We start from the raw sequence: 125,395 nt of genomic DNA, 5'->3' as shown, positions 1-125,395 counted from the left end.
TGCCCTGTGTGCCCTGTGGGCTGCGTATTCCCTGTGGGGGCAGGTGTCGGGCTGGTGATTCTCCGATGGGAACGGAGTTACCAGCAGATGACGACAGAGCTCTGCGTGAGGACCCTGGTGGTCTGCGCTGCCCACACCGTGGAGCAGTGGCCGGTGTCCTGCGTCGGGGGAGCGCTCGGCTGGGGCCGCGGGTCGTCAGTCCTGGTCTCCAGGGAGACTCGTGGCCTGTGGCTTCCTCAGGGCACAGACAGGAGCCACACATCCAGATACGGCTGTGATCCAAATCCAGACGGGTGTCCCCCGTTGTCGGCGGTGCAAGGGGCAGCTACTGGCCTCTGACGTTGGAAGGGACAGCGTGCTACCCCGCAATCGGCTCACCCCCTGGAAACTGCCGGAATGACAGCCCCAGATGCCCATGGGGCCTTCCCCACGGCCGGCACAGACCCTGTGGCGTTCTGTCCCCCAGCACCTGTTGCTGTGATGTTTTCATGCACTAGGCCCAAGCGCTATGGTGTCCAAACCATCCGAGGCCCAAAATAAGACTGACGGGCGCCGCTGCCTCTGTCCCTGGGAACGGAACTGTCTTTTATGACTGGTGTCTAGGAAAACCTGAAGAGGCGCCTGACTTTAATCTTTTCATCAGGGGTTGTAGCTTCTGGACGCTCGTCGAGGGCTTGGTCCCAGAAGAGAGCAGCCCTGCTCCGGGCGGAGACGGCCCGAGCAAGTCTCAAAACAGGGCGAGCAGCACCCCCGAGGGCTGAGCCCGCGTCGTCCTTGCTCTGGCTGCTGTGAGCAAAGCCGCTACAGTCCAGGACGAAATGTGTCGCTCACGGTCGTGGAGGCGGGAGGTCCAGGGGGAGCGCATGGCCGTGCTGCGGGGGCCACACTGCCCACTGGGGCTTCCCGCGGTGGATGGAGAGCTCCCGCGACGCGTCAGGCTCTGAGCCACCCACAGAGGCTTTGCTCTCACGACCCCCGGAACGACCCCCGGAACGATCCCAGGAACCGGGGCCTCCCACAGCTCCCCTCCGTCGCGTTAGCAGGTGCGCAGCAGGTGCGCGTTAGCAGGTCCCACCAAAGCGGGTGGTGCCCAGTCTCCCAGGCCCCCGCCTCCCGCCTCCGGGAGTGGGCAGCGGGCTCCTGGGGAGCTCGCTCGGGCTAGCTGGCAGCCCCGGAGTTCCCAGGCTTGCTCCGCAGACGGGTCTAGAGAGCGCGCTGGCCGCCCTACCCGCCGGCTCGGGGGGGTGGGGGTGGGATTTCCATTTGGCTTCTGCCACTCCTCAGGCCCTTGTTGCCAGGAGCAGAGGCCAGTGCTGAGACCGACGCGGTGACCGGCTTCCTCCGTTACAGAGGAGGCGGTGATCGGTCATCCTGGGACTCGGCCTGGACTGCAGGTGTGAGTGTGGCCCCCCTGTCTGTGGCGTCTGTGAACTTGCAGACCGCACCCCCCCGCCCCAGCCGCCTCTGAGTCCCCGGCTGTTCCGCGATGAGTGTGCACGGTGAGCGCACGGTCCAGAAGTCAGGGGGCTCCCCGTTGTTGGGGGCGGCCCCGGACAGGAGGTGACTGCCGGCTGCCCTGCGGGCCGGACCAGGCAATCAGCTCGAGGCCCCTCCCTCCCTCCCGGTCCTCGGTCCCCTGTGGGAGCTGTTCCCAGCAGAGCCTTGTGGAGTCCGTCCGGATTGAGTACGTGACTGAATCCAGTGAAGGCCTCAATCTAACCCTTCAGCTGGTAGGGGGGTGTGGAGACCTACCCGTCTTCCGCTGCCCGAGACGGGCCTCCCAAACCAGCTCCTTGCGAGCCGTACCTGCACCCGACAGCCGGCAGCAGTCGGCCTCACCTTTCGCCTCCTTCTCTTCTGGGTATCCGCGCACACGGGCCTGTGTGTGAAGGGACACGTGTGTCCCCGCGGCCGGAGACAGCCGCCTTGAGTGAAGAGGACTGAAGGCCGCCTTCCAGCAGGGGCTTGGGAGCACGTCCCGCAGCCTGGAGGGACCGTCTGGAAGTGGTGTGTCCCTTGAACCGGCAGCCCCCCCGCCGCGGGAATCCGTGAATCAAGAGGCAGACCCCGTCGTTACGTCTGCAATTGAAAAAGAACAGAACCCGCTTGCGCGTCCGTGTGGCTGGAGCCGCAGCGCTTTATGCTAAGCAGCCGCATCCCGCGTCCGGCAGGGACGTTTCTTTTTCTTCCAGTGCATTTTCATGTTTGTACTTTATCTGAATTGAAACAATTTCTAAGTCATCTCTGTGGCCCACGCGGCGCTTGGACTCACGACCCGAGACGGGGAGCTGCGTGCACCACTGATGTGGCCAGCAGGTGCGCCTGCTTTTTAGTTTTTTCATGGAATAAAACATTCTTCACTTGTGCTTTTATTTCTAATGCATTTTTGTTAACTTTTCATTTTACCTTTTAATTTTTTTCTTTTTGTTTGTTTTTACTTTCTTTTTTAGGTAGGCTTCTTGCCCCACGTGGGGGTCGAACTCATGACCCCAGGGTCAAGTCACAGACTCCACTGCTGGCGCCAGCCAGCGGCCCCCATGTTTTCCTTTTTCCTCGGACGGTCGACACGCAGTGTGGCAGCAGCTGCGGGCGCAGAGCGCAGCGGTCCCAGTCCGTACGGGGTCGTGCAGCAGTGCCATCACCACGCGCCGTCACCCGCGCTCGTGGGTGTGACCGCCTCCCCCCGCTGCGGTTCTCACGCCCGTGACCCGCTCATCAGCGGCAGCCGGTGCCGCGTCGCCCCCCCCGACCCCCCATCTCTCCCTGGCAGCCACCAGTTCTTTGTGCTTTTGGGCCGACTCCTCCCGTCTTCGGTTTGTTTCCAGACCCCGCGAGTCAGCGAGAGCCACGGGATGCGGCTGCTTAGCATAAAGCGCTGCGGCTCCAGCCACACGGACGTGCAGGCGAGTTCTGTTCTTTTTCAGTGGCCAAGAGCAACCCCACCGTGAACGCTTACCGCCTCTTTATCCGTCCTCCGTCGCCGGACCCTGGGCCGCCCCCGTGTCCTGGCTGTGGCACACGGTGCGGGGATCTTCTCCAGGGAGTGTAACTCTTTGTTTCTTAGTCACAGTGAAGCAGCAGCAAGACACACCCACACGGGTCACCGGGGCTCCACCGGCTCTTCCCCATCGTGTCGTGAATGCAAGAGCAGCTCTACCTTCACCGCCAGGACGCTGACTTCTTCTGACCCGCAGTTTCCAGCCCTTCGTAGTTAGTTCGCAGGCCAGTGAATAGTTGATATGTTCCTGGTGAGTGTCCTTTGGGGGGGTCCAGGACCTCTAACCCTGTAGTCTGCACTCGGGACGACAGGAAGCATAGAGTTCCCCGGGGAGCCGCCGGGGGCGGTGGGAAGTGGACCACTCCTGTTTCCAGCCCTTGGGTTACTGCTCATGCCTCCCTCCCATGGGGATCACAGTGCCGTAAAGGTCTGGAAGGCGCCCTGTCTCTGCAGAGTACCAGTCCGGCTCTGACGCTTCGGCCGTGCCTCTGGCTGGCTGTCCCAGTGCTCTGCCAGGCAGCAGGCCCTGTGCTCCCTGCCCGTGTGCTCGCAGTGTGCAGTCCTGCACCTCCTTTGCGGTGAGTGAGTCCTGCCTCATGATGCCCCGCGCGGGTCCTGTGCCCGAGCAGCACACGTCCGTAAACCCTTGCTGCCTGTATTTGTGGGCACGAAGGCCAAACTGACACAGAGAACATGAGTCTGCTGCTGTGGCAAGGAGCGGCTCTTCCCGGACGGAAGTTGCCTGATGGCCCTTCTCAAGGTCAGGAGCCCCGCGGGAGCTCAGCACTGGTCTTTTGTGGGCAGGCTGGACATTGAGCAGCAGCAACTTTGAGCAAAGCTCAGCTTTGGTCAGAGAACCCTCACCGCTGGGCCCAGGAGCAGAACATCATCTGCTGTCACCCTCGTCCTTGTGCTTGTAGTGCCAGGACTCGGGTTGCCGGTGAGAACTGCTGCCCGACATAGCGGTGGGCGCATTCTGTCCACCTGGCTGTCTCGTCCTTCTTTCTGGGATGCCCGTGGACGTTCGCATCTTACCCAGAGACCACCCCGCACGGTGCCTCTCCGAACCTGCCCTCAGGCTTCCATCACAGACCGCTTTGTCGCACGCCGCTCTGATTTTCACTCCGGCCCCGACCAGTCCCCCAGGTCACCCAACACTGCCCGTGAGTCATCTATATTCTCATCTTGGTTTGCTCATTACATTAAAAAAAAAAAAAAAAGGTAAATGACTAGGAGCTTTGCCTTATGGGAGGGCACACCGTCCCACACCGTCCCACACTGTCCTACATGCTGTCTGTTTTCATTTTGAACTCACAAGCCAGCCCATTTAGGAACCAAGCTCAAGACGTTTGCGTCTTTGTCCGTGGGTCATAACGGTCCCGCGGACGTGATGGCCGTGGAACGCCAGAGCAGCTCTCAAAGAGCAGCAGCGGATGCCACGCGGCCTGGGCTCTCCTGGGACCTCTGTACCTTCTCCTGCTGAGTTGTGGTGTACTGCTTAGGATGGGTTACTGCTGGGCCCAGCCGACGTCGTGACTTCCTAAGTTCGACAGCCCGTCTCAACGGGCAACTTCGGCTGCATGGTGACTTGAGTGCCCCAAGGTCGGGTGTTCCTTCTCTATCTGAGCTCAGCAGCAAACCAGCATAGGATATTTTTTTGCCCCAAAAGACATATAAATTCTCTGCTCCAAGTAGTATGGCATGAACCCCGAGCCCTGAATTGTGAATCTCCTTGTGGAACATGCCAGAAACCCCACGTTGCGTTGATGCCCACCACCAATAACCGCCAGTACCACCAGCTAGACACCTGCGATGGCCTCCATCCATTACTGCCCCCTTACGGGGCACGCTAACAGGACACCACGATGATGGTCCAAGTGTGTGGGTATCGGAGTTCTGGGTTCTTCTCAGAGCTCAAGTTCTCCAGCTCACTCGGTATTTGAGTCAGAGCTGGGTTCCGGGGGTGGCACATGCTGCTTCTGGAACCGGAAGCAGTCCAACGATGTCTGGCTTTCTAATTGTTGAAGGCACCGGGTGCAGGAATTGTCTTTTACTTTCAGAAGGCTGCCCTGTGGGACACCGCTGACCGACGGGTGCCCCAAACTGGGACGGCGCTGCAGGACCCTGATGTCGGCGGTGGCTACGTACATAGCAGACAACATGGCGCTTGCGCCTGCGGCTAAACAGAGGACCTGCGCACCACCTGAAAGATGATGGGCTGTGCCCAGAACAGGTAGCCCGAGGACACTGCGTGCTTTTTATCATGCTATCAGGCTTCCTTTCACGTGTACCGTCTGCTGATGGGAGGAGAGGGGATACGGATAGGGGTCAAGATCCGGGTAAGGAGAGAACAGTAAAGATTCGCAAGCTTGTCACTCCGTGTCTCCGGGTCGTTCTTGCTGGCGAGAGCGACACCCTGATCTTCAGAGGATTTCTTAGTCCCTACGGAGCAGCTGCCTCTCACCAAGGTCTCCAGCTCATCTGGCTGGTGAACATGTTGTTCTTGGCCGAGCGGGATGATGCAGTCATCAACATGGCCTTCGGACAAAACTCTGTATTTGGTCCACGTGTCCCACAACCACAACCTGGGGGCCAACATCAGCCGTCAGGCATGTGAGTAAAGGGGTCTCCAAGAGAGATTCTTGTTGTGTCAAGCCACTAAGTGTGCGGTCATTTGTTACGTGGCTCTGGATACCCCGTCACGCCCGCAGCACCCCTTCAGCAAGTTCATACCCTGTTTGCGCAGGTCTTAAAACCCACATCATAGAAGATTGCTTGTGAGCCAGGAACTCCTTCCAGCCAATGTTATTTTCTTAATTTATTTAAATTCAGTTAATTCACATGGAGTGTATTACTGGTTTCAGAGGTAGAGGTCAATGATTCATCGGTTGCACCTGACACCAGGGCTCATCACATCGCATGCCCTCCTTAACGCCCGTCCCCAGTCACCCCCCACCCCCCTCCAGCCACCCTCGGTTCGTTGCCTCGAGTTAAGAGTCTCTTATTGTTTGTCTCCTGTTTGATTTTGTCTTGTTTTATTTTCCTCTCCCTTCCTCTATGTTCATCTGCTTTCTTTCTTAAATTCCAAGTATCAAAGAGATCACATAATTGTCTTTCTCTGACAGACCGACTTCGCTCAGCACAGTCCCCTCCGGTTCCATCCACGCTGATGCCAAGGGCAGGACGTCTCCCTTTCTGATGGCCGAGTCACATTTCGTCGTGTAGACGAACCCCGTCTTCTCTGTCCGTGCATCTGCCGACGGACGTCTGGGCTCTTCCCGCAGTCTGGCTGTTGTGGGCATCACTGCTGTGAACACTGGGGGCAGGGGCCCCTTCGGGTCACTACATTTGTCTTCTGCCCAATTTTGTATTGACATTCCAGCTCCTTTCCGATTTCTGCAAGGGTAATGCTGGTGAGTTAAATGTATTGGGGACCAGCACTCATCAAACACACTCATAATCCAGGCCCACACAAATTTTCCAGTTCCTGGAAGTACATGTTGGCTGGTCTTCCAGCTTGTTTGGGTTGAATGGTATCTCCGCCCCCTCTCAGAAGAGGAGGTTGAAGTACTAACCCTGAGTACCTGGGTCTTTGCAGAGGATCCAGTTCAGAGGAATTCCTCCGGGTGGGCTCTAATTCCCTATCACTGGTGTCCCCCTAAGTAGGGGAAATTCAGACACAGAAACAGACACGCGTGGAGGGGAAAAGGCATGTGACTATGAAGGCATAGACGGGTGTCACACACGCACAAGCCGGGGAACACTGACCATGGCCAGCGAACCAGAAGCTGGGAGAGAGGAGTGAGACTTCTCAGAGCTCACAGCAGGACCCACACATGCTGTCCTTTTTTTCTTTAAACCTATTATTATTTTTTTTAGTAATGTCTACCCCCAACGTGGGGCTCTAGCTCATGACCCTTAGACGGAGAATCCCATGCTCTTCCGACGGAGCCAGCCAGGTGCCCCCATGCTGTCTTGTTCTGACTTCTGGCCTCCAGAGACAAACTCCTGGTAAGCCACCTTGTCTGGGCTCCAGTCCTTCTGAGGGGGAGGGGACTAGGGTTCCCCTTCTTTCTCATGCTTCCAACTAAATTATGCCCCCAAATAACTGTGTTAGAGGCGTCGGTCCGGCAGGCGGGGGAAGGAGTGCTTGCTACATAGGGAGAGGGAAGGCACATGGGTAGGCTGGGGAGTGCAAACCTTTGATGGCATCTAGCGAGATACCAAACACCTGCAACCGGGTCATGGCCCCAGCTTTTCCCAGCCAGGGCCCCACACTCGGCATAACAGAACTGCCTTGGTCGGGAGTTCACCATCTTTGAGGTATTCGTCTCTGGGCCTGGCCCTGGTCTTTGTCATCTCAGCGCGGCAGACGATTCTCTACCTGCAACCGAAGACCCGTCATCCGCGCCATCCGCTACCCGTTGTTTTTCTATTCCTTTTAGATTTCCATTTATTTTTTAAGAGTTTTATTTATTTTGTTGACCGAGAGAGGGTAAGCAGGGGAGCACAGGGGAGGGAGGGAGCAGACCCCCCCGGAGCAGGGGGCCCGCGCAGGCCTCGGTCCCGGGACCCCCGCATCCTGACCTGAAACGAAGACTGACCAGGCGCCCCAGTTTTCTTTAATTTAATTTTTTAACGTCGGCTTCACGCCGCCCGCGGCGCCCCGCGCAGGCCTCGAACTAGGACCCGGGACTGAGGGCGGAGCCGAGGTCGGAGTCGGGCACTCCAGGGCCGAGCCACCTGGCGCCCCGGTCCTTCTCCGGGGCTTCGGCGGCGCCCCGAGGGCCCCGGGCCGCACACCCTCCCGGGCGGCTGCCATCGCGCGTCCCCGCCGGCGACCTCCGCGGCGCTCCCGGGTCCCTCCCGCCGCCGCCGGCTTCTCCCGGCGCGGAGGCCGCGTTCGGGCTCCAGACCCGGGAGCGGAGGGTCCCCGCGGGGCTCCGGCCGGCCTGGCCCGTCGCGGGGCGCGGGGTCGGGGTCCCTCGGGCCCGGCTGCGGCGGCTCCAGGGCGGACACACGCCCCTGCCGCGCCCCGGGGCTCCCGGGGTCCCCGCGTGGTCCGCAGCGGCCGCGGGGCTCACCCCGGCCGCGCCCGGAAAAGGACGCGCGCGAACACGCCCGCAAGCCCGGGGCCCCGCGCGTCCCCGCCGGCGCCGCAGCCGCGGTCCGGGGCGCAGGGGGGCTGCGGGGGGGGCCGGCCCGGCGGAGAGCGGCGCCTCACCCCGGCCTCACCCCGGCCTCGGCGGCGGGCAGTGCCCAGCCCCGCTGCACAGCGTCCGGGGCCCCGCCGACCCGCCCGCCTCTCCCAACGCGGCTCGCGGGGCGCCCGCGCCGCCACCTCGGGGCGGACCGCAGCCCTCGGGTTTGCTGGGCGGGCCCGCGGCGGCAAGCCCCGCCCACGCAGGGCCGCGCACGCGCACTCTCTCGCGCACCCCGCCCGCCGCGCACGCGCACTCCGTGGCAGGGCCCGCCGGGAGGTCGGGCGCGCGGGCTGGCGTTCCCGCGCTCCTGCTCGCGCCCGCGCTCGTGCTCGCGCCCGCGCCGGTGCGGAGCGGCTCGGGCCGCGCCCCTACCCCGCCGCCTCAGCTCCCCGCGCGGCCGATGCGGGTCGCCGGGCTGCGGGCAGCGAGGTAGCCTCCGCCCGCGCCGCCGCCCGGCACTGGCCCGGCCCTTCCCGGGCGTGTCCGGCCTGGTCGTCCGCGGGGCGCGGCCGGAGCGGGCCATGGCCGACCGCGGGTGTCCGCTGGAGGCGGTGCCGCTGCCCGCCGAGGTGCGGGAGAGCCTGGCCGAGCTGGAGCTGGAGCTGTCGGAAGGTGAGCGGCCCGGACCCCGGACCCGGACCCCGGACCCCGGACCCCAGCCCGGCCCTGCCCGCGGGACCCCGTCCTCACCCGGAGCCGGCGAGTTGGACCCAGCCCGGCCCGGCCCTGACCCCGGACCCCCCCGGACCCTTGCTTGGCCCTGACCCCAGGCCCCCGCCCAGGCCTCACTGCGGACCCCTGACCCCCGACCGGGACCCCCGACCGGAACCTCTGACCCCGACCGGAACCTCTGACCCCGACCGGGACCCCTGACCGGAACCTCTGACCCCGACCGGGGACGCCCGCCCTCACGCCGGGCCCCAGCGCACACACACACCTTCCCCGCCCGTCCCCCTCGGCCCTGGCCCCGGGGCCCCAGATCCCACCCGGTGGGGACCCTGGGACTTCAGACCCGGCCCGGGTCCCCCTCCGGCCCTCCCCCTGGAGGAGAGCCTGGCCCTCAGCCGGAGATCTGGACCCCACCACCCCCTTCCGCGCCAGCCTTTGGGTTCCAGGCCGGTCACCGGGCCCTGCGTGTGGCCGCCAGCACGTGAGTGGGACAGGAAGGGCCGTGCGGGTTGGAGCCGCGGCGCGTTGCTCCCAGCTTCGGAGGCGGGTCAGGGCTTCCCGAGGGGCCGGGAAGCTGCCTGCAGCCTGGCTGTCCGTGTGCCCCGTGCTGGACCAGCACCTGCGCGTCCGCCTCGTTCAGGCCGGAAGATCACATGCAGAGCCCTGGGCACTTCGCACGGGCGTGTTGCCCCGTTTCTGGAACATTTACAACGTTCGGGGAAAGCTCGGCGAGTGCTGGTCTGTTGGAAAGAGGCTGCAGTAAGGGTGCGTCAGAGGTCGGTGGCCGCGGCCTCCAGACGACCCTCCCCGAGACCTGGGTCCTGAGCTTGTGTTTGGAGGCGTTGCCCCCGGTGTTCAGGGCAGCCGGTGGCCCTGGAGGAAACACGTCTCCATGTTGGAGCCTTAAGAGCATTTTCAGTTTCCAGCGTCCGAGTCCTCAGAGCCCAGCTGTCCTTCAGGTTTCGGGTTGGGGCAGAGAATTTCTGAAAGGGCCGTCCCGGTGTGTGCCCCTCGGACTCTGGCATCGAACCCCCACGAAGCTCCGAGTGGAGGGCGCGGTTGTCCCCGTCCCCGTCCGAGGGTGCGGCACCCGCTTGCAGCCCGTCTGAGCCGGGCGCTGGGCGTTTTCAGGCTCTGCCCTGTGGCACGTGTCCGTGAAGCGAGCGCGTAGGCCGTGGTGGCTGGGAGAAGGCTCTGGAGAGGCCTGCGGGGCTCCCGTGAGGGCCGTTCCGGCCGGAGGTGCGCACCTTTGCTCCCGGCCACGCGGCCACCTGCCCATCAGGCTGCGACGTGTCACGAGTTTTTGCAGATGGCTCCCGACCCCTCCGCGGCCTTCCCCGTGCCCTCCGCACTCCTCGTCTTGCGGTTGCACGTTGGAGGCTTTCCAGGAGCGGACAGGAGAGCGGGTCCTTTAAGACTTGGTGACCGGTCGGTGGGAACAGGTACTGGGTGAGAGACGCGCTTCGTTGCCCGCGGCTGCGCTGTCCCCTTGGTGGCGTGTGCGCGGGCTGTAGAGCCGAGTGAGGCTGTCAGGCTGCCGGCGGAGAGCAGCGGGAAAGCCAGCTCGGCCGAGAAGGCCGTGAGCAGAGCCTTGGGAAGAGAGGACAGAGTGCCCTGTGCCAGGAGGCCGGAGCCTGGCCTGCGTCCCAGCTTCTAGACTCGCCTGACACCTTTCTTTTGGCCCAAATAGGTCAGTGATGATTCAGGCACAGCCGCACTTGGCCCTGTTCCCCGGGGGTCCCCACACCTCTGACGCCGGCTTTGTCCGTTTGCGCGGGGCCTGTGGGGATGCCGGCCGGCCTCCCGGTGGACTCGGAGACGGTTTGCGGCCACGGCCGCGTCTTGGGCCGGCCCTCGGCGTCTTCACGCATCTTGGCGGCAGTTGGTACGTGCCCCGGAACTTCGCCGGAGGACGGCGGCTCTGAACTTGGGTTTGGCCAGCTGTCCGAGGAGGGACGCAGCGGCCGTGCGGACGTCCGTGGTTCTTGTGGGGGTTCCGTCGGACGAGAGAGTACGGGAACGGGCCTCGAACCTCAGGAGGTGTTTTATGGACGCGGTTCAAGGAAGGTTTCGCTAAGGGAGCAGGTCCTGAAGCCGCCCACGGGAGTCCTGTCATCGTTTCTGTGTTTCGATCAAGTAGAGTCGTCAGCGGGGCCTTTGTCCGGAGACTCCCGTCCCCCCCACCGTGTGTGCGGGAGACAGACTAATAATTCAGGGTAAAGGGGTGTCCGTTAGGGGGACTTCTCCGAAGGAGACGTGCATGGAATGTAGGGTCGGCACGGCGAGGCGGCTGAGGGGGCCGAGGACAGTAACAGACCAAGTGCTGCCCGCTGGAGACGGGTCATGGTAGGGGCCTGGGTAATCGGAAAACCCCGCACGGCTTCCCTTGCCCTGCACACCGGTCGGGACTGGCTGGGAGTGTGGCCCTGCCTTTGCTCACGACTCACGTGTGGTCCCACTGGATCGTCATCATTGACCGCTGTCATTGGGGTCAGCCCTTGGGGGGCTTCTGGTCTCAGAATACACTGATTTTTTTCCTCGAGGGCAGGTTTGTTGGCTTTATGTTAGGAGCTCCCCAGAGGGAGATAATGCACAGCTCTGGTCTTGCCCCCCAACTTCCCCGGCTGTTTCATCCTTCTTAGGAAGAAGAGGGTAAAGGTGGGATGTCCCGCTCTTCCTAGACAGCCGTGGCCCCCACCGCGAACACGCGTGGACTCACACGTCGGCCTGGGAGAGTGTCTGTGGGTGAAAATGAGATTATTAGACTTTAGAAAACAATTAATTCCCAAACACTGCTCGTTTACCTATTGCAGTGTCCAGTTACCTTCCGGATGGCTCACAGCTCGTGTTGGTGCGGCGCACCCCCTCGGGGCTGGGGCGCTGAGCTGCTTTAAAACCCGGATGTTGGTGTCGGGTTCGTGCTTTGTCAGAGGCGCCTGCAGTGGCTCAGAAAGGAACTGGGTGCGCAGTTGGCGACCCTTGTCCCGCTCCTGTGCCTTTGTCCCTCCTGTGGGCAGTGGGACTGTTGACAAGCTTTACCTTTAGTCTGTTTCTTGTTTTCCTGCGTTTTGTTAGTGCAGGGCCTCAGCCTGGAGGCGGGCGAGCAGGAAGGGGAAGGCTCTGTGGGTGCAGAGGAAGGGGCTTCTGCACAAAGCTTTCTTCCTGGTTCCACGTCCTTAATGTCTGTGACTGTGATGGAATTCTTAGTTTTCACAATGGTGACCTGACGTTGCTTTTACATCAGTGAACATTGGCTGTGCCTCCTGCATACTTTGTGATATGTTAGAGTTCTCGGGTCTACAAATTCTTCCCATCCATCAAAGCCCAGCCCAAATCCCTTCTTATTTTGAGCTTTTCCTGATCATCTCTGACGTGGCCGCTTTCCTGGAGGTGTCATCACACGTGTTCTCACCTGTGGGATTCTTGGCACTTTTTGTTTTTTTGTAGTTGTTATGTGTATATATTCGTGCATCCCGTAATTGTTGAGTGCCCACTGGGTACTCGCTAATGTTTCAGCTGCCCGCGGCCAGGTTAGCTCTGTTTCTCCACTGACAGCTTTGCACACTGTTTTTTTAACAAGTAATGCGGGTACAGGGGCCGAGAAGTGAACTAGTTCAAAGGAAATGTGGGCTGGAGTGAGTGAGTGTGAGTGAGCGTGAGTGAGCGTGACGCCCCCACCAGGTGCTTTCTAGGGTCCATTTTCTGGGTTTCCTTCCAGAAGTAATCTGCCAGTGTGCGTCCTCTGGGGGTCCCTGAGACCTTTTTTTCCTGGGCGCCTGCGAAGGAGGTCTGTGTTCGCAGGGATGCTGAGGCGTCATCTCCGTTCTCTGTGTTTGCCCTGGTGGTAGAAAGCAACGCTGGCGGCTTCGTCAAGGCCAGGCCCCCCACCCCCGGTCAGCAGCAGAGATAGGGGCCACTTCCACTTACAAGTGTCCTTCCTCGATGAAACGGTAAAACTTAATTTTCCCAAGTCTCGACCCTTGAAGACCCGTCTTTCTAGTAGTCCACGTGAGGAGATGGGAAGCGCCTGGCAGAGCCGCGGGGCCTGCTGGGAGGGACGGGCCTCCTGCGCCCTGACTTGCAAAGTGAACGGCCGCTGTCATGGCAGGATCCGTGTTTCCTGGAGAAACGGGCGCTGGACGGACCGCAGGCGCCGGACGGGTGTGTGGTGGACGAGAACAAGTGTCAGTTTATGGCCAATGACCATGCTTGTGCTTTTGAACAAAAATTAAGATTTTATAAAACTTATCGGCACACGAGCAGGACAGCCTCTCATTACTTAAACTTTTTTGATGAGATCAGCGGCAATATTACTGTCAGTTTTTGATATTATGTAATGGAACGTGTCAACCTTAGGAAGATCAGTGTATCATGCTGCAGATTTGTGCGCAGGAGACAAGATCTTTCAAAATACAGACCATCGGGCTGTGACCCAACAGGACGACAACTCACTGGTGCGGTTTTAGGCTCCGCCTTGCTCCCAGCCTGTGAGAAAGCACCGCTGCCTTGTTTGGGGGGCGGTCTGGAAGGGCTGCCCGAACACTCCGCCCTCTTCCACGGCTGTAGCCGGTTCGCCTGTCGGCGCGACGGAGCCACGTGTTGGAAGAGGCGGGACGCGGAAGCAGAGGGGACTCCAGCCGACTGTTTGCTGCGAAGCCGGGGAGGAAGACAGCACCTGTCCTCACTGAATGTTTTTGGCTCTGGAAGTCTCTTATTTTTTTAAATTAAAATATATTTATGTTGACATAGTTTATTATAAACAAATTTGAGTGAATTAAACATTTAAAAATTTCACCGTTTTAATTCCTAATACGGTAAATGTTGATCGATAAAAACAGACACAAACAAAAGCTCTTCTGATTTCTGAGAGTGTGAAGGGGTCCTGCATCCAAAACCTTTGAAAAGTTCTAGTCCATGCAACTCTAATAACAACGTTTAAGGAAATGCCCAGATGTCACTGTATATTTCTTTATACTTTTTGGAACAGATTTTTCAGCTGTTGTCGGCACAATAGGATTTCTCTTTATATTTGTAAAGACAATCAGATGCTTCTGAAAGTTATACTTACTAAATGCTTACGTGTCCCACTTTACATGATTTGGGAATATTCCTTTTGGAATTTTTTGTAGTGAATCATTCTAGCACAGTCTCCTTATAAAATTTTTTTTCTTTACAGAATTTTGATATATTTTTAAGAGAGTGTCAGTACTGTGATTTCAGGTTTAGTACCCTAAAACTTTCCACATGCCGTCCATTGCCAACTCTTCTGTACTGTTGAATTCCTGCCTTTGTTTAAACTTCACTTTCTCTCTGAGGTTCCGCCTTCCTCTGGGAAACACCCCCTTCTCCGGTGAGGCGCGTTTGCCCCGTGTCCCCGTCGTGCTAGCAGTGTCCCTCCGGCGCGGTTCACCGCGTGGGTGTGTGTGTCTGCGAGCTCCGCGACTTCGTGGGGCGGGAGGTTGGATCTCATCTTTGTGTCCCCAGCACCTGGCATATATGAGGCATTTTAATAAGTGTTTAATTAGTAAAAGTAAAAACTACACATGGTGCTTATTTTCAGTGTTTTAAACCTTTTATTATCTTTTATTTTAAGTAATCTTCGTGGCCACTGTGGGGCTCGGATGCATGGCGCCGAGATCCAGACTCGCACCCTCCACGGCCCGAGCCATCCAGGCACCCTGTTTGCAGTTGCACATCCAGAATCACCGTGCCTGGCTGAGCCCTTAGCTTTCTCGGTGACCGTCTTCCAGATTCAGTGAAGCTGTTCATCAGCAGGCAGACCTGCGTCTCAGGGTGCCACAGCCCTGGATTTGGTGCAGTTGCTCTGACTACCAGGAAGAAAGTACCGGCGAGTCCCCACTGGTGTGTGGCTCAAGTCTCAAGTGCCATCTGGAAGGGTCTGGCGGGCCCTGAGGTGGCCACGACGCCCCCATGGCCTCAGCTCTGGGCTGTGGGTCCACGCCACCCGCACGCTGAGGCCACGCTTCTGTTGCAGGAATACAGAGGCAGGCGGGAGTCCGGGAGCCTGTGGCTCCTGCCGGGGCCTTTGGCGCGAGGACCCATGCAGCCTGAAACTTGCTGAGAGCCGAGTCGAGTCTTAGACTGTTTGCGTGCAGCCTGCCTCCTCCCTCTGCCGCTGCGAGGGGTCCCCTGGGTCGTGCCGCGCCCCACCCTCTGGCTCGCTCCCCGTCCCCCTCACAGGCCTGTCTCCCCGAGGTCGCTTGCGTGTGTGTTCCGTCTTAGCATTGCTTCTCAGGGCTCCTGAACTGCCGTGGGGCTCTCTGGTTTCGACCTGGGTGGAAAGGCTGACGTTCCTGGGGTTGTGGCTTAAGTGTCTCCCCCGACAGTGTGCGCTTGGAGACTGGACGTGCCGCACAGTTGTTGGTCCGTGCGTATCGAGTTGAATTATTCCCTCTCTCAGGACCCGCGTGCCTGTGGCTGGCTGTGGTTTAGGTGTCCACGGTGACGCTTCCTGAGAGCTGGGGCCAAGCCCACCTTACCCTCTCGGGGCGCTGGCGTGTCTTCCACGTCCAGGGACTTCTGTCCATCCAGGCTCTGCTGAAAAGAGAGGCAACAGCTGGAACTGGGGGAGGCGGTTTTAGACCAGTGCTCAGGACCCCCGGGCAGGGGACTTCGCGTGACAGGGCGGAGCATCCCAGCCGGGTGGGTTGGCTGAGCGCGGTGACTCAGGTGCTGCGAAGGGGCGGGCGGTAGGAGGCGGCCGGAGCCTGGGCCGGGTCTGCTGGCTCCACCAGCGCCTGCTTGAGGGGTCGTGAGGGACCGCGGGACCTTGTGTTCCATCAGCGTGTGTCCGTGAAGACTCCCTGGCTGCGTGCCAAGAGCGGCTTGCGGGGAGGCATGCGTGAATCGGGCTCAGGTCACCCGGGGCAGGCACTGCTGGGAGAGGAGTGGTAGTGCCGGGGTGCGACTGCCGAGGGGACAGCACGGAGCCGGGGTGCGACTGCCGGGGGACAGCACGGAGCCGGAGTGCGACCGCCGGGGGACAGCACGGAGCCGGGGTCCGACTGCGGGGGTACAGCACGGAGCCGGGGTACGACTGCCGGGGGACAGCACGGAGCCGGGGTCCGACTGCGGGGGTACAGCACGGAGCCGGGGTACGACTGCCGGGGGACAGCACGGAGCCGGGGTACGACTGCCGGGGGACAGCACGGAGCCGGGGTCCGACTGCCGGGGGTACAGCACGGAGCCGGGGTCCGACTGCCGGGGGGACAGCACGGAGCCGGGGTGCGACTGCCGGGGGACAGCACGGAGCCGGGGTGCGACCGCCGGGGGACAGCACGGAGCCGGGGTGCGACCGCCGGGGGACAGCACGGAGCCGGGGTCCGACCGCCGGGGGACAGCACGGAGCCGGGGTCCGACTGCGGGGGGACAGCACGGAGCCGGGGTCCGACTGCGGGGGGACAGCACGGAGCCGGGGTCCGACTGCCGGGGGACAGCACGGAGCCGGGGTCCGACTGCCGGGGGACAGCACGGAGCCGGGGTCCGACTGCCGGGGGACAGCACGGAGCCGGGGTGCGACTGCCGGGCTCGGCTGGAGCTGCCGCCCGCATGCACAGGCCGGCATGGGGAAGGGGAGGGTGCTGGGAGGGAGGGGAACGCAGTTGCTCGGCTGTTCAAGGCAGGAATGGCCTACCACGGCCCCTGCGATGGTGGGGACCCCAGCTACTTGGCCTGATTGTGCTGCTGTTTTGGGGTGACTGCAGACTGCACCCACAACTGGGGACAGGATGTGGTTATTGAACGCTTCATCCAGATAACAGGTTCCGTGAATATCACGGATTTGCTATCCTGATGCTTAAAACACCTTCCCTGTCAGTTTAACAGGCGTCTGTGCCTAACCTGATTCCTGAGCACTAGTTGCAGGCTAGCTCGGAGACCGCGCGGCGCTCGCAGCCCGCCGCCCGTGTGGGACCCCTGGCACTGCCGCCTTCTCCCCAGGACCGGCGGCAAGGGGCACCTCCAGAGAACGGTGTCCTGCCTCTGTGTCCCGCACTCCGCAGCCCTGAGGACCTCGAGGACAGGGGTGTGGCCATCCTGCGAGCTGCTGGCTGGGTCTGCAGGGGGACCCTTTCGGGGCCGGCTGGCTGTGCCTCAGTTTCTCCCGGGGCACTCGCGGGCAGTCTTGGGGGGGCACCCCCAGGGCAGGCCTTCAGCTGAGGCGTGGGTTGTGTGGGGGTCCGAGTCGCACACTGTCCGGAGCCCCTGTGGGCTGTTCGGTCCCCTCTCTTGGAGACCTTTCATCTGACCGCGTGGGGTAGGTGTACGCCTCGGACTTTGAAGTCTGCAAAGAGGCTTGACGGGGTGCCCTGGTCTGCTAGAATGAAGACTCTGTGCCTGGCCACACGTCCCCATGGAAGCAAGAGCGGGGGAGGGGAGTGGCGTCACCCCTGCGCCCCGTGACCAGCACCCACTCCTCACGCCACGAGCCCCCAGTGAACGGTCGTCCTGTGGTGCTGCCACACGCCCGGCTCTCTCCGCCAGGGTCCAGGCTGAATGTCCGGCTCTTCTAGTTGAAAAGTACAGAAGAGTTGTGATTTTTGAAGACACATTTTTACTCATTTTTTTCATGTGTTCTTTTACCTGATGTGATAATGCAATATTTATTTAAATTTAAGGGCGTCTGGATGGCTTAGTCCACTGAGTGTCAGCCTTCGGCTCAGGTCATGATCCTGGAGTCCCGGGATCGAGCCCCACAGGGGACTCCTGGCTCAGCTGGGAGCCTGCTTCTCCCTCTGCCTGCTGCTCCCCCGCTTGGGCTCTCTCCTCTCTCTCTCTCTCTGACAAATAAGTAAATAAAATATAAATAAATAAATAAATAAAATGAATTCATACAACGTGTTTGGTCGCTGTACTGTGACGTAGCTGAAGAGAGGGTTGTGTTATTTTATCCTGCTCCGCTTGTAGATCTTTTACAACTAATTTTTAAAAGATTTTATTATTTATTAATTTGACAGAGAGAAAGAGAGACAGTGAGAGAGGGAACACAAGCAGGGGAAGCAGGAGAGGGAGAAGCAGGCTCGCCGCGGAGCAGGGAGCCCCATGCGGGGCTCGATCCCAGGACCCTGGGATCATGACCTGAGCCGGAGGCAGAGGCTTAACGACTGAGCCGCCCAGGCGCCCCTCAGAACTAATCTTTGCTGCAGCATTTTGTTGGCAGTAAGCTTGCTTCTGAGTGCGACGGCAGTCTTCATGGATCAGTCTTCATAGACAAGATTGTCTGACCTTTCTGATACTGTGCTTATGCATCACAAAGAGTAGGACATTACATACTGCACGGCAAAGAAGAACCTGTAATCAGTGAAAGACACAACACCTGAAAACAGTTGCCTCTGTCCTTTACTGATCAAGACTCACCTGGACGGACGCCCCCGGACGCCCCGGACGCCCTCGTCCTCCTGCACACAGGAGACGAGCGGCTTCTGTGTTTGAGATGTCCGGGATCCTTGGGACGGCCCCTCAGGTGGTCCCTGGGCCAGTAATCGTGCAGGGTTTCCTTCCAGACTTGGGCTTTGTGTCGCTCAGCTCGAAGGGACGAGTGGAAGTCCTGTCCTGTCCGTTTACACTGACTTCATGCCTCGAGAGTCTCGTAGTAGAAATAGCAGAGAAAGATCTTTTGTTTCCCTTCAGATTTCAGAACTTTTTCTCTAGGATCTTTGATAAAAGACCTTTAAATTGAGTATCTGAAATGGGAAAGGACACGTTCATGCTGTCGAAGCAGGTGAGTAACTCAGAAGCGCGTGTCGTGTCGTGGAGAGTTCCTGCTGAACTCCGGGCTCTGCTGGCTTGTCTCTGAGGCTGGGGGCTGTGGAAGAGCCCTTTTCAGGAAACACTAAAATCAGGATAATTTAGAGATAAAGGGTATAGAAATGAGATAATCTGGCCTCATTATTGGGTAATTTTGGCATCACGGGCTCAATTGTATCAATTCGTATGTTGAAGACAAGTTCATATGTGAAGACTTAATGTGGAATTTAACTTAGCAAATTCGTAGTTGGGACTCTATTTAAAGAACGTCCTTCAAGGTGGGGATGCAGGTTAAATGAAGTCGTGGGTGGGCTCTGATCCGACAGGACCTGCGTCCTCCCTAGACGAAGAGGTGGCGGGAGCGCACGCGCAGAGAGGCCGTGTGAGGACAAACAAGAAGGTGGCTGTGTGCAAGCCCAGGAGAGCCTCAGGGGGACCCAAAGCTGCTGACGGGGGTCAAGTACGTTTCTGTTGTTGAAGCCACCCAGTCTGTGGTCCTGTTAGGGCGGCTCGAGCAGACGAAGACTCTGTGTCACCCTGTCGCTCAGCAGCATTCAGCAGACTGGGGCCGTGGCCTAGCGAGGGCTGAAAGACCCACCGACGGTGGCCGTTTCGTAGGTGTGTGCGGGCCCCCCACGGGGAGCCTCTGTTGGTTCGGGCGGGCCCGGCTGATGGAATAGAGTTTCTTCCCGTTGGTGCGAGAGCACGAGTGAGGAGGGCGTCCTGGGAGGGCGGGGGAACGTGCTGGACAAAGGGGGACGAGCCAAGGCCGAGTGCCCGGGGGTCTCCAGACAGGGCTCCCCAGGCCACACGGGCAGACAGGGCTTCTTGGGAGAGGCGGGGGCCGGTTTACAGCAGGGTTCATGCATCCTAGTGGGGAGCTGGGACTGGGCCCTCTGGAGCCTAGACCAGTGTGGAGAGAAACTCAGGTGCCTCCTGCGGCCGGATGGGTGTTGCGGACGGGTGAGGTGAGCAGGGCCGAGACGGGCGCCTGTCCTCTCTAGAGCGGCGCAGTAGAAGCTTCTGTGCTGGCGGAGATGGGTTGTGCTGGGGCTGCCACGGCCACTAGTGTACCACGGCAGCCGCCAGCCACGTGTGTGGGCGTGGGAACCGAGTAGCCCATTTAACTGATTTTTAATTAATTAAAATGTAAATCTAAAACTTAAAATTTTAGGGGTCCCTGGAAGGGCTGGGGGGCTCAGTTGGTTAAGCATTTGTCTCTGGCTCAGGTCATGATCTCCGGGTCCTGGGATGGAGTCTGGGGTCAAGCTCCCTGCTACGTAGGGAGCTTGCTTCTCCCACTCCCTCTGCTGCTCCCCCTGCTTGTGCGTCCTCCCTGTGTCAAATAAATAAAATAAAAATCTTTAAAACTTTAAATTTTAAAATACTCCCATAGAATTAGGAATATAATAAAGATCTGTCCATCTACACTCCTATTAACATTACAATTGGTAAGGAAGAGGCAAAAGTCTTTGTAAACTGCGAGTTTGCTTCCACAGACCAGTCCCCGAGAGTCAGTGAAGTGTCAGAGCCAGTGAGAGGGCCGCACCAGTGCCGGGTGCAGGACCGTCCTGGGGACTGGGAACGCACCTTCACACCCGGAAGAGGGGATGGGAGAGTCTGTCGGGAGAAGCCCTGCCCTTTCACAACGGCAGCAAAATCACACGGTACCCAGGCATGTCCACCGAAGATGTGGCAGCTCTCCTTCAGAAATCCACAGACGATCGCTGGGGACCTTCGGCCGACCGGTAACAGGAGAGTGAGACCGTGGTGCCCCGTGGTGGGGTGGAGAAGGACCCTCGGTATTTCATGCGTGCGTGCAGACCGCAGACTTGTCTGTCCGTTCTGACCCTGGGACTTGTACAAGGCTCTGCTGCCGAGAAGAGTTGAGACATTTCTCAGGTGGGAAGAAAAGAACAAGGCTAAGGCTCACTCCCTGCGAGATACCCACGATTAATTTTAAAACTCTGGCAATAGGTAAATAAATGAATGTGGTGTGCTGCGTTACTTGGGAGGGCACACAGTGGCCACGGCGGTAGACGAGGGTCACTAGAGCAGTGGCGGGCTCTGCCCTGCAGAGGGTCGTAAGAGATCCTGCGAGAGCAGCGGCGGCTTACGTGGCCTGCGTGGATGGCGCCGGGAAGCCAGGGCGGCTCCCGAGGAGGGGTGGCCTGTGGCCTGGCGGGGGCAGTGCTTGCAGGGCCGGTTTCTTACCTGCGTGCACATTTGTGTGATACAACTTGTCAGCCAAGAGCTGTACCTTGTGTAAAGCTGCTCTTGATCTGCAGAGAGTGTGGAGGGAGAGCGACAAGCAGACCGTGCCAGGCACAGAGCCCCGCGGAGGGCTCAGTCCCACGACTTCCGGATCAGGCCCCGGTCGGAAATCAGGAGTCGGCTGCCCAACCAGCTGAGCTGCCCAGGAAGAATCGGACTGTCCTCTGTGGCTCTGCTGTCCGTCTCCTCGTGTGGCCTGAGTGGGTGTCGGGGTCTGACTCGGATTAGACAGGGAAATGTAGATGAGCTGACCGGTCAGGAGGCTACGCTTGGGTTGGGCACTGCGACGGTGCTGAGTGTGGTCCGCAGCTTCTCGATGTACGGTAGGTTGATGTACGGTACTCATGGTACGCACCCGTGTACCTACCACCCGATTTTTCAAAACATGAAGATTTTGTTAGATCAGCTTCAGATCTTTGCAGAGAGAGTGTGAGCCGCACTCCGGTTCTGTCCCCGACCCCCGGCTCCCTCCTGAGCTTGGCGTTGGCGCATTGTGCTGCGTTTCCGTATATCCTTAAACAGCGTATTGTGCTGTTTTCATGCTTTAAGACTTTTCATCAGTCACCAGTATGAGTCCTTCTGAAACTTGCTTTTCATCCCAAATTATGTTTTTAGAATTATGGTAATGGTGGTGTTAATATATGTTCTAACTAACTGCTTTGGGACAGTCTTACATGATTACACTGTGGTGTATTCATTTTTTCCCTTGAGTGTCTACTTTTTAAATTAGCAAACCATTTTTAGAGCAGTTTGAGGTTCAGAACCCAGTGGCGTGGCCAGCGCAGCGTCCCTGTGCCCCGCCGCGGCCGGTCCCCACCGTCAGGGCCCACGTCTGTTCTCTCAGTGAGCTGCGAGCTCCCGTCGCTCACGACGCTGAGAGGACACGTCGCCCGTGCCGCCTCGGCTGCCTCGTGGCGGGGTGTGTGCTGCGGGTTCGGACGTGCGTTTAGTGACATTCGTCCATCGTTTCCCATGCGGTCCCGAGTGTCGTATTTGAAAGAAACGGAGGGCGACCCCTCTGCAGCTGGCAGCGGCCTCGCCCCATCCACGTGGAGGAGGGTCCCCCGGGGAGGCCCTGAGACCTCCGCCCAGGAGCGCACACAGGCCCGCAGGGCGAGGAGCTCCGGCCATGAGGAACGGAGAGCGCCTGCGGCCCGGCCAGGCTCACGTGGTGGCTGCTGGCGGGCAGCGTGGGGTCGCAGTGGGCTCAGTTTAGGAGGACGTGGAGCTGGGGCAGGTCCGGGCGGGTTTGGGAGGGGGCTCGCCGCCAGCGAGGTCCAGCCGCCGCTCCTGTTGTTCGGCAGGTCCGTGTGCTGCTCGACCGGGAGCCTACAAAAGCGGTCATTCCGTCCCTCCGCGGCCACGTCGTGAGGGGACATCTGGCATCGCTGGCCCTCCCCAGAGCGACTCAAGGAAGTACGTGTCTTCCTGAGAGCTCAGCGGCTCTAGAGACGTGGTTTTTACCGGTCTCTCGCCGTAGTGTGTTTCCTGGTGGTCCCCCCAGAATCGTGTTGTAGTCGGGACCTGTGAACGGGACCGTTTGGGGAGAAAAGCTCTTTGTAGATGGGACTGAGGATCTTGAGTGAGGGACCCGACGGTTCGGGTGGGACTTACGTGCCGTCAGCGGTGTGGTCAGGGGAGGGGCGGAGGGAGAGTGGGCGCGCAGACCGAGCGGAGCGGCAGGGGCACCGGGGCCCACACTGGAGTGATGTGGCCCCGACCGGGGAAGCCGAAGAGTCCAGGAGTGGGTTCTGCCCGAGAGTCCCCGGAGGTCGTGCGGCCGTTTTTCTCTCTGTGGCTCAGGGAAACTGACTTGAGACTTCGGCCCCAGCGCTCTGACGGGTACCTTCGCCTTGTTTTCAGCCACGAATTGGTCGTGGCAGCTGCAGGACACGAAGCCGCTCACCTCAGGCCTGCGGCGTACTTAGAGACGATGTTTTCTTCGTTCGTTTTTGTTCCATGTGGCCTCTTTGTGGACGATCCTGGAGGTCTGGAACAGGTTTGTTGTTTTCCTTTATGGTTAGTAATTTTTGTTTCCTGGGTGAGAGCTCTTTCCCTACCTCAGGGCCACGGAGACGTTCTTTTATGTTATTTTTTAAGAGCTTTATTGATCTTTCACATTGAGACGCGTAATCCACCTGGAGTTGAATTCTGTGGGAAGAAGTCATTTCGCTGCTGTTCTGTGTGGCTGCTCCGCCGACGGGCGTATTTGTGCGAAAGGCGCCTCTTCCTACTGCTCCGCCGTCTCCTTGTCTGTCTCGGGGTCTTACTGCGCTCAGTACCGCAGCCTTGCGGGGCGTGTCTGTGCCTGGTCACGTCTGCCTTTTTTTATTCCGAGTTTCATTTGCTGATCTCGGCTCTTTGCATTTCTCCACGTACGCTTTAGCATCAGCTTGCCTATTTCCACACACACCTGCAGGAGTTCTGATCCGAGTTCCTCGGGCTCTCGGTCCAGCCAGACAGCAGTGGCATCGTTACGGTAGTGAGTGGGCAGATCCATGAACGCGCTGGATCACTTCATTCTTTAGGTCTTTTAAACCCTACCCTAGTGCTTTTAGTTTATGTACTTCTGAGACAGACAGAAAGTGAGCAGGAGCGGGCAGAGCGAGGGGGAGCAACAGCCTGCCTGCTGAGCGAGTGGAGCCCACACGGGGCTCGATCCCACGACCCTGGGACGGGGACCTGAGCCAAGTCAGACGCGTCGCCAGCCGAGCCCCCAGGCGACCTGCGTTTTCAGTTTCTGTTAGGAGGTCATGTATTTACGTCTTTCATTAAATTTATTCCTGGATTTGAAATATAGTATTTTTCAGGTATAGAATTTACTTTTCTGTTTTTTTTAAATCACAGTACTGCTTTTTAATTCCTTGAACATGTTGATCATGGTTATTTTCAAGTTCCATTATGTGGCCACCCGGTCTGTACCTCCCTAGTCTCTGTTAGGCTCCATGGGTTGTAGTCACAGCTTCCTTTTGCCTATAGGCCAGATGCTGTAGGTGTAGCAATGATTTGTGACTCTAGATGTTTCTGTGTTTCTCCATAAAGGGTTTACTTTGGCTCCTGGCAGGTGGATGGACTCGGGTGCGTCTTTAATGTGCACGTCCTAACAGTAGGACATCAAACTATATGAAGCAAAACCAAGTAGAATTGCAAAGAAAAACAGGTGAATCCACTATTATAGTTGGAGACTTCGATACCCTCTCTCAGAAAAGGACCCAGCAGGCAGAACATCAGTGAGGACACAGTTGAATTCAACAGCATCATCTGTCCACTGTGTGTGATAGATATCTGCAGACTCTTGTCCAACAGCAGGAGATTATACATTCTTCTCAAGTCCGCATGAAGCATTCACCAGGAGAGACTACATTCTGGGCCATAAAACACATCTTCATGAATTTAAAAGAATAGAAATAATACAGTGTCTGCTCTCAGACCACAACAGAATTGAACTAAAAATCAGTAGCAGAGAAAACAAATATGTAGAGATTGAACAGCATACTTCTAAATAACATGGGTCCAAAGAGAAATTCTGAAATATTTTGAACTAAAAACACAACTTACCTAAATTTGTGGGATGCAGCAAAAGCAATACTTAAAGGGAAACTAATAGCATTAAGAAGAAAGATCAAAAGTCAGTAACTGGGTGGACATTGAGGGCGTTATGCTAAGTGAAGTAAGTTATGCAGAGAAAGCCAAATACCATGTGATCTCACTTACATGTGGAATCTAACAAAACAAAACGAGCTCAGATACAGAGGACTGACTCGTGGTATTTGAAAGTTGCTGGGAGAGTAGATCTTAAAAGTTCTCATCACAAGGAAAAAAAATGTAGCTGTGTGATGAGGGCTGACTATATTTAATTGTGCTCATTTCACAGTATGTACAAATATCGAATCATGTTGCATACCTGAAGCTAATATAATGTTATGTGCAAATTATATTTCAGTTTAAAAGATCAATAACCTAAAATTCTTCCCTGGGAAATTACAAAAGCAAGAGCAAATTAAATAAAAAGTAAATAGAATAAAAGAAATAATAAGAATTAGAGCAGAAATCAGTGAAACTGAAATCAGGAATCAGTAGAAAATCTGGTTCTTTGAAAGTCAATAAAATCGATAGATCTTTAATCAGGCTAATTAAGAAAAAACGAGAGGGGGGTGCCTAGGTGACTTAGCCAGTTAAGCATCTGCCTTTGATTCAGGTCATGATCCCAGCTTCCTGGGATTGAGCCCCACATCAGTCTCCTTGCTTGGCAGGAAGGCTGCTTCTCCCTCACCCATTCTCCCTGCTTGTGTTCCCTCTCTCGCTGTGTCTCTCTGTCAAATAAATAAATAAAATCTTAAAAAGAAAAGAAAAGAAAACCCCACAACTAACATCATGCTTAATGGGGAGGAACGTAAAGCTTTCCCTGTAAGAAGAGATATAAGGCAAGGATGACCTCTCTCACCGTTCATTGTCAGCATTGTGGTGGAAATTCTAGCTGATACTAAAAGATAAGAAAAGGAAATAAAAGGCATATAGATTGGGAAGGAAGAAATAAAACTCTTTGTTTACACATAGCATGGTTGTCTATGTAGAAAATCCAAAAGAATTAACAAGCCCTCCTCCTCCTCACCAAAACTAATACACGGTTATAGCAAGGTTGCATGACTCAAGGTTAATATGCAAAAATCAATCACTTGGCACTGTACAAGTGGAACTTTAAATTAAAAACACAATACCATTTACATTAGCACCCCCCAAATTAAATACTTAGGTATAAATCAAACAAAATATGTTGAAGATCTCTGTGAGGGAAGCTACAAAATACTGATGAAAGAAATCAAAGAACTAAATAAGTGGAGAGGTATTCTGTGTTCATGGATAGGGAGACAATTTGTCAAGATGTCAGTTCTTCCCAGGTTGATCCATAGATGCAACACAGTCCCAAACAAAATATCAGCAAGATATTTTGTGCATATTGACAAACTGGTACTGAAGTTTTATAGGGATAGGCAAAAGGCCCAGAATAGCAAAACAATTGTGAAGGAAATGAACAGAGTTAGAAGACAGACACTCTGATTTCAGGACTTACAATAAAGCTGTAGTAATCAAGATAGCAGAACAGATAGATCAATGGAGCCGAACAGAGAAGCCAGAAATAGACCCACATAAATATAGCCAATTAATCTTTGACAGAAGAGCAGTAGAAAAAAGATAGTCTTTCCAACAAATGGTGCTGGAACAACTGGACGTCCACGTGCAACAAAATGAACCTAGGTATGGACCCCTACCAAAAAGTTAACTCAGAATGGATCTCATCCCTAAAGTGAAAATGTAGAACTCTAAAACTGGACGATCAATAGAAGATAACTTAGAAAACCTAGGTGACCTTATGTGTGGTGATAACTTTTAGATACAGCACCAAAGCCACAATCCATGACATAAATAATTGATAAGAAACACTCTATTAAAACTAAAAACTTCTGCTCTGCAAAAGACAATGTTAAGAGTAAGAGAAGACAAGCCATTTACCGGGGGGAAATATTTACAAAAAACCATGTAATAAGGAAACAACCTGGTGGAAAAATGGCCCGAGGACCTTAACAGATGCTTCGCCTGAGCAGACACACAGATGACAAATCAGCGTAGGAAAGATGCTCCACGTCACAGGTCATCAGGGAAATGAAAATAAAAATGCTCATGACGCTGCTGCACACCTACGAGAGTGGCCACAATCCAGAACAGGACAAGTGCTGGCGAGGATGGGAGCCCCAGGAGCGCTCGGTCTCTGTCACGGCTGCTGGGAAAGAAGGTGCTGCAGCCATCTTGGAAGGCAGTTTGGTGGTTTCTCCCAAGATGAAACCTGCTCTTCCCACCTGACCCAGTGATCACATTCTTTGGTATTTCCCCAAAGGAGTTAAACACATGTGTGCACACAAAAGCCCGCACACAGTTGCTTACAGAAAATTTGGAAGCAACCAGGATGTAGGTGAGTAGATAAGTAAACTGGTCCATCCAGTCGATGGAATGTTCTCTAACACTGCACAGAAGCGAGCTGTCAAGCCAGGAAAGACATGGAAGAAACGGAAATGCATTAAGTGAAGTCAGTGGGGAAAGGTTATCGTGTGATTACACCATGACATTCTTGGAAACTATGGAGACAGAAGAAGGATCAGTGGCTGCCAGGGATTGGGGGGTGAGGGAGGGAGGAAGAGGCAGAGCACAGAGGACTTTCAGAGCGACCAAGATACCCTGTGTGATATCATAACGATGGGTATGTTTTCATACATTTGTCCAAACTCACAGAATGTACGACACCAAGGGTGAGCCCTAACCAGACTGTAGACTTTGGGTAAATGCTGTGAACCCGTACAGTTCACCACCAGTCTAGGGGAGGGTGTTCATAATGGGGGAGGCCGTGCATGTGTTAGGGTAGAGGGTATATGGGAATTCTGTACCTTGCCCTCAGTTTTGCTGTGAACCTGAAACTACTCTAAAATACACATCTATAAAGCTTTAATTAAATAAATTAAAAGGTAGAGGGAAAAAGTCCCAACTTTCTGGAAATAAATCTGCAGACCCAGATGGTTTCACTGACAGATTTTATCACTTAAAAAAGAAATAACACCGACTTTATATAGTCTCTTCCATGTATTTTTAACTTTTTATTTTGAAATAATTTTTGTGTCTTAAGTTGCAGAAATAGTACATAGAATTCATTCAGTTTCTTTCAATAACATCTTATATAACCAGAGTACATTATCAAACTATTTCCCACATATTCTTAATTACAGTTACTGTGCTAAAAATGTAAAGAATTCGGAAGCGTATGAAGGAAGAATATTTGTTACACCCACCTCAAGCTAAACAAATCGCTATTGATGATTCGTTGGGCGCCCTACCAGGCATTTCTTGCACACACAGAATGTACACACTTACACGCATGCGTACTTCTGTTTATTTGTTGTTCCCAGAATTAAATCATTCTTTATAGTTTTTTTTTAAATCATTCTCTATAGTTTTCAACTTGCTGCTTTTACCCAGTAGTGCATCATGAATCTGTGTAAGTGATACTCATCCCTACCTTCCAAATACCCTGGTATTTTTTCAGGAGTAATGACAGAAGTAATAAAAGTTGTTACTTTTACGAGTAACAACAGGGTATCATCAGTATTCTGTAGTAATGATGTGTGAACAGCACGTTTTCTTCCTTTTTTTTGATGAAGAAGCAATGAGAGGTTGTCTCCCATTGTTTGCCGTTACATATAATGGGCTCTGCCTGTCCTCGGTGCTGTGGCCTTCAGGAGTCACCGAATGCTTTGAGAATAGGAACCCCGCGTCTCGTTGGGACTTGGAGATAACTGTTGCGATGTTGCATTTGTAGCCCTAAATGAGTTTGGTCAGCCGCGCTGGACGTCAGCCGGAGCCACGTAGCATCGCCCTACCCGGAGGGCTGGTCGGAACAGCCAGCAGCTCCCAGACCACCGGAGAAGGAGGGGCCCTGGCATCTTCCCAGCCCCCTCAGGGTGCTCAGCCAGGGGCGAGCTTTGTCCTGACAGAGATTCCCTCGGTGGTCGGTGGTCGGGTCAGGGCAACTCCAAGTTTGTGTGCCTCTGCTGTTTGCCTCTTGGCTGTTTACCGAACTTGGGTTCAGAAAATCTGGATTTGAGTCCCTTTTCTACTAGCTTACTCGTTTTGTGTCTGCGTTCTCTTGAAATTCCACCTTGCGCTCTGCGTGGGGAGAAGTTTGCATTGGGTGGCGCGTTGGGTCGGTCTGAGTGGGAGATGGGAAACGTGGTAACTGGTTACGCATGGAAGCGTGTCTCTTGGCTACGTTCCGCCGGTTCAGTGAGAAGACACGAGACCGCTTTTGCGATATCAGAGGCGTGAAGCAGGGAGTTAACGTTTCATTTCTGAACATTCCCTGGCACCTTTGCGTGGAAATGCTCGTTTGAAATGGGAACCAAGCAAGGGTCCGTTCCTGGGAAATGAGTACTTATTTTAAGTACCCGGACAACCAGTGCTCTGCTTTGAAATAGGGGTTTATCAGTTCTAATGTTATGTAACAATACTTAGTTTTCATTTCGATTTGTCTCAATTATATATTTTCATATATTTCAGAAGAAGCATAATTTTTTAGCTTTAAAAAATACATGTGCTTTAAAGTTGTTCACAAGTTAAACCCTTAGAAGCTATATTCCACAGTCCTCTGGGGGCCCAGGTTAGGGTCTCTGGTGCAGTGAGTGGGCAGGGCAAGGACAGTGCGCCCCAAGGCCCCGGGCCGGTAGCAGCCGGTCGACCGGTGACCCCTGCCCCATGGACTGGCTGAGGTTAGCAGTGGAGGCTTAGCAGAAAAAATCAGAGTGGGATGCGCAGTACCCTGCCATGCAGGTCAGGCACAGATACATGCACACAAAGCGCTGTACATTCTGCAGAACAAATTCAGATTAAAAGACCAGGTGCCTGGGGGGCTCAGGGGGTTAAGCCTCTGCCTCTGGCTCGGGTCATGATCTCAGGGTCCTGGGATCGAGTCCCGCATTGGGCTCTCTGCTCAGCGGGGAGCCTACTTCCTCCTCTCTCTCTCTGCCTGCCTCTCTGCCTGCTTGTGATCTCTCTGTCAAATAAATAAATAAAATCTGAAAAAAAGAAAAAACAACACAATAAAAGGCTGGTTTGCTGTGGGGGAGGGGAATCCCGTGGGAACGGAGCGGAAAGCAGAGTGCAGGGTAGGTGAGAGCCACAGGAGCGGCTGGGCAGGGAGGGCGGCGGGAGGAGCCGTGGTTAACGCAGGGCAGACCCCCCGGGAGCCTGGACCCGAGCAGCCGCCTGCCTGTTGGGAGCGCAGGACCTGGTGCTCCCTGACCTCAGACTTCTTTTGTGGGGTGCTGTGGGAGTGTCTCCCCAGAGACCTCCCGCGAGTCCTCACTGGGCTGGGAGGCCTGTCGGCACAGCAGATCCTGCAGTCGGGAGCGTGGACAGGCCGTGCGTGGTGAGGCCCCGGGGACGGCGGCCCGGCCCTGGGCTCGTGCGGGGGGCCGGGGCGGGGACGGGAGGAGAGCTTTCTGCTGGCGACGGTCGCCCACGCAGGCCACCAGTGGAGATTGTCGTACGTATTTCCGGGCTACGGAAAGTCTCTGAGACAGGTCAGGTTCCTGTGGCGCGCGCCAGGTTCTCGCTAGGAAGCAGCTGTGCTCGGAGCCCGAGGCGCGTTTCCGTGAAGACACGCTTCCCGTCTGGCCGCTGTGCCCGGCTTCGTCCGCTCTTGTTCCGTGTGACACGCGTCCGCGCGGCAGGCCCTGTTCCCGCTCCGGCCCAGCGTCACGCCGGCTGTGCTCGGCCGCACGGGGCTCCCTGCGGGGTCTCGGCGGAGGCTCCGCTCGGTTCTGGACCGTGGCCTCCGAGTGCTTCTCTTTCTTTGTTTTTCACTTCAAAAATGTTTATTTTTAAAATTTTTATTGAATTCTTTTTTAGGATCTGCATTTCTGGCAAGCTCTTAGGGGATGATGATCACAATTTTTAAAAACCAAAGTAGTATTTACGCACAGTAGGACGCGCCCTTCCTGGTGTGCAGGTCTCGGGTTTCGAGGGGCGCGTGCAGCCACGAGCCACCACCCGAGCGGGACGGCTCCTTGCGGCCAACGACCCTCCTTCCCTGCTGACCTCAGCCCGCCCTCACCCCATCTCTCGGCAGCCGCCATCCGCTCTGTCCGTCGGTTTTGTCCCTTCCAGGATGTCAGGAAGGGGAGTGACTCGGTACGGAGCCCTTGGAGCCGCCTGCTTCGACGCCGCAGTGTTCAGGCGGCTCTGTCCGGGCCGAAGGCGTCCGTCGCTCCGCGTGTTCCGACGTGCGGGTGCCTCAGCGGTGTTGGTGCTTCCGGCTCCTCCGTCAGGAGCTGTCTTTTCCTTCCAGGACGTGGGCACTTTGGAGGAAAAATAATCATCTTTTCTGCTGTTGTTTTAGGTGACATCACTCAGAAAGGCTATGAGAAGAAACGGGCAAAGCTGCTGGCGCGCTACATCCCGCTTCTTCAAGGTAAAGTCACTCACTCGCCTGTTTTCTAACAGTCTGTTTTCTCACTGAACTTGACCTCAATATGGATTCGAGTGTCACGTTGGCATGTTTCATAGTTTATCGAGGAGGACTGGGCAGCGTATCTAATAGTAAGTAACACCGCCCACAGGCTATAGTTTACAGCTTGGGTTTGGTATGGATCTCATTTCAAGTAGGATTTATTATATTTTTATGATGATAGAACATGATTCTTGTGATTGTGGTAAGGAACGTTCCGTTACTTAGGTTCAGAATAGATGCCGTAACGGTGTCGGTTCTTCCTACCTTAAACTGATCTGCAGAGCTAACACACTTGTCATTTCAACAGGTTTTTTTTTTTTGTTTTTTGTTTTTTTTTGGTGGAATTTAACAAGCTAATTCTAAAATTTATGTAAGTTTAAAGGGCCAAGGGATCCAAAGTGTGCTCCAAAAGGAGGAATGAGGTGGGAAGATTGTCCCGACCAGGATAAGAAGGATTGCGATCGTGCTGCTGTGGTGAAGACGACCTGGTCTGGAACCAGGGCAGGCAGCGGAGCAGGAGCGGGACCAGGAGCCCAGACACAGACTCACACGCGTGTGCGTGCGGCCGTGGCCTGTGGGGGGCAGCGTTACAGGGCACGGTGCCGCCACAGCTCCCTGTCCTCATAGGCTGGACACAGCAATCAGTGTCCAGCATAGAAGGGCCAGTAGAAAAGGCGAAAGCTACAGCCCCTTAGAGGGTCATACAGGAAGATGGTCACCATTGCACGACATGGCGAAATGGGCGGGACATCACAGGTCTCTGGAGGGGCTGAGAGGGGCCTGAGGGAGGGGGTGGCGGCTGTGGTGAAGTGATCCGTGTCATGGTACCCACAGTCACCATAAGGACAGTAAGGGCACGTCACACAGTAACGGAATTGAAAAAGAACTAGTGTGCGGAACATATAAGGCAGCCCTGTCCTGTTTATTACCTTTGGCGATCATGGAAATGTACGGTGACCCCTGGCTGTGGACAGCTGCCGAGCACTTGAAACACGGCTGGTGTAACTGCGACACTGGATTTTTGATTTCGTTGGAATCAGTTGAACCTTAAATAGCCGGAAAGTCCCCCAACATACTTTTTACAAAGCTCAGGAGGAAGCTGGGCTGAGCCTTGCACCGCTGTTTCCTGCGCGGCCTCCTCGCCGGCAGCAAAGAAGGAGGGTTAACTCAGTGGGAATCAGAGGAACGTGGCTGAGAGCCCGCACGGCTTGTTGGAAGGGGCTCGAGCCGAGGGGTGGGGACAGCTGGCAACGCTGAAGGGGGCATTGGTGACCAGCCGCCAGCTGCTCTGGACGACCCCTGGGCCGCTCGCACTTGTCCACTCTCTGCGCAGCAACGTGGTCGGGCCCCTGCGGCGCCGGGAGCGCAGACGTCCCCCAGCAGAGTCCCGGGGGAGAGCTTGAAGACCCACACGCGTCGGCAGAGATGGCTCTCGGAAACGTGACGGGGAGCGAAAGCCTCTCACAGGGGAGCACAGCCACTGCAGCTTAGGAAAGCCGACCTGCCCCGTTCAGGAACCCTTACGTAGCTGGGGAAGAGAGACAAGGCCGTGGTTTTCCCGGAAGTCAGCGTGCTGTGTGCTCGCGGAGTGAGGCGGGGGCGCAGGGGGCCCGGAGGTGCTGGAGTCTCCCCTTACCACTGCTGAAGTCCCATTGGGTTTTTTCCCGTGTAACGATTTATAAACGGGACAGTAAACGGGACACGTGGTTTCTACTGCCTGTGTCGGGGTGATGTAGCTTACAGTAGGTCGACAACAGAAAGAATACAAACTGACATTCATTAATCCCAAACAGGAGTCTCTGAGTAAAATGGGAAGTGAAGGAAACTGGGGGCGTGTCGTGAAAAGCACGGGACAGACGTCACCAGCAGCTGTCAGACTAAGGGACACACTGGGGCCTCTGTAGCCCAGGCGGGGGAGACGCGCCCGGCGATGGTGTCGGAGAGCACAGGAGAGCGCTGAGGGGGAGGCCTTGTGTGAGGGCCGCCATCCTGGCCGGGTTCCTGCGGCTCTTTCTGGGGAACTCATTAGCTCGATGAACTGAATAGAAATTCAAAGAAGAGGAAATGAAGATGTTCCTCCCCACAAGTGGGTACGGAAATGTGAACCATTTCCTTCTATCAGATTGGCAAAATTCTAAAAATCCTTCTAAACACCCAGCGCTGACGAGGCTGAGGGGAATGCCCTTTCCTGCTCTGCCCGTGGGCACGCGTGTTGCTGTAGCCCTTGGGAAAGTCCTCTCCTGGGACCTGTAAAAATGAAAAAGCACCCGCTCCCTCATGTGACCGTTCCACTTTGGGCGCACATTCCTGTGGAACCCACGAGCCTCTCGAAGGACGAATGCACCTGTATTTGGGGAGCGAACGTGAGGGTGTCCACAAGCGTGCGTCCGTAACGGATTGCTTTGTTCTCCGGCACGACCTTCGGAGTCATTCATCCAGTTACGAGAAGCGCCCTGCCAGTCACAGCGCGCCCGGGATCGCGGTGCGCGTGTGTGTGTACACGCTCGGATTTGGACTTCCGGAAGGAGCACCCCATCTTCTAGCTCTGTGTAACCGAGCGCCCCGAGATGCGGTCCTCAGCACCCGTGATGACCTGTGTTCTTCACACACCTGCAGCCTGGCGGGGCTCCGAGGGCCGCTCGCCCCCTGCACAGAGCCAGCCGCTGTGGGCCCGCCGTCCTGTCGCGTGTCCTCGTGGTGCGTGGTCTCCAGGTCCCGCCAGGTGGTCTCTGCCGCCCTGTCCAGCACGGGTCGGAGGCAGGGATCGACGGCCCCTTCTCAGGAGGGGTGAGGGCTGGTGGGACCCACGGGGCTGGAATGCCGCAGGCTACTTTTACGAGATGTCTTGAGCCGGAGACCCCAGTGGGACTCGAGCGCGATGAGCACGAAGCGAGGCTTGCCCTGTGCTGTTCTCGAAGGTCAGCACATAGAGCTCAGACAACACCATGGCTTCCGTGTCCCGCGCCTCCCACTCGGGTCCCGTCCGTTTCCTCTCCACACCGTCCTCCGGGCCTGTGTGGTCAGGGGCTGTCAGTGCAGGCTGTCCGGGTGTAGGGTTGGAGACACAGCGAGCGGGCACCCCCGGCTAAGTGTGTCAGCACCCGAGGTCTCTGTACCCTGTGCCCTCAGGCCCTCGCGGTCACAGGCACCCCTGACTCCCCACTGCCCATGTTTCTGCGTATGTCTAAGGGCGGCGGGTTCTCCCCAGGGACTGCTTCATGGAGAGTCACGGACGTCGTGGACAGTGCCAGGGAAAGTGGCACAAGGCGTTTCAGATTCAGGGAACATTTACGATGCAGAAGTACGCTTTTGCAGGGCCTTCCCAAGAGAGTCTGCCCCAGGTGGCCCCATGTGCTGGGCAGCTGGGCTCGGGGACGCTGTTGCTGGTCACCCTTCCTGCAGATGCTGGACAGTGAGGCAGCGGAGGCCGGCACTTTCAGGAGAGCGAGCGGGAAGTGGGTATTCATGGCTCTGACCCCAGCCTCCAGTCAGGGGTCTTCTGGGCTTCAGGGACCACTGCTGGATGCTTGTGCCGGACTGTTACGTCGGTGCGGTGTGTACTGTAACAACACAGGACAATGTGTGGTGTTTTAAGTGGATTTTTCCATCATTGGAAAAGCAAACTGTTGACACAAGATGTTCCTACAAAACTGTGTTGCAGGAGCAGATCCACCCCTCCAAGCAGAGAACAGGGTCCCTGCTCCCACCCAGACCACAGCTGCCGTGTCCAAACAGCGGAAGCCAAGGCCCCCCAGCTCCCGGGACGAGCGATTCCGGTCAGGTAGGACCAGACGTGGGCAGTCGCCCCCATGGCCTTGGCTGTAAATGGCTGTGAAGAGACTGGTCTCACGGAATAACTTACCACAGCCCGCGCCTTCTCAGGAGAAAAAAACCCTTCACACAACCGCAGTCTTCCTTAATGTAACCAGTAGGGCTGGTGGTTTCTCCCCAGGGGATGCTTACAAACACCCCTAGAGAGGTCGTCCTTCCCCTGCAATTAGTATGATTGCTTTAAACTTTTTTGTCCATTTTCCTGCCTCCAGCTGTGGGACTGGGATGGGTAGTTTTTGTGTGTTACGGAGTAGCTTTCTTACTGTAGGTGTTTTACTGTTTTTTTCTAATTTTGGAGATTTCCTTCTAAGGAGATTGCTGCTACTCTGCAGTACATTTTTTTTTTTTATAAGATTTTATTTATTTATTTGACAGAGAGAGATCACAAGCAGGCAGAGAGGCAGGCAGAGAGAGAGGGAGGGGAAGCAGGCTCCCCGCCGAGCAGAGAGCCCGATGCGGGGCTCGATCCCAGGACCCTGAGATCATGACCTGAGCCGAAGGCAGCGGCTTCACCCACTGAGGCACCCAGGCGCCCCAGCTGGTTCTTTGCATTCTCTTAAAGTGGCTTTAGAAGAGCAGAAGTTTTAAATTCTATTTATTTATTTATTTATTTATTTATTTTTTAAAAGATTTTATTTATTTATTTGACAGAGAGAGTGAGAGACACAAGCAGGCAGAGCAGCAGAAGGATATGGAGAAGCAGAGAAGCAGGCTCCCCGCTGAGCAGAGAGCCCGATGCGGGGCTCGATCCCAGGACCCTGAGATCATGACCCGAGCCGAAGGCAGTTGGTCAACCGACTGAGCCACCCAGGCGCCCCATTAAATTTTATTTATTTTTAAAAAGATGTTATTTGTTTATTTATTTATTTAGGGGGAGAGAGCTAGTAGCAGCAGCGCAGGGAGGAGCAGAGGATCAGGGGAAGCAGACTCTTGTGCCGAACACAGAGCCCAGTGGGGGGCCGACCCCAGGACCCAAGATCACCTCTCCCCGAAGCCAGAAGCAGAAGTGAGACGCTTAACAGACTGAGCCACGCAGACGCCCCTAGGAGTTTTTAATTTTACTGAAGTTCATCTTAGCTGGGTTTTCGTTTTCGTTCCTGTGTTTTTAGCAGACAGTGCTTTTGTTCTTGTATCTAAATCCGGCCAGCCTAAGGTCACGCAGATTGTTACCTCTGTTTTCTTCTAGATGTTTTATAGTTTTACATTTTAGCTTTACGTCTGTGATCCGTTTGGTGTCGTATTAGTTCAAGGTATGAATCAAAGCTCATTTTTTGCATACAGATGCCCAGTTCCCCCATCGCTTGTGGAGAATGCACCACCTTTGCTCCTCGATCTGGGAGCACCTGCACAGGTGTACGCGATGTTGTTTCTGGACTCTGCCTGTCCTGTTGGTACTCGCCTGTGGCAAGAGCACGTTTCGGGGATTGTAGCTTAGTAACGATCGTGCACATCAGTAGTGCTCTTCGAGGATTTTTGTTGTCTTCTTCTTAGTGTCGTTCCCTTGTCTATGACGTGACTTCTTTTCCTCTGGGACTTGGAAGGTTTTTCTCTTGATCGCTGGTTTGGAGCAGTTACAATGTGCTGTTCTCGCAGCAGCTGTACTTTCAGTCTCAAGGAGAAAAACATTTTACTAATATAAACCAAAAACCTAGTGGAAATAGAAGAAAAGAGAAATCCGGGCTTAGATGAGGACAACAGTCAGCAGTAAAGCAGAGTAGGGCGGAGTTCCCGCAGGCTGGGTGCGGGCGACACCCAGCTTTCTCAGCGGGGGGAGCCCCACTCACAGGCCCGGGCAGGGCGTCCTTCCGCTGACTGTCCCCGGAAGGGCCGTGTTTCTAGAGCCTGTGACGGGGTCTGAGGTTGAATGTTTGTTCACCTACGTGCTGTCTGGAGCGCGGCATTTCCACGTTCTTCTGTCTTTACGTCCTCCAGGATCCCGGGCTGTGTGCCTGCCTCCCCTCGGGGATTCCGTTCCCGGGGGGCCGGCCCTGGCCAGAGCGGCAGGGGGTAGGAGGAGATGTGAGGCCAGCCTCACAGAAGGGCCCGTTCTGACTTGGAAGCCAGCCGACGTCCACGCACCAGGCTCCCGGGGTCACTCGTGCAACATGAGTGCTTTAGCTTTAGTCTTGCACACGGCGTGCTTTAGCCTGTGTTTGTGCAGGTTGGGGTGATCTGTGATGCGAGACAAATCACAGAAGCATCTTCCGCCCAGGACATGTGCCTTGGTGTGTGTGGTTTTGGGCTTCTTGGATTTCTGAGCTTCCTGGATTTGTTGGCTTGGACCCCTGTTTTGCTGACACTGTGTCGACTTTCAGTTCGGTGTCGTTTCACCTGCGTTTGGGATGGCGCTCGCTTCTAAGACCGCGACGGGGCTCCAGGTGTGTGCTCACGGTCACTGCCGTGTCGCGGCAGGGGCTCCTCTCAAACACCTTCTGTGTCTGCGAGTATTTTTGTTAGACCCTTACGTTTCAATGATAACTTGGCCAAATGTGAAATTCTGGGTTCGGCACTTCTTTCTTCAGCAGGACGTGGTTGCCTTCCTGCCGCCGGTAGCTTCTCTTCCCTCATGTGAGTCTGTCCCTTGATCCTTCCAAGGTGAGTCAGTCTTTCTCTCTGGAAGCTTATGGAATTGCCTAACAAGGCAATTGATGTTTGTAAACTTTATTTTAGTACATCTATGTGCAAATTTTTCATCTTTCCTGATTAGCACCCTGTGGGCCATTTCACTGTAAGGATTTTAAGTGTTTTAAAAACATTTTGTTGGAGAAAAATGGAAGCATGTATAGGAATGGACTTCCTCGAGTAGTAACCCTCTCGAGTCATGTCATGTCAGTCTGGACCCATTTAGCCACTCTCCACCCGGGCCCTCCCGTCCCGCATGATTCTGAAGCGATCTCCGCGACTGCGCTATTTCGTTCAGATGTCACAGTGTGCTTGCTGGCCCTTTCTGAAAAGGATCATCTCCTTGTATCTCTAAAAGATAAAACACAAAATAATTAGCAATAATTCCTTAATATCAAATATCCAAATGTTCATGTGGTTTTTAATTTTTGATTTCTATTTCAAAAAAACTTTTTAAGTAAGCCCTGTGCCCCCCATGGGGTTCAAACGCGTACTCCAAGATCGGGGCTGGGCTGTACCGGCTGAGCCAGCCAGGTGCCCCGTGGCCGCCCCGTGGCCCAGACAGTTTGTCTGGACCCAGGATCCAAAGATCTACACATCACAAATGTTTGATAGTGTTTTCAGTCCTTGCTGACTTACACCCGTCCGAGGCCCACGGGGGTCGGGTTAGGTGCTTGGTGGTCCCGGAGACGAGACAGGGCCTGCGTTCCTGCACTGGGAAGACGGGACGCCCGGGACGCCGGCAGCTGGCGGTCCCCCGTGCCGAGACCCGGTCACTCGTGAGGGAGGCAGAATAGCGGAGATGCCTCTGTCATCGTTCCTTCAAAGGCTGGCATCCTTCTAGAAGGACCGACTCCTCCTTGCTTGCCGCCTGGTGCGGGGGAACCAGGATGTGCTCAGTTCTTCCCATTTATTTGGTCCTTTTTAGAATGATGAGTCGGGTCACTAGCGTCCTCCGATGGCCACTGGTTGATTTTGCTGCCTCTCGTTCTTCCCTTCTGTTCTTTTGTCTGTGTGTATATGGATTTGATATCTTTTTGTTTTGTTTTGTTTTTAAAGATTTACTTATTTATTTGAGAGAGGGAAGGAGAGTAGGGCAGGGCAAGGGGCAAAGGAGAGGGAAAGAGAATCTGAAACAGATGCCCCAGTGAGCACAGAGTCTGATGTGGGGCTCGATGCCACGACCCTGAGACCTGGGCCGGAGCCGAAATCAAGGATCAGATGCTTCACCAGCAGAGCCACCCAGGCACCTCTGCGTTCCGTGTGCAGTCCGTTCTGGCATCTGTCCTTGTCGGGGTTCAAACCGTTCCAACCCTAGCCTTTGGGAGCCTCTCCCAGTCAGCTCCACAGTCCTGAGCTGCTGGACCAGGTCCTCACTGGCGGTCGTGACGAGACGCTCAGCTCCTCTGTGCGTTTCTTGCCCCAGACCTAGACTCCGCCTCCCTCGGCGTCCTCCGGTGAAGATGGAATTTGAAGTCCACATTCTGGGTGCAAGGGTTACTCGTTATTGTTGGGCTGGCACTTTTTTTTTTTTTAAAGATTTATTTATTTGACAGAGATCACAAGCAGGCAGAGAGGCAGGCAGAGGTTGGGGGGGAAGCAGGCTCCCTGCTAAGCAGAGAGCCCAGTGCGGGGCTTGATCACAGGACCCTGGGGTCTTGACCTGAGGTGAAGGCAGAGGCTTAACCCACTGAGCCACCCAGGCGCCCCCTGAGCTGACACTTTTTTTTAAAAGATTTTACTTATTTGAGAGAGCAGAGCACAAGAGAAAGCACAAGCAGGGAGGGGCAGGGGGGAGGGAGAAGCAGGCTCCCCGCTGAGCAGGGAGCCCGATGTGGGGCTCAAACCCAGGACCCTGGGATCAGGACCTGAGCCAAAGGCAGAGGCTTAACAACTGAGCCACCGAGACACCCCTGGACAGGCACTTCTCCTAGACATTTTTAGTGGGCGGAGGTGCCGCATAATAGTTAAAGGCAAAATACCGCATGTGTTCACGCGGACACGTCCCACTCAGATCCAGGAAGAGAGGCTTATCACACGTCCTTTCTGTTTGGCTCTTCTTCCTCCTGAGTGTCTCGGTTCCCAGGGGCGGTAGCATCACTGTGTGATTGCAGGAAAGAGTTTATATTTCTTTTCTTTCTTTCTTTCTATTTTTTTTTAAATTTCATTTATTTATTTGACAGAGAGAGATCACAAGTAGGCAGAGAGGCAGGCAGAGAGAGAGAGGGGGCAGCAGGTTCCCCGCTGAGCAGAGAGCCCGATGCGGGGCTCGATCCCAGGACTCTGGGATCATGACCCAAGCCAAAGGCAGAGGCTTTAACCCACTGAGCCACCCAGGAGCCCCCAGAGTGTATAATCTGACTCGTCCTTAGTAACTGCCCCGCGGGACAGGCCGGACAGTCTGTGTGTGTGAAAGTCGTCTGGAGTGGTTGAGGCGACAACCAGGGACACATTGACGTTCATTTGTTTCCTTTTATTTTTAATTTGGGGAATTTCATTTTTATAATATAGTTTTGATTTATAACTGAAAATATTTACATGGGTCCAAATCTACAAACAAAAGAACATTTAAAGAAATCTAGGGCCATTGTCATAGGCCATGCTTATTTTTTAAATTAAAAAAAATTTTAAATCTAAAATCGTGAACATGCAGGTACTGTCCGTCTCGGGTGGAGGCCGGCGGTCGGTCAGCTGCACATGTTCTCCTTTACGAAGGCCCTGCTTCGTCTCTTTCTCATTCGGGGCAAACGGATAAGAGCGTGAAACCTAATTTTATTTCTTCCTGAGCCCTGGAAAGTGTCTTCACAACCTTGTTTCTGTGTAGATGTTCACACCGAGGCGGTGCAAGCAGCTTTGGCCAGATACAAGGAGCGCAAGGTGCCCATGCCCTCGAGACGACGCTCTGCCCTCACGCACTCGTCCGTGGACACCTCCACGCCTCCAGGTACGGACCGGCCGCGCCGGCGTCGCGCCATCGGCTCCCTGGGTGCTCCCCGGCCCTGACGTCAGAGGCTTCCTTTCCCCTCGGCCCTGTAGAGAGATCCGGAGACGTTACGGATCAGGAATGTTTGTGTATGTGCCGTATTCCTTCCTGAGCATCCGGGGTGGACGTGGGGGGCTCTGACCAAGCAAGCGCTTGCTTTCTACAGGACTTTAGTAAAAGAATTTAATTCTTTTACAAAGATGCCATTTATGGTTTTTAGTCAAGAGAGGAACCTAAAATCAATGCTTCCTGGGATACTAAATTTCTCTGATTTAAGAATTTTAAAATTATTCATCTTATTAATGACTATTTACTACATTGTTATCAGGCCTTAAACAGGAGCATATAAGGCTATTTGGAGGATTTTAAAAATTTATTATTGTTCTGTTGTCATTACCTTTAGAAATGAGAACGTTTACATGGAGTTTCTCCTCAGCAAAGGTGTTGTAAGCTCTGCGTCTGCGCCACACCCGGAGCTGGTGGCGTGTGGCGCTCCGTGCTCCCTGTCTTGTTTCTGAAGTCACGAAAACTGGTTTGATGATGTAGTGAAAACCAGACACACCAGACTTATAAGACAACTTGGTGGTTTTGGTCACACTTCCTTTCAAAAGAAAAAAAGTTTATATTGTTGTAAAAATATCTTCTAAATATGGTTGTCGAATTATTGTTTCTCCTAAACATAACTTGACGTACTACCTACTTTTCGAAAAGAAAACCATTTTGTAATAATAAAATGCACAGTCAGGGTGGCTCATAGAACCTTAATGACCAGTTAATCTAACTGACTGGAGCAGTTGTCCTGGGGAAGGGATTCTGGTCCGCGCTCCCTGCCAGCGCCCCCAGGAGGACGCAGGTGGACGGCGGACGCCTGGAGTGGGTTGCTGCGTGTGACCCTGCGCGGCCTCAGGAGGCCGGCTGGGCCGTGCGCGAAGGTTGTGTGGGGCATTCACTCAGCTGAGCGCTCAGCGCTTGGGGGTCTCGTGTGGCGCTGCGACCCCTCCTGGGAATGTGCGGAAGCCCTTTAGGGCTTGGGGTTGCCTTCGCGCCCAGAGTGTGGTGCTCCCGGGCAGTCCTGTGGGGGAAGCAGGGCCCTTGAAACCACGTTCCCAGGTAGCGCTCCTTGGCTCTTCCAGTCGGGCAAACGCAGGCCCTTCTCGACCGCGGGCAGCCTTGAGATGACCCCTTGGCCGTGCTGGGGCGCAGCGGTGCGGGTGAACACAGCTTGCCGTGGGCAGGCCTGGGAGACGCAGGAGCTGGTGTGGGGACTCCGCCCTCCTCCCAGACTCACCCCTACATTATGCCTGTCGTCGTTATTTTAACCGCAGACACGTCATCTGCCTCGGAAGATGAGGGCTCTTTCCGGCGACCCACGCGACTCACCTCCACTCCGCTCCAGAGCCATTCCAACACCGAGCCCTGGCTCGACCGGGTCGTGCAGGGCTCGTCCACCTCATCCTCCGCCTCCTCCACCTCATCTCACCCGGGAGGGAGACCCGCCGCCGCGCTCGCAGGCCCCACGGCCCACGCCCACGTAGGTCAGTGACCCGCTGCCCCGGTGCCTCTGTGCCCATCGAGACTCACCTTCTCCTTTTCATCTGGAAATGGCTTGTTGGTAGCAAAAGTCATTCTTGATGCTTCTGTGGTTTGGCCGTTCCGGACCCTGTGGTGTGCTGGCCTCCCCTGGGCCCCAGAGGGGGTGGGTTTCTGGATGGCACAGCCCCTCCTGCTCGGGGGGTGTGGGCTGGTGCAGGTGGCAGGTGTAGGGTGGACGGTCCCTTAGACGTGGCCTTGGTGGCTCCTGAGGGCCTACCTGGGCCCTCTGTGCCTCTGTGCCTCTGTGTTGGCTCTGCCTCCGCTCTCTGCCACGTGTGCTCCGTTGTGGAGCCGTCCGCGGGGCTGGAGGCTGGGGCTGCGACCGTGGTCTGGCTGCTCTTCCTCCGCATCCCAAGCGAGAGAGCCCTTCAGCCTGAAACGGGGGGTCAGGCAAAGCTAAGTCATTAAGATGTTAGATCTTTTCTAAATCATCCGCTTCTTTAAATTACATTAATCTTAGGGAAAGTCGCAACCCTTCCATCGTTTGGAATCTCACTTGCTAACAACAGCAGCGGCTCCGTTCTCTGTTCGAGAGCCGGTGTGCGGAGTTGGATCCGTTCCGCACCCAGACTCACGACAGTTCTTGGGTGGTGCTGCCAGGGCTGCCGCGGACCCCGTACAGCCCCCAGGCTTCTAGACGTGGCGGGAACGACAGACAGGCTGTTTCTCACTTGCCTGAGATCACCCTGGCCCAGGGCTGACACTGTTTTCTTTGCTGTTTGTTCTGCTCAGTGGATTGGGTGCACCAGCTGCACCCCTGTCACTGGCGGGGGTTTCGGTGGGGGTACCGGGAGCCTGGACACTCCCAGGCAGCGGCAGGCTACGGGGCTTTCACGTGGAAGTCTGGTTGTTCGGTCGTTTGGCTGCCACGGAGTCAGCTGGCGACTTTCCGCGTCGTCGCGGACGCGTCCCTGACGCTCGACACTTTGTCTCCCTTGAGTCAGGAGACCTGCAGGTGTCTGTCGAGCGGGTGCCTTCTCAGGGACGTGGACTCGCTGCTCCCCGCACACAGAGACGCTGCCGACACTCCTGGGTAGCAGGAGAGGTTGGGGCTTGAGGCCGGAGCCCTTGGGGCAGCAGCCCACGCAGGCTGTTGGTAGTGGCCCTGGGTGTCCTGTGGATGGCCGTGGTCACCCGTCAGCTGTCCTCAAGGAGGGCCTCAGGGGAAAGCTTGAAACATAGCCTTCGCACGGGTGTTTTTTCTTCTGTTTGTCACAGTGATTTGGCTTATTGGAAACACACAGATATCTCCAATGGGAGAAAAACGGTTGTTTTGAATGTTCTGTTGCCGTATTTCTGCTTCCTGATGCTCTGTTCTCGGTGGGATGGTGCAGGAAGTAGAGCTGTGTCAGCCCCGGCCGAGCCGTTGCAGCCCCTGCTTCCCTGTGGGTCAGAGGTGAAAGCGTGTCTCGCACGAGCAGCTGACCACAGCTCAAAACGTGTGGCCCCACAGCCCTGGACTGTCCCGTGGCCGCGGGGTATGTGTTCTCCCTGAGGGGGGCTGTGGCCCCCGGCGACCGAGACCCCTGGCTGTGGAGGCCGGCGACCGAGACCCCTGGCTACGTGCATGGACGGTCCTGACTCTGGCAGGTGCGGCTGCACCCTCTGCTGTCCTTGGCCTCTCCTGCGCATTGTGTGATCGGTTCTCGTAAATTCTAATAATCTTCCTTCATTTGCTGAATGTTTGTTGGACCCGGTTGACTGGAGTTCCTGAATCTGAAAATACTTACCTTTCTGCTCCTTGTTATAAAAATCATCATTTTAGTTTTTAGCATGGGAGAATTCTTCAGTTTGGACTAAGAAAAGAAATATAGAAAGAGGAAGAATATATTACGTCAAAAAAAAATTGACGTACAATCTATTAGGTAAAGGTAATTAAAAAAATCCATCATTTTCATTTTTGGATTAAAGAAATCAAATCCATAACACATTGGGACACAGATGTGAATACCTATATTTGAAAGTAGTATTTTCAGTTATAGCCATTCATTTTTATTTGGAATATTATTTATTTTTACATAGTGATTTTAAAACTACTTTGTAGTAAAGATTATTGTTAAAATCACTTACTCTTTTTGCTAGACGTGGAAGGCTGGGGAAATTTCTTTCTAAACTAAAAGAACATCCTAATAGGCATACTTTAAAATGTGAATTTCATCGTCACACTTTCTCATGGGTTGTGAATACTCTGTCATTAAGACAGATTTTTCCAGATGGTTTTTTTCTGATATGTCAATAGTAAGTTTGGGTTTTGCTTCCATATAATTTCATCTTTCTACATATTTTCTATATATTTAAAAAAATTTAGTTTACATTTTGCCTAGGTGATGAACTAACAGTTAAATGATCGGAATTTGAAAATCAGAAGTAGTGGAGTAACCACTGTGGGGGCAGGGCCAAGCATCAGAGGAGCAGAGGGACAGCGGGTTGGCCCCACCGGCCCTGGTGCAGATGCTCGCGCTCAGGAGCCTCAGTCAGCCGGCGCTGTCCAGACGCCTGTGCCGCGTGGTCCAGATTAAACCCCAGGATGTGCGTGTGGACAATGGGAGGAGTGACTTCAAATATTTTCGCCATCTAATGTCATTTGTTTTTGACTGTGACGTTAATACTTGTGCGCCTGGCACTTGCCTGAGGTCCCCGGATGGGGAGACGTGTTCATCTCTCAGTGGGGATCGTTTTTATGTTCGTAGGCTTGTTCTGTGAAGCCTGCAGAAGTCTTGTATTTTTGTGACGTCCAGCATACTGTTTTGGGGAGTAGGGGATAGTTTTTAGAAGCCTGGCTGTGTTTTTCATAATACAATGAAAATGGTCCAATGACAGCTGATTTAAAATGCGTCTCTCCTTTGTTCAAATTCCTTTTTAAAAGAAAAAGAGTTTTTTCATTTACCTGAGAGAGAGACAGAGAGCATGAGCACAGAGGGAGGGAGAAGCAGGCTTCCCGCTGAGCAGGGCCAACACGGGTCTTGAGCCCAGCACCCTGGGATCACGACCCCAGCTGAAGGCAGAGGCTTTATGGACGGAGCTGCCCAGGCGCCCGTCACCGAGACATCTAACTGCAGTTTACTCGTGCCTGTCAAGGCAGCATCGTCCGAGGTTCCGGCCAATACCCCTTGAGAAGCAGCAGCCCATGTGCTCACAGGTGTCCATAGGCTGTGCCTGGGACCTCCGAGTGCACAGGGTCCCCGTGTGTCTTGCCCCACCAGAAGGACCAAACGAATCCCGTTCCGTGCTTAGAGCTCAGCCAGTGAGGCTCTCGGTGAACAGGATTTCAGGAGCGACTCTGGCTTCTTTTGAATCAAGAGCCACTTTCATGTGCGTGTGTTTTTCCAAAGCAGGTGTGCACTCCGCCCCTCCTGACGTCACCACGGGCCTCGTGGAGCCTTCACACCGTGAGCGTCCGCAGCTGGCTTCGGTGCGAGGGGTCGCTCGGGGCTGCAGCGGGAGCGTCCTGGAAACGGCCGGTGGTGAGCATGCCTCTCTCTGTCCTGCAGCGTCCTCGGCCCTTCTCTTCAGGCACAGAACACGGCTCTGGGGCTTTGGCTTTAGCAAACCTGAGCCGCCGTGAGCCGTAATTCTTCGCTGTGTGTGCATGGAGGTGGGTGTGGACGGGCGCGTGAGCACAGACTGCACGTGGGGAGAGGCCGTCAGCGCGTCTCCGGCATCGGTCCCGTGGGGAGCATGGAGAGCAGCGGGGAGAAAGCCTCCACCTGTAAACCGGATGCCAGAGGGGTCTGGGTCTACACAGCAGAAGGGAAACGAGAGGCCACGGGTGGGCTCTTCATGGCCGGCTCCTTGGGGCCTCCAGGAGAGGGTGCCCTGCCTGTGACGGCCGGGCCGGGCCCCCACGTTCTCCGTGCCCGCAGCCCGAGACCTGCGCTCGGCAGCACGCCTGCTTTCTGACCTGCAGGCCCCAAGGCCAACGAGATCCTCAGTGCTCTCCTTCATACTGTTTCCTTTGGAGACGGTTTCCGGGGTCTTCTGTCAGTATCACGCCAAGTTTTCTTTTTAATATCAAGTGTATCAGATTAGAATGGCAAAGTGTTCCGGAGGATCTTAGATTGAAGGTTTTAACGTGTATTTTGCTATTCCCAAGCAGTAGATCAAATTTTGTCAAGGTCTTTTAGCTCCTTGTCCAGATGCAACGGGAAAATCCTGAGTCAGCATGAAGCAGGCTTTCCATTGGTTAGATAGATTTTTAAAAATTTGATCATATTTATTTTATTCTATTTTTTTGGTGGCTTTTTAAGAAATTTTTAAAATGTAAATTCAATTAATTAGCATATAACGTATTATTATTTAGAAAAGTAAGAGCTTAGTTAAGGTGTAACTGACTCATAATAAATGACACATATTTAAAGTGTCGATTTTACACGTTTTAAGACGTGTGTACACCTGTGGAACCATCTCTGTGATCAAGATTGAACACGTCCATCTTCCCCTCCTCCCCACCCAGCACTGCCGCACCCCCCGGATAGATAAATAAAGAAATAAAAAAAGAAAGAAAACAAACCTTGGGGCGACGGGTGGCTCAGTCGGTTAGGTTCTGACTCTTGATTCTGGCTCACGTCACGATCGCAGGGTGGTGAGAGCGAGCCCCGTGTGGGGCCTGCGCTCAGGACGGAGCTGTTTGGGATTCTCCCTCCCTCTCCCGCTCTCCCTCCCCCTGCCTTGCTTGCAGGCTCTCTCTTTCTACCCCCTCAAATAAACAAGTCCTTTAAAAAGAAGAGATAGTGAACACATCCAGCACTCCTCAGGGTGTCCCAGGAATGTAAAACCTCCCTTCTGCCCTTTGTGCTTCCTTCAGTCTTCAGGCAACCCCCGATTTACTTCCTGACACTGTGAATTAGTTTGCATTTTCTGGAATTTCATAGAGATAGAATCATGCAGCATTTACCTTAGACGGTCTGGCTTCTGCTGCTCTGCGGAGGCACCGAGATTCACGCAGTGTCTTGGATACATCGAGTGTTTGTTCCTCTTACCGGCAAGGGGTGTTCCCTCCGACGCCTGTGCCGTCCACTCATGGCGTTGGGTTGCCTCCGGGGCTTGGCTATTACAAACGAGGCGGCTGCAACATTCTTACAGCGGTCTTGGGGGTCAATGGCTCCGAAGAGAATGGCTGCATCATAGAGTAGGGTTATGCTCAACTTTCTTTTTTTTAAAGATTTTATTTATTTATTTGACAGACAGAGATCACAAGTAGGCAGAGAGGCAGATGGAGAGAGAGGGGGAAGCAGGCTCGCTGCTGAGCAGAGAGCCCGATGCGGGGCTCGATCCCAGGACCCTGAGATCATGACCTGAGCCGAAGGAAGAGCTTAACCCACTGAGCCCCCCAGGCGCCCCTCCTTTTCTAATTTCTTGAGGTGGAATCTTAGATCACTGAATTTAGATTTTTCTTGTTTCCTAATGAAAGTATTTAGGGGCACCTGGGTAGCTCAGCTGGTTAAGGTAGCTACCTGGGTAGCTCAGCTGATTTCATCTCAGATCACGATCGGAGGGTCAGGGATTGAGCTCTACGTCAGGTTCCATGCTGGGTGTGGAGCTCGGTTAAGATTTTCTGTCTCCCCCCAACCAAAAAAAAGGTATTTAAAGCTTTAAATAGCCTTCTAACTGCTGTTTTAGCATCCCACGTGTTTTGATACATTCTTTTCCTTTTAATATTCAATTCTAGATATTTTCTAATTTCCCTCATGCTTTCCATTTTGACCCTGATTTATTTAGAACTGTGTTGTTTAATTTCAGCAGATTTCCAAATATTTCAGGTGTATTTCTCTTACTGTATTATGTACTTCAACTTCTTCTAAATATAATGAAACTTTTTAATGACCCAGTGCATGGTCTATTTTGGGTATATAATGCTGTTGGGTAGTTTTTCTGTAAATGAAAGTTATATCCATTTGCTTTAGTTTGAGTCTTCTCTCTCCTTACTGATTTTCTTTGTACCTTTTCTATAACTTGCTGAGAGGGATATTGAATTTCTAACCATAACTGTGGATTTTTCTGTTTGTTTAGAACTGTCAGTTTTTGTTTTGTGTATTTCGGAGTTCTGTTATTAGGCGCTTACATACATATTTAAGATTGTTCTGCCTTGACGCAGTGGCCCCTTGATCACTGTAAAGTTATCCTTTGTGATCTTTCTTATTCTACAGTGTTCCATGTCTGGTATTATTACGGCTGCCTTCAGCTCTGTGATGATACACGTTACATGGCAAATCTTTTTAGCCTTTTACTTTCACCCTACCTGGGCCTTTGAAGTTAAAATGTGTTTCTTATGATTAGGATTTTATTCATTCTTGTATTTTTCTTTAAGCAGAGAATCATTTACTTCATTGGAGTGTTTGGACCATTTATAGCCAGGTTTTTTGTTTGTTTGTTTATTTTTTAAGTATGCTCCACACTCAGCACGGAGCCCCGTGGGAGCCTGAGTTCATGACCCTGAGATCAAGACCCAAGATGAGGTCACGAGTTGGATTCTTCACTGCCCGAGGCACCAGGCGCCCTCTAGTCTGTTTTAAGATTTTATTTTAATTAATTTACTTACTTGAGAGAGTAGGGGTGGTGTGGGCAGAGGGGCAGAGGTAGAAGGAGAATCTCAAACAGACTCCACGCTGAGCATGTGACCAGATGGTGGGGGTCCATCCCACAGCCCCGAGATCATGACCCGAACTGAAACCAGCCTTGGGTGCTCAACTAAGCCACCAGGCACTCCCCGTAGCACATCGCAGTTAGGCTTAGGTTGGGTGCACATCTATGCTCCTGCCCTCTCTTCTCTGTTTGACTCTTCTGTTAATTTTACTCCTTTTCCTGTTTTCTTTTAACTTACATTTTAATCTTTATCTACTTTTTTTTAGTGGTTACTGTAGAACTTACAGTATGCATCTTTACCTCACGTCTGTATGCCTTCACATAATATTATAACTACCTCAATGTAGCAAAGATTTTTTTTTTTGAAGATTTTTATTTATTTGACAGAGAGGCACAAGTAGGCAGAGAGGCAGGCAGAGAGAGAGGGGGAAGCAGGCTCCCCGCTGAGCAGAGAGCCCGATGTGGGGCTCGATCCCAGGACCCTGAGATCATGACCTGAGCCGAAGGCAGAGGCTTAACCCACTGAGCCACCCAGGCAGCCCCAAAGATGGGTTTTTTAAATAAGTGTTATAGTGACCATTGGAAAGCTTGCTGGGAAAAGTTAAACTCAGATCCTATTCCACTGAAAAGGCAAAACTCCAAAAGAATCAGGCATCTAAATATGAGAAATGAAGAGTAAAATTTTAAGAATTGGTGAATTTTCTTCAACCCAGTTATAAGTAAAGACTTTCTAAATTTAGCTAAAAATCTACATGCAATAAAAGCAAAGGTACATGAATTTGACTATGTGAAACTAAAAAAATTCTTTACATGGCAAAATATCCCCATTTAGAGTCATGAGAATCGACAAATTAGGAGAAAGTATTCACAGCGTGTGTGATAGGTAAAGCTCTGATGTTTCTAAAAGACTTTTTTGAAAAAGATTTTATTCCTCATTTGAGAGAGAGCGCTGCATGTGCCTGAGTCGGGTAGGGGAGAGGCCGGGGGAGAAGCAGACTCCCCACTGAGCAGGGAGCTCGATGCAGGGCTTTTTCTCAAGACCCTGGGATCATGACCTGAGCTGGAGGCAGACTTTTAAAAGTAGGAAAAGATCCAAAATCATACGGATTGCCAGTCAGCCGGTTATGGTATGTGGGTTGGTATCCCGCGTCGGTAGGTGCCGTGTCGTCAGGGACATAGCCTCACCCCTCCTTCCAGTGTCCTCTTTGCTGCTTTTGCCCCGGAATGGCCGAGTAGGGTAGTTGCAACCAGATGCCGTGCTCGCTGCCCAGAATGTTTCCCATCCAGCCCTGTAAGAAAAGTTTGCCAACTCCTAGTACAGGAAAATGGGCAGAAGTTAGGAACAGCCTGTTCATAAGAAGATGTAAAAATAGTTCTTGAACATCATGTTCAGGCTTTTTTGAAATTAGAGCAATATGCTATTGGTGGGAATGCAAAAGAGTTAAACCTCTTTGGAAGAGAAATTGGTAAAATATATAGAGGTGCTTCTGTTTGGGTCCAGGAGTGCCAATGTGGAACTGTACTCGGAACACGGATTTCCAAAAGTCAGGAATGCGCGTGTGCAAGGTAGTTCTTTGCACACTACTTATAATTTCAAAACATCGGAAACTCCCTAACTCTCCACACCTCACAAACTGGCAGAACAAACCTAGTCTATTCTCACTGTGGAGTACAATGCAGCCGTCAAAAATAGGGAGGAAAAAAATCGGGAGAAAGCTCTTTATGACTTGGAATAAGGTGTTTTTCCAGGAGATGTTGATAAGTGGAAAAGTAAAAAGTAAAAGAGCGGTTATGATCCGCCTCCTTGTGTGTGAGAACCAGGGAGCGTAACAAAGCGTGTGTCTGTATCGGAGGGGCCCTGGGGGCCAAACGAAAGGGAGGAAGCGATGAGGTTGGTCGCCCCCAGAGGTGGGTGGGTGGGTCGGAGGCGGAGTGACGCAGGAGGGAGTGACATTCCTTGAGTCTGTCTTCATAGTTCTGACTTTGAGAAGTTCGTTCATGGAACACAACACCCAAAGCATAAACCTGAAGGACGGGAAGAGGGTGAAAACCCCGAAACGGAAAGCAAGTGGGAGCGAGCCCAGTCGCATCCCCATGAAGTGCCGCAGCCACATGTGGGGGTGGGGAGAGGGGACGGAAGCTGAGCTAAGAACACGGTGTCGGTCTCTGCACCTGCGGTCTGGGCGAGCTTGGGTGTGAACAGCAAAGAAATCTTGAACTCTTGCTTGTAGGTTCGAATGCGTAGAGCAGCTTGGAGACTATTTTACATACATGATGGTGTTGGGCAAAGGTATTGACGTTGCTGGGACCCGGGGTTCTTACTGTGGAAGAGAGGGTGTCCGGGTGAGAGCAGGGAAGGCCAGAAGAACCCTGTGGGGAAGATCGGGATTGGAAGAATAGGTCTGGACGTGTGCGTCCTAGGATCTAAATATGCCTCTGTTCCTACTGTGTGGCACACATCCAGTGACGTGCAGGGGTGTGTGTGTGTGTGTGTGTGTGTGTCTGTGACCACACGTGTGTGTACATACGTAGTACACTTTCTCGGCTCTGTATTCTGAAAGCAGTAAAGACTGCAGCAGTGGTGAGTGCACACGGTGTGGAGATCTCGGTCTTGGGCGTCTGTCCCATTCAGAGGACCAGGGCTCCTTCAGGAAGCAGCTAATTCCGGGGCTGAGGCAGGACAGCGTAGCATGACTGAAACATGACAGAACGTGTAGCTTGAAACAAGTGATGGGTCCTGTCACCTGTCGACTTGCACAGGATTCCGCTGGCTAAATCGGAGACAATTTGTGCGTCAAAATAGTTAACCATAATGCCTTTTTTTAAAAAAAGATTTATTTATATGGGCGCGTGGGTGGCTCAGTGGGTTAAAGCCTCTGCTTTCGGCTCAGGTCATGGTCTCAGGGTCCTGGGATTGAGCCCTGCATCGGGCTCTCTGCTCAGCGGGGAGCCTGCTTGCTCCTCTCTCTCTGCCTGTCTCTCTGCCTACTTGTGATCTCTGTCTGTCGAATAAATAAATAAGTAAAAATCTTAAAAAAAAAAAGATTGATTTATTTGACAGAGTGGGGAGGGGCAGAGGGAGAGAATCTGAAGCAGACTCCCCGCTAAGCACGTGGCTCAGCCCGGGGCTCGATCTCACGACCCTGAGATCATGACCTGAGCTGAAATCAAGAGTCAGATGCTTAACCAGCTGAGCCCCCCGACGCTCCAGACCCGCGATGCTTTATAACCATCAAGCAGTCACTCAGTCATTCCTGATGACTGATTGATAGATGGACAGATAGAGAACAGGGTGCTGAGTGTCCCTGGGTACAGGTCAATGGGGTGCTCGTGTTGGGGCATAATTTGCAGCCATAGCAGTACAAACGGCTTCTGACAAGAATGACCCGATGGGTTGTTAAAGCAGGCAGAAGGCTCTGTGAGGGTCTGGGTGTTTGCGGCATCGTGAAGTGACCCCTCACACATTGCATGTCAGTTGCTGGAGAAGACGTGGTGACGATGCAGTGAGGAACGCAGGCAGCGTTTGGGCGAGGAAGATCTGTCTCCTTGAGGGTAGGTGGGCGGCCCGTAGACTGGGACGTGCTATTCGGTGGTGTGTCAGCCAGGACCACAGCACCTGAATTAAATCATGACAAAACTTCAAGCAAACTCCGAATGAGGTGTGTTCTACTTTATTAACAAACAAAACAAGACTGTATTCTTTCAAAATGTTAATGTCATAAAGGATGAAGAATGTTCCAGATCAATGGAGACTAGATTGGTGATGACCCAGTACGGTGCTTGGTTTGGGACTGGGACTGGCTCCAAACCAGAGCGGGGGCGTTGCTGTGGAAGGGCGTCAGGGTGCCGGCCGCCATGCTTGCGGCTGGACGGTGGGCTGTGTCTCCGGCTCGGGGCCCTGCCCACCTGTCCTCCACGGCTGTGTCTCCGGCTCGGGGCCCTGCCCACCTGTCCTCCACGGCTGTGTCTCCGGCTCGGGGCCCTGCCCACCTGTCCTCCACGGCTGTGTCTCCGGCTCGGGGCCCTGCCCACCTGTCCTCCACGGCTGTGTCTCCGGCTCGGGGCCCTGCCCACCTGTCCTCCACGGCTGTGTCTCTCCGGCTCCTGCGTGTGGGCACGTCCCTGCGTGTTTTCCCCCGGCAGGTGGTGAGCTGCCTTTCTGCGGGCTCTCCATCTGCCGGAATGTTCCTGCTGGATAATCACTCCGGACACCCAAGAACTTCCAGTGTATGTGGCTTAAATCTCTTGATATTTACTTTGAAGATTTAAAAAATATTTATTAATCCATTTAAAAATAGCAACAAGAAACTTACCACATCTTCACACAAGTTGCACGTATTTATGAAAGAATTTCTTTTTTTTTTAAAGATCTTATTTATTTATTTGAGGGAGACAGAGAGAGCATGAGAGGGGAGGTCAGAGGGAGAAGCCGGCTCCCCGTGGAGCTGAGAGCCCGAGGCGGGACTCGATCCCGGGACTCCGGGATCGTGATCTGAGCCGAAAGCAATTGCCCAACCAACTGAGCCCCCCAGGTGCCCTATGAAATAATTTCTAAAACAAAGATGTGGCCCAGAGAATGGGCTTGTTTTCTGCGTTGCCGGTGTCCCTCGGGGCCGGCGGGGGGGCGGGGAGCAGGCCCCACCGCGTTCTCAGTCTGTTGTGCCTCCCGCATCGTGCGGTCCCTGGAAGACGCGCTGGCCCTGGGAGGAGGGAGGCGCGGTGACACCCCACACGCCCCGCGAACCCCCTCGAAGGGTCTCGGGGCCACTTCAAAGACCACTAGCTTAGCAAGCTTCCGGTTCCCGGAAGGCCTCCAGGGACCGTTTGCTCAGCGAGTGGGTGAGTCCCGGCCGGTGCTGGCGGCCTCGGTGGCTGAAGCCCGCCTCCGCGTCCTGTCGCAGAGGGCTGGCGAGAGCTCCGGCCTCAGCGCTCCTCTTCCCGCGGCAGGTGTCCCCGTGAGCAGCAGGGTGTCCTCCAAAATCCAGCAGCTTCTCAACACCCTGAAGAGGCCGAAGCGCCCTCCGCTGAAGGAGTTCTTCGTGGATGACCTTGAGGAGCTGTTGGAAGGTGAGCGTCCCAGGCGGGCTCTGGGGTCGGACAGGGTGGCTCTCCTCGCAGGCCTCCGGGCAGCTACGGCGTGTGGGGTCCCGCGGGGACGCTGCAGCACAAGCAGGCCGCCCTCCGTCTGCCTGCGGCCCTGGGGTCACGGTGCGCCGCGTCCCGTGAACGGGGAGAAAACGCGTCTCTCGGGATGAAGGGGCTTCATGTTTCCCTGCGCCGCCGGTCCGGGGCTTGGTACTTGAGACCCCTAAGGGTTTGTTGTCGTTACATTATTTCAGTTTTTTCCGAGTCAGCTCCTTGCTCACCTGGGTTTGAACTCATGACCCTGAGATTGAGAGTCCCGCGCTCCACCAACCGAGCCAGCCAGGCTCCCTATTATTTCCTTTTTTATTCAAACTTTAAATCTGAAATGCTTGTCTTCCCATGCTTTTAAAGTATATTTTTAGTGTGGTTTTGGCTCTTTTCCAGAAATTCAGTCTCGTTTATGAGTGAGATGTATATTCAGGAAAAAAGAATATAGATCTATTTTTAAAAGAAAATTAGCAGGAAACAGAAGTCTAACCTGTAGGAAGGGAACAGAAATAAAGCTAGTACGAGGTCCGAGAGTGTAATTGTATTAGAGCTGCGGGGCGCGTGGCCGGCTGGCTGCCCCTCCTGCCTCTCCTGTACAGCATTACTGCCCCCGAGACTGCTGCCCAGTGTCCCCTCCTCACTGAGGGTTAGACACGACTTGTAGGGCACTGTTTTCCCCTTCGTAATCAGACGACGCCTTTCAGATTCAGAGCTCAGTGGTGGAAACGGTCTTTCTTGCACTTGGGTAGACGCTGGTTATGTAGCATTGGAGACGTAATCAATTTTACTTTATTTTTTTCTTTCTACATGGTGATGGTTGTTTTGAGTGCCCAAACTGAGATGGTGATTCTACTCACTTTTATCCTTTATAAATGGGACTCGTGCCTGCCCCTCGGGTGTCGTCATCGGCATCAGCCCACGCACCGCTGCTGTTCTGGGGATTGTCCTGTGAGGTCGCAGTTAGAGTCCAGCATTATCCATGACGAATCTCCGTCTGTCCTTTGGTCTGCTGCTCTGTGACTATTAGAGCGATAAGGAAATCGAAACAAGTTATTTGAGCCTTCTTACAGTTAGTGGTTTTTTTTAAAGACTTTATTTATTTATTCGACAGGCAGAGAGAGAGGGAGACAGAGAGAGAGGGAGAAGCAGGCTCCCCGCTGAGCAGAGAGCCTGATGCGGGGCTCGATCCCAGGACCCTGGGATCATGGCCTGAGCCGAAAGCAGAGGCTTAAGCCACTGAGCCACCCAGGTGCCCCAACAGTTGGTCTTTTTAAAGAGGATGCTTAAAAACAGGGTGTATGTATTATACTTTAAAATGCTGATTTCTTAATTTCAACTTTGCTTATAGTGCAGCAGCCGGACCCAAATCAGCCGAAGCCCGAGGGAAGCCAGATGGTGCTGCTGAAAGGGGAGCCTCTGGCCGTGGGGGTTCCCTGGCCCCCGTCCCTGCTGGCTGTCTTGCAGCGGTGGGGTACGACGCAGCCCAAAGCCCCCTGTCTGACTGCCTTGGACGCGGCCGGGAAAGCCGTCTACACTCTCACCTACGGCAAGTATCGAAAGCGGTCGGGGTCTGGGTTAGCTGTAAAATGTTGGGTGTCGCGTAGCATGACCTAGAGCTTCATGAACAAGCTAGAGAAACCAACACAGCCGTCAGAACAGCAACATCGCCTCACTCCAGGTGCCCCTCCTGGACCGCTGCCGCTTCCTCCCCGCAGAGGAGGTGACCAGCCACTGCTCTGGTGTCGGGGGTCACACCCAAATATGCCTCTCTGAACAGTGGCATATAGATCTGTCTCATTTTGAGCTCTGTGTGAATGGAATCCTACACTATGTATTTTTTGTGTTTGGCATCTTTTGGTTCCATATCACGTTTTCACATAACACAAATCATAAGCATCTGGCTTGATGCAGTCACGGAGTGAATGTACTCGTCTTAGCCTCGAGCATTTCCAGGTCCCCAGGCCCCTGCGTCCCTTCCAGCTATAGACCCTCCCACTGATGGTTGACCGTTCTGAGCCTGAGCACCTCTGGCTTTCCCCGATCCAAGTTTTATGTAAAGGGAATTAGGCAAAAGGTGTTGCGTGTCTGCATCGCATTGTGCAGCTTTGTTCACAAGGCTCGGCCGTGGCGTCGTGCGGTACTCAGTGGTCGGTGTGTGTGTTGTGTGATCGTGCGGAGAAGCCGATGGACGTTCCCACTGGGGCTATAGCGTATGGTGCTGTCACGAACGTTCTTCGGGGGTCTCTTTGTGGAGCATAAAGGTACACGTGTGGGAGCCGCGTCTGGCTTAGGACACACAGTGACACAGTGTCCGGACCATGCGTGCGGACTAAGCCTTGTTCCCATCCGTGGCAGCACTTGCTGTTCTCTGTCTGTTTCAGTTTAGCTGTCCCGGAGGCGTGTGGTGGAGTCGGGTTAGGGTGGTAATTTGTCTGCGTGTCTCTGATTCCGGATGATACTCTGTGAGTTTATTGGCTGTTTGAATACCCTCTTTTGTGTACTGCCCAAATCCTGGGCTCATTTCTCTATTTATTTGCTGATGTTTTCTTCTTCGTGTGTTTCAGATGCGTGTCTTTTGTCACATGTTTTGCAAATGTCTTCTTCTGCTCCGCGGACCTCTAACTCTTTTATCTGCGGCTTGAGATAAATGCGAAGTCTTACTCTAGTTCGATTTATCTAGTTTTCCCCCTTTATTTTAGTGGGTTTTTGTCCTGTTAGCCAAACCTAAGGTCACAAAGATACTCTCCTACTTTTTCTTTTAAAAACTTGGTTTGCTTTTCATGTTCTGCATCTTCAGTTTTGTTTGTGTGGTGGGACCCTGCAATCCTTTTCTTCCCTTGTGAGTGTCTAATTGACCGAGTACCGGCCGCTGAAGAGGCAGTCCTTCCCCCGGGCACGTCGGGTGAGAAGACATGTGGGTCTGCGGCTGCCCTCATGCTCGTTTGTCCTTCTGTCATGCTCTGTCGTCCGTCCGTCCTCCCTGAACGGCTACGGCTCTGTGAGTCCTGGTGTCGGGTATAGATGCCGTTCGGCTCTGTGATTGTTCCTTAGGGTTTTCTGGACGGTTCTCGTCTCTTTGCATTTCTGAGCATCTTTAGAATCAGTTCGTCAGTGTCCAGAGCGGTTCCCGCTGGGATATTGACTGGCCCTGCACGGATTCTGTAGTTACACGGGAGGAGAAGTGATGCTGTTACAGTTACACGGTCTTTGTTCGGGACTGTGCAGTGCTGCCCCGTCTCAAGGCTCGCTTCAGTTTCTCTCGTTAACGGTTTATACTTTTCAGTACAGAACTCAGAGCTTCTTTCCTCCGAGCTTGAGTACAGTACAGAGCTCCTTTCATTGGATTCATTCCTGTTGTAAGGGAATGATTTAAAACTTCTCCCCGCTGATTTGTTGCTTGTATGTAGAAGTGCAATTGAGTATTTAAATGATGATTTTTTAAAAAAAAGATTGCATTTATTTATTTGAGAGAGAGTGAGAGCGGGAGAGAGAGCACAAGCAGGGGAGCAGCAGAGGCAGAGGGAGAAGCAGACCCCCACTGAGCAGGGAGCCCAACGCAGAACTTGAACCAGGACCAGAGTCATTACCAGAGTCCAAGGCAGAGGCTTAACAAGCTGAGCCTCTGCGATGCCCCAAATGGTGATTTTGTATCTAATAATCTCATTCAATTAACTTACTAATACTTTTTCTCTTTATTAATTAGTAGTTTGTTCGTATATTTTGGGACTATCCAGTGTTCAAATCACATCATCTATGAACAAAGACAGTGTGATTTTGGCCTCCCCAGTCCTTGCCTCGCTGCAGAGCGAGAGCCGGCGGCCCCATGCCGGGGAGCGGACCTGCTCGCTGTCTTGACTGCGGAGCTTCGGGTCGCAAAGTATGATGTTGGCTGTAGTCTGTTTGCTTGTTTGGGGTAGAAATTCTTTCTCAGGTTAAGAAAGTTCCCTTCCATTCCTAGTTTACTAGAAGTTGTTTTTTTTTTTTTTAAATCATGGATGGCTCTGAATTTTATTAGACACTTTTTTTGCTCCTTCTAGATGATCATATCTTTCTCTCTCCTCCCCACCTAATTTGATGAACTACTTGGTTCATTTTCAAATGTTAAGCCGCCCTTTCATTCCTAGAATAAATCCCACTTGGCCATGATATCTCTTTAACAAATGTCTGAATTGGATTCAGTCAGTACGTTGTTTAAGATCTTGGCATCTGTGCCCATTAGCTCAGTCCATAGTTCCTCAGAAAGGAGCTCGCTGCCCGCTGTGAGCCGCACGGACTGCTGCCAGCCCACCTGCTGGGTTCAGGTCTCTGACACCCTTCTGGAGCTTTGAGTCCACGTATACCTGTGTAGCTTTAATGTTCTTCTATTTTGTATTCTTTTCTATATATTTGATTGACCCTTGAGCAATGGAGGGTTAGGGGTGCTGACTCTTACAGAGTTGAAAATCAAAGTATAAGTTTTGACTCCCCCAAAACTAACTACTACTAGTCAGCTGTTGATCAGAAGGCTTACTGATAACATAAACAATTAACACTTATCTTATATGTTGTTTTTATTACATATCATATTCATATAATAAAGTAAGCTAGAGAAAAGAACCTGTTCCTAAGAAAGTCTTAGGAAGAGAAGATACATTTACAGTACTGTTACCGTGCTTACCCAAAAACCCACAGGTAAGTGGACCTGCATTGCTCAAGGGTTGTCTGTACTTCAGTTTGGAGATTTTAAAATTTTCCTTTATTCAAATTCTCTAATCCTGTCTTCTGAAATTTTTATTCTATCATGAAATTCCTGATGAGTTCTTAATTTTGATATTCTGTATTTTGGTTCCTGTCCTAAGTTTCTAGGACAGTTCTTTATCATTCCACGGATCGTCTTTGTCTTTCACATCATTTCCTGGAACGCACATATCCTTGTGTGTCGGGGAGTTTCCGTCAGCCGGCTCCAGGTCGGGTCCCCTGTGGGCCTGTTGCTGTTGTGTGTACTTGCTCTTGGTTTTAGTTTAGAGAATTTGCCTTTGGAATGCCTGGTACCTTTTGGATCGAATGTTGGGCAGTGTAAAGAATTATGGAGGTTCCATGATGCCGTTCCTCCTTCGCTCTGTGTGGCGGGTGGCATGGGGGCTGGTCCCACGGAGGCAGTCGGGGCTGGCTCAGCCCACCCCTGAGCGCCAGGCTGTCCTCCTCCGCAGTTCCCCACCGTGGCTTCTGTCTCACGTGCTACCCAAGGACTCCACTTGGCTTCTCAGAGGCTTTCCACATGGCTTTCCAGACCCTGCTGCTCGCAGCCCCAGGACTGGGTAGATTTCCCGAGGGGAGGCTGGTCGTGCCGGCGTGGCTCCCGGCACCCCCAGAGGCTCGGCTGTCGTCTTGACGCCTCAGTGGCAGCCGTCCGTGGATGTGAGTCCAGGAGATAGTCTGTCTGCCGCGGGGGCCAGAGCCCTACTGACCCCCCGGCTGTGCACGGTCAGCTCGCCTTCCCAAGGGGTTTCCCTCTGGAACCCTAACTCTTCTCGTTGTCTTTGCTAGGTGATTTCTGCATTTACCCAGGTTTTAAATTGTTTCAGGTGGGAGCCCTGGCCTGTTCAGAGGCAGTCTTTTACCATCATGCTTTTGTGCTTTTTTTATGAGCCGTAGCTCCTTCATTTCTGTCTAAGGAGGAATAGATCAGAATTTACCATTTATATTGGTTGTCATGTTCCTATCCAGTTTGGGCTCTTACAGTGCTGGCAGGAATGTTCTGGGCTGTGCCGCCTGGTTCACGAGCAGGCAGTTTTGCAGGGTCTGTACCTTGGAGTGGACGTCCTGGGTCTGGGATTACGCGCATCTCCGCATTTATCAGATAATGCCAAGCTTCCCCAGTTTACACTTGCCGGGTCAGTGTCAGCCCCACCTGCTCCCTGTCCAGCCGGTGGCTACTCTGCTGAGACTATGGTAGGAGTATTTTGGTGTTAATTTGCATTTTCCTGATGAAAAAGTCGATTGACCTCTTTTCCTGTTTTTTTTTAATCCTTGGGGTTTTCTTTTATGTTAAGTACTATTGAATCTCTCGTGCATTTTTTTTTAAAAGATTTTATTTATTTATTTGACAGACAGAGATCACAAGCAGGCAGAGAGGCAGGCAGAGAGAGAGGAGGAAGCAGGCTCCCCGCTGAGCAGAGAGCCCGATGCAGGGCTCGATCCCAGGACCCTGAGATCATGACCTGAGCTGAAGGAAGATGCTTAACCCACTGAGCCACCCAGGCGCCCCCTTGTGCGTTTTTTAGGTAGGGTTATTTGTGGGACTTCTTGGTATGTTCTGGATACCAGTCCTGGACAGTGACATGTGCTGCTGGTGTCCCCCACTGTGGGCTGTCCCCATCCGCTGCTGACCACGAGCTTAGTGAGCAGAAGTTCCACCCAACCTCACCTTCCTTTTGCTCATGGCCCGTGCTTCTGGAGTTCTCCGTAAGGACTCTCCCTGGGCCACGATCCTAAAGCTATTCTGTTGTCTTGCAATAGCTCTGCTGTTTGCCGTTGACATTTAGATCTACCAAATGCTGGGAATGAGTCTTGTGTACGGTGTGGAGATGGGTCCCAGGGTCTTCCTTTCAGGACGGCTAGCTGTCTGTCCCAGGGCCGCCCCGCTTCTCCAGGGCACCTGTGTCACACAGGGAATTGCTCACACGTGGTGGGGCTGTTACGGTTCTTTGTTTTATCCCGTTGAGTTATATGCTGCCCTATGCCAGCAGCAACTTCCGGAATGACTGTGGCTCTGTGGTCAGTCTGACAGAGATTGACGGTGCGCGGTCCTGTCAGTTGCCGGCGATGCTAACAGTGTCTGCCCTTTCTCTCCGCCCTCCCCTCACGGCACTGACTGCGGCTCTCGGTGAACAGGCAGATGTCCCCGCTTGTTTCTGCTGCCCCAGGGGAAGCTTTACGATCTGACCATTAATTCTCATATTCCTATAGGACTTTTAAAGATGGGGTTTATTACATTGAGGAAATTTCCTTTCATTCTGAATTCAGATCATTTAAAATCCTGATTGATTGTTAAATTGTTTTACCTCTTTTCACCTTTGTTAATGTGACATATTATGTTGATTTTCTGTTAAAACTTTTTGCGTTCTTTTTTTTAAAGATTTATTTATTTATTTGAGAGAGAAAAAGAGTGTGTGAGAGTGGGGGGGGGAAGGGGGGGGCAGAAGCAGAGAGGGAGGGTCTTCAAGCGCACTCCCCACTGAGCGTGGAGCCCTAGGCGGGCCTCTGTCTCACCACCCCGAGATCATGACCTGAGCCCAAACCAAGTGTCAGATGCTGAACCCATGAGCCACCCAGGCGCCCCAAAGCTTTTTGCAGTCTTCAGATAAACTGACTTGGTTTTTGTGCATAGACAAAGGCAACAGTGTTTTGGGTTGAATATTTTTTTTGTCACTGATTTCTCAGGTCTCACAGTTCACTTAGGTCATAATGTCACACCCAAGTTAGTTTCATTTACGGTGAAGTCTGGGCACGACTCAGGGGGTGTGGCTGCTCAGACTGCACGAGGTTCTTCCCTGAACTTGTCGCTTCCCTGGTGCTGCGTAGGTGCGTGGGAGGCTGCTTCGGGTGTTGGGGATGGACTCGGGCTTCTCTGTTGTCCGACCCCGTGGCCGCCCCACCTCGTTCTCCGTCCCCAGAAGCCTTTAGTCTTCCTTCCCCTCCCTTTGTTCATCTCCACCTTCCTCAGAGACACTGTCCTTGTTGAGAGCTGGCGGCTGGGCTCTGCCCCTGAGACCGCGAGCCGGAGGGGGCGTGTGCTGGGCAGAACCTGCCGGGGCTGGGGGCTGCGTCCTGGAGGGCCGGCGGCTCTGGATGGTATTCTCTTGGGTGAAAACTGGAGACGGACAAAGGACCCACTTACGAATTATAAAGGTTAAATGAATTCTGCGCCACTCATAATAAGGGATGCAGTGAGAGATGTTTAATGCCATGAGAATGCATTCAAAATGAAGTGTTGGCTGAAAAAAGCGAAGTGAAGTTTGCTCCAGATTCTTGAAAACTTCACGTACGCGCATGTGTGCATGTGTGTGTATATACATAACTGAAAGAATGCTGACTTTTTCTGTTTTCTATGTTGTAAATATCGTGTAATAAATTCCTCTTCTATTTTTGTATTAAAAATAAATCTATAAGTTAATTTTAAGAGAAAACTATGATGTTCATTACAGCATTGTGCAAAATAGTTATCAGTTGGAAACGTACCTGAATTTCCAATAATAGAGTGATGGGACATTATGGGGTATTGTGAATGCTACGTTAAAATGTTAATTATTAGTTTCTTTAATTTTACATTGCTTAGTATTTTTATTTTATTTTAGGCAAACTTTGGAGTCGGAGTTTAAAACTAGCTTATACTCTACTTAATAAACTGACTAATAAGAATGAACCACTACTTAAACCCGGAGACAGAGTAAGTAACTAGAATATAAGTTATTGGAGTGAGCAAAAACAAACTCTAAAAATATGTCTCATTGAAATCAGTTTTCTGTCAGTTGGTTCGACTTACAGCATTAATGCACGGGATTTAAAGTCAGCACAGAATCCTGCTAAACACGGACAAAGTCTGTGATGACGCACAGGATGGTTCTTTCGTTTCTTCACGGACTCCTCAACGTCTCTCCTCTGAGTTCATATCAGTTCCTCTTCGTAGAAATAATATTGATAAATAGTAGGTCCTCAAAGCGTAGGTTTTAGGAGAAAATGTTGATCTTACTTGGAAATTCCCTATTCCTCTCGTCCCTGGGGCCAGGCAGCCCCCGTGACCTCACGCTCAGGTAGAACATGACGGGGGCTAGAGGCTTATTTGTTCCGTGTGCTGCTACATTGCCCGGCATTGTGGCATCACCCACGTGGGGCCATTTAAATTAACCACGAATAAATAAAGAATTTAGTTCCTCAGTCACCCAAGCCGTGTTTCAAGGACTCGTGAACCCCATGTGGCTGATTCCTACCCCATCTGTTAGCTCGGAGATCGAACATTCCCGTCATCATAGGAGGTTCTGTTCCTGAGCACGGCCCTGGGTGAACTGACCCAGGCGGGAGGAATGTCCCAGATGGAGGGCAGGACCCTCAGCAGGGAGACCCCGTAGTGACACGGCTGCTGCGGTCAGATCACCCCACAGTGAAACCGCGCTTCGGGCAGCTGCCCGAGGGTCCACGTTTTAGAAAGAACCACTCCCCAAGGACATTTGAAGAACGTGAAAGAAAACAACAAACAAGCAAAGAAAAGAAAAACAAGGAAAGTGGAAGGTGGTGGGAGGGGCAGAGGAGGAGGAAACGCGTGGAGGAAAGTCACACGCAGAAGAGGATCTTTTAAATCCCTGGAAAACTAAAACACTGCCCTGTAAGTCCAGACGAGACGCTTGTGGGGAGGCTAAGAGATGGGCAGGACAGAGGGTGCAGGCCGGTGCCTTGGTCACGAAGGTCCGGCGTTCAGCTGGTAGGAGTTCCGGGGGAGAGGCCGGAGAAGAGAGGATTTTAAACCGAGGCAGCAGCGCCCGTCAGCACCCTGAGCCGGCGAGCGAGAGCACCCGCAGCGCAGCTCCCTGCCTACTGAGCAGGACCCCCGTGCAGAAAGGGGCCCCCCAGCTTCTGGGGGGGAGGGGGCAGAGCGAGCCACAGCACAGGGCGGCCGCGGGGGACGGAGGGCCCAGGCCGGGGTGCACCGCTGGGCATCTGGTGAGACTTAGGCCGGCCTGACTGGTTGGTTACTCAGTAGATACCTTCGGAAGGTCTTGTACAGCCGGCGGAGCATTTTAGAGCAGATTGGCGGCGGATATGTGGAAAGCCTAGCAAGTAGAGGGGGCGGTAGCTGGTACCGGCAGCAGACAGGAGCTCGGCGCTGAAAGTGACAACGGCCCGAGAATGGGGCTTTAGACCCAGCCTGTGAGAGTTCCTGCTTTCTGTTGTGCTTTAAATGACTCTAAGAATCACTGATTTATTTTTCTTGAAGATTCCTGCTAGGACAGAGACTTCCAGATACTCTCCTGGACTCCAGAGTGAGTCCCGTAGTTGGGTTCATTAGGGAGGTTGACAGGAATCACAGTGACTGAGCTAGATGGGGTGTGGGTGTTCAGTTCATCGTCCTGGAGTAAACGGCGCTTGTAAAAGTGGACGGACACGAGCGCTGGGAACAGATTCTCTAGCGGTGCTTCTACGCCCAACGTCTAGTCTCAAGGCTGTGGGTCACAGTTCTGGTGCAATCACTAATACCAACTTTTAAAGGAGAGCTTTGCCCTTTTCAACAGATTAACTTGTTGTTAGGAACTGGATTTCCGGACCTCCAGGAGAGAGTATAGGGTTAGCCATCAAGTAGTTCTTAGTAGCCGTTGTTTGTGCTCTCCAGGGCCCAGTGTTAACATCTGCCATCCTGACTTGTCACTTACGGTTTTGGGCACACCTATCACAGTATTTGGGGCTCATAAAAATCTTGTTCCATAAATAGCTTTTAATTTTGCCCAGTTTGTAAGAAACGGTCGAGAAAGGCAGCAGTGCCGAGAGCAGGCCGTCCGTCTACAACCGTAGGAAATCAGATCGATACGAAGAATAGAGCAGTGGAAGCATTACTTTTAAAACTCTTGAGAGCACATGGGAAAGGAAGATGTAAGATATTTTGAAGAGGTTGCCTTGGGGAATGAGGAAGGGTGGCTGAGCTTGGGGTGTTGTTTGCATCAGTACTTACGGTTTATCTTAAAGTACGTGTTTTTAAAGCGTGTTTGATAAAAACAAAAGTGTAAGATGAATGAGACAGAGCATGTAACTTAAACAGGGGCAGCACAGGGCCAGGGAGGCGAGCCGGGGGCTCTGCGGGAGGGTCAGCAGTGGGGGGTCTCAGCCGAGGGGTCCGGGGTCCTCCACTTCCCCGTCAGCACACTGAGGTCTTGAGTGAAGATCTGTTCGACAAAAATGTTGGTGTTAGGATTTTACCTTCTGGAAGATATTCTGGGTATGATCTGGTTCTGTGCCCACTCTTCCTGCTGCTGTGCGTGTTTCCGCCTGGGCTGACGGGTGTGGGTGGTGTGTCCCAGACAGGCGGCAGGCGTGGAGCCGGGTCTCCTTCCCACACCAGACTCGTGCTGGACTGCCGTGAGGGGCAAACACTCTAAATTATTCGGTGGGTTCTAGAACAGAGACCTCAACCCGAAAACTATTTATGAAAAGTTACATGGTTGAGGAAATTTAAGAACCAAGAATTAACCCCCCAAATTACATTTTCTGAACTAAATTGGAAAAGCTGTAAGATGGTCTAAAATGTCCACATTCCGTCTAGTCAGCAGGGGCTCTAAGCTTTGAGATGACCGCATCGTTCGCGGGTGGACTTCATGGTTTTCCTTCATGCTGGTGCAGGTGGCCCTGGTGTTTCCGAACAGCGACCCCGTGATGTTCATGGTGGCGTTCTATGGGTGTCTCCTGGCAGAGCTGGTTCCCGTTCCCATAGAAGTGCCGTTAACAAGAAAGGTAGTTAACTCGCTGGGGCCCATGGGGCTCTGGTCCTGTGAGGGCCTCTTGGGAAGCTGAGTGTAGACTCACCGCGTCTCAGGCCGCCTTCCTGGCAGCTGGGCGCTGTTCTGAGTGAGGAGAGGGCTGCAGGCAGGCCAGGCCGGGGGGCAGTGGGCTGAGCTCCGCGGGCAAGTGTCTTGCTGTGGGAGGGGCTTCAGAAGCTGTGGATGGAGCTGTTATGTCACCTTTGTGAACTTTCCAGGACAGAGGGTGCACCTTTTCTCCTCGGATGGCTAGAACTAACGATTGGACCGGATTTTGTTAAGTTGCCTCTCAAAGCCAGACTCTTATCAATAATAATTTCCATGTCCTGGGAGTGAGAAAATCACAATGTGACATACTGGAGCTCCTTCTCAGGGACAGTTGTGAATATGCAAGATGAGAATTTGCTTGCTTTTCTGTCTGCACAAGCGGTTCTTGTTACTGACCCATGATTAATGCGGGGACTCGCTAATATTGTAGGGAGCTGTTACGTTTCAAGTATAGATGCCGGTAATCTGATTACGAAAAAAGATAATTATTTTAGGAGTAGACAAGGTGTGTGTTTTAGAAAATAGAGTTTTCTACCCTATCAGTGTTCAGGTAGTGAAAGTGAGTATTTCCGGCAGCAAATACCCGAGAATCCCAAAAGTGAAGTTTGAAATAAAACCAGTGCCTCCCAGAGGATAATATATGATGAATAGATGTTTGAATACAGAGATTATTCAGAAAAAGCCAGAGATTTGTCAAACTTGAAGGAAGAAAGTGATAAGACGTTACTGAGGGACGTGTATAAAAGAAGTGTCGACTGGAAGGGAATGTGCATTTTTTGTGGGAAACAAGTCACTGTGTTAAAGGCTGCTCCCCCCATTTATCTGTAAATTTTAAACGTGACTCAAGTGGAAATTTCCATGCTGTAATTTTTGTAGTTGATTAAAATGCCACTAAATGTCATTTGCAAGAGAACACTGAGGCATTAGCCCATTATCCAGAACTTTCTATTTTATTTTCACCAAAATACAGTCTCTGCCCGTATAGGGTTCCGTTGTAGCGGCTGGTGAGGGTGAGTCAAGGTGGAGGGCCCGGCTCTCGCGTGAGGGCCTGAGCGGGGCCGGGCCCCGGGGCCGCCCGTGAGCACCTCACCGTGCTTCTACAGGACGCTGGCAGCCAGCAGGTGGGCTTCCTGCTGGGCAGCTGCGGTGTCACCCTGGCCCTGACCACGGACGCCTGTCAGAAAGGCCTGCCCAAGGCCCAGACCGGAGAGGTGGCTACGTTCAGAGGTAGGCGCCTGGGGGCCCTGAGAGGAGCGGTCTCCAGCGGGAGCGAGGTCCTCCTGGGTGGGTGTGCGTCTTGCTGCCCAGCCCCGCGGTTCAGAGTCTAGGCCTGCGTGGTCGCTGGCCAGAGGCACCGACTGAACCGAAGCTCGATCAGGACAAGGGGAGCGGGACGGAGACGCGTGTTCCCCGGGTGGCAGGAGCCGGTGGCTGTGAGGTGGGTGGCTGGGCCCTGAGGCCGCTGACCACTCTGCTGGGCCGGGGGCCCTGTCTGCCCCCTCGCAGGATGGCCCCCGCTCTCCTGGCTGGTGATCGACGGGAAGCACCTGACCAAGCCCCCCAAAGACTGGCAGCCGCAGGCGCAGGACGCCCGGGCTGGGACCGCCTATATCGAGGTAATGGCCTCGTCTGACCCAGAGCACGGGGAAGCGGCCCCCACGGGCTCAGCTCTTGCTCCTGGTCGGAGTGCACGCCGGAACTTAGCCTTCTGTTTGACCTTCACCCTGGAGACAGCCAGGGTCGTAGGGGAACTCATGCAGGTGTGGTCTTACCCCTACTTGATTGTCTCTCGCCGCCTGCCCCAGGGGCGTCGGCAGTCATGGGGAGCCTGCGTGCACTGTTGTGCCCGGGCGCTTACCGCAGGGGTGCCCCAGCTTCCTCTGCGGGTGTCACCCCAAGAGTCACGGCATAACGTGTGCTTCCGTGGTTAGTGAAGGACGGTCCGCGTCTTTGTAACTTCCGTCAGCCCAGAACCATCCGTAATGGATTTTTTTTTTTCTTGAAATCTTTCAGTACAAAACCAGCAAAGAAGGCAGCACGGTGGGGGTCACGGTGACCCACGCGTGCCTGCTGGCCCACTGCCAGGCTCTGACGCAGGCTTGTGGCTACTCAGAAGGTAAGGGCGTGCAGGCCCCTGGGGACTGGCCGAGCGCCGGTGCGGACTTCTCGCCCAGCTGGGGCCCAGGCTGGCGTGCTTAGGGCCGTCTGCTTGTGCTGGGTGCGAGGGGCTGGTTCACCCAGGCAGCCCCACTTGGGTTCCTTCCAGGATGTTCGTGTATGTTGATGGTGGGTGAGAGTCATCTACCACTGTGCCTGGTGGGCTGGTTCTGTCCGGGACGTAGCTCCGGGGAGGTGTGTTCTGCACAAAAAAATGGAAAACCATCTTAACAGACCCACTTTTGTATGGCTGTTTTCTGTGACTGGTTTCGATGTGAACTGTCGTGCTTGCAGACACACAAACGGAATCTTGAAAGTTAGCGGTTTTCTGTTGGTGGCACGTAGGTAGCACCGTCCCCCACTGACTGTTAAATATTGGATATTTAACTTCGAGAACTGTTATTTTAAAGAACTATAAAAACATATGTGGTAGTTTCCCTACTGTAACAATGCTGGGGTTGAATAAAACTACAAAGTAAATCGAATGGTTTATTTAAATAAGTAAAATACGGTGTTTAAAAGTAAGAGGAGAATAAAAATGCAAGTCAGGAGTCACTGAAGCCTTCAGTGGAGATTTGGAGAATATTTTAGGTATATTCAAGGGCCGGAATAATTTTTTGAAAACTGGATCTGTTAGTCACGTGGCTTTCCTTTTCTTGGACCTGGATGTGTCGGGGATCACCGGGGCGCTTTAGCTAACGGAGGGAGCGTAGGGATGAACTCTTCCTCGGGAAGCAGGCGCCTTTCCCGGTGGCCCTGTGTTCACCGTCGGTGTCCTTGCTGTGGGGGCCCCTTGGGGTTGCCAAGCATCGGCCGGGGGGCCCGGAACCAGGCCCCCCAAGCGCCGGGCTGTGTGGGCAGCCCCTGTCACCACCTGCTCCCGCATCCGTCCTTCCTGGAGGAGACCACAGAGAAGGATCAGCTCTCTGAGGGGAAGCAGCACGAGCAGCCTGTGACATTTCCCAGAGACACAGGGTGGTGGCCTTAGTGTCCTCACCCCTGACCTCACTGTGCTGGGGGAACCTCGAGGGGCTGCTCGAGCACGTGCTGCTCCTTGTAGTTTCAGACTAGTGATCAGCGTAGCTCTGTGGGGTTTTTCCCAAGATGTTTAAGGATTCTTACTTATTTGAGCGGGGAAGGGAGAGAGCGAGCGTGAGCAGGGGGAGGAGCAGAGGGAGAGGGAGAAAGCAGACTCCCCGCTGAGCAGGGAGCGAGGCAGGACTTGACCTGGGGGCCTGGAGATCGTGAGCCACTTAACGGACCCAGCCATCCAGGCGCCCCAGCAGAGCTGTTTTAATCCAAAATTGTATCACCTGCTTCTGAGTTTTTCTGGTCATTTGTTTTTTTTTTTAAGATTTTATTTATTTATTTGAGAGAGAGAGAGAGAGTGAGAAGAGAGGTCAGAGGGAGAAGCAGACTCCCCTGCTGAGCGGGGAGCCCGATGCGGGACTCGATCCCGGGACTCCAGGATCATGACCTGAGCTGAAGGCAGTCGCTCAACCCACTGAGCCACCCAGGCGCCCCTTGGTCATTTGAATCAATAACCAAGACGATTGATTGACTGGAGCCTGGTATCTTCAGAGGCTGTGCATTTCCTAGAGTTCTTGTGCCAATCATGTCTTCCTCTCACAGTTTCTTTAACAATGCGCGTGACTTGTGAAGACGGTCACAAGTGGTTTCACCATTTTGTCCCCTCACAGCCGAGACACTAACGAATGTGCTGGATTTCAAGCGGGATGCGGGGCTGTGGCACGGAGTGTTAACAGTGAGTGTCCTTTGCCCTGTGGTCTAGTGGTTGGACTCGAGGGACTCTGAGGTCTCGTACCAAGAGATGCCACCAAACCCTACTTTTAGGTGGTGCAGTTAGCCCTTATCTGAAGGGTCAGCAAGAGCAGCCCGTGCTGCTCTCTATGCCCCCGGGCGCGGTGCAGCCTCTGCTGCCCCATAGTGAGGCCCGCCCCCGAGCGCCCGTCTCTCCCGCAGAGCGTGCTGAACAGGATGCACGTCGTCAGCGTCCCGTACGCGCTCATGAAGGTGAACCCTCTGTCCTGGATCCAGAAAGTGTGTTTGTATAAAGGTAACGGGAGAGACGCCGTCCCCTGACCCCTCCTTCGTGCAGCAAGTCCTTCTGTTGTCTCCCTTGGTGATGGAAAAAGCAGTGAAGCCGGCTCGCAGACCGGCGGGGACAGGCTGTGACGCCTCCCCTGCCCGCGTGCGCCATGCCACCCCCTCAGTGATGGACTCTGCGTGGCCTGGGCGCATGGCCCCTGACGGCCCTCTTCTGCAGACACCATCGGCCACTCTTTTTGTTCTCTTAAAATCTCTCCAGTCACATCAGTACTCCTGGTTCTTAGTCGTGGAGATGGTTTTCACCGGTGGCAGAGCTCTTGATTCTAAGGAAGCAGTGTAGACAGAGGGCCACTGGCCTGCCCCCACCTGGGTCACCACAGGGCTTCCTCGTCCCTTGGGCTCTGCTCCAGTGGGGCTGGGGGACCCCTTGGTGAGCCCCGAGGCTGGGCCGTGGGTCTGTCTTCACGCACGCTTGTCCCGGGGACCTGTGTTGATTCGGGTGGGTCTGTGAGGGGCCAGGGTGCCGCTTTCCTGTGACTCAGGGCACTTCCACGCTCCCCTCCGCAGCCCGCGCCGCACTGGTGAAGTCCCGCGACATGCACTGGTCTCTCCTGGCTCAGCGAGGCCAGAGGGACGTCAGCCTCAGCTCCCTGCGCATGCTGATCGTGGCCGACGGCGCCAACCCGTGTGAGTAATCCCGGCTGAGCGTGGCCTTGGCCATGGCCGTGGCCTCCCCAGCAGGCCTGGCGTGGGAGGGAAGGGGGTCAAGTATGGCACGCCGAGGAACAGCGCTGCGGAGTTGCAGCTGTAACAGGCCTGCCGTGGGCTGTGGGCCATGGGCCATGCTGCACACCCTCCCAGGGGGACCCGCTGGTGTATCTCGTGCTTGTTTATGAAGGCGCTGCATTTAAAAGCAATTTTAACACCATGGACAGAAGATACATTAAGAAATTACTGGAATTTAGACATGGACCAGGCACCTGTTCCGGCCCCCAGTCCTTGGCCCTGACCTCCTGCTGGGATTTCCCCTGTCGCGCCCCTGAGCACTCTGGGCTCTGCAGGGGCTGAGCGAGGCTGCTCATTGGTGCTGTCCACGGCCTTCCACGCGTGGTTCCTTGGGGAGTCCTGGTGGACCTTTGGGGGGTTTCTGTGCAGCACAAAGCCCTCGACTGGGTAGGTGGGTTTTCTTGTTGGGTTCACAGCAGTCTTGCAGGGTTTGCACTAAAGCTCCCCGGCCCAGAGGCTGGCCTTTCCTCTAGTTCCCTGTGAGGAGGGCCCCGACATCCCTGCGCCCCTGGGTCCCCACTGCTCAGGAGGGCACCCTGCCATCTCGCTCCTCTGCCCGTCCCCAGCAGGGCCCCTCCATCCTGCCTCTGAGACGCCCAGGGCTGGGTGCTCTGCATCCCCACACCCGCCTGAACCCAGCCGCGTGCTCGGGCCTTGCACCACACCCCCGCGTGTCCTCCGCCCTGCCGCACCCCCAGCAGCTCCTTTCCTGGTGGCCAGGCTTTCCCACCGTGGAGCCCTCCCCGGACCCCGTCCCCACAGACCTTAGGTCCTGCCCCTCCACGCGCCGTCTGGTTCCCTGTGGTACTGAACCAGCGGCTGGTCTTGTGTGCTCTCTGCCGTCTGCCGGTGCCCAGCGAGAGCCGCACACAGCACCCTCCTTTCCTTCGAGCCTCGCTGTGGCAGGTGCCTGAGGGGTGGGGTTCAGCCCTGGGGTCCCGAGGGGTGCAGCCCTGAGCCGGCGGCAGCCCTCCTGCTGGGGAGCTGGGCTTCCATATCTGCAACGCCTCAGACCGGCCGGGGCGAGTAGGGGAGAATCGGGGGCAGCCTGGGGACCATGCGTGGGCTGCCCTCTGGGGGTTACTTGGCCAATCCGCGCCCCGAGGCCCTCCGGCAGCAGGCGCTCTCGTGCACCTGGGCCTCGCCGTGAGGGGGCTCGCCCCAGAATCGCTCCTTGGTCACCTCCCACTCAGCAGAGCTGTGAGAAGCCGCGGCAAGGCTGGGGCAGGCTGTGAGTCTGCACTCAGACACCGCGCGGGGGCAAAACACAGGTCTGCCCTGCACTCAGACACCGCGCGGGGTGTCTGCCCTGGAAGTGTCCCACTCTACCTGCTGGTGGTTTCCAGACGCCTCGTGTTTTCCTTGGAAGCCGCCCCCCGCCCTCCGCCCCCTTGAGACTCCTGGTGTCACGACGCGCTGGAGCTCATGGGCGGTTGGCCCCTCCCTGCCAGCTGTCCAGTTACCCCACGGCTCCCTCTGTCTCTCGCAGGGTCCATATCCTCCTGTGACGCGTTCCTCAATGTCTTCCAGTCCAGAGGGCTGCGGCCCGAGGTCATCTGTCCTTGCGCCGGCTCCCCGGAGGCGCTGACGGTGGCCATCCGCAGGTAAGACGGCCACCTCTGCATCCGCCCACGCAGCTGCTATCCCGCGCTGCCGAGCGTGGCTGCCTTTCTCGGAGCAGTGGACCGCGTCGAGCGATGTGCCAGTGTCCCAGGCGCGTGCGTGTGGTGGGGGGCAGCCCCGGGCACCAGGCCCCTCGCCCTGTGCTGGCCGCGTGTCTCCCGCCAGCCTGGATCCGTGCCGCGACATGGGGGGTGGCGGCTGCCCGGGCTGTGGTCTCTGGGCTGATTTCCCTCCGAGGGCTTCGTGGGCGTGACATCCCAGAGCTGTTCCCTGCCCAAGGGGGCCCGGCAGCAGGTGGGGGCTCTGCTCCCCCATCTCAGCCTGGACAGTGGGATTGGGAGACCTCAGAGCTGGCAGGCTCTGGTCCTTCCTGCTCCTAGCAGACCACCTGTCCCTTCCTGGGTCGCCTCTCGCCTGCCCTAGGGCTCCTGTCCACAACGGCCTCTGGGGCTGTCCTGGGAGGAGGGTGCTGTGCTCACAGTTGAGTGTGTCTGTGCGGTGGTTTTCTGCCCTCTGGCCAGTTGTTAGATAAACCAGTGGTGATGGTGGTCTTGTGTTATATTAGTGTATCATCAATAGTCTGCGCTTTCATATGTACAAGTATTAAATAATCCGAAAATTTTAATAACTTATCAGAGAAAGGACTTCTTTATGCTTCATAGACTGTAAGGTGTTCCTCATTCCTCTGCTCTGTGGTACTTTCTGGCCATGGGACACGTCACTCCTATGCTTGGCGGCATCAGCCGCTGCACTTCTGCTTCCTGCGTCAGGGCTTTGGGAAGGGCTGCGCTGGGCAGTTTGGCTTCCAGCCTCTGGTCTCTGGACTGGGCGTGTTGGGGGCTGCTCCGGGCTTCCTTGGTACCTGTCCTGCTGCTGCTGCCCAGGGCTCCCGACAAGTGTCTCAGCAAAGCCAGGTGGAAGCTCAGTCAGCCTTAGGACCTCTCTGGGGAAGTCACAGAGCATCCCTTAGACTGTGGCCACAGCCGAGGCCCCCGGGTGGGAGGACAGTGCAGGCCCCCGTGCAGAGCGGCGTGCAGGGCGGAGATGCTGTGGCACCCTCGGGCAGCCGGTCCCGCAGCCAGCCGTGTGTGGTCCTGCAGGCAAACTGGGCACGGATCCTGCCCCCTGCACTGTCCCCTCGTCAGCGTGTCTGCTTGTGTTTTCCAGGCCGCCAGAGCTGGGCGGACCTCCCCCGAGAAGAGCCGTCCTGTCGATGAACGGTCTCAGCTTCGGTGTGATCAGAGTTGATGCTGAAGAAAAGCTGTCTGTTCTTACCGTTCAGGACGTCGGTCAGGCGCTGCCGGGAGGTAAGGGACAAGCTGGCGGTGTCGGATTCCACCGATGCTTGACGTTCCCGGAGGCCTGAGTGTGCAGACCGTGGGAGTGCTCTCGGGGTGCCACAAACAAAAGTCTTCCTAGCAGGGTTTTCCCATGTGAACTGGGGTTTCAGTTTATAGTAATGTGTTTTCCGGTTTTTGCCTGCCTTTGTACTGGAGTTCAGGTTGAGCAACAGCACGAGGGGCGTGGCCCCCGAGCCGGGTGTGCTGCTCTCTGGTGTCTGGGGACAGGCATCGTGGAGGTGCCGGGCAGCTCACGGCACCCTGTGTCTTCAGACACCCCGACGCCCGGCTCCCGTCTGCGGCAGGCGACTGGGACGTGTCGGTCAGGAGCGGCGCTCCACAGGGTGCAGCAGTTCCTGTGCGCAGCCTCCTGCCCGTAGAGCCCCCGGGCCTGAACGCCGGCCCTGCAGAGAGGCTGATGGAGAGCTGCTGTGGTTCCCCAGCGGAGCGCCGCACAGGGAGCCCGCAGCCTGGCGCAGGAGGCTCCGGGACAGCTGGGAGTGGGGGACGCTCTCTGCTGCCGCCCTCCGGCGCCCTCACTGTGGGGCCTCACAGCTGCTCGGCTTCCTCCTCGCCATGCGGGCCCTCCCAAGATCCGTGGGCAGCTGTCCTGACCCGCCCGGTGTGCGCGTGTGTGCACAGTGGTCCCGAGTGCGAGCGTGCATGTGCGTGTGTGCCCGTGTGTGTGTGAGTGCATGTGTGCGTGTGTGTGTGCGTGCACAGCGCTCCCCCAGAGTGTGCGAGCGTGTGCGTGGGTGTGTGTCTGTGCTCACCTGCTCCCCAGGTCGGCACCTGTTAGTTTGACCCTTGTAGAGCTAACGGACTTGTTGAGGCTGACGGTCTCTTGGGTTTCGCAGAGACCCAGCCTTTCACCGCGTTCGCCCCGCTGTGAATTAGATCAGGGTCTCTGCGGTGAATGCGCACTGTGGGAGTGTCTGTGCCCACCAGCCTCCTCCTCCAGCAGGGCCTCTGTGGTCTATGGTCTGATTTGTGAGCATCCCTTTGCCCCTTTCTCTCTTGCTAATTACCATCCTTGGGGGAAGGGGCTGTGCCCGGGGACCAGAGGCTGCTTAATTCGTTTCCTTTAATGGACCCCTGCGTGTTGGGTTGGAGGCCGGTTTGGGTGCCTGCTCTGTGGCGTGGGTGGCCCGGAACTGCACTGACTTGACAGGCGGGGTCTCCTATGCCCAGGGTGGGCAGCAGGCGGGGTTGTCGGTGGGGAGCTGCTTAATGACAGCTGACCCGGGGGTGCCTGGGCTATGGGATGGGCCACACCAAGGCTACAGGCTGCATGGGGCTACGGCACGGGACGGGTCAGCCAGCATCGCCCGTGGGTTCGGGGTGGTGACACAAGGAGGAGGCACGGAATCTTCCCTGAGAGAGCGGGTGCCCCATCAGCCCGGGCTTCGTACGTGCAGGAGGCATGGCGAGTCGGTTACATACCGTGTAGGAAGCCGAAGGCCGCACACCGGCTGGAGCGTGTTGTCAGAGCACCCTGTGCGTGGGATCTTTGTTTCCGTAACCGCACGCGGAGCGCGAGTAGATCTCTGTGAATGAGCGCGTTCCCGTGGAGCTCTCGTCGATGACTCCGAGGGTTTCTCTCTGTTCAGCTGACGTGTGTGTTGTGAAGGTGGAAGGTGCCCCTCACCTCTGCAAGACCGACGAGATCGGGGAGATATGCGTCAGCTCCAGCGCCACCGGCACCGCCTACTACGGACTGCTGGGCATCACTAAGAGCGTCTTTGAGGTTTGTACGTCTCCTGCCCTTTCTGTGCAGGTGAATTCCAGAGCGTCCACGGAGGGCAGCGGGCAGGTCGCAGCGGGTCTCCAGCCTGATGGGGCCGAGGCCGGCCTGGGAAGCCCATGCTCCATGTGCGCCAAGAGTCTGGCGAGTGCCTGCTCCTCAGAGCCGGGTGCTGGGCCCAGGGAGACAAGGGGTCGCAGAGAAGGGGTCGCAGGAGGAACCCGGACCATGCTGGGTGCGGGAGTCTGAGGAGCGCGTCATCTACTGACAGCCTCTGGCCTTGGGGTGGCCTGTTCCCCACCAGGGATCCGTGGGTGGCAGCCTCATCTGGGGAAGCCGCACCCTGGCCACCTGGCCGGTTGGTCCATTGTCCGTCTAGCACAGCCTAACGTCCCACCCTTTGCTCTGGCAGACCATCCCGGTCACAGCAGGAGGCGTGCCCGTGTCTGATAGGCCTTTCACCAGGACGGGGCTGCTGGGCTTCATCGGGCCGGTGAGTGCATCCTGCTGCCACGACCTGGGCCTCCGGACACGCCCACAGCTCCATGGAGGGGTGCGCTGGTATCCAGCGCCGATCTAGGGGCCAGGGAAGTTCCCCATGTCCCACAGTCCATAGGACAGCACCCCCCGCCACGTCCCCTTGTCTCCAGCCCCGCCCACCGGCATGCAGGACCCCGTCTGCGTGTTCCTCGCTTTCTGTGTGCTGTCCGCTGCCTGCAGCAGCTATCAGCTACCTGACCCCCAGGGCCTGCCTGCGTGTCCCGAGGCCTGACCTGTGTCCTTGCTTCCAGGATAACCTGGTCTTTGTTGTGGGCAAGCTGGATGGGCTGATGGTGGTTGGAATTCGCAGACACAATGCAGATGACATCGTGGCCACTGCGCTGGCTGTGGAGCCCATGAAGTTTGTCTACAGAGGCAGGTGATGCGCTGCGGGCCTCTAGAACCCTCCTCCTCCGCTTGAAGTCCGAGAGTCTGTCTGCAGTAGCAGCAAGGTCCAGTGACTCGAGTACACAAAACCCAGGAACTCCTGTTCATCAGAAAACCTGCCCAGGAAAAAGGACGATATTTGCAGCCAGAGCCTGTTAGTGTCCTCCCTGCCCACAGGGCTCCTGTGGGTCTTTAAGAGGATGGGGCCCAAGGAGCACCTGCTTTAGCACCCTAGAGCCTCACACACTCAGACTGGAGCAGCCGAGGGCCAGTTTCTCTGAATCACAAATGTCAGTTCTCTTCTCTGCTGAGGGTTAGCGAGACCGGGGAGGGCCCCGCCTCGCCCCTGGGTGGGGCCGCTCTTGACGGTCGGTCCCGAGGGTGTTAGGCAAACCCTTTCTGAGCCCAGGCAGCCGGGGGGTCATGAGGGAAGCCGTGTCTGGCTCTGTTCAGCCCCGAGCTCTTTGTCCTAGCTGGCCCGCTCAGCTGGCTGCATTTTTAAATTATTTTCTTCTCAAAGGGGTGCTTTTATTACTCAAACCAGGGTACCTGGCCAGGCCCTGCCTTTGAATATTCCTTAGAGAAATAATTCAGGAGTCCTGCCAAGTGGGTGCTGCTGGCCCTCTTGTCGGTTGGGATGACAGGAGTGTGGGGTGCCCACCAAGGAGAAACCAGCAGGTCAGGCCTGTGTGGGTGCCCGAGTGGGGGCCGCCAGGACCTCATGACCTGCCCTCACAGCAGAAGTGGGACGCTGTTGGTATGGGTGCCCGGGTGGCCAGTGCCTGTTTCTGGGGTGGGGTAAGGAGGCCCCCAGGACCTGACGGAACCTGGAGGTGCGGGCTGGTTCTGAGCCGCAGCTGACGAGGTGACGTCATCGTGAGCGGTGGGGAGGGCACGGGTGATTGCGTCTGCCAGTGAGCATGGTGCCTGCTTGTCCCCACCACCACAACCACCTTGACCTGGAGCCACAGCGGCGCCTGGGGAGGGGGGTCACTCAGTTCAGCGTCTGATTCTTGATTTCAGAGTGCAGCTCCAGTGCTGATCGCAGGGTCGTGAGATTGAGCCCTGCCTCGGGCTCTGCCCTGGGCACAGAGTCTACTTAAGACGCTCTCTCTCCCTCTGCCCTCTGCCTGTCCCCTGCTTGAGCTCCCTCACTTGCTCTTAAAAAAAAAAAACAAAACAAAAAAACAAAACCAAGAGAGAAACGGAGCCACAGCCGATAGAGAGTAGAACGTCTCGGGAATAGTATAACGCACACGACACGAGTTCTTTGTTCTTAAACTTCAGCACAGCAGATGGAATAAGTAGCAGGAAGGAAGTGATAAGCCGGAGAGTCGGGTTAAGGAGGTCCCCCAGGGGTGGGGGAGGAGAGCCGGGTTAAGGAGGTCCTCCAGGGGTGGGGGAGGAGAGCCGGGTTAAGGAGGTACCCCAGGGGTGGGGGAGGAGAGCCGGGTTAAGGAGGTCCCCCAGGGGTGGGGGAGGAGAGCCGGGTTAAGGAGGTCCCCCAGGGGTGGGGGAGGAGAGCCGGGTTAAGGAGGTCCCCCAGGGGTGGGGGAGGAGAGCCGGGTTAAGGAGGTCCCCCAGGGGTGGGGGAGGAGAGCCGGGTTAAGGAGGTCCCCCAGGGGTGGGGGAGGAGAGCCGGGTTAAGGAGGTCCCCCAGGGGTGGGGGAGGAGAGCTGGGTTAAGGAGGTCCCCCAGGGGTGGGGGAGGAGAGCCGGGTTAAGGAGGTCCCCCAGGGGTGGGGGGAGGAGAGCCGGGTTAAGGAGGTCCCCCAGGGGTGGGGGAGGAGAGTCGGGTTAAGGAGGTCCCCCAGGGGTGGGGGAGGAGAGCCGGGTTAAGGAGGTCCTCCAGGGGTGGGGGAGGAGAGCCGGGTTAAGGAGGTCCTCCAGGGGTGGGGGAGGAGAGCCGGGTTAAGGAGGTCCCCCAGGGGTGGGGGAGGAGGTTGCGCAGACCGGAGAAGGTGGCATGGAAATAGCAGACGCGGGGGGAGGGCGCACACGGCGGTGGGGGGGGCATCGGAGCGGCCGGAGACCAGGTTTGCGGGACCGGAGAAGGGTCCAGCACTAGGGTCAAGCAGAAGGCATGAACGTCCCCAGCGCTGGGACTAGCCCAAGAAGGCAGCAGTGCAGTGATGTTTTTAAGTTATTAAATGGAATTTTTAACTTAGATTTTACATTTTTCCAAATTGTTACTTAATTGTGCAGTTGTAATAAAAATATTCTTGGGAATGTAAGTTTCAGAAGTTGTGTTAGCAAAAGACACTTCTTGTGAGAACAGCTTCGCTGGGGATACTGAGATGCATTCAAGATGTCTGAAAGCAGGAGAAATTTGGTGCTGGGCGAAGTGTGCGTGTGCCCGTGTGCACACCCGCCCACAGGAGAACAAGAGAACACGAGTGTGTCGCGATGGCCCAGAACTGGAGCAGCAGGTGTGCTGGTGCGTGGGGCCTGGGGGGAGGCCAGCTTCTGGTCCGACAGGGAAGGAGAGAGAACCGCCTCCCAATGTAAGAGGCAGAGGCAGCAAGTGCAGAGAAAGAGAGACACCGACATGTTCTGAGGGACCGACGGAGTCAGGCCAATTGATCATCCCGACCGATAGTCCTTCTAGACGGAGGTGTGTGCGGACAAACGTATTCCGTGCATCAACATTATAATTAAGGAAAGTTTTCTTTTAAGATCCGTGTCTGGTGGTTTTGCTTTGCACCAAAGTCATTTTGTCTTAGCGAATCGGAGCTACTTCAGCCGCCCTACAGGAGACCAGGTCGCGTCTCCAGTTCTCAGCCGGCGGCCACGGTTAGAGTCTCTTCAGCCTTAGCCTGTCTGCGCCCTCTGTTTTGAGGGAGAGGCACGGTCTGCGTCCCGTTTGCTGTCCTTTGCGGGTGGTCATGTTGTCCTCGTCCCCCCCCCCAGGATCGCTGTGTTCTCCGTGACGGTGCTGCACGACGACCGTATCGTCCTGGTGGCCGAGCAGCGGCCCGACGCCTCCGAGGAGGACAGTTTCCAGTGGATGAGCCGTGTGCTGCAGGTGGGCCCGGCGGCCGGCGGCGGCCTGGGGGCGCGTGGTTCCCAGGAATCCGAGGGCGCAGGGTCTGCATTCCCTTCCTGCAGAGCCTGGCCTGTCTAACCCCGTCTCTGGCTCTGGGCCGAGCAGGCCGGGTGTCCGCTCGCCTGACACGGGATCTCGGCTCGACCTCCTGAGAGTCGCAGGCTTCCTGCGTGCTTCCCCGTGCTGCCTCCCCCCTGCCCTGTGCTGCCTCCCCCCTGCCCCGTGCTGCCTCCCCCTGGCACTGCCTCCCCCTGGTGCTGCCTGTACCCGGCACGGCCTCACCCTGCCGGCACCGCTTGCACCCCGCAGGTGCCAAAGAAATCTGGGCTTGGTGAGAGTGACAGACAGCACTGGGAAACTGTAATTCCGTACAGGGAGTACATAGAACAGCAGCCCCATACCTGCCCCGCCAGTTGGGGTGAGATCATTTGAGACTGTTACGTAGGCTCAGACCAGGCCATGGCCCCGGGGACCCGGGAGCACCGAGCTTACATGCCACCACACGGTGGTGGTTTCCTGTGTCCTGTTATGAAAATGTCAAAGCGTCACGCAGAAAGTCCCTAATACCCACCTTTAGGTCCTGCAGTGGCCACCACGTCATCACCCTTGCCCATCACGCCCCTGTCCCTGTGCACTCCTCAGGGCGTGCTGTGTCACCCTCACTTTCTTAAACCCCGAACGGGAGTCCTGCATACTACTCTGGGGGAAAGGAGTAAAGTTTACATTTGGTGAAGTGCGCACACCTTACGGGGACCGTCCAGTGGGGGTTTTCGGTTGACTTGACGGGATGCGATTTCCATGTCCAATGAGCCCATCGGTGGGTGCGGGCGGGGAGCGCCGACAGCCGAACGCCCCAGGTAGCCAGCGCAGCGCGGTAGCAAGGACACGGAGTGTTTCCGTCGCGCCAGCAGGTTCTCCCGTGGCCCCACCTCCGCCGCGCTGCCCAGCCCGAGAGCCCCGGGTCGGCTGCGTGTCCACATGCCTGGCGGCACGGCGCGTCTCCCTTTCTGCCATAGACGGTCTCGGGAAAGGGACTCGCATGGTGTTTGCCTCCTGGCTCGCTCCCTTCCCTCCATGAGGCTTTGGGACGGCTCATGTCGTGTGGGGGCTGGGCCTTCCTCTCCAAGCCCGGTGGTGGTTCTTCGCTTACCTGTTCACACCCTGACGGGCGTGTGGGTCTCCTGTTTCTGCCTGATGAACAAAGCTGCCGTGGGCAGTGGTGTACAGAACAGACCTCGGGGTGTTTCCTCTGGTGTCCTCCATCAGGCCAGTTGGTGGGGGGCCCTGAAGCTGGCAGAGATGGGCGTGGAGCTGCCCACGCGTCGGGAGACCCGGCGACCGAGCCTCAGAAAGTGCTCCCCACTAGTGTCTCCCAACGCGGACTTTCAAGAGAATTTGTGGTGGGTTGTTACGGAATAGTTCTCATGCAGCAAACAGAAATGTGACTGGTGTGGGGGACAGGGGCAGAAGGGAATGGAGATCAAGTTAAACGTCCTCGTGACCTGCGGCCTGTGCTTGAGGCGGCAGAGGGTCCCCTTCCTCCGGGAAGCTCCCTGCTCTCTTAGCGTTGATGCCGTGCTGCAGGGAGAAACAACCTAACTTGACCCAGGCCTCCAGGGTCCCGTAGTCTCCTTCAGCAGGTCAAAGAGCTTTTGGACACCTCCCTTGTCTTCACCTCCGCAGTGGGAAAGTGCGTCATCAGCCACCCCTCACAGTCCCAGGGCAGCGGCCCTCTCTGCCCACAGGGTTCTGTCCCCACCGCTTTCATAAAACCACACTTTTGCACCAAAGACGGCTCAAGAATTCTTCCTTGATCGTTGGCTCTAGACCTCACCCATCCCGCCGGCATTCAGAAGTGACATCATCATAACCCACATTCCTGTCACCCTGCTCGGAACTTACCAGTCCGGGTCCTGACCGTGTCCCCACCTGGCCTCCCCCCTCCTCCCGCAGGAGTGTTCTGAAGTAATGCCAGACATCACACTTTATCTGTAAAGATTTTACTGTTTTTTTAAACAAGAAATAGCCGTTATCACATCTCTAATGTTAGTAATTTTCTTGTTTTTTAAAATTGAGATGATTGACGTATGACCCTGATCTCAGGTGCGCAGTGTGATTTGTATGCTCTGTGACGTGATCCCGCGGTAAGTCTGGCAGACGATCACCGTGTGTAACCACAGATGTTCTCGTGACGAGACTTGTAGGCTCTACCGGCTCAGCCGCTCCCGCGCGTCCAGTGCAGCCTTGTCTCTGGTCACCGAGCACTGCACCCCCAGACTCTGTTCTGTGACCGGAGGCTCGTGGCCTCTGACCCTCCCTCTGTTCTGCCCACGCCCACCCCCACCGCTCTGTGTCCGTCTGCTCGGTTAGCATCGCACGGGGCAGTGACGTCCTGGGGCGCGTGTTTCTCTCCGACTTATTCCGCTTCTCTCCTCGGGCTGTGTCCACGTCCACGTCCACGAGTGGCTCGTCCTTCTTTGTGGCTGAGGAGTGTTCGGTCTTGTGTGTGCGCATCCCCTCGGCTCGACCGACAGTCCGCGATGCTCGGGCCGCTTCTGTTTCTTGGCTCTTGTAGATGGTGCTGTGACACGCGAAGGGACGCCTTTATCTCTTTGAGTCAGTGCTTTTGGGAAGACACCAGCAGTGCGGTTGCTGGGTCTAGGGCAGCTCTATTGTTAGCCTTTTGAGGACCCTCCACGCTGTCCTCCAGAGCGGCTGCCCCAGCTGGCGTGCCCAGCAGCCGTGCACGGGGCTCCCCTTCCCCCGCAGCCTCGCCGGCACCTGCCCCTCCTCGTGTTGTCGGTTTTAGCTGTTCTGACCGGTGTGCGGCGGGTCTCACTTTTTAAAATGTTCGTTTTCCAGGGAGCTGGTGATGTCGGGCGCCTGTCCACGGACCTGCGGAGCGCATGTATGTCTTCTTTGGGAAAATGCCCATTTAGATCCTCTGTGCATTTTTTAGTTGGATTGTTTGTTTTTGCTGTTGAGTTGTGTGGATTCTTTATGTATTTGGGGTATGAGCCCTCATCAGAGACAGGGCTTGCAGTGGTCTTCTCTGATCCAGAAGGTCGTCTTCCCTTTTGCCGATGGCGTCCTCCGCCGTTGTTTGATGTCGTCCCCCTCGCTCGTATTTGCTTTTGGTGTCAGAGCCATAAAATCACCAACAAGACCTGTGTTGGGGAGCTGGCCACCTATGTCTTCTTCTTGGAGTTTCGTGGTTTCAGGTCTCACGTTCAAGTCTTTAACCAATTTTGATTTTATTTTCGCGGGTGGTGTGAGAAGGTGGTCCAGTTTCATTCTCCTGTCCGGTTCCCCCAGACTGCCCCTTCCTCGTGGTGCGCTCTTGCCCCCTTGGTCACACACTAATCGATCGTCTGTGTTGGGGTTATTCCTGGCTTCTCTTGTATTCCATGGCTGTGTGTGTCTTCTTTTGCTAATACCATGCTGTTTGGGTTACTAAAGCTTCCTGACATAATTCAAAATCATGAACACCTCCAGCTCTGTTCCTCACGTTTGCTTTGGGTGCTTCGGGTCTTTTTGTGATTCCGTACACATTTTAGGAGGATTTATTTTAGTTTTTTGAAAAATGCCATTGGAATCAGGGATTGCACTGAATCTGTAGATTACTTTGGGTAGAATGGACATTTTAAAAACATTAATTCTTTCAATCCATGAGCATGGAATGTCTGTTTCTTTGTGTCTTCAATCTCTCTCATCAGTGTCCTAGTCTTTAGTGTGTAGGTTTTTCACCTCCTTGGTCAAATCTATTTTATTTTATCATCTTGGTGCATTTGTAAGTGGAACGGTTTTCTCGGTTTCTCCTGCTGATTCAGAGACACAGCAGATAATTCCTGTGGTTGTACTGAACATACTTATCAGTTCTAACAGTTTCTGGTGGAGTCTTAAGGGTTTTCTGTATGTGACAGACACCATGTCATCTGTAGTGATGGTTTTACTTCTTCCTTTCCAGTCTGGATGCCTCTTATTTCTTCTTTCTGGCCTCATTGCTGTGGCGGGGTCCTCCAGTTGCGTGCTGAGTGGCAGGGGTGAGAGTGGGTCGCTGTCTCATCCCTGATCTTAGGGCAGGAGTTCTCAGCTTTTACCCTTGAGAATGGTGCTGGCTGTGCTTGTCAAATACCGTCTTTCTTACATGGAGGTACGTTACCTCTGTACCTGCTGTGTTCAGAGTTTTTATCCTAACACCAATGTCTTGTTGTGATTAATATCTAGTCACTGTTCAGACTTACCCGATTATCTAATGTTTAGTTTGTTGGTTAGATTCAGGATCAAAATGAGGTTAAAAAAAAAAAACTGTACTTGGTGGGGACAAGTTCTTTAAGTCTTCTTCAATCTAGAGATTCTTCCTCTGTCGTAGATTTCTGGTGGTGACTTTGTGGACAAAAACAAGTTGTCCAGTTTTGCTTCTTTAGCCTGAACTCTGATGACCCTGGGGCATCATTTGATGCAGCTGTCTGTCCCCTGCACATTGTCATTGGATCAGAGTCAGGGTTTTCTGGCAGAAATCCTCCGGGGAGGTAGCATCTACATCCGGCTGCCTCCGTGCTGGTCTCCGCTCTGGGGGTCCCTGCTCTGCTGGGACTTCAGAGCCGACCTACCCTGATGGGAACGCTGACCGGAGCAGCGCAGCAGAGACGAGGGAGCCCAGCTGCTTGGGAGGAGGCAGTGTGTTTCGTACCCGAGACCTGTCACAGCTGGGGCGCTAGGGCCTCTGCTACTTCCTAGGGGAGATGGAATTGGGGACCACGATCTGGGCACTCGATGTCACCGGCCTCTTCACAGTTTCTGGGCTGTCTTCAGTGCACAGAGTCAGGACTGATGTCTGTTTGTAGGAGCACCTGTGTCCTGGGTTTGCGCTGCTGGGTCCAGCTCCAGTTCGAGAGCACAGAGTTTTCCTTTAACTCACCGACCTCACTGACAAATGGTGACCAACAGCTGAATCCCTCATCGGCTTTAGGCCAAGCTGCGCACCGCAGTCTCCACACTACCTCTAAAATGCGAGATTTCTGAGGGCAGGTTAACTTTTTTTTTGCCCACAGGGCCAATCTCATTAGGGGTGACTAATCAAACTACTGCATTTAAAACCACTTTAAATAGACTCTCTCCCTGGGGCTTTTCCAACAACCTGCTTCCAGCCCAGCTGAGCTCATTTCCTCATTTCACTGCCGACTGTTCAGAAATGCTTTTTAAAATTTCAAGTTTTTCCATTGTAAAATATATAAATGCCTCCAAAGTCACATCTGAGCCCAGGGTAAATTCGGAGAAGTCCAGCTTCTGCCCCGCAGCTCCGCGGGCTCGTCTGACTTTCCTTCCTGAAAAGACGCACTTTCGGGTTTCCGAGTCTGTGCACAGACACACAGTAGGCGTGTGTGTCCGATGACAGAAACGGACGCACGTCCTTCCGTGTTTTCTTGTCGAGCAGAGTGTCTCCACGACCTTCAGAGCTGCGTGTCTCCCCGGTGCAGCCTCCCAGCCCCCGTAGCCGTGAGCGGCTCAGCCCGGGCTGCCCGCGGCCAGGTGGTGTGTCGGGTCTCACGCGCCGTCCCTCTGAGCCGGTGGTGTTCCCTTCCAGGCCGTGGACAGCATCCACCAGGTGGGCGTGTACTGTCTGGCGCTGGTTCCTGCCAACACCCTACCCAAGGCTCCTCTCGGAGGGATTCACATTTCTGAAACCAAGCAGCGTTTCCTGGAGGGGCTGCTGCACCCCTGCAATGTACTCATGTGCCCTCACACCTGTGTCACCAACCTTCCCAAACCTCGCCAGAAACAACCAGGTCAGTGCTAGCTAACCGTAGCTGTCCGTCCAGTCTCTGCGCTGGTGGCAGCCGCGCTCGTGGTTAAGTGTGCGGGCCTCGTGGCGCCTGCCTCTCCGGGGCTGGGGAAGGGCCAGACCTGCAGGGGCGGTCCCCATCTCCCGCTGCCTGGGAACCAAGCCGCAGGCGAGGAACCTTGACCATGTCACCTGTGTGCTGGGACCTATCCCAGTGACTGAACACAGGCGTCGGAGGCTTGGAAGGAAAGGGGTGGCTCCCAGGGCGTAGAGGTGCGGCCCGAGGGCAGACGTGGAGCTTGGGAGGGAGAGCAACCGCTCAGTGCTGGGGGGTCCGTGCTGGGGGCTGGCGTGGGGGGCCGGGACTGGGGGCCTGCCCTCTACGCCTGCGCACGCCCCCTCCCTGCCCCCGACAGCGCAGGACTGCTGGCATTCCGGGGGGCCTCCGCAGATGGTTACTCTCCCTTCCCTGATCCCACGCACTGAAAAACTAATCTTAAAGACGGGTTTGACAGTTACTTTTGTTCTTTGGTTTTGTGAATCTTTAGTAATGCTAATTTTTTTCCCACTGAATATTGAACACTTAAATTATTATTAAATAAAATACATTTACTCAGGAAGATTTACCTTCCTGTTTGGTGTGTAAGAAGCAGGAAAAGAACACTGTGGAGTGCATGGCTGAGGCCCAGTCCCACCCCCAGGGACACGCTGCGGGGTGACTGTCTCAGTCTGGGGTTGCCTGTGTTGGAGGCAGGGGTTCCCTTTGTCACTCACCATGACCCTTACAGCCGGTTTCCCAAGCTCAGCACCTTAATGGACAGTGAAACGCCTCCTTCAGACAGAAAGTCTTGTGGCAGGAGGGTCCCGGGCCGGTCCTGTCCCTGAGCCACCATCCGCTCACTCAGAAACCCCGTTTTCCAGAGGTGGGGCCGGCCTCCATGATCGTGGGAAACCTGGTTGCCGGTAAGAGGATCGCGCAGGCCTCAGGGAGGGAGCTGGCTCACGTGGAGGACAGTGACCAGGCCAGAAAGGTAATGGCCGGTGCCCGGGGCGCGAGGAGGGCGTGAGCAGGGCGCCCCTCGGCGAGGCTGCGGCTGAGTGGGCCCGTCTGCGCAGTTCCTGTTCCTGCCCGACGTGCTGCAGTGGCGAGCGCACACCACGCCTGACCACCCCCTGTTCCTGCTGCTCAACGCCAAGGTGAGGCCGGTTCCCCTGCTCTGCCCCCCACGCCCCTGCCCAGAGGGCGCCCCCGCCACCCTCCCCACCCAGTGCTTCCTGGCCGGGGAATCCACGTCTCCTCCCTCAGGCAGTGACGTCGCTGTGTTTCACGGAAAATTCCCAGTCAGGGACAGTATGCTCAGAAAGGCTTCTCGGTGAGCTGGAGGAAAACGTTTCTTTTGTAAAAGTTAGGAATCTAGACTTCCCCATTTACGGCTGTAACATGAGGGGCTGTTTCCTGCCCTGGTCCTAGTACAGGTCCAGAAATTCACTTTCATGGTTTTGGCTGCCTTTAGTGTGGTCTCTCCGCCCCGGGGGTGCTCAGGGGAGAAAGGAGGGGCTGTGAGCCTCGCGGCCGACTCTGGGCCAGCGGACAGCATGTGGAAACCGGAGAAGTCACAGAACCGCGGACGTCCTGTCTCACTCTGACGCGTCGCACGCAGGCCGGGAGGACCGTTGTGCTCAGACGCGGTGCAGGGCAGGTCGCTGTGGGCGCAGAAGACGCTGGTCTAGCTCTTCCTTCCGCTCATCACTGCCCACTGTTTCTTCATTCAGAAAATACTCGCTGATGCCTGCTAGGATCTGGGTGTTAAGAGAAAAAGCATCCTGCCCTCGGGACGTTTGAAGTGCGTTTTCTCTGCTGGAAAACTGGTCTGTAGGAGACGTGACGTTCTCTGTTTACCGTGTACCTGCAGGTGTAGAGCGGTGTTCGGAAAACGTTTGTTTTATCACTGATTGAGTTCTAAAACATGGAGATGGCCAGGAATTCCCAAGTGGCCAAGGTAAAATGAGCTCATGAGTTCATGGTGGGAACCCGAAGAGGAGAACAGCAGGGCCAGGGCCCCGGGGGCCGGGGGCTCGGAGCAGCAAGGCCTGCTGCTGGCTGTGACCCCAAACCCCGAGAGTGTGGCCGGAAGCCGGTGTGGGCCTGCTCTGTGGGCACGTGATGGCGTTTGGGGTTCCGTGTGGCTCCTGTGGGCTGCAGGAGGGTAGTGTGGGGTGGCAGCTCAGTGAGGAGGGGCCCTGGGGTGAGGGCCGCGGGGAGGTGCTTGCAGGACATGTGTGGAGAGGTGGACGGTCTCTGGAGCCAAGAGAGAGCTCAGGAGGGGCCTGCGGAAGACGGGCTTGGCCTTTTCCAAATCCGTTCCCGACTTTCCTCTAAGTCACTGGTAAAACTTTACGTTTCTTGTGGTTAGCCACTTCGGTTTCGAAATGTCCTTGGGTCCCTGAAGACGTGCTGGCCTCTGCCCTAGGAGGAGGCCTATGGCCATGTAGGCGGCCGTCCAGGGGGACTGGCAGGCTCTGTCTGGAGCTGACCTTCTGCCCCTCAGCTGGGCTTGGGAGTAGCAAGCCCAGCTCCCTCGCACGCAGCCTGGAGGGCCTCTGTGCTTGGCTCTGTGGACTGCGCCTTGGCCTTCGGAGTGGAGAAGGGAGGGGTTCTGGTCGAGGCTGGGGTGTTCTGGGGCGGTGTGTGCAGACCGAGCTGCACTTCTAATTTCCCTAAGCAGGACTCCGAGAGCTCGGAGGTCCGCCCGACTCCGTGAGCCGATTTGGTGCAAACGGGTCTGCAGGCTCGAGGTCCTTGGCAGAGACGGGGGGCGAGCGAGCCAGCCCCTGCTGCCCGCGCCGCAGTGTGTCTGTGCACGAGCCCCGAGAAGGCAGGCCCGTGGCGTGGGGGAGGGGAGGCTCGACCGTGCGCGACCCGCAGCTTACCGTGCGCGACCCGCAGCTTACCGGTGTGCGTCTCCTGTGTGGTGCTCTGCGTGTTTCTGTTCAGGGTCATGGTTGTTTCGGGGAAGGAGGTTGAATTAAGGGTGGTGGCGATTTGTTTTAGAAAACAGGTTTAGACAATATGTGGCAAAATATTATCAGGGAAGGAGAGCCTAGATATTTAGTACATTATTCTTTATAATTAAGCTTAGTTAATTAGTTTAACAAGATTTTTTAGACAGAGTGAGTGAGTGCACATGAGCGCGTTGGGGAGGGGCAGAGGGAGAGCCAGTGTGGAGCCCGCCCTGGAGCTCCATCTCACAACCCTGAGACCATGACCTGCGCTGAAATCGAAGGTCAGACACTTAGCCAGCTGAGCCAACGGGGCGCCCTCAAGAGTTTTCTTTAACGGCTGTGCCCCTGACCGTCCTGGACAAGCAGCGTGCCCCCGCTCCAGGCTCTCAGGACACACTGCAAGACTTGTCCCTTCCCTGCTGGAGAAACAGCTCGCCTTTGGCGATTCTCCCTGAGATACAGATGACTAGGAAAGACAGCAGGGGTGTGTCTAGGCCCAGCACGGGCTGCGGGCCCCGACCACAGGCGTTGCAGGTGCAGGGCAGGAGCAGCGTGTGCACGGGGACCCGAGGAGAAGATCCCGGCCCCCCAGCCCCACGCTGACGCAGGGATCACTCTCCTAGGGGACCGTCACCAGCACTGCAACCTGTGTCCAGCTGCACAAAAGGGCAGAGAGAGTGGCTGCCGCCCTGATGGAGAAGGCGAGACTGAGCACTGGGGACCACGTGGCCTTGGTCTACCCGCCAGGTAAGCACACGGAGACCTCCCTCGGCTCTGCACTGGTGGGGACACGCTGTTATTATAAAGCAGACCCCCCTGGAACCGCCGGCCAGGTCAGGGGACCGATGTGGAGCACGCGCCCTGGGTGTTCCCAGCACAACGCCCTCCACTCTCTCCGGAGCAGCCTCTGCCCCTGGTCTCCGTTGTCTCTTCTGCCCAGTGGGGCGCCCCGCACATCGGGTTCGTCTGCCAGTTTTCTTCAACTTTGATAGGTTTTTAGAGTCTTTTAATCCTCAGGCTCTCTGTCTCCCTCTATACTGTATCGGCTGAAGAGCAGGTTTGCCTCTGCAGAGGCCCCCGGCCGCACACGCAGGCGGCTCCCGTCTTTCCCGCAGGTTGGCGGAGAGGTCCTGGCTCTGAGTCATCCTCGGGTTCGGTGCCTTTGCCGACTCCAGGTGGTGCTGAATTCCTGGGTCAGGGACCCTGGTAGCTCGTGTCTCCTCTTGTGGTGTCCGCGGCCGCCGCTGATGCTTCCGACGGCATTCGTGAGCCTTTGGGGTCACAAATGATGGTCTCATTCTGTCAGTTCTTGCTCGCATTTACTGGCCGTGAAGCGGACGCGCAGGGACTCCCGTCATGTAGCATTCGGCACCCGTGGCGGACTTCACGGTGCGGACTCTTCCCTTCTCTCCGTCCTGTGTTCCTATCCCGCTCCGGAGCCGACCGGCCAGCGGGTCTGGAAGTTCGTACATCGTTGTGAACTCACGACTGAAGTGAATTGGTCGGGTTTCGGCCCTTTGCAGTTAGTTTCTTTGTCAGAGCTCAGGTCGCCAGTAGGAGCCCCTTCCGGCTGGCTCCATGGCGACCACCGTCGTCCCCCGGACACAACCTGGGCGTGAGGGATGCTCATTTCTCGCGGCTGGCTGCTGTGTGTTGGCTTTTCAGCGAGCAGAGCTGGGAATTACAAATCAACACGACGTGTCTCCTGGAGGGGCGGCCCCCTCGGAGGTCACACTCCTACATCCCCTTCACATTCAGGACGAGCCCCTCCTCCCGCGTGGCTCCCGTTTTCCGCACCAGGGACCGCGCTTCTTCAGAGCAGGGAGAGAGCAGAACGCAGACGCGCCGCCGTCGCGCAGCTGCTTAAACCTGCCTCACGCGCAGCTCTCCCAGGACAGTGGCACAAGTGCTGTCACCGCCGAATGAGGTTGGGGCAGGTGACGGTGTGCGCACCTGCTTCCCGCCTCCCCCTTGTCGCCGCCGAGTGTCTGCTGTCGGGGGGACGGTGGACGCCCTTACAGACCCAGCCTCTAGGCTTCTCCTTTGGTTTCCAAAAGGGCTTCCGCCACTGAAGGAGACTCACAGGACCCTGGAGTCCCAGCTCTTGTCAAGTCAGAGTTGTTTCTCCCTGTAGCGTGGCGTCCGCATTAAGACTGGGAGTTTCCTGGAATGTTACACTCTGCCCGCCTCAAGTACAGGTCAACAGTTACAAGGACATTTAATTTTACCTACATTTTAAAAAAAGATTTTATTTATTTATTTGACAGAGAGAGATCACAAGTAGGCAGAGAGGCAGGCAGAGAGAGAGGAGGAAGCAGGCTCCCCGCTGAGCAGAGAGCCCGACGTGGGGCTCGATCCCAGAACCCTGAGATCATGACCTGAGCCGAAGGCAGAGGCTTAACCCACTGAGCCACCCAGGCAACCCAGATTTTATCTACATTTCCTTCTGCTTCTGATGAAGTTCTAGAACCTAGGTGAGGTTTGGTGGGGTGAGGTCCAGAGCCAATGATCAAGAAAGAATTCTTGAGACATCTTTGGTGCAAAACAGTGGTTTATTAATGCATGGGGACAGGATGAGCTGCTGCCCTGGGGCTGTGAGGGGTGGCAGGTTATGTCCCATGGGGGTCGGGAAGTAAAGAAAAGGGAGATTTCAATAGACTTTCATATACTAAAGAGGGCCTACGAGATACCAGGTGCCGGGGCCTGGCCATTGCCCTTTTTAGCAAGCTATTGATTACTTGGGAGATTCCTAAAGAATGTCACTTATGTCTGGGTCAGGGGGTGTTTTCAAGGTGTCAGCCATTTGCTTTGTCCTCAGCCAGCCTTCTGTTCCTTGTCACTTCTGTTCCCCACATCACCAGGGCTGTGACCGCAGTCCTCACTCTTCAGGTGACCCTGGGTTCCAGGCGTGAGGCAAGTGGCCGCGGAGCTGTGCTTCCCTGAGCTGGCCGCACCGCTGCAGTGGGTCTGTGCCCTGGGCTCAAGGCGGGGGCTGAAGGCCCCCGGGAGCGCCCCTGAGGGAAGGCTTCACTACAGGAAAGCGGAAGGAGAGACGGGCTTGCGATCTTGGTGACAGAGAGTCCCATGGGGGCGAGGGGAGGGCCCTGCTGCTCTCCTCGGCCCAGGAGTATGTCTGAGGCCATTCAGGAGGGAGTGCCCGCTGGGGAGCTGAGTTTCCCGCAGGTGAGAGTGCTCGCCAGAGGCCGAGCCGGGGTCCCCACGGGGAGGCCCCTCTTGCTTCGCACTCCCCACGGGCGTGTTGTGTATTTCTTGGGAGTGAGGGGCGTCCGGGATGTCTTCCAGTTTCCAGAGGGGTGTTGGAGCCAGGGGACTAAGAACCTTGCAGCCTGGAAGCGGCAGAAGGATGCTGGTGGGATCGGAAGGTCCTCCCACCTGTGCACCTGGAGACAGATGCCTTCAGGGAGCAGCGTGGATTCTGTGAGCTCCTGGGCCGCGACCACGCTGGGCGTGGGAACACTCACGCGTGCCCAGCCTGCTGGGTGTGCTGCGGCCCTGCTGCAACCGCCGAGCCGCCCTGGCCTCAGTGTCCCGTTATTAACACTGAGGGACCCCGGCGAAACCCCCCTGCCAGGCTGAGTGGGACATAGTTGTTTGGACCCTGGAATGGGAATAGCCTGAGGTTGGCGTCTTGGAGCCCAAGGGTGCCAGGTGGGGGCTTGGAGGGGCCTCCGGGGTGGTGGGGGGGCAGGCATCGGAAGCCGGACCAGTTCCAGATGGGAGTGTAGGTTTTAAGTGGCGTATAATTCCCCCTCAGTCTTAAATAGGAGGAGCTTAAAACCTTTAGAAACTTGCAGGAACATTTTGGTGGCCCCGTGTTACGAAGTGCAGCGGAAAGTGGGGGGGGTGCCCCGGCCTGGGCACAGACGTGCAGGGAGTGGGTGCGGGCTTCGTGTGCCCCGCTATCCTGCGGGCCAGACCCTGCTGCGTCCTCCCCGTCACCTCCTGCTCCGTTCCTTCTCCCTGGTGGGCGGACCGCTCCCCCTCCCGTGTCCCCTCCTTTCCGGAGCCGGGCAGCCTGTCCCTCAAAGGGCTTCTGACTTTGGGTCTTCCCCTCGAGCACCTGCCCCGCCCGCCCCACCCTTGGCCGCACAGGAGCAGCAGCAGGCCTAGGCTCCCCTGGGCCGCGGCCTCGGGCCCTCGCTCTCTGTGCCTCCCCTGTGGCACAGGCACACCCTCTTCCTCCTCTGCAGCCTTTCAGGAGAGTCTCTGTGCCTCCCTCGTGGCACTGAGTTGTGCAGAGACAGGTGCCGGCAGGCCGGTCTGGGCACCGAGAGCCGTCCTGCGGGACCAGCCCGGGCAGGAGTCGGCTGCGGGCTGGCGGGGGCGAGAATAGGGTCTGGTGAAGGCGCGGCCCGAGTGTTTGGGGGACTCAGGAAGGGAGGGAGATCTTGGTTGTCTGGGGTGTGGGGGTTTATTGAGGGTGGCGGTTTGGTGTGCGCGTCCTCGTAGTTTAGGCGATACTCCCTGGGGCTGGCGGATGTCGGCCCAGAGCTGTCTCCAGAGCTGGGGACCCAAATATGCATTCTTAGCTGGCCCAGTCGTTCTTAGGTGTTGCCTGTGCTAAAGAAATCATTAACTTCTCGTCCCTTACACGGAGGACACACACCGTTTGCATGTGTAAAGTGGGGGTGCCGGTCCCCGCAGAACAGAAGCAGAAAAAGGAAGCAGCAGAAACAGCAGATTTGTGTGGAGTCTGTCCGTCTCCCTGTCTCAGTACCGGTGAGGTTTGGTTAGTGGCTTTTCCAGGTAGTGCTGGACTGAGACCCCCTCGTTTCTGTGGCCATCTGGGTACGAGGTGCCGTCGGTCATGTTCTGCCTGCACTGACCCCCTCTGACTGCGTGTCTCCGCAGGGGTGGACCTCATTGCTGCCTTCTACGGCTGTCTGTACTGTGGCTGCGTGCCCGTCACGGTGCGGCCCCCGCACCCCCAGAACCTTGCGACCACGCTGCCCACCGTCAAGATGATCGTGGAGGTATGTGTGTGTTGTGCACCGGCCGGCAGGCCTGACAGGGGTGGGGCCTCGTGCGGTGACCGTGTCCTCTCTCCCAGGCCCTGCGGGACGTCCCGCTCATGCCTCCAACCCCGTGCTCCGCAGGTCAGCAAGTCTGCTTGCGTCCTCACCACACAGGCCATCATGCGGCTGCTCAAGTCCAAAGACGCAGCGGCTGCCGTGGACGTCAGGACCTGGCCGACCATTCTGGACACAGGTGCGGGTCCTCGGCACTGTCAGGGTGGGTGCTGGTCCCCGGGACGCTCTGTCTGAACGTTCTTTGTGGTGTGGATTGAGCCCTGGCCACTAACGATACCAGTTGGGTGAAAGCCGCTGGAATAATTGGTGAAGGGTGCTCGCCTCCCTCGTGGTGGGACCCTCACCCCGCGGGTGCTGACGTCCTTGTCGCAAGCCGGGGTGCCTGCGGACCATCCCTCCCCGTGCTGCTGCTTGTGCCGGGGCAGCAGTCGGTCCTGCGCACATACCTCTGTCCCTTGTCCCTGTCCCCGGGGAAGGCTGCTGGGCCCCAGGACATGCCTGTGGGCCAACCAGGAAGGGCTGCAGAGCCGTGGACTGCTGTGCCTCGAGCCATGAGGCCAGCCTAGGGCTGAGACGCCCCCGACCAGCGCCCCCCGCAGGTTCTGTCGGTGAGCCGCACTGCACAGCCATGGGGTGTCCGCCAGTAAGTAGGCCGGCGCCTCCTCGCCCTCGCACCTGGCTGGCGCCTGCCCTTGGGCTCTAGGGCAAGCGGGCAGGGACGGTGTTGTCTGTCATCCCTGGCAAACCGCGAGACCTGGGGAGCTGGCCCAGGACAGCTGGTGTGGGGCCCGGGTGGGCTCGGGCGCGGACGGCTCCGGAGAATCTCGTGGCCTCGCTGGCTTGAAGCCACGTCGGCTCCAGCCCTGGCCTCTCTGGAGACCACCCCGTGGTCGTACAGGGACAACGGAGCAGGGAGAGGCCTGAGAGCCTGTCCCTCGCTCTCACTGTGGCCCGAGTTCTTCCTGGTCTCACTTCGCCCACGGGTAAACGCCCGCGCCCACTGTCCCTGTCCCCACGCACTCAGAGCGGTCATGCTGGGTCTGCCGCAGGTGACTTTTCCCTGAAGCGCAAAGCGAGCTTCCCCGTGTACGCGTGTGGCCTGCTGTCTCCAGGCTGTCCCGCGCTGGCTCTCCCCGGGACTCCGCAGGAACGGATCGTGTTCTCTTTCTCCCCTTGAGAGCCTGAAGTAGTGTTAACATGGCTGGGTCTCTGCTTCAGCAGATGACATACCAAAAAAGAAGGTGACAAGCATTTTCAGGCCCCCGTCTCCGGACGTGCTCGCGTACCTGGACTTCAGCGTGTCCACCACGGGGATCCTAGCCGGTGTGAAGGTGGGTCCTGTGGTCCTATGTGCTTCCGCCTCTGACGGGTGGGGAGAAAGGGTGCTGGGTGCAGGCGCTGGTGGCCCTCGCTCCTGTGCACAGCCGGGAGCTGCGGCAGCGTTCCCTGGTTTGTGTTCAGTACCAGTAGACCCCCAGAGTCAGGTTTGCCTGAGAGCCGCGCGTATTTTCATGTTCTGTACGAGAATTTGTGGCTGGCTTTGATGAGTCTGTCTCCTTGCCAGGATCCAAGCGCTCCACTCAGTTTTTTTTATTATTCTGAAGTCTCACTTAGAAGGTCTTTTGTGTGCCTTTTCCTGCGTATTATCTGCGTATCATCTGGGGAGTTGAGCCCGCCGTCCTGTAAGGCAGTGACTCCGGCCGTGTGGTCCACGGGCCCTGCTGCTCCCTCACTGACCAGCACTTCCGTTGCACTCTTTAAGATGTCGCACGCGGCCACCAGTGCCTTGTGTCGCTCCATAAAGCTGCAGTGTGAGCTGTACCCCTCGAGGCAGATCGCCATCTGCCTCGACCCCTACTGTGGCCTCGGCTTCGCCCTGTGGTGTCTGTGCAGGTGAGAGCCGCCGGCGGTGAGCCTGTGGCGTGCGGGTGCCCCAGAGCCGTGCCGCCTTCAGGGCTGGAATCGCTCGTGTCAGTTTTGGAAACTTGACATTCGTTGGATGCCCAGGGAGTCTAAGATATAATGTGAGTGGGTTTGTTTGGGGACAGAAAGGATTGGGGCCTGAGTTTGAAAGTGAGTAAAAGAGTAAAAATACATGTTCCAGGCCATAGGAACACTCTCCACTATAGTAATGGGGAAGAGACTACTTAGTTTTATCAAATACTAGGACATAGGGACAGATTTTGGACGTGGAAAGCCAGTTCCCAGCTGGCTCCGTCCTCACTGTGGCCCTGGATCCTTCCAAAGTGCTTAGAGGGAGGCCACATGCCTCTGTCACCCGCTGCTCCCCGCAGAATTTCCTAGGGAATCTCCCACCTGACATTAGGGCCCAATTGTGCCCGCTTCTACCCAGATTTGCCCCCTGCCCGCTTTCCCGCCGGCTGGAAAAGAAGTTCTCGGAGAAGGAAAGAAGCGGGCGCTCCAGGCCCGTGCGGTGCAGGCGGGCAGGGCTTCCCGCGGCCGCGGCCACTGTCCTCACTGCCCCTGCCCTCTTCCAGCGTCTACTCGGGACACCAGTCCGTCCTGGTGCCCCCGCTGGAGCTGGAGAGCAACGTGTCCCTGTGGCTGTCCGCAGTCAGCCAGTACAAGGCCCGGGTCACCTTCTGCTCCTACTCGGTGATGGAGATGTGCACCAAGGGCCTGGGAGCACAGACGGGCGTCCTCAGGGTGAGTGTTGCTTTCCTGTCGGAGTGTCCAAACCAGGGGCTCCTGCTCGCTTCCAGCCCGGACTCTGGGAACCTCCAACAAAGACCCCCAGGATCATTCAAACAAACTGTGGAAATGGCGTTGGGTCACACTGGCTCTCTGGCCCTTTATCCTGGTCCCCTCCCTGCTGCGAGCTCCTCCCTGTGCCCCCAGCGGTCCCCTCTTCCTCTGCACACCCCACCCGGCAGAGGAGGGTGTGAGAGCCGGGGGTGCCAGGGTGGGGTGTGGGGCCCCTGCTAGCTCTGAGCACACCGTGGGGTGTGGGGCCTGCGGCGGGGCACAGCAGGCCAGGAATGGGGGCAGAGCTGAGGGGCCCCGTCCAATGCTATCATACTTAGGACCCTGGGGACCTGAGACCCAGCCAGGGAGACCCAGGGGAGGAGGAGGCCGGGGTGTGCGGTCTGCCTCCCCATGGCCCTGCTCCTGTTCCTATGCCGGGTGCCCCTGGGGTGGCCCTCCAAGGCTTCCTCAGGCGGCTCAGGACCGTCCCTCCTACCCCTCCCACAGACGAAGGGGGTGAACCTGTCCTGCGTGCGCACCTGCATGGTGGTCGCGGAGGAGCGGCCCAGGATCGCCTTGACGCAGTCCTTCTCCAAGCTGTTCAAGGACCTGGGGCTGCCGGCGCGCGCCGTGAGCACCACGTTCGGGTGCAGGGTCAATGTGGCCATCTGCCTCCAGGTAAGGCCTGCTGGGGGCCCCCCGCTGCGCCGTCCGTGTGCCGTCCTGCCTCCTGCTCTGTGGTCCCCGCGCGTCCTCTGAGCCTTTGCCGTGCACTTCCGTCTGTCGTCCGGCCTAGGGAGCTGGGAGGGGTTTTCGTAAAAGATGTTCCCGTCTCCTGGGCGATCAGGGGTTCATTGAAAACAGCACGTTCTTGAGCAGTGACCACTGACGTCCCTGGAGATGTCTCTGAGGTGAGCACAGCATGGAGCTGAGTTTTCAAAGCAAGATAAGCTTATCGTGACATTTACCGATTTTATTTTATTTTACTTGTTTTTAAAGATTTTATTTATTTATTTGACAGACAGAGATCACAAGTAGGCAGAGAGACAGGGGGGGAAGCAGGCACCCCGCCGAGCAGGGAGCCCAGTGCGGGGCTCCATCCCAGGACCCTGAGATCGTGGCCTGAGCTGAAGGCAGAGGCATGAACCCCCCAGGCGCCCTGACATTTATGAATTTTAAATGGAAACATTAATTAGTGTGGTGGTTTGTATCACCCCAGATTCATCTGTGAAACATTAAAGTATTTTACTTATTCCGAGGAAACACAAAGTTTCGAAACTCGAGCAGTTGGAGGGCTGTTGACTGCTCCTTCCGACACTGGCTGTTTTCTGGAGTTGGTCCTAGTGTCTCCATCTCTAGTCTCTGAGCGCCTGCTGAATGCCTTTCTCACCGACCTGGTAGAGGCAACATGGGCCAGAGCCTCCGCGCGGCCATGGTGCTCGGCGCACCCGTCCTGGACCAACCTGTCCCCAGCACAGGGCCGGTTCCACATGCAGAGACCACCCTCCTGTGGTCCTAGCATTTCTGCTGACGTCTCTCCACAGTGAAGCCTCTGCTGGCCTCTCTGAGCCTCAGGCTCTTGTCGGTGGCCGGAGGAGGTGGGCTGGGCACCGACGGACGCCCCTTCCTGCTGTGGAAGGTGTGCCCAGCGTCAGGCTGCGGACGCAGGTCCCGGGCCGCGAGTGACCACCTCGCTCTCCGTGCAGCCCCTACACCGCCCTCACGACTGGGCACTGGGGGGCATCCGTACTGTTTGTCGGTGCGAGGGACGCCGCGTAGCGTTGCCAGAGTCTCCCTGGGTTGTTCATGTTTGTGCTTTGAGATGCAGTGACGCACTTTGCTCTTTCTTCCCGTGTGTTTCTCACGTGGCCTGTTGCTTTCTGTTGGTTTCCTGTGGCTGTCTCCTCCCCGTCTCCCTCTGCTGGCCCCTTTGCCTCTGTCAGCCCAACAGGCTGGGAAAGCTGGCTGAGCAGGTATGACCTTGACCTCAAACTCAAGGCACCTCTGTGCTTCCCCCAAGAGTCCCTGTGGCCTTCTTGTGAAGTCTAGACAAATGCATGCTTCTTTCCTGTCTGACTCGGCTCACAGTAGATGTTACGGACGCACTACAAAGGCTCCTTGGAAACCAAATGTAAGGGCAAAGCTGTTCTCTAAAGAATGTGCCAGTCCCAGCGTTGCCCATGGAGGGGGGGCAGTGTCTGGTCTCAAAGAGGACCCTTGTTCTAACCAGGGCAGGCAGGGGTCACGCTGTCCGCGAGCTCCAGGGTGGCGTGGAGAGCAGCGTCCGTCCAACTCAGTGCTCCTTATCTACTGAATGGTACCTGACAGCCTCGGCGGGGCCAATGCCAAGGGTCCGATGAGAGGAGAGGAGGGTGACTTCCCCAGAGAGCCTCTGCTCAGCCCTTGGTAGGGTCCCGTTGGCCGGCGGGAGGCCAGGCCTGACCCGATGGCTTGGTGGCCGTGCCCTCCAAAACCTGTGGTGGTGTTTTTACCACAAAGCTGTTAGAACTGACACGTAAAACTGTAGGGTTTTCCGGACGTTTCCCTCGACGTTGTCAAGCCAGGTAGATGTTTGGACGGAGGCGTCCGTGCCCCGGGCGGGCTCCCTGCGGCAGGTAGAGCTGCTGCCGCCCTGGGTTTCCCCGGGGGCCTGGGAGGCGCCGTCACGCGCTGTGCCCACGTGGATGGGGACGCCCTCCCGCAAACCCGATGAAGGGAGGACCCTCTGCTGCTCTCCCCCCAGGGCACGGCCGGCCCGGACCCCACCACCGTCTATGTGGACATGCGGGCGCTGCGTCATGACCGGTAAGGGCCCGTCCACACCCGCAGGGGAACTTATGTGGGCTGCGTCGTGAGCAGACTCCCGGCTCCCTGGGTTAGCGGCTGGCTGGCCAGGTCCCCCCTGGGTCGCCTCGGCCGCCTTCTCGTCTCCTCGTGTCAGTGCAGGTGAGGCAGCAACCTCGTACCTGTGGGTTCCACCCGTGGAGGCACGAGGGCCGTTTCCAGATGCCCGACCTGGGTCTTCTCAGGGGTAGAAAAGAAGGGTACCGCCAACCGCAGGCATGTTCTTCCCACGGTGCCGTTTTAAGACCAGACGTAGTGTTTATGTCAGTAAACGTATGCTGGGGGCCACGGGGTGTCCCTGGGGGTGAAGCTGGGCGCTGTTCTGAACCCTCAATCCGGCCACGCTGCCCCTTGAGGGAAACAGTGGTGGAGCTTCCTGGGGGTGCGGCTAGTGGGTCTGGGGAGGCCCCAGGGAACGTCGGAGCAATCCTTGCCTTGGGTCATGGCCAGTCAGCAGGCGGGCACTGCTCCAAGGTCACGGCCAGGTCGTGAGTCTAAGGGCGAGGCATGGTCCACAGACTGACCTCTAGACTGATAATCCGTTTCTGATGGCCTTTTCCCTTGTTAATTTTCAGGGTACGTTTGGTAGAACGGGGTTCTCCGCACAGTCTGCCATTGACGGAGTCTGGAAAGGTAGTGGAAGCCGGAACTTGGCCCCTGGCGGGTGCTGAGAATTCACCACATCCTAATAGACACAGACTGACCAGGGTCACGGCTGGGCTGATGCAGAGGGCTCGTCTCTTCCTCACCACCCCCACGAGGACATCAGAGAGGGAGAGAGGGGCAGAAGCCAGAAGGAGCTCCCACTGTGGGGCTTGAGCCACTGGGCCCCTTGGGTCAGGGCCCGATGCCTCCGGGGGAGTCTGGAGAACAGGTGTCCTCAGAGCCGGGGAAAGTTCGAGGGAAGGAAGAGCACCCTCATGGCTTTATCTGGCGGTGCAGTGCCGTGTGGGGACGGCCTGGGCGCCAGGAGGTGGCAGGGTCAAGGGCAGGGCCGCGTGCCCAGCATCGTGGCCGGCAACAGATGGCCCCCACGGCTCCTGCTGCTCATCCGTGCTAGGCCGAGGGCAGAGGGCCAGCCCGTCCTGTGCCATCCCACAGGCCACACAGCCTGGAAGGGCCACCCCATTCTGTCCCACACTGTCAGGGTCACAGTGGCTTCTAGGGACGGGGCTGTGGGGGCAGTAACAGGACAAGCCTGTGTGCCCGCAGAGGGTGACCAGGGTCAGGGTCCTGAGGAGGAACAGCCATGACATGAGGACATGAGGGGCAGAAGGCTCCCCTGGTGCAAAGGTGGGAGTGTGGGCCTCAGAGGAGCCCGCGTGGCCGGAGTGCGTGGGGCAGGGAGAGGCGGAAGGATGACCGTGTGCGACAGAGCCTGCAGCCCCATGTTCCTGTGCTCTTCACCTTCCTCCCACCTGCCTGGAGGTCCCCACGGCCGGCTGTCCTGTGTGTGGGGATGTCACCCGAGACAGCACAGGTGGCAGGTGGTCTGAGCAGAGCCCGTGGTCCCGCGTGCCTGAGCTGGCCGGCACAGACCCGGACCGGCAGCTCCCAGGCCAGGCTGGGGCTCACCGAGCCGGCAGATGGAGCCTGGCAGGGGGCCCGTGGCGTGTGGACGGCACCCACACTCGTGAGCCCTGAAAGGGCCTGTTGACCTCGTGTGGCCTTAGTGGAAGACCCCAGGTGTGGGAGATGCCACGGAAACTGTCCTTACCCTCTGCACGTCTGAAATAGGGTCCGTTCTTAGGAACTGGGGTAATTCTACCAAGATTCACAATTGATTTTTTTTTTTTAAGATTTTATTTGTTTATTTGATAGACAGAGATCACAAACAGGCAGAGAGGCAGGCGGAGAGAGGGGGGAGCAGGTTCCCCGCGGAGCAGAGAGCCCGATGCGGGGCTCGATCCCAGCACCCTGAGATCATGACCTGAGCCGAAGGCAGAGGCTTTAACCTACTGAGCCCCCCAGGCGCCCCTCACAATTGGTTTTTATCTATTAAAAAGTCTCTTATTTCTCTGAAAAATCAGAGTCTGATTTAGGTTGGCTTCCGACCCTCCTGATCACTCACTTCTCTCTCCAGATCCTCCCTGGGGTGAAAGTCATTATTGCTCACACGGAAACCAAAGGGCCCCTTGGAGACTCACACCTGGGAGAGGTAAGGCGGGGCCCAGAGCCCCCGTGACCTCAGCAGCTGCTCCCCCGTCCCTCCCCCGTCTCTCTCAGAGTCAGGAACTCTCAGGAATCCTCTGGCTCAGAGTCAAGAAACCTCCAGCTTTGTGGGCACTGGGAGGCCCGAGGAGCCACACAGACACTGTGGGTCCCCTTGAGAAGCGGTCCCTGAGGGAGGGGCTGGCTGGGGACAGACACGGGCTGGCCGGGGGGGGTGTCCCTCTGTCCTCAGGGTGCAGGCTTTGCGGGCGTCGCCGTGCTGACAGCGTGTTGTGCACGTGAGTGGGTCCCGAGTGACTCAGGGCCAGCGGGACTGTCCCTGGAGGCTGGGGGCCCAGGTGGCTCAGTCATGGTGGAACGGTCTAGGCTTCCAGTGCCGGGCTCTGTAGGCGTGCACCAGGTGGGCACAAGGACCACCGTGCTCTGCCGTGTAACGCTTCCGGGGTCCCGGGTTTCTCCCAGATGCTGCCCAGTTTGTCTGATGGGGGCCTTCCGGGGTCGCTCAGTGTCCTGGTCCCAGGGCCGAGTGTAGTCAGCACGGAGCCTCCCCTTGGCCCTCCCCCTTCCTGGCCAGCTGGACCCCGGCCTGTTAGAGCAACGTGGCCCCATGGTGCTCCGGGAGGGTCTGTGCCAGGCCGGGAACCTCCCTCTCAGGGCAGAAGGCCCTGCTGGCCGCCCCGCGCCCTCTCTCAGATCCTGTCTGGGGGGTGTCTGGAGCCAGGTGCTCAGTCTGGGGAGCGGACTCTGCGTCCCGGATGGGCTGCGGTTAGAAGGACATGCTAGGGGACCCTGCAACCCCCAGTGCCGCTAGCCTGTGTGTGGCCGACGGGAGTGTGGGTGCACCTAGATGCGTCGTGCCCGCCGGGGAGTTCAGCGGCCACACCTGCTCCTGCACCTGTCCCCGAGGGACGTGCAGATGCCCCCACCCTCTCTCACCGTCCCTGCCATCTCGCTCTCCACAAAGGAGAGGAATGCTTCACTGCTTGCTCTCCGTGCCTGTAGTGTTAACTCGTTCGCAAGAGAAAGCATCTCCCTCTCCCGCCACCTCCACTCACGTTTTCTTAGTGCTCTGGGCTCGTGGCGGCTCCGGGCGCGGCTCCGGGCCACTCCTTGCCGTCCTCTGGGCCCCACAGATCTGGGTGAGCAGCCCCCACAACGCCACCGGCTACTACACGGTCTACGGGGAGGAGGCTCTGCACGCCGACCACTTCAGTGCCCGGCTGAGTTTTGGAGACACCCAGACCGTTTGGGCGAGGACGGGCTACCTGGGTTTCCTCCGCAGGACGGAGCTCACCGATGCCAGTGGAGGTGAGGCTTGGCCCCAGCGCAGCCATGGTGGTGCCCATGTGCAGAGGCGCCCGGGGTCCCCGGTGTCCCGCGGGTGTCCTTCTGAGGCGTGTGGACCGTGTTCACAGAGCGACACGATGCGCTGTACGTGGTCGGGTCTCTGGATGAGACACTGGAGCTGAGAGGAATGCGCTACCACCCCATTGACATCGAGACGTCCGTGGTCCGAGCCCACAGGAGCATCGCCGAGTGGTGAGTGCCCCGCTGCCGCCGGCGCATCGCCGGGTGGTGAGTGCCCCGCTGCCGCCAGCGCATCGCCGGGTGGTGAGTGCCCCGCTGCCGCCGGCGGCCCCCCCAGGGGGCTCATCTCCGCTCCGTCCGTCTCAGGCCACGGATCTGGCTCCCAAATCGTGAGGCCCCTGAGTTGTCCTGACGTGTTCTGCTTTTACTCTGAATTTTTAAATTTCAATGGTCTTGACTCTTGATGTCTTCCCTTGGTAGGAAGCTTGAACTGGGTCAGGTCAGCGTCGAATAAAACCCTGGGTTCTCACCCAGGACCGCAGTCAGAGTAGAGGTTCCTAGAGCGCGCGCCTGGCCCAGCCCTGCCCTTGTGACCACGTCCCGCTGTGGGGTGGAGTCGGCGAGCGTCCGCGGCCGTCTCACCCTCTGTGTCTGGCCCCGTCTCCCGCGCATCGTGAGGCCGGAGGCTGTGCCCGCCGTGTGACGCCACGGTCTTGTCCCCGCAGCGCCGTGTTCACCTGGACCAACCTGCTGGTGGTGGTGGTGGAGCTGGACGGGCTGGAGCAGGACGCGCTGGACCTGGTGGCGCTGGTCACCAACGTGGTTCTGGAGGAGCACCACCTGGTCGTGGGCGTGGTGGTGCTCGTGGACCCCGGCGTGATCCCCATCAACTCGCGGGGCGAGAAGCAGCGCATGCACCTGCGGGACGGCTTCCTGGCCGACCAGCTGGACCCCATCTACGTGGCCTACAACATGTGAGCGTGGCCGCGGCCGCCCCAAGCGCTGTGCCCTTCCCGCTCTGCGGGGACAGACCTATCTCCAGGCCCCCCGTCTCACGCTAGAAGCCGCTTCCTGGGCTGGAAGGAAGAAACGTCTTCCTCTCCGAGGACATTCAGGAGGACAGGAATGTCAGTACTTGAACGGAGGGCTGCCTGGGGGCGGTGGGCCCGGCTGGGGCTGGGAGGGATTGCAAGTGTGCTACTGTGTCGCGAGTTGGCACTTTTTTAGGCTAAAATACAGTTCTTGATTATAAAAATTCAATTATTTATTCCCACTTCCTGTATAGACTTTATGCCGGGAAGAGCTTGAGGCCCCTGTTCCGTGTGCTCCACTTCTGTTTCGCAGGGAGGAGCCGGGGGGCTGAGGGGGTCCTGGCCAGCCCCCCCGACTCTGTGTTCGCAGGGCACTTCCCGTGCTGGCTCATTGCAAACGCCACGAGCACGCGTGTGCCCGACCGTCTGCGCTTGTGGTCACGGAGAGCCGAGAGGCGCCGCCGGCGGCCGTCAGGTTAGATGCCTGCTTTCGGGCGGAGGGACCAGCGTTTGGTCTTCGGTCTCCATCCTGGGTCTGTAGCTTCGTGCTGTCCAGTTAACGTCCTCGTTTTCCCGCCAGCGCTGTCTCAGACCTCGCGGTCTGTGGGATTGCGTTGGATCGCTACTTTTCTCTCTCTTCAGCGGACTCGGAGGCCTTGGGGGCAGCCCCCGAGGCGTCGGGTCCTCGGTGGCACCCGTGAGCCCCCCTGCCGTGGTGGAGGGGCCGTGGACAGAGCCTCGTGTCCCCGCCCCCGCCCCCCCCCCCCCGGGCTTTCCCAGTTTGAGTCGTGTGCCTATAAAACTTGGCCAAACCACATTCAGTTATTTCATTCAAACTCGGTGAAACTGGCGCATCTAGTATCGTAAGAAACCGAAATCACAGACGAGAATGTAAAACCCTTTAGATACGTGTAAGAATTTGAAGCGAAGCTCAAATCTAAGATTATTTTTCTATAGCGGTTGGAGAGAATGTTATGAAGTCCTGGGGTCTTGGGGGTTGAGGTGGGAAGTTTGTGAAGTACGCATGCGTCCTGGGAACAACCACGTGTTTCTGCAGTTCGCCTGCAGCAGGGCCTAACAAAGCTACGATCAGTTCTCTTCCATCTTAAATTCACCACCGGACGGGTCTGGCCAGCCGGGCCGGCTCTGTCGTCTCCTGCTTGGCTACAGGTAGCACGTGCGCATCAGTTCGTTTGCCTGTGGTGTGGCTGTGGTGGAATGTGTTACGGCTTACTGGAATTCTAACAGTTTGTTGTAATTGTGTACATAATCGGTATAGCTTATGTTTGACGTGCAGGGGTTCTAGCGCTGGACCAGCGGACAGTCCTCCTACTAGAACGCCGGCAGGGAGAACTACCTACCCTGATCTTCATGTTGTGGTTTTATAGCAAACAAATCCTGTAAAATTTTTGTATCGAGAGGTCAGTGGCAGTAAGACAAAGTGTCTTGTAAATTAGGATTTCAAGAAGCACATTAAAATGTTTTAAAATTGCTCTCTGGGAATTCTGTATATCACACTAAAATTTTTTTATATCATTATGTTAATAAAAGGTATTGACTTTGTAATTCTGTCCTTTGAAATGTGTGAAATGTTTTTTAAATAACTCCAAATAAGATGTATTTTATTATGCATTCTTTTTCTAAATATAAAAGCATTTATGCTTACAGGATAAGATCTAGAGAGCGCATTAGAGTGTGAGGAAGAGAAGTAAGATCTCCTCTTCCCCTACCTCCTGGTAACAGCAGCATCTGCATTTGATGAAAAGCCTTTCAGGGATTAATTTTTTCTTTATTAAAATTTTTACAAAATTAGGACCCTATGCTTTTATATCCATTTTTGTACTTAATAAATTACAGACTTTTAATCTGTCACATATATTCTTCTACATGTTTTAACCACTGTGTCCTCTGGCTGTGCAGTGACTCACGGCGGTTTTGGTCCTGCGGGCCCCGCAGGGACAGCACCGAGTACCCACCGTCCACAGTGGCAGCCGCAGTCTCCGACGAGGTTCCGGCAGGGAGAGTGACCAGAGCAGAGCTCATCCCCATCTGAAAGCCCATGTGGGTGGCCTCTTCCCAGCAAGGGCCACGGACCCTTGGCCGACACTAAAAGGAGTCCTTGCCAAAACTGATAGTCAAATAAGTGGCACGGCTGGTCATGTTAAATACGTTTTCATGTGTCGTTGTGATTTCTCATTTGATTCATTCTGTTCAGATCTGCTGACTTTGTGCTCAAAGTTTTTTTGGTTAATTTGTAGGAGCCATTTTATATTAAGAATTATAACGTCCGCATATACAGTCCATACCGTGTCTAGTAGGTCATTTGCATCTTGATACTATTTGCTTTAATTTAGGGTTTTAAGATTTTTATTTATTTATTTGAGAGGGAGACACAGAGATAGCATGAACCGGAGGGCTGGGGGGGGGGGCGAGGGGGCGAGGAGCAGAGAGAGAGGGGGAAGCAGGGTCCCCGCTGAGCAGAGAGCCCGATGCGGGACTCGATCCCAGAACCCTGAGATCATGACCTGAGCCGAAGGCAGAGGCTTAACCCACTGAGCCACCCAGGCGCCCCAATTATGGTTGTTTTTTAAATGTTCTAGTTATTTTATGCAAAGTATGTTTACTTTTGCTTAATTTCAGATTATGAATATAGCCGATTTGTTTCAAAGTGAGTCTACTGGGACCATCAGCATGACCATGATCTCTCCTCCTGGAATGGAGCCTCTGCTTTGGATGAGAAGCCACTGAGGCAGGAGCCTGGTCCTCCTGGGCCAGCTCAGAAGCTCCTGGCTCCACGCGGGGAGAGGCAAGCTGAGAAGACCCGAGGATAGGACTGCCCCCATCTGATCACCGAGCTCTGAGAATGGGTCTGTCCCTCAGAAATGGGCCATTGCTCCCACTCCCGGGTCTAGAACCCTTGCCTGCTGGGGGAGGCAGGCTACAGGACAGGTAGCTCCTCGGCTCTCCCCAAAGGAACCCACAGCAAGAGCTTCAGGGCCTGGAGAAGTTTGAGCATAAGGGCACTTTTGTTTTTAAAGATTTCATTTATTTATTTGACAGAGACACAGCAAGAGAGGGAACCCAAGCAAGGGGAGTGGGAGAGGGAGAAGCAGGCTTCCTGCCGAGCAGAGAGACCAATGCGGGGCTCTATCCCAGGACCCAGGGATCATGACCTGAGCCGAAGGCAGATGCGAAGTGACTGAGCCACCCAGGGACCCACAAGGGCACTTTTTAAAAATGTAGGAGTTATGGCGAAGGCCACTGGAAAGAGATTCAGAGATTCAGTGAAGGTACTGGCCGAACCATAGGCTGGCCAGCAAATTTGCAGAACCGGGAAGAGAGACTGTGGGGAAGAGCCCTTCTGGGGTTACGATAAATCCCAAACACTGAACTTGGGTGCTGTTTTCTCAGTGAATCCCACATTGGGTCGAGTTAGGCTCTAGAGCTGTCCACACGTCCCCCACCTCAGCCTTGTTGAAAACAGTGCAGCAATCAGCTGGCCTTGCAGGAGCCTAGCAGCAGCAGGTGTGGTCAGTGGAAGAGACTAGGGTCCTGCCCAAACCACTGGCATGTACACCACATGCTTTAATTCAAAGACAGTAGCAGACTGAAAGTAAAAGAATGGAAAAGGCAGTTCTTGCTGATAGCAACTACATGACGGATGAAGTGGCGAAGCTAATATCAGATAAAATAGAGTCTAACACACACACAAAAATTGATGGAAGAGATAAAGAGGGACGTTTTATAATGACAAAACAATTCCTCAGGAAGGCCTAATAATTATAAAAATATACGCACCTAACCATAATAGATCACCAAAATACACAGAGCAGAGACCGACGGAAGCGAAGGAAGGAGTGGTAATTGAAGACTTCAGTGCCCCGTTTTCTCTCTGTGGAATAGAATAACCGGGCAGACGACCCACAGGGACACAGACCTGAACAGCAGTAGAAATCCGCTGGACACAGGCGTGTACAAGACACTCCATTCATGAGCAACAGAATATGAATCCTCCTCAAGTGCGCATGAAAATTCTCTAGGCTAGGCCATACGCTGGCTGTAAAACAAACCTTGGTCAATTTTAAGAAGCTAAAAAATCACACAAAGTATGATCTTTGACTACTGTGGAACAAAATGAGGATCAGCAGGAAAAAAATTGAGAAACTGACACATCCCTAAATAACCAAAGCATCAAAGGAGAAATGAAAAGGGAAATAAAATACTTCGAGATGAATGAAAACGAGGACAACATATCAGAATGTATGGGATGCAGCTAAAGCAGTGCCTAGAAGCACATTCATAGTCATTGATGCCTACATTCATTAAGAAAGAAGGTCTCAAATCAATAACTTTCTACCTAAAGACACTGCGAAAAGGAGAGCAAACTAGGCCAAAAGCAGGAAGAAGAAAGGAAATAATAAAAGTGGAAGTTTACAAACAAGCAACAGGTAGGGCGCTGGGGTGACTCCGTCGCTGAGTGTCTGCCTTTGACTCAGGTGATGATCCGAGGGTCCTGGGATCAAGGCCCACGGTGGGATCCTTGCTTGGTAGGGAGCCTGCTTCTCTCTCTCTCCTGCTCTCTCTCTCTCAAATAAATCAAGTCTTTAAAAAATAAATATATCTCTTAATATATTAATAATAATAAACAAGTAACAAAATCCAAGAAACAATTGGTTCTTTCAAAACTGACAAAACTGAGGTTGACTGAGAAGAAATAAAAGACTCAAGTTGCTAGGATCAGAACAAAAGAGAGTACTACCGACCTTCTAGAAATAAGCAATATTCTAAAGGAATACTATAAATAATGGTATGGCAGTAAACTAGATGAGTGGACAGATTCCTAGAAAGACACAAATGACAAACCCTGACTTAAGAAGGGGACAATCTGAACAGACCCAGCAAGTAAAGATAACGGATAATTGAAAAACCGCCCACCCAGATGGCTTCACTGCTGAAATCCACCAAACATCTGAAGACAGTTTAATACCAGTTCTTCACAAAACCTTCCTGGAAATAGAGGAGGCCAGTATTACCTGATCCAAAACCAAAGACTACAAAGACCGGAAAACGAAAGGCCAGGGTCTCTTACAAACATGGACAGAAAAAATCCTCAAAATAAATAGTGTGGAGGGAGTTGGGGAAAAAAGCAAATAAAACCCATCAACATACAGAAAGCTACGAAAGAATCATATACCATAACCTCGTGGAATCAACCCCAGGAATGCAAAGCTGTCCTGACATCTGAGACTCAGTCAAGGTAACATACTGTACCAACAGAGTGAAAACCCAAAGCGCATGATCATTCTCAACAAACGCAGAAGATTGGCCGGGGGCACCCGGCACTCCTGGAGTAGAAGTCGCTTCCCAAGAGAAAGGGCACTGACAGCCCCCAGCTCACATCATGCTTAATGGTGAAGGAGGGGTTGCCTCCGCCTGAATCAGGACTGTTTGTTCATCAGGGTGTCACACAAAGTGCGGCCACCAGAAGAGGAGGTGGGGACCCCCCTGGGTTAGACCCACACACCAGCCAACAGCCTTTCCTAAGGGAGGCAGCTGCAGTCTGGAGCTCGGGGCCCTCAAGCTCTGCGGATGCTGAGTTCTCCCCCGCCTTCCTCTGCTCTCGGGAGGCCCATGGTACCAGGAAGACAGCACAATTCTAGAAGGACCTCTAAGGCTGATAGGGCTTTTCTTTTTTTTTTTTTTAAGATTTATTCATTCAACAGAGATCACAAGCAGGCAGAGAGGCAGGCAGAGGGAGAGGGTGAAGCAGGCTCCCCGCTGAGCTGAGAGCCCAGTGCGGGGCTCGATCCTGTGACCCTGGGATCAGGACCTGAGCCGAAGGCAGAGGCTTAACCCACTGAGCCACCCAGGTGCCCCTGATAGCGCTATTTTACTAATCTGGTCTTTCCTAACTTTCTGAAGACAAAAATCACCTAAGTTCTTGCTCAAGCAGCCTCCCCACCACCCTGGCCTCGGCCCTGACCTGGGAGCCAGGCTGTGGTGTCGCACAAGCTCCTTAGGGGGGCACGGGTTGTGCTGGGAGGCCGGAGCCCAGGACTCCCTCCCTGGTGCCCACCCCTGCCCCTCCCGGACGGTCTCCCCGCCCCCGCCCCACCCCAGCTCCGGGCAGAGGTACTCCAGGGGCCCCCCTGTTCCAAGGGGCCCTGGAGGTGGGGGTGGGGTCTTCGGAAACACCCGGGGGCCTAGGGCTGTGCTCTCCAGGAGGTCCCCGCCTCAGCCTCAGCCCCGGCTCTGCCCGCACCCACCGCAGCCTGCTCCCTGGGCAGGGCCAGTGCTCAGGGACTCCGTGGCCTTCCCACAGCTCCTGTGCCTGCGCGAGCTGGGCAGGGGTGCGCCCCACACCACCCCAGGACATGATGTGAGGACCCCTCCTCTCCGTAGCAGGGAAGCCCGGCGATCGTCTTGTCAGGGCTGTGGGCAGGGGCCCTGGTGCCCGCCGGGATGCTTGTGGTCCCGAGGGTGGAGGATGGGCCCCCAGCAGCCCCAGAAGCGTGCAGGACTTGTCACAAATAGGGTCCCAGGCTTGGCCCCAGGGTCTCTGCCCTGTCAAGAGACAGACTCTCTGGCCACTGTGGGTCAAGCCCGGGGACCCGGGGGCACAGGAAATCGTGTGTGGCTGCACCGTGCCTTGTGCAAAGCAACCCCGTGTGGCTGCACCGTGCCTTGTGCAAAGCAAGCCCCGGAGAGGACCGAGGTCGGTTAAGATGCGGAGCTCCTTTCCTTGAGGCCCGGGTGAGTGGCTGATTTCCCGCCCTCACCTCGTCACCCTCCCCCCTGCCCAGGGCTCGCCCTGCCCAGCTGGGGATGCCTGGGTCAGCTCCTGGGTCGTCAGCCCTGCTGCCGTCTGTGTGGGGACCCTAAGTGGCCATTCACAGCACCAGACTCGGCCTGTGGGGCAAGACGGGTCGCGCCGAGCAGAGGTCAGAGGAGGATCACGGGCCTCTTACAACCAGAAGGTCCCCAGGATCCCCGCGGCCCCGCTTCCCTCTTTGGGGCGAAGGAGCACCCCTGGGTGCGGGATCCGCGGCACAATCCCCGGCTGCCCTGGCAGCCTTCCGGGGGCCAGTCCAGTGCAGCTGCTTCCTGTGTGGTCTGGGCCAGGGGGACAGGCCCGAGCCGAGTCCCCTTGAGCTGCTTGGTCGGCGGCCGGCAAGGGAGCCGCAGGCCGGGGCTGGGGCCGCCGCGGGCCGTGGGGGGCGCCGTCCTCTGCGGCCCCGGAGAGCCGGACGTGCCCGGAGCAGGCTCCCCACCCCTGCCCGGCCCCTCCCCGCAGGGCGGGCTCCCGCGGCGGCCACCCCTGTGCTCCCCCAACTCCTCCCCACCCCACGCGGGACCGGCGGCTGCGGACCCTCCCCCAGGGGCCGCCCCGCCCCCGCCCCGGCCCCTCCCCCCGCCCCGCCCCCTCCCTGTGCGGCCGCCGCGGGACCCGCTGCGGCCCGGACCGCCCTTCCCATCGGATCGCGGCCGCCCTCGACCGGCTGTTTCGGTTTCAAGGTCGCACGTCCCGGGGGACGGCGGGACACGCGGGGGCCCCGGGCGTGTGGGGCGAACACCTGCCAAGCCCGCAGGAGCCCCGCCGTGCGCCGTGCGCCGTGCGCAGGCCGGGGGGTCCCTGGAGAGGGTCCCTGGGTGCGGGCCTCGGTCCCCAGCTCCACGCGCCCCGCACCGCCGCCTGCGCCCGGGACGCCCCCGTCCCCGTGACCCGTGACCCGTGACCCGTGACCCGCCCGTCCCCGGCGTCCGGCTGATGAGGCCCGGGGGGCCCTCGGGGGGCCAAGCCGGCTGGAAGTTGTGCGGAGCCGGTGGCCGGTGGCGGTCCCGGGGCCGCCCAGCCCTCAGCCGCCTTCCTCACCCCGCACCTCCCGCCCCACCCCTTCCTCACCCTGACCCCTCCTCCCTCCACCTCTTCCTGCCCCCACGCCCCCCACCCCTTCCCCCTCCTCCCTCCCAGCTCCTCCCGCCCCTTCCCCGCCCCCACCGCTCTGGGCCCCGGCTCTCCACTCTGCACCCTGCCCCATCTGTGCTGGTCCCTTCACACCCCAGCCCTGCTCAGCACGCCCCCATCCCAGTGTCCCTTGTCCCGCGCACCCGCCCGGCTTCAGGGAAGGCGCAGGAGAGCGAGGCGGCGGCGGGTCCCTCTGCTCCTCCCCCCAGGCTGGCGGGTGTTTGGCTCTGGTTTCTGTCCCGCCACGAGAACTGTCACCGCGTTCTTTATTTAATGCGAATACAAGCAACCGCCCGGCGTAGGAATTTCCAAGTCTGTGCACTTAAAAGCAGCAGCAGCAGAAGGGGGGCGATAAGGTTCATGGGGGTTCTCTGGGATGTGACTGTTCATATTTATAAGTTGATGATGTGAATTATTTGAAACTGATTTATTTGAATTCGTGGGCACCCAGCTCACAGCTCAGCTTGCGGCGTGCACCGACCTTGCCAACCACGGTGGGCAGGCCCAGCCTCCGCACACACGCAGCAGGGCCAGGGCCCTTCCCAGACCGGAGGCCACGGGAAGGGAGCCTGTCTGCAGAGAGGCGCACCGTCCGGGCCACACAGCCTGCGGCAGCAGGTGGGAGCCGCGCAGGGAGTCCGCAGAGAGCGGGACTCTGATCCTCAGCCCCGGCTAGAACCAAAGCGTCCGTACTTCATGGTCATGAGACACCGGCTTTCTGCAGCTCGGTGAGCGACGGTGTGTGCTCAGGACCCACAGCTCCCCGCGGGGAAGGGGACCAGCCTGCGGCCGCACTGTCGGAGGAGCAGGTGGCCTGTCGTCACGCCCTGAGGGTTCATTTGCACGGAGGGTAAACCGGTTTAAGGGCAAAGCCTTGTCTTTCTGACTCCAGGAAGCACACGTGCCCAGAGCATTTCTGGGGGCAGCGTGGCAGGCCTGGGTTAGGGCTCTCCACAGCCATGACGGCGGCCGAGCACACGCTTCCCAGAACGAGAATGGCCCGGGTCCCATCGGGGACGGACGCGTGTGCCGAGCGGAGCAGAAGGAACGATGGGGCCGGAGTCAGCCGTGGGAAGAGGTTGTCAGCTGCTCGTTGACAGAGCAAGTCAAGCTTCCTAATTAGCTACAGCGCGGCGGGAAAGCTCCGTTCCTACTAGCTGCGAGCCCCACTCTCTGCTTCCTGCGTGACCCTCGCCCCTGTCCCAGCAACTGCTCTGCCGCTCACTCGCGCTCAAAGAACTCGTGGCAGGCGGTGGTAACCATGGCGACAAAGACCATAAACTCCTGGAAGTCACACTCGCCGTCTCCGTCACTGTCCAGGGTTTCCATGACTTTGTCCACGACCTCCTGCTCCTTGACTTCCTACGAGATAGAAGAGAAGCTCCCAGCTTGTGTTTAGTTGAACTTTAGGGCCTTCGAGACACGATTAATTGTTGGCTGGCTTTCATAATTTGTGCCAGAAGCAAGTTAAGATAGAAGATGCCCTGAAATACCAGAAAGGTCTTTAATCTCTGGGGGTCCGAGTGTCAGTTCCACCCGTAGGTCCTGGGGGACCCAAGCTGCTTGACAAAGATGAAACGGAACAACAACCTGCCGCTCGCTCTCACTGTGCCTAAATCCAGAAACGCCCGGAGAGGGAATGCCGTCCAGACGCCAGAACGCATTGTGAGCAAACATCTTGGAAGAAAACATGAAATTTTGGTTCCCCTACGTGTTTCACTGCTTCTGGGAGTGGAATGAAAGTTTTCAGTGGGTTTTCATGTTTCAAAAGTGGGTTTTGGGGGGCACCTGAATGGCTCAGTGGGTTAAGCATCTGCCTTCAGCTCAGGTCATGATCTCAGGGTCTTGGGATCGAGCCCCGTATTGGGCTTCCTGTTTGATGGGAAGCTTGCTTCCTCCTCTCTCTCTGCCTGCCTCTCTGCCTACCTGTGATCTCTATCAGAAAAAACAAAAACAAAAAAACCTACAAAAGTGGGGTTTTTTCCTGGAGTGACTCTTGCGAACAGACCCTAAATTTGTGAAGTGCTGTGTTCTTTCTGCCCCTCGAGTTGCTTTCTGGGTGTCAGGGGACTTTCCTGCCGGCCCTGCTGACTGTCACTGCTGCTGAGCCAATGGGGTTACCGGTCCCGGGGGCAGACACGGGGCAGGGCTTTAGGCGCGGTGGGAAGAACTGGCACCAAACTTGCACGGACAGCCTACGTGCAGGCTACAGGGAATCAGCCGCGGGGCCAGAGAGCTTGGCCCGAAGCAGTCGGGGGCACGTCCACAAGCCGTCTTGAAGAGAGCATACGTGCAGGACAGATTCCAGCGGGGCTGCTGGGACCTGGAGACGTCTGCCAAGACGGACGGGAGGGACGCTGTTTCGATTACGTTACAGATTTACCCCCAAACCGAAATTACCCCAATAAAACCAGGTCAGCTGATGTTGATGATACCTCGATCCACTTACCACGAGTTATTTGTCTTTTATAAATTGCGGTTCCCACATGCTAAGCTTTCCCTGTTTTCAAACCAACAGTTTGTGATGAGTGATTGTTTTATGTAATTTACATTATTTTGTAATAACTTCGTCATCACTAATTACTGATCGTTGCTTGTTGGGCTGTCCCTGTCGGTTCAGGGCTTGACAAACTCTGTCTCCCTTCACCCTAGAACCACCCTCGTCTGCAGAAGAAGCTGCGAGTTCGGGCCGTTAGGTTAGAAGGTGGGCGGGCGGGGAACCGAGCGCACAGGGGGGCCGCGGCTCGAGAACCCGAATGCCTGAGAAAACCCCAGAGTCAGCCCCAGAGACGCCCACCCCCGCGAGCCTGCTGGTGCGTCCCGGGGCTCGCAGTGATGGCGTATGTGGGTCGGGGTGCGGACAGGAGCCCCCCAGGCGGCCCTGCAGATGGCGGGCGCTGCCTCGCTGCCGGAACCCGGGGTGCTGCCGCCAGTCTGGCTCAGGAGGGCGGCTCCGCGGCCCCGACTGCGGGGCCACACCGGGTGTCTTGGCACCGTTCCTGGAATTAGCGCTTCGTCAGACCCTGGCGCCCTGGTTTGTGGTCTGGCCGTTTCCTGTGTGTGGCCTGGGTTCTGGGCACTAAGGGAAGGACAGCGACCAGCTGGACTGCAGCCCATGGCCTCAAGGGCACCAGATGGGGCGCAGTGCAAGGGCTGACCTGAGGGCAGTGGGGACGGGGGTGGCTGTGGCCGTCCGCGCACCAGGCCGGGTGTCCCAGAAGCCAGGGCCGTGTCCTTGGGCCTGCGTCTCCCCGGTGAACGCGGGACGCCCTCAGTGACCACGTGCTGAGTGAACGGCATCTGGAGGCATTGATCGTGCAGCTAGTGCGGGCACAGCCCTCCCGGACCAGAGCTCACTTCTGACCCTTTCTCGTGTGTGCACTGGCCAGGCACGTCACGACGACACTTTCCATCCCAGCCGTCCTCATCACTGCTGGAACCTCCCCATCTGTCCGGAAGTCAGCATTACCTGCAGCCTGTGCTTTAGCCTTGGAGACAGCAGTTTCTCCTGGCTGCTGCTACGATACACCAAGCATGAAAATGAGAACGGGGCCATCTGAGCCTGCCTCTAACATGGGGGTTCATTGGGGTGCCGGTTGCTCAGTGGGTTAAGCCTCAGCCTCCGGCTCAGGTCATAGTCTCAGGGTCCTGGGATCGAGCCCCACATCCGGCTCTCTGCTCGGCGGGGAACCTGTTTCCTCCTCTCTCTCTGCCTACTTGTGATCTCTGTCTGTCAAATAAATAAATAAAATCTTAAAAAAAATAAAATGGGGATTCAGTTGCACGAACACGTGTGGAGAACCAGCCTACACCAGAACCACCTTCAGGCAGCCCAGAAGAGAAAGCGCACAGTGGTTTTATGAGTGGACGGAGATCGGATAAACTGGATTTTAAAAAGCGAGACTCACCTCTAAAAAGTGGGGGAGCTCACCGTTGATGAGCTCCTTGAGTTCGGATTTCTTCAGCTTGTGCTTGTCACCCTCCCTTCCGGAGTGCTGATGGAAGGCGTCGATGAGACTCACCATGGCCTTCTCCAGCTCAGACATCGCGGGTCCACAAAGGAAAGATGCCCTCTGGTGCTTTCTGCCTTGTTCGTACACAGAACAGTTAAGCGTCAGCTCTACAGCATTCCGCCCAGAGGAGGGGGCCGGACGGGCCTCGGCTCACCCCCTCCCGGCCGGAGCCGCTTCCCCGGTCTCCGCCCCTCCCTTCGTCCCACGTGCCCACGTGCCCGGCTTCGGCGCGGGTTTGGCCCGTGGGGGACTTCAGCAGGAAGACGGGGCGGCGCCGTGAGGGGGTCTGGGGGCCGGTTCCTGCTTCCTCCCCAGTAGGCCACGCTCTGCCCTACCGGGCTCCAGGATGAAGGGACAGAGAGCAGGGAGCAAAGCGCCGGCCGCAGACGTTAGAAGCGACTAGAACCAAGTAAGCGGACCAGGACGGAAAGGAGCAGAAATCAACGGTGCTCCTGTGAGCCGAGCCAGTGAACAACTGGCCGACAGAGGAGGAAGATCCTGCTGGTAAACTCACGAAGCAGCACACACATATTCAGAGTAAGTTTAGCAAGAAAAGTGCAGGTCCTTCTTCAAGATTCGAAGGTTCGTAAAATGCAGGGACTTGCTTTCCTTTGAAATAATATGTAAACAACGTGTGTTAAATACAAACCCTTAAGGGATTCTTCTTTGATGGGCGTGAGCAACACGACCCGAAACCGCTGGAAATCGAACGAGAAACAAATACGGCAGAAATGCCACAGATATTCTTAAACGCAGAGCAGCATCTCAGTGACAGGTCGAAGATGACCCACCGGAGACAACAAGGTACCGCAGGCCGCGGGGCCGGGCTGGTCCGGAGGCAGGACGGACGGAGCAGCAGGAGGCTGAGCCGGCCGGCCCCTTGCGGTCTCTCAGCCTCCAGCGCGCCCTGCGGGGCCCCAGGGTCACTCAGCTTCCTGCTGTCCCCTCCGCCGGACCTCTGACTGCGGCCCGAAAACAGGAAATATCTGTTTCATCCTGGGACTTGGGAACGTTTTACAAAGGACAGCCTGTCAGCTGCTCCACAAAACTGAGACAGCCAGAGACGTCCAGCAACCGCCGGCCTTGAGCGCCCGTCCGTGAGCTCAGCTGAAAGTAGTTACGAAACTACATCTCGTTGAAAAATCACCCCCATGTCGGATACATCACTTGTATCTAAACAATATATTGGAGGAAATAGTTAACACCTCATTTCTGATATTTTTTACCTCTGATTTCTCAGAGGAGAAAGCATTGTGGATTTTTGTCTTGACCTGACCTCTGCTACAGTCACCTTACTAATAATCAGTACCCTTTGCTTTGCTCTTCAATCCCTAAAAATCGGATTTATCACACATGGACGGAACAAGTCAGATGGATTAAAATCTTTAACGTTAAAAGAAAATCTTTAATGTTTATTCGTTCTCATCCTTTGCACCCAGGTTTTCAATTATTGATTTTTTGTTTTGGAAACAAAACAAAAAACCCAAGAAACATTTGTATTATTCGGATGTTTCTCAAAGTCTGTGATCATTTGGGGAAGGAGAGGCTGACTTATTTTTCCATAAAGTATGACTAGTGGGATTTTTTTTAAAGGAAAAGCATAAAACATATATTCCATGTCCGAAAGCTCCATGTAATGTGACTTTCTTCATAACCACACTGAAATTAATTAAAATGTTTTTCCTTTTAAATTCTTCCCTGCTTTAAAGCTTATCTTCTAAGAGAAACGGAATCAAACATCTGTATTTCCTTTCTGCTTAGTTCCCTGAACGTTACTCGTGGGCCAGTCAGCCTCTCAGTCCTGCCTTAATCTCTCTGCGTGGAAACCAAGAGGCTCGGGGCTCTGAGTGCCCAAGGACGCATCCCCGGGACGCGGGAAGGGGCCCTACCTCCCAGTGGCAAGTTTAACCCCACCGAACCCCGGTTTCTCTGACCTGCTTTGTCACCTCCCCGCCAAGCCCTCCCAGCTGCGCTCGGACTTCTGGGTGGTCCAGGCCCCGGGACCCTGGCGGCAAACCCTGGGTCTGGACAGGAGCTGCGGGGAGAGAAAACATTCGTCTCTGGAGTGGGGCTGGCTGAGCTCAGGCTGCTTCCGTCTCCCGGGGGGGCCCGGAACCCCCCTGAGGCCACGTCCCAGTAGGCTCTGAGTGGGGACCGCAGCCCACTGGGGTCTGAAGTCCCACTGGGCCAGCCGGGGTCACGTCCACAAGGCGGGGCGTGAGCCGCACCAGCAGGCCTCAGGGGCCTGGGGAGCCGCCACCTTGTTCCCAGCCCTCCTTCCTGCCCCCACAGAAAAGAGCAGGTTGTCCCCGAGGGTCCTCACATCAGTGGCTGCAGGCTGCTCCGTGTCCCTGCCGGCGGTGCTCCCGAGTGGCCCGGCGGCCGCGGGTCGGCCTCTTATCCCTTCCTGGCCCGGCCCGGCGGGTGCGGCACTGCGGGGCCCACAGCCAAGGGGGAGGCGCGGGGGGGCGGTGCGGCTGGGGGCGGCGGGCGGCCAGGCCTGCACACAGGGCCGCATTGAGCTCGCGGCCACCCGGGGCCTGGCTCGGGAGCCAAGCCCACACTCCGGCCAAGGAAGAGAGTCCTAGGGGGCAGGAAGCCGGGCGTCAGCTTTCTGGGCGGCTTTAATTATACATGAAGATCGAAGTGAAGGCGAGGCCGGGGGTGGGGGGGACTGAGCCCGTCCTTGATGCAAACAAAGCACATGCTCAGCCAAGACCAAGACTGCAGCGCTTCCAAGTCCAGGCTGAGCAGGGGCCTGGGGGCCGCGGGCTGCTTTCCGGGGGGGCCTCTGCACCACCCCGCGTGCGGCCCCCAGCCTGTCCCTGCACGGCCTCCCTCACCGCCCCCTGAACGGCCCCCTCTGCGAGGCGCACACCCGCACCCCGGCCCGCCCCCCATGCTGGGCCCATCTCCTGACTCGGGTTCGCAGAGGCCACGGTCGCACCCTACAGGACCCGCTTGCGGGCACCGCTGTCCAGTCACCGTCTGCTTCACCAGCAACTTCTTGACTCCTGGACACGTGGAAGTGTGTCCTGGGCACAACGCTGGGCCGTGAGCCTTGGGGCTTGAGTTGTCCCCTCCTGGCCACCAGCCTGTGCCCACACCTGCCTGCGTGGAACCTGAGTGGCCTGGGCTGGGCCTGCGTCCTCGGCTGCCCATGGGCTGCTGAAGAGCCCCGTGCTGTGCACGCCCCGGGCGGCAGGGCTTGCCCGCGTGCGAGGAAGGAGCAACAGGGCCCCAGGGCCATGCACCCCGCACTAGGGGCGGCCAACCCTGTGCTTGCTCCGCAGCGCCCACGCCACAGCCGCTCCTGCAGGGCAACGAGGAGTGTGGAACCTGCCCATCCGGCTGCCGGTCGCCCAGCACGGTGCCTGCCCTCGGGTTGTCCGCGGCACGGCCTCCCGCACAGCCCAGGGCACTGGTCGCGCACCCCGCGCCAGGCTCTGTGGAGCAGAGAGCAGGGAGAGGGTGCTGGGCTCCGCGGCGGAGAGGGGACGGTCACCTGGGAGAGGGGGGCTTTCAAGCGCTGGGACCCCCGCGCTTCCTCTCCCGCCGGAGTGCACGAGACCAGAAGAGCGCAGGGCACGCGGCCGGCCGGCCGAGGGCAGATCTCCCTGGGACAGGGACGTTCCCGCCCCCAGCGGCAAGGGGTCCGGGGCCCAAAGCATGGCCTTCGCACTTGCAGCTCACGCTGCTGCTCTCCACACTGCCTGGTTAGGGTCTCCTCTCGTCACCCCGGACCCCTGCGCTAGTCCTGCGTGACCGTCAGACCCACGCCCGCAGCTCCAGTCCCCAGGAGCAGCTGGCCCCGTAGCAGCGGGAACTACGTTCTGGAGTAAACCACGTAGCCTACAAGTGGCCCCACGCGTGGCTGCTTTTGGATCAGGCTCCTGACTTTCAGTGGGGGTTGGGGTTTCAGAGCAGTGCAGGGAGCTCCAGGCGTCAGCAGGCCTGGGTCCACGGAGGTCGTTGGCTGCGGACGGCAGCCTGCTCAAGCCGGCCCTCACCCGGGCCGTGGCACAGACCCCAGGTCTGGGAATCCAGATCTGACTGGAACCACCACAGTGAGGGCCACCACCGATCTACGTGGGGTCGAAGCTCCAGTCTCGTGAGGGAGGCGGGCCCTAGGCGGCCACCGGCACCACCAGGCGACTCCTCCAGGCCGTCCCCAAGGCACCGGCAGCTGCTTGCTGACGCGCACAGGGTGGAAATGAGGATCTGAAAGGAAATTCTTGCATCTCTCCGGGGTAACTAGATGTGGGCTCTGCGCTGGCGTTAACTCCTGGGGCCACAACACGGCGCCGAGGCCCCCGACTCCTCTGCGGTGTTCCGGGGCCAGCGTCTTCCTTGACCGGCTCCCCGTGGCTGGCGGAGGGGCTCTCCGGGTCCTCAGTTCTTCAGCTCCTGAACGGGCCCCGGAATGACACACTCAGCGCTGGCAGAGCCTTCCCAGGCTCCCTCGCACACGAGCGGGACCAGTAGGACGGAAGAACCGGGGCCTAGAGCTGCCCCCTCTATCATGACATGGACGGAGCAGGACTGCAGCCCCGGGAGAACTGGAGAGATTCGTGCCGTCGTCAAAGAGCTGGTGTAGACGAGGGTGGTGATACCACAAACCCTCTTAACCTGCCAGCGTAGCCTGTGGGGGCGCCGAGTCCGTTGTGGCGGACGGAGACAGACGGACGGAACGGACGGGTCAACGGTGACTTCATTCGGAGCCACCAGGTGGGTGTCTCTCTTGGAGGAGACCTAACACGGCCCCTGACCCTTGGTACCGGCTGTCGATCTGACTGCGGCCTTTTCCTCAAAACCAATCACTTTTTTTTTTTTTTTGGTTAGTGGTTTTATTTTTCAACTTAAATTCAATTAATTAACATACAGTATCACGAGTTTCAGAGGTAGAGGTCAGTGATTCATTAGTCTGACGTGACACCCAGTGCCTGTCACATCCTGTGCCGCTTTAATGCCCGTCCCCCTTCCCTCCACCAGCCCTCAGTGTGTTTCCTATGAAAAGTCTTTGGTTTGCCTCCTTTTCAGATTTCTTCTTGCTTTATTTTTCCTTCCCTTCTTCTATGTCCATCTCTTTTGTTTCTTAAACCCCACATACGAGTGAGATGGTAGAATTGTCTTTCTCTGACGGACCGACTTCGCTCAGCACAGTCCCCTCCGGTTCCATCCACGCCGATGCCAAGGGCAGGACGTCTCCCTTTCTGATGGCCGAGTCACATTCTGTCGTGTAGACGAACCCCGTCTCTCTGTCCGTGCATCTGCCGACGGACGTCCGGGCTCTTCCCGCAGTCCGGCTGTCGTGGGCGTCGCTGCTGTGAACACTGGGGGGCAGATGTCCCTTCGGGTCACTCCATCTGTATTTTTGGGATAAATACCAAGTATTCTGATTGCTGGGTCGTAGGGCAGCTCTATTTTCAACTTCCCGAGGACCCTCCGTGCTGTTTTCCAGAGTGGCGGCACCAGCTTGCCTTCCCACCAACCGTGCAGGAGGCTCCCCTTTCTCCGCATCCTCGCCAGCACCTGTCGTTTCCTGACGTGTTGAATTTAGCCGTTCTGACCCGTGTGAGGTGGGGTCTCACTGTGGTTCTGATGCCGAGTGACGTGGAGCACTTCTTCATGTCTGTTGGCCATGTGGATGTCTTCTTTGCAGAAATGTCTGTTCATGTCTTCTGCACATTTCTTGATTGGATTATTTGTTTTTTGGGTGTTGGGTTTGGTAACTTATAGATTTTGGACACTAGCCCTTTATCTAACATGTCATTTGCAAATATCTTCTCCCATTCAGTTGTCTTTCAGTTTTGTCAACTGTTTTCTTTGCTGTGCAAAAAGTTTTGATCTTGACGACGTCCCAAGAGTTCACTTTTGCCCTTGTTTCCTTTGCCATTGGAGACGTGTCTGGCAAGAAGCTGCTCTGGTTGAGGTCTCAGAGGTTTCTGCCTGTGTTCGCCTCTAGGAATTTGATGGATTCCTGTCTCATATTTGGATCTTTCATCTATTTTGAGTCTATTTTTGTGTGTGGTCTAAGATATGTTCCAGTTTCATTCTTCTGCATGTGGCTGTCCAATTTTCCCAGCACCATTTGTTGATAAGACTATGTTTTCCACTGGATTCTTTCTTGCTTTGCTGAAGATTAGTTGACCATGGAGTTGAGGGTCAGTTTCTGGGCTCTCCGTTCTGTTCCACTGATCTATGTCTGTTTTTGTGCCAGCACCATGCTGTCTTGATGACAGCTTTGTAAGGCAGCATGAAGTCTGGAATTATGATGCCGCCAGCTTTGGTCCCCCCCACCCCCACCAACAATATTTTGGCTATGTGGGGTCTTTCCTAGTTCCATACAAATTTTAAGATTATTTATAGGAGGCCTGGGGAGCTCAGTCAGTTAAGCATCAACCTTCAGCTCAGGTCATGATCCCAGGGTCCTGAAACTAAGTCCCACATTGGGTACCTTGCTCAGCAGGGAGCCTGCTTCTCCCTCTGCCTGCTGCTCCCTCTGCTTGTGTTCTCTCCCTCTGACAGATAAATACATAAAATCTTTATTTAAAAAACACCAAATTTTCAGATTATTTATTCCAGCTATGTGGAAAAATGTTGATGGCATTTTGACAGGGATTACATTGAATATATCGATTGCTCTAGGTAACAGACATTTTAACAATATTTGTTCTTCCAATCATGAGCATGGAACAGTTTTTCCATTTCTTTGTGTCTTCCTGAATTTCTTTCATGAATGTTCTATAGTTTTCAGAGTACAGATCCTTTGCCTCTTTGGTTAGATTTATTCCTAGATATCTTATGTGTTTAGTGCAATTGTAAATGGGATCAATTCCTGAATTTTTCTTTCTTTTGTCTCGTTGTTTGTGTAGAGAAATGCAACTGATTTCTGTGCATTGATTTTATATCCTGCCACTTTGCTCAAATCCTGTATGGGTTCTAGCAGTTTTGGGGTGGAGTCTCTTGGGATTTCCACATAGAGTATCATGTCCTCTGTGAAGACCGAGAATTTGACTTCTTCTCAGATGCCCACTTCCTTTACTTCTTTTTGTTGTCTGATTGCTGAGGCCAGGACTTCTAGTACTATGTTGAATAGCAGTGGTGACAGTGGACATCCCTGCTGTGTTTCTGACCTTAGGAGAAAAGCTCTGTTTTTCCCCATTGAGAGTGATATTGCTGTGGGTTACTCATAGATGGTTTTTATGATATTGAGGCATTTTTCCTCTATCCCTACAGTGTGAAGAGTTTTAATCAAGAAAGGATGCTGTACTTTGTCAAATGCTTTTTCTATACCTATTGAGAAGATCTTATGGTTCTTGTTCTTTCTTTTATTAATGTGTTGTAGCACATTGATTGATTTGTGGATGTTGAGCCACCCTTGCAGCCCAGGAGTAACTCCTGCTGGTTGTGGTGAATATTCTTTTTAATGTACTGTTGGATCCTATTGGCTTCTTGGTGAGAATTTTTGCATCCATGTTCATCAAGGATATTCTCCTTTTTGGTGAGGACTTTGTCTGGTTTTGGGATCAAGGTATTGCTGGAGTCATAGAAAGAGTTTGAAAGTTTTCTTTCCATTTCTTTTTTGGAAGCAGTTTCAGAAGAATAGGTATTAATTCTTTAAGTGTTTAGAATTCCCTGGTAGAATTTCCATCCAGCCCTGGAGTCTCGTTTGTTGGGAAATTTGTGATCACTGCTTCAATCTCCTTGCTGCTTATGGGTCTGTTCAGGTTTTCTATTTCTTCCTGTTTCAGTTTTGGTCACTTATACGTTTCCAGGAATGCATCCATCTCTTCCAGTTTGCCTAATTTGTGGGCATATAGTTGTTCATGATGTGTTCTTAAAATTGTATTTCTTCAGTGTTGGTTGGGATCTCTCCTCTTTCATGCATGGTTTTATTCATTTGGGTCCTTTCTCTTTTCTTTTTGATAGCTCTGGACAGGGGTTTATCAATCTTATTACTTCTTTCAAAGAACCAGCTCCTAGTTTCGTTGATCTGTTCTATTGTTCTTTTGGTTTCTATTTCATTGATTTCTGCTTTGATCTTTATCATTTCTCTTCTCCTGCTGGGTTTAGGCTTTCTTTGCTGTTCTTTCTCCAGCTCCTTTAGATGTAGTGTTAAGGTTGTGTACTTGAGATTTTTCTTGTTTCTTGAGAAAGGCTTGTCTTGCTATATACTTTCCACTCAGGACCAACTTTGCTGCATCCCAAAGATTTTGAACAGTTGTGTTTTCATTTTCATTTATTTCCATGAACTTTTTTCAATTCCTCTTTAATTTTCTGGTTGACCCGTTCATTCTTAGTAGGATGCTCTTTAACCTCCATGTATTTGAGTTCTTTCCAACTTTTCTCTTGTGATTGAGTTCTAGTTTCAAAGCAGTGTGGTCTGAAAATATGTAGGGAATGATCCCAGTCTTTTGGTACCAGTTGAGACCTGATTTGTGACCCAGGATGTGATCTATTCTGGAGAATGTTCCATGTGCACTTGAGAAGAATGTGTATTCTGTTGCTTAAGGATGGAACGTTCTGAATATATCTGTGATGTCTATCATCTGGTCCAGTGTGTCATTCGAAACCCTTGTTTCCTTGTTGATTTTCTGCTTAAGTAATCTGTCCATTGCAATGAGTGGGTGTTGAAGTCCCATATTATTATCATATTGTCAATGTGTTTCATTGATTTTGTTATTAATTGAGATATATAATTGGCTGCTCCCATGTTAGGGATATAAATATTCACAGTTGTTAGATTTTCTTGTTGGATAAACCCTTTACTTACTATATAATGTCCTTCCTCATCTCTTATTACAGTCTTTGGTTTAAATCTATTTTTTCTGATATAAGAAATGCTACCCCAGCTTTCTTTTGATGTCCATTAGCATGATAAATGGTTCCTGTCCCGCTCTCACTCTGGAGGTGTCTTTGGATCTCAAACGAGTCTCTTGTGGACAGCATACTGATGGGTCTTGCCTTTTAAAACCAATTGTTAAGGCCCCCCAGAAACAGTTTTTTTTTACCTGGCAGGGCCAAAGGCATGCCCTCTCTGTTGTCTCAGGGATACATAGGTTCTCCTGCTTGATGCCAGAATACTGTCCGAGGAGACCTCGATCATCTTGGCAGCTCACAGAGTAGCACGCTTGTCCACTGTACTGATGATAGTGTGCTGATGGGTCTTAGGCCTGCGTGAGACATCTGCAAACTGGACACTGGGAGATAAGCCCCTGGCATGGCCAGGCCCCCGTGGCCTCTTCACCCTGGCTCTCTGGCATAGACACTGCAGAAGGTGCACTCACATCCGCTTGCTGCACACTCTGCATGTCCACCTTCCCTCCTCGCCTGGCTTATGCCCTGAAGGTCTCAGCCCCTTCCTGGTGCCGTCACCATGGACCTGAGGCTCGATCCCATGATGGCACCCCAGCACCCTCTGTGCACGGGCCCAGCAGCCGAGGTTCACCTGGGCTCCATAATGGTGTGGCAAGGACTGTGACTGGCTGAGATCTGACCCTGCCTGTGGGCTGAGGAGGTGGCATGTCGCTGCTTCACAGATGCTGGTAGAGGCCAAGGTTCTGCATCAGAGATTGCTCAGGTACTTTGGCAGAAAGCTTTGTGCTTGTGGGGGTCCCCTGCCCCCGAGTCCACAGCTGGGCCACAGATAGGCCTGGAGGAGGGTGCATGCTGGGCTTGTGTTCTCAGAGGGCACGGGATTCGGGGGGACTCCCTGTCTGCCGTCATGTGGAGTGGTGATGACACTGCCCTGCGCCATCTCTCCTCAGGAGTGCTCCCTGCAGCCCAGAGAAGCTGGTGGGGTGAAGAGCGGCTGGGACCTTGCGTTCTGGGTGGCCCACCAGTGGGCACAGGGACGCCTGGGCTGTGCTGGTTCTCCCAGCAGGCATTCGTGCTGGCCCAGGCCTGTGGACCAGCTCTGGTCTGTGCAGCCAGCACACCCTTTCTAACAGTACAAACCCAGCCTTGCGGAGGGTTCCTCTGCTCCTGGGGTGTTCTCCCTCATCCCTGGGAGGCCCTTTAGATTTCTCTGTGTAGTCACTTCTTTGTCGTACTTTCATAATTCTTTATGTCAGCTTGGACTCAGACCAATGCACTAGGTAACAAGAAAAATTAAAAGGTTTTGTTAATTTTTTACCACTCTTTCATTATGTAAAAATGATTTCAAAATAAAAAAAAAATGTTTAAAGATATTATATGGAGGGGCACCTGGGTAGCACAGTTGGTTAAGTGTCTGACTCTGGATTTCAGCTCAGGTCGTGATCTCAGGGTCCTGGGGTCGAGCCCGGGGTCGGGCTCTGTGCTCAGCGGGGACTCTGTTGAGATTCTCTCTTTCTCTCTCTCTCTCTGTTTAAAATAAACAAATAAATCTTAAAAATTATATTATATGGAGAGAGTAAACTTGGTAGAGGAGAAAAAATGGAGGAAAACAATAGCACTGTGCCTGAAATCAACAGCTATTTTTGAGTATATAAACTCCACAGACTGCTGTACCATGATTTGTATTTTCCCAATAGAACCCTTCTGACACCAAATGTGTGGGCTTTCCTCCTACATCAGCTAGTTCTCT

At 55.5% G+C, this 125,395-nt stretch overlaps 2 protein-coding genes across 13 annotated transcripts; one reads left to right on the top strand and one right to left on the bottom strand.

Annotated features, from left to right (window-relative positions):
* The first annotated feature begins 8,442 nt into the window (after nucleotides 1–8,442).
* On the top strand, nucleotides 8,443–104,412 carry DIP2A (disco interacting protein 2 homolog A). Of its 11 annotated transcripts, none has more exons than XR_014298796.1 (39): nucleotides 8,443–8,814; nucleotides 30,851–30,922; nucleotides 34,623–34,742; nucleotides 40,239–40,358; nucleotides 41,723–41,932; nucleotides 45,326–45,454; nucleotides 53,520–53,639; nucleotides 55,054–55,251; nucleotides 62,042–62,133; nucleotides 65,070–65,180; nucleotides 66,358–66,481; nucleotides 66,761–66,870; nucleotides 67,268–67,370; nucleotides 69,112–69,176; nucleotides 69,395–69,488; nucleotides 70,049–70,168; nucleotides 71,757–71,871; nucleotides 73,058–73,197; nucleotides 74,841–74,977; nucleotides 75,387–75,467; nucleotides 75,766–75,893; nucleotides 78,811–78,925; nucleotides 84,534–84,735; nucleotides 85,653–85,762; nucleotides 85,848–85,928; nucleotides 88,358–88,481; nucleotides 92,607–92,728; nucleotides 92,852–92,963; nucleotides 94,007–94,116; nucleotides 94,548–94,678; nucleotides 95,284–95,452; nucleotides 95,999–96,169; nucleotides 97,512–97,622; nucleotides 97,722–98,296; nucleotides 98,911–98,968; nucleotides 100,419–100,493; nucleotides 101,641–101,815; nucleotides 101,923–102,046; nucleotides 102,541–104,412. XR_014298796.1 is itself a non-coding variant. In XM_082683240.1 (39 exons), exons 1-39 carry the CDS (start codon nucleotides 8,724–8,726, stop codon nucleotides 102,791–102,793), a joined length of 4,704 nt encoding a protein of 1,567 aa, XP_082539366.1. In that variant the 5' UTR covers nucleotides 8,443–8,723; the 3' UTR covers nucleotides 102,794–104,412. The 11 variants fall into 11 exon arrangements, 8 of the variants coding, with proteins under 8 accessions (XP_082539366.1, XP_082539369.1, XP_082539368.1 ...); XM_082683240.1 differs by lacking the exon at nucleotides 97,512–97,622 and adding an exon at nucleotides 97,435–97,464 and having other exon boundaries at nucleotides 98,235–98,296; XM_082683247.1 differs by lacking the exon at nucleotides 97,512–97,622 and adding an exon at nucleotides 97,435–97,464 and having other exon boundaries at nucleotides 8,469–8,814; nucleotides 94,004–94,116; nucleotides 98,235–98,296.
* Nucleotides 104,413–111,066: 6,654 nt separating this feature from the next.
* S100B (S100 calcium binding protein B) lies at nucleotides 111,067–117,274 on the bottom strand. 2 transcript variants are annotated; one of them, XM_082683350.1, is made up of 3 exons: nucleotides 117,149–117,274; nucleotides 114,721–114,895; nucleotides 111,067–112,174 (listed from the first exon to the last, which is right to left on the bottom strand). In XM_082683350.1, the coding sequence occupies exons 2-3, from the start codon at nucleotides 114,856–114,858 to the stop codon at nucleotides 112,034–112,036; spliced, it is 279 nt and encodes a 92-aa protein (XP_082539476.1). In that variant the 5' UTR covers nucleotides 114,859–114,895; nucleotides 117,149–117,274; the 3' UTR covers nucleotides 111,067–112,033. The 2 variants fall into 2 exon arrangements, with proteins under 2 accessions (XP_082539476.1, XP_082539477.1); XM_082683351.1 differs by having other exon boundaries at nucleotides 114,721–114,899; nucleotides 117,149–117,247.
* Between the last annotated feature and the right edge of the window lie 8,121 nt (nucleotides 117,275–125,395).

This window comes from Mustela nivalis, assembly GCF_964662115.1.
Source record: "Mustela nivalis genome assembly, chromosome: 1".
Taxonomy (NCBI): Eukaryota; Metazoa; Chordata; class Mammalia; order Carnivora; family Mustelidae; genus Mustela; species Mustela nivalis.
The sequence above is the reverse complement of the archived record's forward strand: the minus strand, read 5'-3'. Positions and strand labels throughout refer to the sequence as shown.

Bases quoted from the DNA above. Each gene is read 5' to 3' on its own strand.
- DIP2A (XM_082683247.1), top strand. From the start codon at position 8,724: ATGGCCGACCGCGGGTGTCCGCTGGAGGCGGTGCCGCTGCCCGCCGAG. The intron at 84,736-85,652 runs GTCAGTGCTAGC...CCCGTTTTCCAG, and splicing joins ACCTCGCCAGAAACAACCAG to AGGTGGGGCCGGCCTCCATG. The intron at 92,964-94,003 runs GTGCGGGTCCTC...TCTCTGCTTCAG, and splicing joins GCCGACCATTCTGGACACAG to CAGATGACATACCAAAAAAG.
- S100B (XM_082683350.1), bottom strand. From the start codon at position 114,858: ATGTCTGAGCTGGAGAAGGCCATGGTGAGTCTCATCGACGCCTTCCAT. The intron at 112,175-114,720 runs GTGAGTCTCGCT...TCTATCTCGTAG, and splicing joins AGCTCCCCCACTTTTTAGAG to GAAGTCAAGGAGCAGGAGGT.